Source organism: Amblyomma maculatum, unplaced genomic scaffold (genome assembly GCF_055883805.1).
Source record: "Amblyomma maculatum isolate TAMU_Amacu unplaced genomic scaffold, ASM5588380v1 scaffold_19, whole genome shotgun sequence".
In the NCBI taxonomy this organism is placed as follows: domain Eukaryota; kingdom Metazoa; phylum Arthropoda; class Arachnida; order Ixodida; family Ixodidae; genus Amblyomma; species Amblyomma maculatum.
Genome location: NW_028146744.1, coordinates 4456918 through 4600468, shown reverse-complemented (window position 1 = coordinate 4600468; position 143551 = coordinate 4456918). Strand labels below are relative to the sequence as shown.

General features: G+C 46.6%; 5 protein-coding genes, 1 long non-coding RNA gene and 2 pseudogenes across 7 annotated transcripts; 3 read left to right on the top strand and 5 right to left on the bottom strand.

The window, feature by feature from the left end:
• Positions 1-70286: 70286 nt before the first annotated feature.
• On the bottom strand, positions 70287-84771 carry LOC146171598 (uncharacterized). Its single transcript, XM_084586457.1, has 5 exons — positions 84755-84771; positions 82399-82658; positions 78871-79161; positions 71818-72141; positions 70287-70330 (listed from the first exon to the last, which is right to left on the bottom strand). Exons 1-5 carry the CDS (start codon positions 84769-84771, stop codon positions 70287-70289), a joined length of 936 nt encoding a protein of 311 aa, XP_084442583.1.
• A 251-nt stretch (positions 84772-85022) lies between these two features.
• LOC146171597 (uncharacterized) lies at positions 85023-94899 on the bottom strand. Its single transcript, XM_084586456.1, has 4 exons — positions 94888-94899; positions 90098-90277; positions 87728-87957; positions 85023-85277 (listed from the first exon to the last, which is right to left on the bottom strand). Exons 1-4 carry the CDS (start codon positions 94897-94899, stop codon positions 85079-85081), a joined length of 621 nt encoding a protein of 206 aa, XP_084442582.1. The 3' UTR covers positions 85023-85078.
• Positions 94900-95482: 583 nt separating this feature from the next.
• LOC146171596 (uncharacterized) lies at positions 95483-96935 on the top strand. The gene is made up of 2 exons (XM_084586455.1): positions 95483-95799; positions 96575-96935. The coding sequence occupies exons 1-2, from the start codon at positions 95483-95485 to the stop codon at positions 96933-96935; spliced, it is 678 nt and encodes a 225-aa protein (XP_084442581.1).
• Positions 96936-97463: 528 nt separating this feature from the next.
• On the top strand, positions 97464-99078 carry LOC146171595 (uncharacterized; annotated as a pseudogene).
• A 2675-nt stretch (positions 99079-101753) lies between these two features.
• Positions 101754-110385, bottom strand: LOC146171594 (uncharacterized). 2 transcript variants are annotated; one of them, XM_084586470.1, is made up of 5 exons: positions 109017-110385; positions 107255-107397; positions 105553-105641; positions 102465-102684; positions 101754-102214 (listed from the first exon to the last, which is right to left on the bottom strand). In XM_084586470.1, exons 2-5 carry the CDS (start codon positions 107358-107360, stop codon positions 102132-102134), a joined length of 498 nt encoding a protein of 165 aa, XP_084442596.1. In that variant the 5' UTR covers positions 107361-107397; positions 109017-110385; the 3' UTR covers positions 101754-102131. The 2 variants fall into 2 exon arrangements, with proteins under 2 accessions (XP_084442596.1, XP_084442598.1); XM_084586472.1 differs by having other exon boundaries at positions 102499-102684; positions 109017-110382.
• A 1290-nt stretch (positions 110386-111675) lies between these two features.
• On the bottom strand, positions 111676-113565 carry LOC146171593 (uncharacterized). The gene is made up of 3 exons (XR_014702803.1): positions 113091-113565; positions 112864-113003; positions 111676-112035 (listed from the first exon to the last, which is right to left on the bottom strand). It is a non-coding gene; the product is annotated as an uncharacterized LOC146171593 (long non-coding RNA).
• Positions 113566-134086: 20521 nt separating this feature from the next.
• On the bottom strand, positions 134087-137263 carry LOC146171592 (uncharacterized; annotated as a pseudogene).
• Positions 137264-137690: 427 nt separating this feature from the next.
• On the top strand, positions 137691-141932 carry LOC146171591 (uncharacterized). Its single transcript, XM_084586393.1, has 5 exons — positions 137691-137974; positions 138080-138211; positions 139169-139303; positions 139515-139642; positions 141781-141932. Exons 1-4 carry the CDS (start codon positions 137797-137799, stop codon positions 139619-139621), a joined length of 552 nt encoding a protein of 183 aa, XP_084442519.1. The 5' UTR covers positions 137691-137796; the 3' UTR covers positions 139622-139642; positions 141781-141932.
• The last annotated feature ends 1619 nt before the right edge of the window (positions 141933-143551 follow it).

The following is a 143551-nucleotide window of genomic DNA, read 5'->3' as shown; positions in this document are numbered from 1 at the left end:
AAGCAGGCATGTGTGGAAACGTTAGTAACCTAGAAACAAAAATTAATTAATGGAATGATGGTATAGTTAACTGATCTAAAACAATAATTAAGATATAGGCAAAAAACGAGCATGAGAGCAACTGCTACCACACTGTTTCAAGGGGGACGCTCCTATATACTATACATCCATCCATCGATTCTATAGCCTCCAGCGCGCGCGTTGGCAGCACATGGCAATGCGGTATGTGATTTCGCTCGCTTTTCTCGTGCGCTGTCACGCAGTCAATTTCGCTTTAGCATTCGTATCTTGTTATTAAGAAGTGACAGCAGTGAGCATGAATTATGTAGCACCAGCTACAAGGAATTTAACGAAGCTGTGGCGAAACGAAGAACTGATTACCACTGTTTTGCTCCAGGCTGCAGCAGTGGCTATCACGTGTGGCCAAACCATATCCCGTAGAAGCACTCGAGCAGACGACGCTCTGGCGCGTGGTTGGATGGATGGAATATAGGAGCGTCCCCTTTGAAACGGGGTGGTAGCAATAGCTATCATGCTCATTTTCTTCCTATATCTTAATTATTGTTTTATATTGGTTAATTATACCATCGTTCTCTTTATTAAATTTTTGTTTCTACATTACGAACATTATGTCACTTTTCTGCTTTTAAGCCACCAATCTTGCAGTCGTTTTTTGCTAGCTTCAACCGCCGGTTTATTCACCCGGCCACTGTTATCTCTAAACCCCAGAGCTTCAGGAACAGTGATTGCGCCTGCATCAACTTCCGGATGGATACCATTGCATTCGAGTATAATATGGTCAATTGTTTCACTGGAGTTTCCACATACAGCACATGTGTCATCTCCATTGTTAAATTTCTTTTTGTAGCTGCGTGTTCTAAGGCACCCTGATCTAGCTTCGAAAAGTAGGGCACTGCCTTTTGAGTTATCAAAGAAATCTTCCTTCCTGATCTGCATTTTCCACTTTCGGTATAATTCCACACTCTGTTTCTTTTCCATCGAATTTATCCAATTTTTACCTTCTGTGTTTTTCACCTGTTGCTTAATGCTCTTTATTTCTCCATCCTTGTTACTAGCATACTTACTAGTTAGTTTCTTAGTTCTTTTCCTCCATTGTCAGTCAACGCTTTTTAGGTACAGGTATTTAAATACCTTAGCTGCCCATCTGTTACTGTCCAATTTCCTCAGGCGTTCCTCATATAATATTTTACTCTGAGCTTCCCGTACTTCGAAAGATGCCCAGCCCATATCTCCCTGTACCGCCTCATTTGTAGTTTTGCCGTGGGCACCTAGTGCTAATCGTCCAACGGATCTCTGATTTGTTTCTAATGTCGACCGTACCTCTGATTTTAGGCACAAAACCGCATTTCCGAAAGTAAGTCCGGGCACCATAATTCCTTTCCAAGTACCCCTCAATACCTCATACCTATTGTATCCCCACAATGCCTTATGCTTGATTATCCCGGCATTCCTTCGCCCTTTGGCCTTAAGTGATTGCTCATGCTTTCCAATGTATGCCAATCCTTCGTTTACCCATACCCCCAAATATTTATATTCTGCTACTCTAGGTATTTCAAGGCCTTGTATTTTAAGACCCTGATCAGTTGAGCCGTTGAAAATCATCAGACCCGACTTAACTGCGCTGAAACTGAAGCCTAGAGCATCCCCTTCGTCTCCGCAATACTTAACTAGAGTTTGCAATTCTTCCAGACTCTCAGCTAGCAGCACAATATCGTCTGCATACATCAAACCGGGGAGGCGCTTCTCTACCGCCTTCCCACCTAATCTATATGACAGGTTAAAACCTAGGTTAATGTCTTGTATCCTCCGTTCCAGGTTTATCATATTGTCACGTACACGGTGACTAAGGATACCAATGATAGCAGGGGGTAGCCCAGACACAACAACACAGCAGCACAGACGCAAACGTGCAAGTGACACTTTGCCGTCCTCCTCAACTTCGTCCTCCTTTCACACCTCAGTCATGCGCCACCTGACAACGCTAGGTGGCATTACCCCCTCCTTCCGAAAAAAAAATGAGAAGGGCCGGTAAAAATGGTGTGAAAAACAAGAGAGTGGTCACAGCGGGTGGCCATACGCTATCGGTGGTAGTACGGCTTCAGTCGTACAATGTGCACAATGTCCGAGCTGTGCTTTCGACGTTTTGGTTGTGTGGCACCGTCTGGGATAACTTCATAACTGAGGTCACTCACACGGCGCAACACTTTGTACGGCCCGAAGTAGCGGGAAAGGAGTTTCTCTGACAAGCCTGGACGGCGAACTGGTGTCCATACCCAGACTTGGTCTCCAGGCTTGTAGTCAACCTGGCGGTGCCGGAGGTTGTAACGGTGCGCGTCAGTGGTCTGCTGCTGCCCAATGTGCACACGGGCGAGCTGGCGGGCTTCCTCAGCGCGGATGGCATATTGCTGGGCCTCTGAGGATAGCTGGTCATCATCTGGGCACGGAAGTATGGAATCGAGCATGCTCTGAACTTCGCGTCCGTAAACAAGTCGAAATGGTGTGAAGCGCATTGTCTCTGGTAAGGCTGTATTATACGCAAATGTGACGTACGGCAGCACCTCGTCCCAGGTCTTGTGCTGCACATCGACGTACATTGCCAACATGTCCGCAATCGTCTTATTCAATCTTTCTGTAAGGCCATTGCTTTGTGGATGGTACGCTGTGGTCTTGCGATGGGTCGTGCAACTCAGCTCAAATATGCGGTCGATCAGCTGTGAAGTGAAAGCTGTCCCTCTGTCGGTAATGACGTAGGAAGGGGCGCCATGCCGCAAGACTATGTTGTGCATGAAAATCTCTGCTACTTCGGAAGCTGTGGCATGAGGGATTGCCTTTGTCTCAGCGTATCGAGTCAGGTAGTCAGTAGCGACTACTCTCCATTTGTTTCCGGCCTGCGACAAAGGGAAAGGGCCAAGGAGATCCATTCCAATTTGGTCGAACGGAATGCGGGGTACTTTAACGGGCTTGAGAAATCCGGCAGGCTTCTGGGGCGGTGTTTTACGGCGCTGGCATTCGCGACAGCTTCGTACATAACGTTTCACAGCTGCGGAGAGTCCTGGCCAGTAATACATGTTGCGCACTCGAGCAAGAGTCCGTGAGCAACCCAAATGACCAGACGTTGGTTCATCATGGCAAGCAAGGAGAATATCCTCACGGAGCTCGCATGGCACTACCAGAAGGTAAGTTCTGTCTTGGCCCTGGGAGTTTCTTTTATACAAGACGCCTTGCCGTATGCTGAAGGAACCAAGGTGCCGAGATAGGTGTCGAGGCAGGGTCGTATCACGCCCTTCCAGATAATCGATGAGTGGAAGGATGTCTGGATCAGCTCTTTGTCGATCCCCGAGCTCAGATGCGCTGAGGGCTCCTAGAAAACCGCTATCGTCATTGGCTGTAGTATCGCCAGTGTCAACGGGTGCTCGTGACAGCGTGTCGGCGTCTTCGTGTTTGCGGCCGGACTTGTAAACAATGGTTATGTCAAACTCCTGAAGCCGTAAACTCCAGCGTGGAAGTCGTCCAGATGGGTCTCGCAGATTTGCCAGCCAGCACAAACAATGATGGTCGGTGACGACTTTAAATGGCCGGCCGTAAAGATAGGGGCGAAACTTCATAGTAGCCCATACGACCGCCAGGTATTCCTTTTCTGAGGTGGAATAGTTCATTTCGGCACGAGAGAGAGTGCGGCTAGCATAGGCTATTACTCGCTCAAACCCGTCTTGGTGCTGAACAAGGACCGCGCCAAGACCGATACTACTGGCGTCAGTGTGCACCTCAGTGTCAGCCGCGTCATCGAAGTGCGCCAGAACAGGGGATGTTTGAAGGCGCTCACGAAGCAAAGAGAAGGCCATCTGCTGCTCAGAGTTCCACACAAAGGAGGTGTCCTTCCTTGTAAGGCGCGTCAGAGGTTATGCGATCTGAGAAAAGTCCGCAATGAAACGGCGATAATATGCGCACAGGCCGAGGAAGCGCTGAACAGCCTTCTTATTAGCTGGAACGGGAAATCGTGCGACGGCCGCAGTCTTATCGGGATCCGGGCGCACCCCATCAGCGCTTACAACATGGCCAAGGAACTTGAGTTCTGTATACCCGAAGTGGCATTTCTGGGGCTTCAGCGTGAGATCAGCAGAACGGAGGGCTTCCAAGACAGCTCGAAGGCGTTCGAGGTGTTGATCAAATGTTTCGGAAAAAACAACTACGTCGTCCAAGTACACAAGACAGATCTGCCACTTGAGGCCAGTGAGGACGGTGTCCATCATCCTTTGGAATTAGCTGGGGCAGAGCACAATCCAAATGGGAGTACTTTGAATTCATATACGCCATCTGCAGTGACAAATGCGGTTTTTTTTCGGTCTCTTTCGTCTACTTCAATTTGCCAATAGCCGCTTTTTAAATCAATAGATGAAAAATACTTCGCACGTCGAAATTTGTCCAGTGAGTCATCGATGCACGGCAACGGGTATACATCTTTCTTTGTCACATTATTCAATTTCCGATAGTCGACGCAAAATCGAAGAGTGCCGTCTTTCTTTTTGACCAGGACTACTGGTGAAGACCACGGGCTTTGTGAAGGCTGCACAACACCATCATCCAGCATCTCCTGAACCTGCGTCTGGATCACTTCTCGTTCTTTGGCAGACACACGATAAGGCTGCTGTCGTATTGGACGAGCGTAGTCATAAGTAATGACGCGATGTTGTGTGATGGGCGTTTGACGAACCTTCGAGGAAGAAGCAAAGCAGTGCTTGAAGTCTAGCAGCAGTTGCTCTAAGGCCCGCCATTTCTCCTTTGACAAGTGACAGTTAATGTCGATGTTGTCAAGAGATGGCTCGTTAGTTTCTACTGCCGTGGATGCAAAACAGACCGGATCGTGCGCAGCATGGTCAGCAAAAGCGATAGCAGTCCCCGGGAACAAGTGTCGGTGCTCATTAGAAAAATTTGTGACAAGGAGTGCAGCCTGGCCATTGTGAAACGACAATAAACTTCGGGGAGCGCAAATGCCATGAGCAAGCAGGAGTGTATGGTTCGCCTCCGCTACAGCATCACCGGTACGGAAATCGTCACAGGTAACTTCCACAAGAGCACTGCTTCGCGGCGGCAGCGAGACGCTCTCAGCGGAAACACGAAGTGCGGTATTGCAACGACTGCTACTATCTTGTTCGGTAGATTGTCCCATCGAAAACGTGACGAGTCTATTTCGCAGGTCGATAACTGCTCCGTACTCCCGCAGAAAGTCAATGCCGAGGATAAGGTCACGGGAGCAGTCACTTAAAACAACGCAACTAACGACGAACGTACGTCCGTTAATCTGAATGCGAGCCGTGCACATCCCCCTTTGGAGTAACTACATGACCGCCGGCGGTTCGAAGGTACACACCTGGCCAAGCAGTGAGCACCTTCCTCAAAACAGTCGACATGCGACCACTCAAAATTGAATAATCGGCACCGGTGTCCACTAATGCATTGACCGTAGTGCGACCGTCTAAAATAACCGGAATGTCCAGAGAAACGCTTTTTGCTTCCCTAGGTGACGGTACCAGCAGCTCGCGGTCGGATCGAAGCGGCGACGACGGGAGGTCTTCAACGCAGCGACTACCAGCGACCTCGCCCCCGAAGGTCGCTGTTTTCAGTTTTCCCGATGAGGGCTAGACGAGCGGCCTTGGTCCTCTCGCGAGGAACCGTGGGTGAACGAGGAGGAGCGCCTTTGCGAAGGGGAGCGGGGCTGACGCTGCGAATGGGATGAAGAACGCTGCTCCGCCAGGTACTCCTCAATAACTCGGGGTCGTTGACCAAACCGGGGAGGAGGCGAGTCGATGCGGAAGCCGTGGAGACCGAGGCGTCGATACGGACAATCCCGGTAAATCCCGGACAATGTCGGCTTTGCGTCGGGGCAGCGGACGATTGTCGAAGTTCTGCAGTGGCTGCACCGAGGGCAGCGGAGCTGTAGGTGACGCGAGAATGGGTGGTGGTGAAGGGGGAGCCTGACTCTGCAGAACTTCCACATATGTGGGACGATTGTCGGTCCCCGACAGCAACGGCGGGCTCGGAACTACAGGCGAAAGAGGGCTCTTGAGTGCCTGCCGCACCTCCTCCCGCACTATATCAGAAACGGAAGTTTGCGATTGCTGCAGAGGGCTCCAGAACTTCCTTAGTTCTTCGCGCACGACGCTGCGAATCAGTTCGCGTAATGCATCGGGATGCCGCTCTGAAGATGCAAATGATTCCGCGATTGTGCTTGTATGAAAAGGTCGGTCATAAGCCACGGCACGTTGGTGTAGCACCTTTTTCATTGTGGTGGCCTCCGCAAGGAATCCGTTTACAGTCGACGGTGGGTTTCGCACAAGGCCTGCGAACAGCTGCTCTTTCAAACCCTGCATCAGGTGCCTGACCTTTTTGTCCCCGGACATGGAGTGGGCTCGGCTCGCCTGAAGAGGCGCGTCATGTCCTCGACGTACGCTTGGACACTCTCATTCGGTCTTTGGATGCGAGAGTGAGTGGCACGTTCTGCCTGCTCGCGACGATCTGCGCTAGTATAAGCCTCGAGCAGTTGACGGAATTCCCGCCACGAAGTTAATACTTGCTCTCGGTACTCGAACCAGATGCGGGCGCCGTCCTCAAGGCTGAAGTAGACGTTCCTTAGTTTGGCAGCATCGTCCCACTGGTTGAAAGCAGCGACACGTTCAAAAATAAGGAACCAGTCCTCCACATCCTCAAAGCGGTCCCCATGGAATGACTTCGGTACCCGAGGGGCCTGCAAGGTGTAGATGCTGAGCAGGAGCACTAGATGTCAAGGCGGCGGGTGATGGCTGAAACTCTGGAGACAGTCCCTGGAGCCGTCGACTGGAGCGATGCACGGGGGTGTCCAATGGTACAGGGCTGGCGCGACGTCTTGTAGATGGAGATTCTTGCATAGGCGATCGTTTTTCCCAGCAGCTCCACCAGAATGTCACGTACACGGTGACTAAGGATACCAATGATAGCAGGGCGTAGCCCAGACACAACAACACAGCAGCACAGACGCAAACGTGCAAGCGACACTTTGCCGTCCTCCTCAACTTCGTCCTCCTTTCACACCTCAGTCATGCGCTACCTGACAGCGCTAAGTGGCAATATAAAGCATGAACAGCACCGGTGATAGAGGACAGCCTTTTCTTAATCCTTTGCATACTTTGACATCCTCCGTACTTCTTATCCCTTCCCACGTAATTTCTACTTTGTTATCCCGGTATATTACCTGTAGGAACTCTATTATCTCATAACCTATACCTTCTTCTTTTAATATGTTACACAGGAGTTAGCTGCTTACGTTGTCGTACGCCCCGTTTATGTCCAGGAAGGCCAAATACAAAGGTCTATTTTCCACTCTAGATATTTCGATGCATTGGGTAAGCACGAACAGGCTATCATCTAAGCGCCTACCATTTCTAAAGCCGTTCTGAAGTTCTCCGAGTATCTTGTTACTTTCAACCCATGCTTGCACCTTTAATTTCACCGCCTGCATGGCTAACCTGTACATTACAGATGTTATGGTATTCGGCCTGTAGGATTTTATGTGCATCCTGTCTCCTTTCCCTTTATAAATCAAATTCATTTTACTCTGCCGCCAGCTGTCCGGAAATAGCTTATTCGTTATGACTGTTTCCAAAGCTTTTAACAACGTTGCCTTACTTTTTGGACCGAGTTCATTAATCAGTTTGATCGGAATTCCATCTATTCCTGTATATCTGTTTTTACGAATATTTTTTTCTCCCTTTTTCTAGTTTAGATTTGTCAGTTCTAAGCTGCTTTGTATTCAGCTACCTTGTGTTGCTTCCTGATTTGCGAAGATTGCCCTATCGTCGCTCTTAAATGACTCGGCTATAACTGATGTAATATAGTTCACTGCGTTCTCTCCCTTTAAGCAATTTCCCTCGTTATCTTGAATCCGATCCTGCTTTCTTTGATTCTTCTTCCCTAGCCAGCTTATATGGTTCCAGAATTTTCTTGCTCCGCCTCTAGAGGCATCGTGTATGTCAGCCATCCAGCGATCGGTGGACTGCTTTATTTTACTTTGGACGAGCGCCTGTACCTCATATTTCTTTTGTCGATATGATTGCCATTTTTGGTCGATTTCCTCCTGAGATACCTGCGCTTTCTTTGCCACTCGGTGTTCCCTTGAAGCAGCCCGTCGTTTTTCAACAGCTTCCCCGATTTCCTTATTCCGCCAGCTCCGTGGCTTCCTCTTTCCATTCCAGCGGTTTGCTACTTTAACCTCCTACATTTTCCTCCTTATGAGTAGTTCTACCTGTTCATAATCCCAGTCTTCCATGGGGCTTTTCTCTATTGCTACCTCTATGTCTGCCGCTACCTGCGCTATTTCATCATCATCATCATCATCATCAGCCTGATGATGATGAGGCCTTCGCCCACTGCAGGGCGAAGGCCTCTCCCATATTTCTCCACTTAACCCGGTTCTGTGCTAGCTGCATGCACTTGACCCCTGCGAACTTCTTAATCTCATCCGCCCACCTAACTTTCTGCCGCCCCCTGCTACGCTTTCCTTCCCTTGGAATCCAGTTTGTTACCCTCAGCGACCATCGGTTATCCTCTCTTCGCACTACATGTCCTGCCCATGTCCATTTCTTCTTCTTAATTTCTACTAGAATGTCGGTAACTTGAGTTATTTCTCTGACCCACTCTGCACGCTTTCTATCTCTTAATGTTACCCCTACCATTTTTCGTTCCACAGCCCTCTGGGTTGTCCTCAACTTAAGTAGGACTCTCTTGGTTAGCCTCCACGTTTCAGCCCCATAGGTGAGTACAGGCAAGATGCAACTGTTGTATACTTTCCTCTTGAGCGATACCGGTAAGCTGCTAGTCATAATCTGCGAGTGCTTGCCAAATGCGCTCCATCCCAATCTTATTCTTCTTGTTATTTCCTTTTCGTGGTCCGGCTCTGCGGTTACTACCTGTCCTAAGTAGACATATTCGCCTACTACTTCCAGTATTTCGCTACCTAATGTAAACTGCTGTTCCTTCCCGAGGCTGTTGAACATTACCTTAGTCTTCTGCATATTGATTTCCAAGCCTACCTTTCTACTTTTCCTGTCTAGGTCATCAATCATTATTTGCAGTTCATCCCCCGAGTTGCTTAGCAAGGCAATGTCATCAGCAAATCGCAGATTACTGATGTATTCTCCATCTACCCTTATCCCTAACTGCTCCCATTCCAAGTCTATTTGATCGTCGTTTAATTTTGCGTTTACGTTTTGTCTAAGTTCCATTTCTCTTTTCATCAAGGGCCCCATCTGCAGACTAATACGTTTATGATCACTTCCCAGACTACACTCCCCTTCTTCGTCTATTTCCATTTTTGTGACCTTGCTATAAATTTCCTGCGACATTAGACAATAGTCAATGGTCGTCTGCCTGTTGCGGAATTCCCACGTGATTTGGCCTTCAAATTTACTTTCTCTATTTACTATACCTAGATCGTGTCGCGCACAGAAATCTAGCATTAGCTTCCCGTTACAATCCGTGTATCCATCTAGATCGTCGATGTGGCCGTTCGTGTCCCCCAGCAGAATAATATTGGCCCCGTTTCCAAACTGGCTTATATCGTCACTGATACATTCAACAAGATCCCTGTTTTCTTGCCTGCATTGATGTCCTGTTCCTAAATAAACTACCCCTAGCCATGTCCTTATGCCGGCAATGGTTCCTGAAACCCAGATGTGTTCTTTACAAGATGATTTAATTATTTGCCAATTTGTTCCCTGGTGTATCAACATACCTACCCCTCCACTCTTTCTTTCCGTTCTCGTTCTTTTGCACCCTTCCCAGACGTAGCCTTCTATAAACGGCGGATCTTCTAGATCCCTGAGATGAGTCTCGCAAAGAGCGTACACACCTATTTTGTCATTCTTCAACTGCTGTTCTATCTCTAGCCATTTCGTTCTTTTTCTACCTCCTTGCATGTTTATGTAGCTGATCCTAGTGTTAAATTTCTTTTTTGTACTTTTCTTTCTCGACCTACTCTTTGCCATTCCTATGTGGATGGATGGATGGATGGAATATAGGAGCGTCCCCTTTGAAACGGGGTGGTAGCAGTAGCTATCATGCTCATTTTTCTCCATATATCTTAATTATTGATTTATAATGGGTAACTAAACCATCATTATATTTATTAAATTTTGCTCCTACATTACTAACATTATGTCACTTCTCTGCTTTTAAGCCACCAATCTTCCAGCCGTTTTTTGCTAGTTTCCACCGCCGGTTTATTCACCCGGCCACTGTTATCTCTAAACCCCAGAGCTTCAGGAACTGTGATTGCGCCTGCATCAACTTCCGGATGGATACCATTGCATTCGAGTATAATATTGCCGCATAGAAGACGACGCAAAAGATGACGACTATGGCAACACAAGCGCGAGCTGAAAGAAGAAGGAGGAAGCTTGATCGCAAGACTCGTTCTAGGCCAATAATCAAACCGTCTTATATTTCGACCCTCCTTGGCGTTCTGTCGAGACGTGACACTGGTGGAGGTGCAGGGTATGCATAAGACTCCTTCCGGCAGTCCACAGCGGATCCCAGACATCGACACTCCTGTCCATCGCACTAGCCGCCGCCTTCTAGGCCTAGCCCCGGAGTACAGCCATCTGCCGAACGACTCTTCTTCAAACGCCCAAGTTCGTCAGGTCCCCCAAGCCATGGCACATACCAACCTTACGCCGGTGACTCTTCAGAACACCAAGGTACCAGAGTGCTTTCGCGGGGACGCGTTCGAAGATGTCGAGGACTGGCTTGACCAGTTTGAGCGAGTGGCCAAAATCAATCAATGGAGCGCAGACCAGAAGCTGTCCAATGTTTATTTTGCCCTTCAGGATAATGGTAGAACTTGGTTTGAAAACTACGAGACCAGCTTATCCACATGGAATGACTTCCGCCGCCAGCTGGTAGATACTTTTGCGAGAACGGATCGACGAGACAATGCGCTGCGCCTGCTTGAAGTGCGCATCCAGAAGCCGAATGAGAGCGTGGCTATGTTTGCGGAAGACATGGCTCGCCTTTTTCGCCGTGCCGACCCTGATATGAGTGAACCAAAGAAGCTACGGCATCTCATGCATGGCGTCAAAGAACAGGTGTCTGCCGGCTTGGTCCGCAACCCCCCTAAAACCGTGAGTGAGTTCGTCAAGGACGCTACGGCTATCGAACGAGCCCTCCAAGACCGGTGCCGCCAGTACAACCGACCGGTCAACTGTGCCCCGACGACTGCGGCGGCGCTGACTGCAACAGATTGGACCACTCTTCGAGACATCATTAGAGGCATTGTCCTTGAGGAGCTACAGCGAATTACGACTACGAAGGCTCAGTCGTCAGAGGCCCTCATGGAAACAGTGAGGAATGAAATTCGATACGCCCTATCACCGTCTACACCATGCAACGAGTCTCATCCAGTCGACAACGCGGCACCCCTTTCCGAACCATACCACGCTCCAAAACCGATCAGCTGCACGGCCAACATTCCTGCAGCTTACCTCGAGCCGCAGCCCGAGAGCCATGCTGCGGTCCTTCGTCGCCCACCTCCAGACCACGCCCCACCGAGCTCACCGAACCGTCAGGAGATTCGGTTCCTCCAGGGGCCTCAGTGGGCGCCTCCCAGGCGCTCTCAACTGCGCCGAACTGACAGGTGGCGCAGTTATGACAGCCGACCACTTTGTTTCTACTGCGGAAAACCTGGCTATGTGTATCGGTACTGCAGCCACCGCGAAGAGGGGCAGTCCTTTCCGCTTGCTTCTGCTCGCCGCCGCTTCGACACTGATTCTGCCCAAATCGACGGCGACCCTCCGGTCAGCAGGGAAACCGAATCCCCGGGCTTCCGCCGCCGCTCCTCCCCATCGCCACAGCGTTATTCGCCGACGCGTCGCAACACTACTGACGTTAGCGGACGGCGGTCTCCTAGCCCTCACCGGGGAAACTAAGAGCTGCAACCTCGCGAGGGGAGGTTGCAACCAGTCTAAAAGTGTAGAAACCCTCACCACCGCCGCAATTGCCGACAACCCGGGCTTCTGACGCCGCCGCTAACATTGACATTTCCGCACTACCGCCGAAAATGCCGTACCAGATGATCACCCATGACGACGAAGCTGACAGCGCCGACCTCGCCGCGCTTCCGCCGCAAATGCCGAAAGGGACGATCAACCCAGATAATTTTGTTAGCGCTGACCTCGCCGTTTCCATTGATGGGCTGGCGGTACATGCTCTGGTGGATACCGGGGCAGATTTTTCAATTATTAGCCAGAAACTGGCCGACACCCTGCGCAAAGTAAAAACTGAATGGACTGGGCCAGTAATAAGAAGTGCTGGGGGTCAGCTACTGGCACCGACAGGGAAATGCACTGCCCGGATAGGAATAGGAAACGCGGTGTTTGTTGGCAGCTTCGTTATTCTCCCTGACTGCTGCAAAGACCTCATCTTGGGCATGGACTTTCTGCGTCTTCATGGGGCTGTAATCAGCATCCGTGACAGCATCGTTGCCTTCACCAATAACCATGAAGACCTTGGTGATGCGCAAGTACCACTATTGCCCTTACGCGTCGCCAATGAGACGGTGACATTACCTCCGAGATCATGTTCTCTTGTTGAAGTGAAATGCGACGTGGTGCATACAGGCGATGGCGTCGCCGAACGGGAAGTTACCCTGGTACTCAGCCGAGGTGTTTCTATAACTCGAGGGCTGGTCAACTTGACCAATGGGCATACCGAACTGCTGCTGACAAACTTCAGCGACGAGCGTCCGCAAATTCCGAAAGGCACAACTGTGGCCTTTTTCGACAGCCTCCCAAATGCGCAGCACTGCTGCTTACTGCAACAGAGAGGATCAGTGTGCAAGACACCCGTAACCATCGTTGATGTGAGCCCAAATCTGTATTCTTCAGAGCGGGACCGCCTTTTGGATCTCATAGATCAATTTCGAGACTGTTTTGCTTCAGAATCGCGGATCAGCCAAACGCCTTTGACAAAAATTTGAATTATCACGGATGACTCGATTCGCCCGATTCGACAAAATCCTTATCGTGTGGCTCCGAAAGAACGTGAAGCCATTCAGCGCCAGGTGGCCGAAATGCTTAGAGACGACGTTATCCAGCCGTCACAGAGTCCCTGGGCTTCCCCCGTGGTACTTGTTAAAAAGAAAGACGGCAGCTTACGATTTTGCATAGACTATCGCAAGCTCAACCAAGCGACCAAAAAAGACGTGTACCCTCTCCCTCGCATCGACGACTGCTTGGATCGCCTACGAAATGCACGTTACTTCTCGTCGATGGACTTGAAAAGTGGATATTGGCAAATCGAAGTGGATGAGAGGGATCGGGAGAAGACAGCATTCATCACTCCCGACGGATTGTATGAGTTTAAAGTCCTTCCGTTCGGTTTATGCTCGGCGCCAGCAACATTTCAGAGACTGATGGACACTGTGCTTTCGGGACTTAAGTCGCAAACATGCTTGGTGTATCTTGACGACGTGATAGTGTTTTCGGCTACATTTGAAGGGCATCTACTCCGTTTGCTAGCTGTGTTTCAGGCCATACGATCTGCGGGCCTCACATTAAAACCCGAGAAGTGCCACTTCGGTTACGAGGAGCTGCAGTTCTTAGGCCACGTCGTCAGCCAAGAAGGTGTTCGGCCGGATCCTGAAAAGCTCTCCGCAGTCGCCAAGTTCCCAACACCTACGGACAAAAAGACATTGCGGCGCTTCTTGGGTCTTTGCGCCTATTACCGTCGGTTTATTGCTAGCTTCTCACGAATAGCCTGGCCATTAACTTCACTGACTCGTGACAACGCTGTCTTTCGCTGGGGTGAAGAACAGCAACAAGCTTTCAATGAGCTGAGGAGGCGTCTACAGACACCACCTGTCCTGGCGCACTTTGATGACGACGCCCCTACACTGCTTCATACGGACGCCAGCAACGGGGGCTTAGGTGCTGTGTTGGTGCAGCGCCAGGATGGTGCGGAAAAGGTAATTGCTTACGCCAGCAGGACCCTATCTAAAGCAGAAGCGAACTACTCGGCAACCGAAAAAGAATGCCTTGCAGTGGTATGGGCGGTTATGAAATTCCGCCCTTATTTGTACGCTCGCCCCTTTCAAGTCGTCAGCGATCATCACTCTCTCTGTTGGCTGGCGAACTTAAAGGACCCTTCAGGCAGACTCGCGCGTTGGAGCCTTCGATTACAAGAATTTGACATGGCAGTTATTTACAAATCTGGAAAGAACCACACAGATGCAGATTGCCTTTCGCGAGCGCCGGTCGAACCTTCCACTATGACCGATGAATACACTGCGTTTTTAGGTGTCATAGATGACGCAACGCTTTCCCAACAGCAGCGAGAGGATCAGGAATTGCTCCCTGTTATTGATTTCTTGGAGAAGCGAACTACGGTTGTTCCGAAGATTTTCGCCCGAGTAATCTCTTCATTCTTTATTTGCAACAACGTCCTTTACAAGAAGAACTTCCGTCCTGGGGGAAACAGTCTTCTGCTCGTCGTCCTATCGGTTCTCCGCACTGAAGTTTTGCAAGCGTGCCACGACGAGCCAACCGCCGGTCACCTAGGCTACACCCGCAGGTTGGCTAGAGTACAGCACGGATACTACTGGCCAAAACTGCCTGCGACAGTGAAACACTATGTACGTACGTGCATAGACTGCCAGCGCCGTAAGTCACCCCCTGTAAAACCAGCTGGACTACTCCACCCTCTTCAAGTGCCAGCGACACCTTTTAAGCAAATTGGCATGGACCTCCTGGGACCATTTCCGACGTCTACAGCCGGGAATAAATGGATAATTGTCGCCACTGATTATCTGACCCGCTACGCGGAGACCAAGGCTCTGCCAAGGGGTACCGCCGCCGAAGCAGCTAGGTTCTTCGTTGAGAACATTGTCCTGAGGCATGGCGCTCCGGCACTTATTACAACTGACCGAGGAACTACATTTACGGCCGAACGTTTGGAAATCGTTCTCCGCCTCAGTGGTACCAGTCACCGTAAAACTACTGCCTATCACCCTCAAACCAATGGGTTGACGGAACGCCTCAATAAGACCCTCGCAGACATGCTTTGCATGTACGTCGACGTAAACCACAAGAATTGGGACGAAATACTTCCCTACGTCACGTTCGCCTACAATACGGCCCGCCAAGACACCACTCGCATGACACCATTCAGCCTCCTTCACGGGCGACCAGTAACAACCATGCTGGATGCAATGTGGCTCCCGAATGCCGACACCGGTGATCTCGATCAGGACGCCGAGGAATTCGCTCAGCGTGCAGAGGAAGCTCGCCAACTAGCTCGTGTGCGGATCAAAAATCAGCAGGAGCATGATGCACAACGCTACAATCAGAGACACCGGCATGTAATGTACGAACCTGGCGACAAAGTGTAGGTCTGGACACCTATTCGCCGCCGTGGACTCTCCGAAAAACTATTGCGACGATACTTTGGACCCTATGTTGTTCAGCGACGTTTAACCGACGTCACTTAGGAGGTGATGCCAGACGGGGTGTCGACATCAAAGCGACGCCAGCACTAAGCTGACGTCGTCCACGTCGTGCGTATCAAGCCATACCACTCAGTCTGACCCTAACCTCCTACTTCCTTTTGTTCTCATCGGGACGATGCTTCCTAAGGAGGGGGGCAAATGCCGCATAGAAGACGACGCAAAAGATGACTATGGCAACACAAGCGCGAGCTGAAAGAAGAAGGAGGAAGCTTGATCGCAAGACTCGTTCTAGGCCAATAATCAAACCGTCTTATATTTCGACCCTCCTTGGCGTTCTGTCGAGACGTGACAATATGGTCAATTGTTTCACTGGAGTTTCCACATACAGCACATGCGTCATCTCCATTGTTAAACTTCTTTTTGTAGCTGCGTGTTCTAAGGCACCCTGATCTAGCTTCAAAAAGTAGGGCACTGCCTCTTGAGTTATCAAAGAAATCTTCCTTCCTGATCTGCATTTTCCACTTTCGGTATAATTCCACACTCTGTTTTTTTTCCATCGAATTTATCCAATTTTTACCTTCTGCGTTTTTCACCTGTTGCTTAATGCTCTTTATTTCTCCATCCTTGTTACTAGCATACTTACTAAAAAGTTTCCTAGTTCTTTTCCTCCATTGTGAGTCAACGCTTTTAGGTACAGGTATTTAAATACCTTAGCTGCCCATCTGTTACTGTCCAATTTCCTCAGGCGTTCCTCATATAATATTTTACTCTGAGCTTCTCGTACTTCGAAAGATGCCCAGCCCATATCTCCCTGTACCGCCTCATTTGTAGTTTTGCCGTGGGCACCTAGTGCTAATGGTCCAACGGATCTCTGATTTGTTTCTAATGTCGACTGTACCTCTGATTTTCGGCACAAAACCGCATTTCCGAAAGTAAGTCCGGGCACCATAATTCCTTTCCAAATACCCCTCAATACCTCATACCTATTGTATCCCCACAATGCCTTATGCTTCATTATCCCGGCATTCCTTCGCCCTTTGGCCTTAAGTGATTGCTCATGCTGTCCAATGTATGCCAATCCTTCGTTTACCCATACCCCCAAATATTTATATTCTGCTACTCTAGGTATTTCAAGGCCTTGAATTTTAAGACCCTGATCAGTTGAGCCATTGAAAATCATCAGAACCGACTTAACTGCGCTGAAACTGAAGCCTGGAGCGTCCCCTTCGTCTCCGCAATACTTAACTAGAGTTTGCAATTCTTCCAGACTCTCAGCTAGCAGCACAATATCGTCTGCATACATCAAACCGGGGAGGCGCTTCTCTACCGCCTTTCCATCTAATCTGTATGACAGGTTAAAACCTAGGTTACTGTCTTGTATCCTGCGTTCCAGGTTTATCATATAAAGCATGAACAGCACCGGTGATAGAGGACAGCCTTGTCTTAATCCTTTGCATACTTTACATCCTCCGTACTTCTTATCCCTTCCCACGTAATTTCTACTTTGTTATCCCGGTATATTTCCTGTAGGAACTCTATTATCTCATAAGCGATGCCTTCTTCTTTTAATATGTTCCACAGGAGTTCCCTCCTTACGTTGTCGTACGCCCGGTTTATGTCCAGGATGGCCAAATACAAAGGTCTATTTTCCACTCTAGAGATTTCGATGCATTGGGTAAGCACGAACAGGCAATCATCTAAGCGCCTACCGTTTCTAAAGCCGTTCTGAAGTTCTCCGAGTATCTTGTTACTTTCAACCCATGCTTGCACCTTTAATTTCACCGCCTGCATGGCCAACCTCTACATAACAGATGTTATGGTAATCGGCCTGTAGGATTTTATGTGCATCCTTTCTCCTTTCCCTTTATAAATCAAATTCCTCTGAGCAGCGTTACCTGGCGGGAAATAGTGCATATATGTGTTAACGAGTAAGAACGCATTTAAAGGCCACTGTTGCTGTCGTTTTTGTGGCTCAATGAATTAACACCACCTATCTCTGCACTGATGACCCTCAAGCATCTGTTCGACTCCTGTATTGTAATATTTTGTCTGAATATTTTTTTACAATTGGTTTCACCGTATTATTTCCTGCCTTCAGTGAGTGTATGTTACATTCAGGTTGCGTTCACAGACACCTTTCAGTAACAATCGGTATGACAATGGTTACACTAAGCAATTACCTTCTCAGTTATCATTTCCTGCCTTCAGTGAGCGTATGTTACCTTTAGGTTGCATTCAGAAAGGCCTTTCAGCGAAAATCGCCGTTTAACGCGCTGAAAACCTCGTGTGCTCCAGTGCGCCTACGGGATATGATTTGACAATACGCTGCCGGGTGCGCCAAAAGCATTGCTGTTCGTTGCACCATGAGATAACGAATTGCGAACGAGTGGGAGCGGAACATTCGAAGGGACGACAAGAACCTTAAGGAATTAGCAGCAGTGTGTGAGCACCATTTTTAAGCCCACCTCATATTGCGCGACTACGTTCATGTAATCGACGGCGTTGAAGTGCGTACACCCACAGGCAAGCCATCATTAGCTCCCGGTGCCGTACCGACACTGCTTTCGGGGTGCCCAGCCTACCTCTGTTAAAATCCTTAAACGGACGACCAAACATTCGAGGACACTGGCGACTAAAGTGATGAAAGGCGACAGCCTGAGTGCTGCATTCTGCTACGCGACTGTCGCGCATGTAGCGATGAATGCTGCTACGAGTAAAGCAAGCTATTACACTTTGACGTTCTGCGAGTGCATTTATTGAGTGAACTCTGCTTGGCAGCGGTGAGATCACGCTCCTTGTATCTTCGCAGTATTTCTACGTTTACTGTTGTGTGGTTGATTTTACCGGGTGCGAGGCATTAGTCATTAATTAACTAAGTACACATCTGTAACGAATTGGTATAAAATAATTAGTCAGTAATTTGTAGCTGGTAATTAGTAGCTAATAAAATAATTATTCAGTGATTAGTAATGAGTAATTAACAAGAAGTAAGTTGTTCGCAATAAGTGCTTAGTAATTATTGTTTGATGAGTCATTAATTTCTGATCGATCAATGATTGGCATATGGCCATATAAGGCACGCATTCACGCATACTGTGGTGGTGCTCTGTGATTGCTCGAGACCTCCATGACGTCATCCCGTCTCGACCAATCAGAGCCGCCGCAAACGCATGACACTTTTGCTGACAACAATGATGAGCCAATAATGGCTTTCACCTTAAAAAGATCTGCTTGTGAAGCAATTCCACTACTAAGCAAGTAGCCATGTCAGACGTGAACAGCGCTGAAGACGAACATCAAGCACCGGGAGAGGAGGAGCACAAAACATTTTTTAGACGCAAGGGTATTCGGGCCCCTGGCCCCCTGGGTAGGCGCACGGCTCTCCCGCAATCCAACATTCATGTGCAATGTGTCCATGACGTCGCCAGCCCGGCGAACTGTGATCTTTTGCTTCGCCGGGTCCTTAGAGCGTAGTGTGGTCTCCCAGTCTTCGCAAGTCTGGAGTGGCACAGATCCGCCGGGGATAGGAGACGCCAGGCAGGTTAGTACGCTATGTGTCAGTGTCGCTTTAGGGGCTTGCAGAGGGGGCAGGTTGGCGGGATTGATTTCTAGTGAGATAATAGGGAGGGAATGGGGAGGGTCCTCGTTTGTAATCGTCACCAGAGATGCTGTTCCCTGGTGGTAAGTGAGGAGTGTGGTGGTGGGTATTGTTGCCTTTTGGTGCGGAAGTGTGTTGTGAGCTAAGCGGAGGCATGCATGCGCTCCTTCGAGAAATCCCCTCAGAGTTCCGCCTGCGCCCGGTTTTCCGACCTCAGGCTAAGGAGTCGGCGGCTTCTTTTCCGGGATTTCCCGTGTGCGCAGGTACCCATATGAGCTCAGCGTGTCGAGGGAGGTAGGAGTTGATGTGACTAGCTAACACTTGGCAGAGAGGTGTACCCTGCCTCTAGCGTAAGTTACAATAACGGTTTTGGAGTCGCTGATGATGTAGTTGGAACTGGTGTCTGTCAGAGCCATGGCGATGGTGGTCTCTTCATCCTCTTCTGCTGTGGTGTCTGGTGGCCGTTCGAAACTGACGGGGTCGGTATTTGGTTGGTATACTACGGCCGTAGCTCCCCGGTCGTCTACAGCTGCATATACCAAGACCGCATCCGGAGCGTCCCCGTACCAATTTGTAGCGATATCGCCTCTGCAGTCCTGCGGCCTTGATCCCGCAAAGGGTGCATGTTTCGAGGTAGCGGTTTGACAGAGAGATTCCCTGATGTGGGATGGAAGCTTGCTTAGTTTTGGGTCGTCGGCAGGGATCCGGATGTTACGTTAATGCAATATTTGTCTACCTGTGGGTAGGCCGCAAGGCATATGTGTTGGGCTAAGGTGTGCTTCACTTAATTCGTGTATTGTATTGTGCAGCCCCAGGGCAAGCCGTTTCTCGTTTCTCGTGTTCCCTGGTAGAATCAGAGCCGGTCTGGTCGCCTGCGTCTAGCTGAGTTTCGCCTGCGGAAAGCCTAAGATAAGGGGTCGCGTAGAGATACGACTAACTGTGTAGGCGTGGATTATGCGGAGAGTATCAGCTTTTCGGAGTTCGTGACTCGTCTTGTTAGTTGCGCGGCTGCGGCGAGGGTTTGTTTCAGCCTTTTAGTGTCTATTTGTTGTTCCCGCCGTTCTGCAGACACAGACCAAGTATACGTAACGTGTACACAAGGTACGCGTCAACCCTGAACGTGTATCTCAATGTTCGTGTGGTAGATCCCACATTTCGGCAGCAGGATTAGGAGCTCCGATTTGTCTGGAGAACATTCGAAGCCGATGGAAGTTGTGATAGCAGCTATGGTGTCAGCTACGATATGTAGGGCATTTTCGATTCGTCCGTCGGACCCATGTGTTGTCCAGAGAGTAATGTCGTCAGCATAGAGTGTGTGCTGAAGATGGGGGATAGCTTCTAATCTATGGGGAAGGGAAATAGGAAATAAAATAGGAAGGCAGATAGGACTAAGCCTTGTGGCGTTCCTTGCTGGCCAGAGTGTAGGGCTGTGTGTGGATGTGGTCGATGTGCAGCGTTGCTGTTCGGGTTTTTAAGAAGGCCTTTGCCTACCCGTGTACCTTGGTACCAACACTGAGGTCCGTCAATGCTTGTAGAATGGCGGTGTGTTTGACGTTATCGAAAGCTTTTTTGAGGTCAGTGGCTAGAATTGCCTTCGTATGGGCTGGCATGCTCGGGTTGAGTATGTCAGTAGTTATCTGTAGTAAAGCATCCTGGAAGTGGAGAGCCGATGTCGAAAGCCTAGAATAGTATGTGGGTACTCTCAGGTTTCTTCTGTGTATGCGCTTATACGATATCGGACGCATGTTCGTAGGGGTGATTTGCTTGTTCGATTTTTATGTAAGGATTATCTTCCTAGGCGTCCATACATTTGCGACTGTACCGGCTTCCCTGTGATGGTTGAATAGGTCTTTGATTGTATGAAGGGATCTGTCGCCGAGATTGCGGAGTATGGCGTTGGTGACTCGGCCTTCGCCTGGTGTGGCGTTTCGAAGTTTCTGGAGAGCTGTTTATACTTCGGCGAATGTGATCTTCGCGTCTAGCTGAGTATTAGTGTGCCCGCATAGGGGGGTAGCCACAGATGCGGCTCTTTCAGAATGGTGTATATATGTTTTAGTTGCGCCAATAGTGACTGCGTGTCATCTTTCTGCTGGTGAGTTAGGCGTGCGATAGTGTTACGTTTGAATATGTTGCTTTGGGTGGAATATAGAAGGTATTTAAGTCGTTGTCATGCGCGGGCGGTAGTAAGATTTTCTCGCAACCCTTCGCATATTTGCGTCCAGTTTTAGTCGGCATAGCTGGTTGCCACGTTTCTCAATCTGTGCAGTAAGATCTCGTAATTTCACCTGAAGTTTCTTATTGTACGTCTGACTGATGAGAATTTTGTTTTAGCTGGCGTGGGTTTCTATTAAATGAGACATCTTCGTGCCGAGCGTGAGGACGTCTTGCTGTGTTGTGTAATGTTTGTGGGAGTACTCATCGTGAAGGAGGCGTTGGTACCAGTCCTCTAGTATTTCCCCTGGCTCTGCGAATGATGCTGATGGTACTCTCTAAATTTCTCCCAATTTGTAATGCCATATTTATATGTAGGCTTTTACCCTTTGGGCCCTGTGACGTTGAACGCTATGATGTAGTGATCACTACCTAGGGTGTTTGGTGTTCGTTCCCATTTCAGGTACCCGATATGCTTCCCTAGCGTTAGGTCTGGACTGTTGTCCGTTTTGCTGACCTCGCCCGGTCGTGTGGGCAAGTCGAAATCATGGAACGTAGTCAGCTGTGACTACTATATCTGGTTGCAGAGAGCTTGTGCTCTATCATTGGTGCGCTTGTAGCCACAGTCTCTGTGGGCGCATCTGCTCCGATCAATAAGGGTGTATTTTTTGCGTTTTGCGTGATGATTTGTAGAAGGTTAGCGCAGATCGTCGCGGGGCTGCTGGAGGAATTATATATGTTGGTTACTTTGAGAGAGTCTTTAGTTGTATCCTCGGGGAAGACTTCGATGGTGACATGTGCCAAGCTTTGTGTGTAGTCTCACATAGAATGCCGCAGTGCGCGTTTAATATAGGTGGTGATGGCTGGTTTTAGCCTATTTGAGGCATGATATGCGATATAGTCAGGTATATTTAGAGCGATTTGTGTGTCTTGTAGGAGTATCACGTCTGGGGCGTATGGGTGTGTGGTTAACAGCTGTGTGAAGGGGTCACGCTTTCGCCGTAGGCTGCGACAGTTCCAGTGCGAAATGCATACCGACTTTTCGACTGGCACTGGATGGTGTGAATTAGCTGTCATGCTGCTGCTCATCCACGCTACTGGGTGCAGTCGGTGGGAGCATGGTTGCGGGATAGTGTGGATAGATCACGTGGGGGTAGAGGTGGGAAGTGGGAGTGCAGCCAGTCTGGCATCGACTGTTTTCATGATGCGCACGATTGCAGTCTCGATCATGTTTTCAACCTTTGGAGTCTGTTGTTCGCAGACGGAGTTGAATTTCGCTTCTAATTGTTCAGCTAATGAATGGAAGCGCTCTTCCAGTTGCTGTTCCTATTGGTCTAGTTTTGCCCGCAGTTTTGCTTCGAGTCGGGTTTTCAGTGCTTCGAGTGTGGTTTGAGGTGGCTCCTGTTCTATGCGCTTCTTTTTTGGTGGGGGAAGATTCTGGTTCTGCAGAGTGGTTATGAGAGTGGTTCTGGTTCTTACTGGGCTGTCGAGGTGGAAGCCGAGTGGAGGGATGTGATGGGCGGGGGCGGGGGTTGGTTGTGGAGCTGGTGTTGAAGGCGTCTCACCTCCTGCCGTAGGCGAGCCAGCTCCTGTACGTGAGTTTCTCTGTGCGGGCAACATTGTCTGCCCATGTGAGGTCTGTTCATAGTCCGTCTGGTTTGCGCCGGCGCGTGGCTGCTCGGCTGTGTCAAGAGCTTCTCCTTCTTGTGCTGCTTTCTCTGCGCGATCTCTCGGTTGGCGGGTCCTTGGCTTTGGTCCTGCTTGGACGCAGCTTTGTCCGGCATCTCCCTGTCCCGGTGAGGTGCGCTCCTCCACACAGGATCTCCTTCTCCGGATGGTCGTCGCTGCAACTTAGACGTCGGGTTTTTTGTGTTGGCTTCGGGCACACGTGGTATCGGTGTCCAAGGGGTCGACAGTTGGTGCATCCTTCTGGTCTGGGCTGATATGGGTGCACAGGCGTACTCCTCCAAAGTATACAATCTTCCTGGGAACTGGTCCCCGGGCGAAAGTGATCATTATGAATTTGGAGCGCCCCATGCGTCTGGCTGCGACAATCTTTTCGAAGGGGTTTCGGCTTTGTAGGTCGTCAATACTTTCTGCTTCTGTTTCGTCCCAGTACGCATTGGTGATGACCCCTCGTGTTGGTTCGGTGCATCAGGTGAGATGATTTGCCGTTGCGTATTCTTTTCCTGAGTGGCTGATCGCCTTAAATTGCACAAGCTTAACTCATTGTGAGTTCAGAGTCTTCCGTGGCCATCGGGCAGGTGCTGTTGTTGGGATGGATGCGGTAGGATATCGGCTGCGGCGCACACACTGTGAATGGCCTGCGGCTGCAGATCTGACAGGTAGAGTCCACCTTGTGACCTGAACACAACTTTACACGCCTGCCGCGGAAGCTGTGCCATCCGCCAGTTGCGAGCTGCGCTCTGTTAGGCTGTTATGCGGGGTGCGACGTGTGGTTCCCCTGGATTGGTGAGCCATTGGTCGTCTCATTGGCGGAATCACGATCTCGCAGGTGAGCTCTGTTCGATGGACGATAGGTACTCATTATGTTCGTTCATTCATTCGGGTTAAAATCTCCTCTATCGAGAGTCTCGCCCTCGACTTCTACGTGCATCTTCACGGGAGCTCGCTGGAGGAGGGGGGCGTCGCAGCCGGGCAAGCAGGGCCAGGTACGTAACGTCAGTCTCCCGGGGGAATCGTCTTCAGAGCCGCTGCCGCACAATCTGGGCCAGACGCAGACAGTTTTCCGCGCACTGGGACCCCACTTAGGGCATAGGGTCGAGGTTTGCGGGGAGGCACCGTAGCTTTATAAAAGGCGCCTGCTCTCCTTGGGTGCTCGGAGGGAACTCCACCGGGAGAGTTGGCTGCTACAGAATCATCGCCTTTATCGTTTCAAGCACTCCGTGCGCTCACGCTTTTGCTGAGCTGTTACCAGTTTGAGTTCAAAAGTTAGGGCTTAGTTTTTTCAACACCTTCTTTAAAATGCAAGTAAGGCTTGTGATTGCGCATGAACCAGCCGCGGTTTTGAAGCCTGTCGGAGGAAAAGTTTGTGCTGACATTTATTACCAAGGGGTGCTGTGCACAGAAAAAACAGTTGTCTTTGTTGGCGACGCTGCAGTTGTATACTAGGATGCCGAAGCAGCTTGTATTTCCAAGGGGGGTGTTGGTGAAAACGTTCATTAAAAAGAGAGTTACACGGAGGTTGCTCTATGGTCAAGCTTAGTGCCCTTCCCCTCACAAACACTAGGTGGATTGAACAATGACGAGTGATGATATAGGCAAATGTTACCACCGCACTAGCCTGATTGTAGGCAATAAAAATTAGGATAAATTACATACCTGTGAAATAAAATTGAACTTGCTAAAGCATCGTCATATAGTGTTTAATAGCTCTTGTCAAGTATAATTGCACCGGACAGATTGTAGGTTTCAATTAGTGTTAACTAGTAATTGTACATAAAACTGAACTTTCAACTATACAAATTGCTCATATCCAACAGGATAGCTAAGCGGTCGAGTTGGTGATACATTTTACAAAAACATAGAGCGAACAAACGGGGACGAAAGGAAGAAAACACAGGAACAAACGCTGACTCTCTCTAAAGTTTAATCACAGGAAACACGCCTATATAAGCAAACAGATGACAAATAACAATAAAACACCAAAACCCAAAGGCACGTGCTACTATGTGATATCCAGATATGCAACCTCACAGTCACGGAGGAGCAGGGATGGTTTGCTGACACACAATCTTGAATTCTTTGCCATATTACACGCCGCGATGATTTCCCTGGTCAACTGTTCGGGGTGTTTGTACAAAATGTCAGTAAAATGCAACGACGGAAAACAGGATTGACACTCTTGGCAATGATTAACTAGATTAGTGGAGCGATTAGATTCTAATGAGTTGAGTTGCTCTCTGAGTCGTGAGTTAATACATAGTCCCGTTTGCCCAATGTATATCTGATTATAGGACAGGAGGATTTTATATAAGAGATTTGTGCCGCGCTCCAAAGGGGTAGTTTATTAAATCCCCCTGTCCTGTGGTCAGAACAGCGCATGTGAGAAGAGTCAGCACAGTGGGTGGGAAACAGGCGGAGGAAAAGGGTTGATCCAACATGCGCTGTTGGCTTGCGCACGCTCTGCGCAGACGACCTGTGAACGGCAGGGAGGCGAGAGAGGGTGATAGAGGCGAGAACCTCCTTCGGTTTCACGTTCCAGCTTTAGTACACAGCTGGAGAGACCACGCTAACCGCTACAATTGCTTTTTTTTTCTATACAAAACGATGCGTCAAGCAAAATCGTTTGGGCTAGATGACAAGTACATTTAGGAGAGTGCCTTAATAACTGCTTCACCGGCAGAAAAAGCAGTCGTGCAGATTTGATAAGGCGCGTGGTCTCTCCACTTTGTCTCGCAGGTGTGCATACCTCGCTAACACACGTCTCAAAAGGAAGGTCGTTGTCGTCGGCCTTTGACCAGAAAAGTCTCGTAAATTGCCCAACTTTTTTTTAATGCCTATGCTCAGTTGACAATGGTCTAGGTCCCTCGCTTCCAGAGTGAGGCCTATTAAGCTTCAGGAAGAACGGCCAGAAATTCCGCCTATGTATGGGTGCTATCGCTTTCGGGACCCATCCTAAGTAAAACATTTACACAGCGAAATGCCCGCAAAATTGATATCCGAATCTGAAGCGTAGAAGGCATGATGGCTCAGTGGTTACGCTCGAGTTCTAAATACAAGTACAAGGGTACTTGTAATCAGCTAAGGAGCCAAGGAGACAGCCAAGGAGCCAGGCAATGAGTTCGACGCAGTTTTTTTCCTAATCTTCCACAAACGAGAGCGCCAATTCGTCCTCATCATCCTCCATCATTTTTTGTCTCTACGTTGCAAACTAGCTGTGACAGACACAGCAATGAATGATTCGGAGTCAGTTTTGTATGAATAGAGTTCCTGATGCGCTGTGGCATAGGGCAGCCCACAGACGTTTTTCGCAATCACCTTCACAATAAGAATGAAAATTTCTGAGGACAATAAAAAAACACCGTTTTGGTGTCTTTTTAAACTTGTCTACGTATTTTTCTCTACATCAACGTTCAATATAAATAAAAATATATTGCACAATATTGATGCACAAGTCGTTACGACCAGTCCAATAAGACCCTTAAACAGGAATTTGCAATCGCTGTAGGTCTGACTTCTTGGTCACTAAGCGAAGAAAATGCTAGCAGAATTGCATTCTAGGTTTTAAAAATATGTCCAACAGTAGGGAAAAGATGTCGACGGAAATGAGGACGGTAATGTTGAGATGACCGGAGCGGCCATGAGTGCGGGGTTGGGCTCACCCCAGACGTTCGTTTGAAGAGGCGGAGCAGTGAGAGCTCGTTTTTGCGTCTTCAGACCGACAGACTTTGATACATATATTATGGCGAGGCTACCCAAACCAAATAGAAAATAATATTCCTCTGCCCGTGCCACTAGGTATAAAGGGCTTATAGTTCTTCTCTTATAGCGGTTCAACGCATCTGCACTGGAGATTCACTATTCTATCCGCCTGTTTCACACCGCAACCAGACGCCAATCACACGGGGTGAAGTAAATGAGATGCGACCGCTGTCGGGGACCCCGCTTCACCAGCGCGGCCGACAGCCTCTGCCGCATGAGAAACTGCTGCGCCAGATGCGATCGGTTTAAAGCATGAATGTGGTGCTGCACTGGCAAATCAAGGTATCGAATGCTAAAAAAAAAAGAAACAAAAACAATTGGTAACCGGATGCTCGTGCCTCTCTCAGATAACGGCATCCAGACGGCCTGAAGAGGGCCTTTTGCCGCGCGTTCGATCTGCTCTTCACACTTCAGGCAAGCACGCTAGTCGGGACTGCATTAAAGAAACTGTACAGGAATGAAAATTATGTGCGCTGCCGTGTCAATCGAAAAACGCAATCCGCGTTAAGGGGAAGGTGATTGCGAAAAACGTCTGTGTGTTGCCTGATGCCACAGCGCATTAGGAACTTGATTCTGCTGCTTCCAACTTCCAACTTTTAATGCGAACGAATTGCGTGAACATGTTACAATCTGAAACGTCTGGCGTCATCGTCAATGCATACGCAAAAAGTCAGTTCATGCGCAAATAAATCCGGTCTTTTTCAGAGAGCGTGATAAAAGCGGAACACGTGCTTCTCCTCGTTAGCATATCAGCTCCACGATTTCTCGCGTTACACGCTGTTTCGTTGTTCCGATAACAGTGCTAGCAAGATCCTGAAAAAGTCCTCACAAGTAAGGCAGTAGATGGCTAGGAAACCTTCAAATTCTTTTCCGTCACTGGCATTTTTTACGTTATTAGCATGTTCTCTCAACCTGTCGATCAAATTGGTAGATGTCTTGATTCTACCAATTTGATCATTGGAATAATATGGAATAGGGGTTTTATGTAGTCATTCGCATTTAGGGTGAACACGCGAAGGGGTGGTTGCTCTCATCAAAGCGCCGCTGCGTTCTATACAGCCGCATATCGAAACAAATTTGAGTCGAAATTGAGAGACCTGGCGGTAATGGTTCGCATGGCCTGCCAATTATCTGCATTGGGTGGCCGGGTTGGATGCTAAGGTGCTTTGACAAGAAAGTCCACGTGCTTGTGTTTTCCCTTTAACAGCGAAGGACCCCGCACAGCAGGCCCTCCAGAGCATGGTCCTCCGTCATGGCCGAACTACCGGCTGATACTCCCTGTGCGTATATCTTGTAAATAAAAGAGAGCCAAGAGTTCTCTCTCTGCTCGCTCGCCTTCAGGCCATGATACACCGACACAACGACCTATTGTGCGAGCCCGAGACGCCTCCGAGCCATCCAAATCTGCAAAACTCCGCAGCATAAAGCGCAAACGACAACCACCGCAAAGATATGCGACGCCGTAGCTTTAAAGGCTACCATGTTTGGACTGAAACCAAAAAACGCGAGATGTCCCGTACTGCGCAGTAATGCAAACACGCTTAGTCGGCGAGGAGACACTCTCTTCGTATTATCTGACCGCTCGCAGCTGTAACCACTCTTCTGGAACATACAGTTATTCACGCGTAATGCATCCTTGCGTATATATTTTCCTCACCAACTTTACGTATGATTAAAAATAATATCTGATAGCGTGTCAACTATATAAAAGGACAATGAATATAGCTACGTAAATCGGGGGGGGGGGGGGTTACATTGGTGGAAACAACGTAGCCAGCTTTATTTTCGAGGCAAATTGCAGCTTTAACATTAACACTTTTTGCTCGAGCGTAGATTTAAAAAAAAAAAACAAGCTGATTATATTACTATTAAAGGACAATGGGTGTAGTAATTATGAACCTTTTTTGAATCAACAAATTTTGGAAATTAGAATAGGCGTTTTTTAACAGCACTTATTTGAACACCCACTATATAGAGAGATTTCAGAGAGAGAGATTTATTTCGAAGGAGTAATAGGCATCGTGCCGAATTCGCAGTAATGCTCGCACCATTGTGGATTACATTAAATCGCTGATTTTCTCTAAAATCGTCTCCATGCCATTCTTCAGGCGCAGCCTGAGTTAAGGAAGAGGAGACAGAAGAGTGTAAGCAGCTGCTATAGCAGAGAAACAGTCGCCAAAGGCACAACAGCAAGGTGGAAGAGAGCAGCTCTGAAGATAGTCCCGCCGCCCGCCATCCCTCTGTGTCCCGTAAGTCTCGCTCTCTGCAGGGCTTGCCAAGGAGAAGACCGTCGCTGAGGCGCTCCTCTTCGGCTGCCGATCGGAGGCGCTCGCTCGCAAGCCTGGGCGTTCGCTGGAAGGACCACGAACCGGCGTCTTGTGTGGAACAAGTGGTGAGTGGCATGTATTTTTATTCGCATGCAAGTGCCAGCAGCAGCCGCCTCAGTGGTCAGGCCAGACGTTCGAGTAGACAGGATAACTATAGCGCCTGTCAATCTTGAACAGAACCTACTTTGCTGATATGAATTTTAATACTGGAGCTTCTGCCTGTTTTGTTTCCCTCCGGACAGCGCGACGAATATATGCCCACGTTGATAGCTATAAAGCTCTATCTGCTCAGCACTACATTGGCTAGCGCTTTCGATCAATAACCTCTATGTTGCGCTGCTAAAACAAGCAAAGCTGACCAACTCTTCGCTGAAGATTGACGGCATCATCCCGAAAATGTGCACCAAGCTGTAAATTTGGTTTTTCAATCTACGAATAAATGGAAATTACAGGGCACCGAATCTGCACTTTATGTGTGTTGCGGAAGCACACTCACAAAGGGCGGTGTGCTGCATACCACCTTATCTCGCACCGCGTTGCGAGTGAAGTGCACTTTTTATATTGACACTGGCTACAGTGCTTCCACATACGTACCACGAAACTCTCGTCTGCAACGTTATACTGTTTCCGTGAATAATGAGAAAATAATGCACTATGCTGTTTTCATTCTTCTGTGAGCATTGTTTTCAACTCCTTTTTGACTATTTTTTTTAACGAGGGTCGTGTCTCATAATGAGCTCATTGAACTCGGCTATGGAAGCTTGTCTAAGCACACCTTCTACTTCGTCACTCGCAATTTAACAATTCGTAATCGATCCGCCTGCCGGGCCGTAGCCGCTCCTCAAGTTGTCATATTTTCATAAAGTGTTCGATAGGAATAATCATAGAAGGTTGCGGCCAATTACTGTACCAGGGTGGCCAACTCCTGTTCTGGTAAGAGAGTGCGTTGCCGGAGGTGTTCACCGGCATCAGGTCGCACCCCAAACCTATTTATGCAATTCCATCGACGCGCGGTTTTTGTTATTTTCTTCTTTATCCCTTGGGTAATGCGTGGCACCGGGATTCGAGCCCCGGTCCTCTTGCACGCTAGGCGGATGCTCTACCGCTACGCCACCGTAGCACCTTAAAAGCACGAAGTGTTTCTATATTAATACAAACTAAGTTCAGTGTTTTCTTAAAACAGAATAACCGAAAGCCTCTCAGGAGCCATCGCAAAATGTGTACTTTGCAAATTTCACCTTGCTTGAATGCAGGACGAGAAATCGCCGGAGGAGGCATTTGAGCCTCGGGACATCGAGACGGGTTCCGCTCTGAATCCACAGAACCCAAAGCACGCGCCCGCCAAAACCTCATTGGTTGCCGCCGTACTCTTGGCCATGATTTTTTTCGCATCTATTCTATTTAACGGAAGTAGCCAGCACCACTCATACAGAGTGATGAGGCACCAGTGGCGAATACCGGCTGCCAGAGCCTGCGGCAGCGAGTCCTGCAGCAATTGGCCGCACTGCTCGCCAGCGCTGTGAATCAAAGTGCTCGACCATGCAACGATTTCCACGACTACGTCTGCGGAGGCTGGCTGCAGAGCCGTTCGGTGAGCGTCACGCAAGCTTCGCGGGACGCACAAGATAAGCTATCGAGCGAGGAGCATGCAGGTGCCGGAACTTCACCAGACGCCATCGGGGAAGGCAGCCCGGTACTTTACCGCCTGCGACGACGTAGTGTCCGCCTCAGACGATCACTTGGGCGAGGTCAAGGAACTATTGCGCAATGGCGGCATTACGTGGCCCAAAGTCGATACGAAGAACGATCTCTTTGACGCGGTATTTTACATGTGTGGCGTTGTAATGGTGCCACTTATATTCGACCTGTCTTTCATTCAAGGCAGGTCAGAGAAGATTCGTATTTCTAATATCATGGGCATGTTGAACGTCATGACTAAACATAGGAAAAAAACGAAAACGTCAAATGAGAAGAACTTTTCCGCACACTTCACGAATCCTTTTCGCTCGAACAAACTCCTCTCCTCGACTTGGACAGACGTTACAGAGCCCTAATATACCAGCAGAAGGAGCTGTTTGATTTGCTGAATGGTGCCCTCATTAACGCGACGCGGAAAGAGACCACCACAACAGAAGTTCATCAATGGACCAAACTGTGTCCAAGAAGCGTTGCCAGGCAGCGTTTCTCAAGTACTTCAAGATATTTAAGAACGACTCGGTGCTAGTTGTAGTTGACAGCAAAGAGTACTTTTCGGCTGTATTTGCGCACTACAAAACATTCGGACAACAAAAAACCATGTATCTGTACGGTTACCTCTGCGCTCCGGCTCTGTTCTCTTTTACGAACGACAAAATTATTGCAAGCTACTACTCTTCGCAGCGCGTTGCGAGCCAACATCGAGCGCACTGTTTTCGCCAGACAGACTTCTTCATGCACTACGCGTTTCAGTACAGTCTTTTCAACGACATCAACACTGAGTCATTTAGAGATGACGTGACAGACCTTGTCAAGCATCTCTTTCGTGCCGTCGGTGATTTTCTGACACGCCACTGGTACTTCTCTGGGGACTGTCCTTCATACATTACCCAGGACACACTGCTTGATATATTTCGGAGGTATGAGACACACTACGTCAAAGAGGTCTATTTTTCACTTCCAGACATGACCAGTGACCCACTCGCGAACTGGATGGCAGCTGCTGAAGCTGCGTCTTCCACCTTGGGCGGAAACGTTCCAGTTGCAGAGCTAATGTTTGGCAGAGAATTGCGAACCGGTGACTCACCCATCGATGTCGCTGACCTGGACGCCTTTTGGTACACGCTCGGAGCCCCCAACGCTGTCAAGTTGGCCGGCCTTGCATCGCGTGTAACAAAGATTGTCTTGCACAGCATTTTCACGACGCAAAACCCGTGCAAGACCCTTGACAACAGTGCAAAAAAACTATGGAACTGCTTAACAGCTATGGAGCCAGACGGAGAACACATGCGAGCCGAGAAACGGGACGTCGTGATCACTCTTTTGTCGCATGGGATTCTGTGGGCAGTTCTCAAAGACTCAATCACGGGACGTGGATCCCAGCCGCTGGCAGACTTTCCCGCTCTGTCTGAAACAGAGCTGTTTTTTCTGTTGACCTGCCTGCCACTTTGTGGAGATGTGGACGCCGCTGCTGAGTGCAACCTGCCCCTAAAGCACAGCTCCCAATTCTCTCGCGTCTTTTCGTGCAGACGCGGCGCTCCTATGCGGCCAAAGTTTTAGTGCAGTTTGGAAGCGACGATCAATGAATGTTGTCAGCACTAATAAACTTAGTATGCCTAATCGTGCTTCTGCATGCCTGCTTTTCATCGCTGAAGCTACGGTTAAGCTCGCCAGAGTCAAAAGTTTTCCTATACTGCATATATCCTCCGGTCCTATAGCTAATTGTTGTGTCACGCAGAGAAGGCCGCTTTGACCTTTTGGTGAGAAAAGCGTTCTACAAGTCTTAGAGTGGGTTTTAGGGCGTAATGACTCGGTGCGTTTTCAGCCTCTTTTATGCATGCATTTCACGACCACGTGATAGTTCATGCACGTTGACCTGCCTATAAGTATCCAGTTCGTAAACTTCCTGTTGGCGTATTTTTTTCACATCCCTCTTTCTTTTCAAATCACAATATTTTATTTTGGGCTCTTAACTCCTTTTCATTTATCATCAATTGGTTTAAGCCCGGCAAAGTTTCGTTGGTCGAAACTCCCTCTCTCTTTCATTTACGTTTTTTTTTTTTATTCTTGTTTGAAAGGACTAATAAAAGAGGCTCGTAACCAAACCGCCTGGGGCCGTGCTATTGTGAAATACTTACTCGCGCCTAAGGTTAGTATAAGACCTCACTAGTGAGAGTGCCCATGAAGAATGCATGTGGCCTTTCAAAATTTATAGCTTGCGCTAATTTGCATGAATGCCACTTGTTTTACGACACTGTCCTCTTTATTATAACAGGGAGGAAATGTCGTCGACGATATTTAAACAATTTGTTTACAAGCTATCGGTATGTATTGAGGAAAATCGTAAGTAACCATCTCGCGTTTTCTTCCGTTCGCAACATTTCCTTTCCTTTTCTTTAATAATTTTCGCGGCATAAATTTAATTCATAGAGATTATTTGTTTTATATTTTACACTTTCTGAAAGTACTGCGTGTGTGTTCAGCCTGTATGCAAAAATCGCGCCAATATTTCTCGTAAGATGTTGCCATGAGTGGTGGCCGTCTATTTTGACGGCACTACCATTCATCATTAAGCCCTTGTTAGGCATTTTCGGCGCGTATACGAATGTATTTGTGCACGAACATCTAAACGCGCCGTGATTCATGTCGTTATATATTTTTCCGACTGTGTTCCGGGCAACCAGGACGAAATGGGACCACTTATTGTACGTGGGCATGTATGGGCCACGGATGCAGCTAAAAACCGCGGTCGCATTCTCTTCCACCAAGTTTATAAATTATCTTTCACGCGTACCATGGCGTTTAGACGGAATAGTACATAGCAAGCGGCAGGATGCAAAAGATCGGATAACATGCATGCAAAGAGCAGCGTGCCCAGAACTGGCCGGAATTTCCATTCTCAGCACTTTGGCTCAGTAGCCGAATGCGATAACCCTTGCGCAGCATGGTGTTTTCGCTATTCAAAGGTCGCACGTAACACATTACTGACGGCGATGCATGACGTGCAAACATTGTCAACGTCGCAATGAAGAGAGTAGCCCACTTCGTTGTATCCCAGCGCGTCAGTGTCGCCATAAACCTATGTTAAAGGCAGAAGGAAGAAGTTGTACTAATCACACTAATGTGGTGTGCTAAAATTATTAGGATTCAAGAACATTAGCTCTTACTACTTTCTATTTCAAAGGTTGTGGACGTCTGCTATGAAGGACAAAGGCGAAAAGGCAATAAAATATATATTAGGCGCATAGCAACAATGAGCCCACAGCGCTTCGACATTAAACCTTGTCTTCCTTATATATGTGCCTTTTTATAGGCCATCGAATTGAGACTACGCCCCGGACCACCATTTAGATAACATTTGGGGGTCATGTCTTTGAGGCAGGATATCCACGTTTGTGTCAAATATTAAATCTGCTAATTTAAATGAGGTCTAAAATATATGTACTAGAGACCCACCGATGAGCTTTTTACCTGGAAACCATGAATATGGCGGAACTCTGGGTGGCCATTACAACCAAACTGTTTGTCACGTAGGCTTGCAGATGGTGTCCAACGATTTGTATCATTGGGTTGCACAGAAGCAGAGTTTTCAATCTGCCAGATCTTCTTCATTGGCCCTCCCATGTCTCCTCCGAGCATGCTCCTTGGCAAGGGATATTTATTTATTTATTTATTTCATTCTCAGGATACAAAGTACAATACAAAAGGGAAAGGCAATTCACAGCAATACAGAATATAAAAAGGCTAAGAGCCAAGTACTAATCTTTGAAGATTCCAAGAACCGTGTGGTAGAGTATGGGGATTGCGGTAATTAATGCTCACAAATTTAACAGACGAAGGAAGTCCACAGATTCAGTTATGAGCTGCAGTCTCAATTTTCAACACACTTGTCCTATGTAATAGCAGCAAGTTAATAACTTTGTCGAATGCTTTAGCAAAATTAGGAAATATGCAGTCAGATGATGATGCAGTCTCCAAAGAGAATTGCACATCGTAGGTGAAGTAAAGTAGTTCAATATCACGAGAGAAAAACTTTCGAAAGCTATGCCCTGTGCGAGCGATATGGGTAATAAAAATTTCTTATCATACCCAAGCGCTGAAGATAACAATAACACATTTGGCATGTAGACTTAAAAAAATGGGAGGGAATGAAAACTTGGTTTATGCGGAGCTTCTGACCGACAACAGAAATTGTAGTTTTTGAAATCATTCGGCCGCTCATGGGCGTAAATGAGGCGATGCAGACGGCCGCTGTGAAATGAGCGCAAAAACGTTTAGTAGTACTTAAACAAAGAACAGTAATTGTGCAGGTGGGAGCTAAATAAAAACTGCAAACATCTCCAAGCTACTTCTGCCAAGCTTCACGATAGGTGCCTTGTAAAGGGAAGATGTCATGCTTTTTGTGCTAATAATAGTATAAGTAAAGGATGGGGTGTAATTCTCAGACTTAAGGGGAAGTCTTGCTCTCAACAAAGGCAGCAGCGTCCCCCTCTCTCGCCTGACACGTCTTCCAAAGAGGCTGGAATTTATATTTACTATATTTACGGGCCCCTATTAAAGGGAAAACTGAAGTGGGCTTGCATCGATAGAATGCGTATTCCTGATTACAAAAAATCCACTCTTACTGAAAACAGAGCTGTTATAATGTAGAAGAACAAAAATACAGGTATCGCCGCCATAGCCGAAACGCGCAACTACAAATCACGTGACGCGCTAGGGATCACGGAGGCTGACAAATGGAATTACGTTGCCCGTTTGAATGCGGTCGTGGGTTTTGTCTAGAATATAATAACACGCTTTTATCATACGTAAACGACGGCGAAAAGACAACGTAAATGTTGCACGGCAAATACAAAAATATACTTGGAGGCGCCACAGGCGCCCACTTCACTTTTGGTTATGTTTCGGCTCAGGCATTTCGTGCGCACTCGGATAGTTTGTTTGGACCTGCAGCGCCTTAATTACGAGATTGGAGCAGCAGATGCGCCTTGCTGGTTCCCATTTGAGCATTCGGAGGATGAGCGAGCGAAATCCGCTGCCGCCGACACGCTCCTTCGTTCACACTTCCGCGCCAACATATCGCCGCTTCGACTGCGACCTGACCGCTCGACTGCAGCTACGTACGCCACAAAAAGCATACCTATGCTATGTACCAAAGGAAAAACGCATTATAATTCAATTGTTCACTAAATCATGGCACATCTGACCAACATAATGTGTCAACAAGACCTTCAACGTGCTACTTGCAGGCATCGTAAACAAAGGGGGCATACTAGCTGCTCATACCAAGGAGAGCGTCGATATATTGTGCTCGTGGCCCGGCGAAAAAAAGGGCCTCGGGTAAAAAGTAAAAACTAAAAATAACGAAGCACCAGAAATACATTACAAATAGTAAAAACAAATCGATTTGAAGAAAAAAAATCCAGTAGCGGTGAGATTCGAACTCGCCAGTGCTTTATCCGTAACGTTAGACGCTAACCGCTCGACTACGCGGCTTTTTTTTTTCCTTTATTGCTGACTTTGACATTTGAAAGTGAAATCAGAAATACAGTGCATAAAACGCGTAGGCCAGGCTTCGGCAAACACGGATTAAAATTCTCTCAGCAACACCAAAACATCAAGCCAGAATGGATTACCTCGCTCGACTACGCCGCGCAACAAGATCGTTGGAAATATTTCCGGTCTTAACGTCATGGCCCCATTTACAATAAAATGTTTCTGCTGCCGGTCTGAAAATTACAACTTCTTCACCATCGGCGTATGCTGCCTGCTCTCACGACTTGCAGCTAATGTTCTGGATGCCTATACGCACTATATTGTGCACTGGATCCATTTTAACATGTGGAATTTCACAGCGCTGGCAAATTTAGTGGCGCCGGCACTTCGGTCATGTTCTGCTACCGTGGACGCAATTTTCGCTGAACACGGAGCTGTAGCATAAACCTTGAAGGAAAAAAGTGCGACGAAGCTTCAAAACTGACAAGCGCAGCAGCGAGGACACTATTTTGCTGGTAACTAAATCTTATTTGTATGTAAACATGTAGGGAAGCGTTGCGATTACCGAGGGCTCGGTTTGTTTATATACACAGTGCAAGAAGGAGCGCAAAAGCTTGACAAAACATGTAAAGTACTGTGCATTACAAGCGTTGTATGTTTTTTTTTCTTCCTTTATGGGCCCATCGCTCGGTAAATTACTCTCTTCATCGTTTTATTTATTTCGGCTGTGGCCGTCATTGCGAGTACGCAGTTGCTATGTTGGCACTTGAGGGATGCGACGCCGCGTTCGCGCCGGCTCGCTAGCTATCACGGAGTCTCCGCTTACGTCATAGTGTGCGTCACTCAACTCCAACTACGTAATCGGAGGGCACAGTTTGAATTCGACTGGCGGGAACAAGAAAAAAACCTCAACTTCTTATCGCAATATCTCAGCAATTATTCGATTTTTTGCTGCCGGATATGCGGCGACAGTGTCACCAAATGTAGTTTATTCGATTTTCATAGCATCTTTGGATGTCTTTAGTGTCCCTTTAAGGAGAAGGAATTGTAGGGACGTTTTCCATGGCAGAAAGATAAGATGCCAGGCATCTACTGCGGCAGCCAGCCGGCAGGAAAGAGAGACTAGGCTTTACAATAAATACTCCCGTGCTTGTCAAGAATGCAACTATAAAGACAAACAATTACGCGTCAGTAAAGCTATTTTTGACGGCAGTTGCCGCAATTTTGCCGCATGCGTGTTTACGTATGCAACCATGTACTGCGTGTCGAATGGACGCAGCTGTGAGTTTCCAGTCGTGTCGCTCCTCTTATTCCTTAGCACCTCCAGCACCCCCATCCTTCACGTTTCTCTTGAGGCTAAATGTACTCTCATCTTCGCTTTATAGCCCCTCCATGAGCTTAAAGTAGCACCATCTCGCTTCCCCTATGCAACCGCTGCTGTTGTTTTTCGCCTGGGGCTCCCAGTATGCGAGGCGGAGCTACAGGACGCTCTCCAAATTAAGTATCGGCGCTTAGTATTGCCCGAGTTTTACAGTGCATATATTTTTTCAAAATGTGCCAAAATAAGAAATGGCTGCCGGACGAAACACTAAGAATGAACGTCGACAAGGTATTAAACTTGAACGCTTTCATTTCTAGCATACTAGCAGTATATAGGACACTGTGCTTCGGCGCACGTACGCAACCTCGATTTTGTTTCATGCATCTATAACGGGACGTTATAGATGCATGAAACAAAATCGAGGTCGCGTGCATCAGACGCTCGTCGGCTGTCGACTAAGATGCTTTCTTCTAACTAGGCCGCGAAGTGGAATCATCTACCAGCACTCTCCACGTAGTTACCTCACTGGTGTAAACACAGCTGGTTATAATGCAGCGGAAGTGCAACCTTGACTCCTCTTTTATTCACGATCCACGACATTGCATACTGCATGTGAAAACAAATTATGCAATCCTATCGAAAAACAAGTGTGAAAAATTATTGATAATTTAATTGATAACTGTGTTATATTGTCACGTACAAGGTGATTGAGGATATCAAGAATATCAAGAATAGCTCCGATACAACAGCGGTGAGCAGCACAGACGCAAAACCCACAAGCGACACTTCGTCGTCCTTCGCTCAGTCATGCGCCACCTGGCAACGCTAGGTGGCATTACTCCCCCTTCCGAAAAAAAATGAAAAAAAAAAAAGTGAAGACGGGCGGTGAGAAAGGTGTGAAAGTAAGAGAGTCGTCACAGGAGGTGGCCGTGCGTTATCGTTGGTAGTACGGCTTCAGCCGCACAATGTGCACAATGTCCGAGCTGGGCTTTCGGCGTTTTGAAAGTGCGGCGCCGTCTGGAATAACTTCATAACTGAGATCACTCACACGACGCAACACTTTGTACGGCCCGAAGTAGCGGGAAAGGAGTTTCTCTGACAAGCCTGGACGGCGAACTGGTGTCCACACCCAGACTTGGTCCCCAGGTTTGTAGTGAACCTGGCGGTGCCGGAGGTTGTAGCGGTGCGCGTCAGAGGTCTGCCGCCGCCCGATGTGCACACGGGCAAGCTGGCGGGCTTCCTCAGCGCGGATGGCATACTGCTGGGCACCTGGCGGAAGCTGGTCATCATCTGGGCACGGAAGCATGGAATCGAGCATGCTCTGAACTTCACGCCCGTACACAAGTCGAAATGGTGTGAAGCGCGTTGTTTCCTGTTGGGCTGTATTATACGCAAATGTGACGTACGGCAGCACCTCGTCCCAGGTCTTGTGCTGCACATCGACGTACATTGACAACATGTCCGCAATCGTCTTATTTAACCTTTCGGTGAGACCATTGCTCTGCGGATGGTACGCTGTGGTCTTGCGATGCGTCGTGTAACTCAACTCAAATATGTGGTCGATGAGCTGCGAAGTGAAAGCTGTGCCTCTGTCGGTAATGACATACGAAGGGGCGCCATGCCGCAAGACTATGTTATGCATGAAAAACTCGGCTACTTCAGAAGCTGTGGCATGAGGGATTGCCTTTGTCTCAGCGTATCGGGTCAGGTAGTCAGTAGCGACTACTATCCATTTGTTTCCCGCCTGCGACAAAGGGAAAGGGCCAAGGAGGTCCATGCCGATTTGGTCGAACGGAATACGTGGTGCTCTAACGGGCTTGAGAAATCCGGCAGGCTTCAGAGGCGGTGTTTTACGGCGCTGGCATTCGCGACAGCTTCTTACATAGCGTTTCACAGTTGCGGAGAGTCCTGGCCAGTAATACATGTTGCGGACGCGAGCAAGCGTCCGTGAGTAACCCAAATGACCAGACGTCGGTTCGTCGTGACAAGCAAGTAGAATATCCGCACGGAGCTCGCATGGTACTACCAGAAGGTAAGCTCTTTCTTGGCCTTGGGAGTTTCTTTTATACAAGACGCCTTGCTGCATACAGAATGAACCAATGTGCCGAGATAGGCGTCGAGGGAGCGGCGTATCACGCCCTTCCAGATAATCGATGAATGGAAGGATGTCTGGATCAGCTCTTTGTCGATCCCTGAGCTCAGATGCGCTGAGAGCTCCTAGAAAGCCGCTGTCGCCATCGGCTGCAGCATCGTCAGTGTCAACGGGGGCTCGTGACAGCGCGTCAGCGTCTTCGTGTTTGCGGCCTGACTTATAAACAATAGTTATGTCAAATTCCTGGAGTCGTAAATTCCAGCGTGCAAGTCGTCCCGATGGGTCTCGCAGATTTGCCAGCCAGCACAAACAATGATGGTCAGTGACGACTTTAAATGGTCGGCCGTAAAGATAGGGGCGAAACTTCATAGTGGCCCACACGACCGCCAGGCATTCCTTTTCCGAGGTAGAGTAGTTCGTTTCGGCGCGAGAGAGTGTGCGGCTAGCATAGGGTATTACTCGCTCAATCCCGTCTTGATGCTGAACAAGGACTGCACCAAGACCGATACTACTGGCGTCAGTGTGCACCTCTGTGTCAGCCGCTTCATCGAAGTGCGCCAGAACAGGGGATGTTTGAAGGCGCTCGCGAAGCAAAGAGAAGGCCGTCTGCTGCTCAGAGTTCCACACAAAGGCGGTGTCCTTCCTTGTGAGGCGCGTTAGAGGTTCCGCAATTTGAGAGAAGTCCGCAATGAACCGCCGATAATATGCGCACAGGCCGAGAAAGCGCTGAACAGCCCTCTTGTTAGCTGGAACGGGAAACCGTGCGACGGCAGCAGTCTTTTCGGGATCCGGGCGCACCCCATCGGCGCTCACAACATGCCCAAGGAACTTGAGTTCTGTATACCGAAGTGGCATTTCTCGGGCTTCAGCGTGAGATCAGCAGAACGGAGCGCTTCCAGTACAGCTCGAAGGCGTTCGAGGTGTTGGTCAAATGTTTCGGAAAAAACAACTACGTCGTCCAAGTACACAAGACAGATCTGCCACTTGAGTCCAGTGAGGACGGTGTCCATCATCCTTTGGAATGTAGCTGGGGCAGAGCACAATCCAAATGGGAGTACTTTGAATTCAGATAGGCCATCTGGAGTGACAAATGCGGTTTTTTCTCGGTCTCTTTCGTCTACTTCGATTTGCCAATAGCCGCTTTTCACATCAATAGATGAAAAATACTTCGCACGTCGCAATCTGTCCAGTGAGTCATCGATGCGCGGCAACGGGTATACATCTTTCTTTGTCACATTATTCAATTTCCGATAGTCGACGCAAAATCGAAGAGTGCCGTCTTTCTTCTTGACCAGGACTACTGGTGAAGACCACGGACTTTGTGAAGGCTGTACAACACCATCATCCAGCATCTCCTGAACCTGCGTCTGGATCACTTCTCGTTCTTTGGCAGACACACGATAAGGCTGCTGTCGTATAGGGCGAGCGTCTTCATAAGTAATGATGCGATGTTGTGTGATGGGCGTTTGACGAACCTTCGAGGAAGAAGCAAAACAGTGCTTGAAGTCCAGCAACAGTAGCTCTAAGGCCCGCCGTTTCTCCTTCGACAAGTGGCAGTTAATTTCGATGTTGTCAAAAGATGGCTCATTAGTTTCGACTGCCGTGGATGTAAAACAGACCGGATCGTGCGTAACAGGGTCAGCGAAAGCGATAGCAGTTCCCGGAAACAAGTGCCGGTGCTCATTAGAAAAATTTGTGACAAGGAGTGCAGCCCGGCCATTGTGAAGCGACAATAAACTTCGAGCAGCGCAGATGCCTTGAGCAAGCAGGAGTGAATGGTTCGCATCCGCTACAGCATCGCCGGCACGGAAATCGTCACAGGTAACTTCCACAAGAACACTGCTTCGCGGCGGCAGCGAGACGCTCTCGGCGGAAACGCGAAGTGCGGCATTGCAAGGACTGCTACTATCTCGTTCGGCAGATTGTCCCATCGAAAATGTGACGCGTCTATTTCGCAGGTCGATAACTGCTCCGTATTCTCGCAGAAAGTCAATGCCGAGGATAAGGTCACGGGAACAGTCACTCAAAACGACGCAACTAACGACGAACGTATATCTGTCAATCTGAATACGAGCCGTGCACATTCCCTTTGGGGTAACTATATGACCGCCGGCGGTTCGAAGGTACACACCTGGCCAAGCAGTGAGCACCTTCCTCAAAACAGTCGCCATGCGACCACTCAAAATCGAATAATCCGCACCGGTGTCCACTAATGCATTCACTGGAGTACGACCGTCTAAAATAACAGGAATGTCCAGAGAAACGCTTTTGGCTTCCCTAGGGGACGGTACCAGCAGCTCGCGGTCGGATCGAAGCGGCGACGACGGGAGGTCTTCAACGCAGCGACTACCAGCGGCCTCGCCCCCGAAGGTCGCTGTTTTCTGTTTTCCCGACCAGGGCTAGACGAGCGGCCTTGTCCCTCTCGCGAGGAACCTTGGGTGGACGTCAATGAGCGCCTTGGTGAAGGGGAGCGGGACTGACGCTGCGAACGAGATGAACGCTGTTCCGCCAGATACTCTTCAATAACTCGGGGTCGTTGACCAAACCGGGGAGGAGGCGCGTCGATGCGGAAGCCGTGAAGACCGAGGCGTCGATAAGGACAATCCCGGTAAAGATGGCCTGGTTCACCGCAGTGGAAGCAGAGTGGACGGCGGTCAGGCGTGCGCCAAATGTCGGCTTTGCGTCGGGGCAGGGGACGTTCGTCGAAGTACTGCACTGGTTGCACTGAGGGCAGCGAAACTGTAGGCGGCGCGGGAATGAGTGGTGGTGAAGGGGAAGCCTGACTCTGCAGAACTTCAGCATATGTGGGACGGTTTTCGGTCCCCGACAGCAATGGTGGGCTCGTAACTATAGGCGAAAGAGGGCTCTTGAGCGCCTGTCGTACCTCCTCTTGCACTATAGCAGAAATGGAAGCTGGCGATTGCTGCATGGGGTTCCAGAACTTTCTCAGTTCTTCGCGCACGACACTGCGAATCAGTTCACGCAAAGCATCAGGATGCCGCTCGGAAGATGCAAATGACTCCGCAGTTGTGCCAGTATGGAGGGGTCGGTTATAAGCCGCGGCACGTTGTTGGAGCACCCTTTCCATTGTGGTGGCCTCCGCAAGGAATCCATTTACAGTCGACGGTGGGTTGCGCACAAGGTCTGCGAACAGTTGCTCTTTCAAACCCTGCATCAAGTGCCTGACCTTTTTGTCCTCGGACATGGCGGGATCCGCTCGCCTGAAAAGGCGCATCATGTCCTCGACGTACGCTTGGACACTCTCATTGGGCATCTGGATGCGGGAGTGAATGGCACGTTCTGCATGCTCGCGACGATCCGCGCTAGTGTAGGCCTCGAGCAGTTGACGACGGAATTCCCGCCACGACGTTAACATTTGCTCTCGGTTCTCGAACCAGATCCGGGCGCCATCCTCAAGGCTGAAGTAGACGTTCCTTAGTTTGGCAGCATCGTCCCACTGGTTGAATGCAGCGACACGCTCAAACTGAAGGAACCAGTCCTCCACATCCTCAAAGAGGTCACCGTGAAAAGACTTCGGTACCCGAGGGGCCTGCAAGGTGTAGTTACAGGCCGGTGCGACGCCCGTTACCTGCTGAGCAGGAGCACTAGATGTCATGGCGGCGGGTGATGGCTGAAACTCCGGAGGCAGTCCCTGGATCCGTCGACTGCAGCGATGCACGGGGGTGTCCAATGGCACAGGGCTGGCGCGACGTCTTTCAGATGGAGACTCTTGCATAGGTGATCTTGCCCAGCAGCTCCACCAGAATGTCACGTACTAGGTGATTGAGAATATCAAGAATATCAAGAATAGCTCCGATACAACAGCGGTGAGCAGCACAGACGCAAAACCCACAAGCGACACTTCGTCGTCCTTCGCTCAGTCATGCGCCACCTGGCAACGCTAGGTGGCAATATGTAGGACCTGAACGATATCTGTGCAATACATCAGAAATCAGTGTCTCATGTAGAAAGGTAATAAATTTCTCTTAACATCATGTAAATCGTATGATATCGCAAATCATAGACAGTCGCGTGTCGCACATCTCATTCAGCTCTCACGCAACTGGCGTTTGATATCAAACAGGCTGTAATACTGATCGTACACGTCCTTCGGGATCATTGAGATGGCGTATGAGAGCGCAAGAATTCCTTGGCATTCCATCATTCAGAATTATTCGTCGTACATTTCATGACAAATTAAGTATTTACTTTAGTGACCTTTTTGAACATGTATGTGGCTTTCTCTATGGCAAAACTTGGAATGAAAGTAATGTTTTCCAGCCTGTTTCGTGACAAAAAAAAAATACAAATTTAATACTTGTTTCCAGCACTGTATAGTGCCATGTACAATCATGTACAGTCAGGGTTTACTGAAATGTGTACAGAGCGACTGTGTAAGCTTGTGTGAATAGTCATTTTTCTTGTTTGAAGTGAACGCCAATTTTATTCTGATAATTTTGAATAGTTCCGACATGCAGAAAGGGTTGAACAGCATAACACGCATTTTCAAAATCGTTCTTTTCCAACGCACACCACCATTACACGGGGGGGGGGGGGGGGGAAGTGCACTGTCATGCTCATTGAAGCTATGTAGACCTTTCACAAAACTGGCCATCCAAAAACTGGGGGAGCCAGCCTATGTGTAGAGAACACCTGTTGTGGGCCTGGTCAGATCTCTAACTGCTAGTCTTAACTGCGCCTGCACCATCATGCAACTGCCGATTATAAGCGGCAACTTCACAAACTTCACCTGCACGGCCCATGTGTGTCTAGCGTCACCCTGCATCAGGCATTTGAAAGAAGCACCCATTGTTTTGGCTTGTCGTTTTGCTCACACCATCAAGCTTGATTAGTGAATTTCATGTGAAGCTCAGGTTGGTCCCACGGATGTCATGGAAGCCATACATCCTCCAATAGGTATATGTATGTTACAGGGGTGTAAGTGAAGCTCCATTCTGCTTTCCATGCAGCCCCGACGTTTTACTATCAAATTTAGGCGAACACAGGAACGATGGCAGCACACCAGTGGCAGAGGGTACGATGCATCTTGCACTGGGCTTAATGTAAACAAATGTTTTCAAAGCTAGGAAAGTGTGGAGCATAATAAATATTTTTTTGCTAATATAAATTTATTATGGCCCACAGGCAATTGGAGGCTATTATATGTGAAAAAAAAATGCACTGTGCATGTGAAATAGCACATCCTCCCAGGATTTTGAATCACCTGTGGAGAAAAAAGCGAGAGCAGCAAGCGAAGCAGATAGTGCGAACTACCGCAAACAGTTAGAAAACTTGTCCGCCTGAAAAAAACTACACAAGTTGCTTTAATGCTTTTGCTGTGAAAATAAGCAGGTACGTCACCATTGAATCCCTTTGTCCGTGACATACGTCAGGCAAAAGCATACTTGAAGCATTATAGGGTGGTGCGCCAAAGGTTCCAATCACTAGGAACCTTCTCAATGGTATCGGAAAGCCATACAGGGCCTGTAGCCAAGATGTTAAAACTGAAACTCCAGCATTGCTCAAGCAAAAAAATAATCAAGGCAATGAAGTAAAGAAGCTGAAGGATGAAAGGCTAATCTTAAGTGCTGTCTATCCCCTCGAAGAAACTACAGACTAGTGCAGGAACTTATCAGCATGATGTAATATCAAAAAAATTAGAAGGGTTCAACGCTGCTGAACCGAATATGTAGCGAAAGCATTAGCTGTGGGTGACCGAGCGTTCTTCTTCTTCGCAATTAGACGCGGCTCTCGCGCATGCGCATAATGGGCGGGGCACACTCACGCGAAACTCTGCTTTGACCCGCGTAGCGTAGCTTTACGCTACAAAAGGATATGCACAAGATAGCAGAAATGTCGTGCCCATTGCTAGTGGCACTGCCCGAGTGCTTTGAAGTGGTAGACACTACATTTCAATCTATCAAGTAAAAATAGGCGAAAGCTTCAGCTCAAACTTTGTTTTTTCAGTTAATAAGCGCTCCGTCAGCTGCAACTTCATTCCTAATTGTTGCTTAGGTCAGCCTGTGTTGTTTTAAGCACCTTGAAGTTTTAGCTGTTGTCTTGTCAGAGGTGCGTGCGTAGCTGGAAAAATATTAAATGTTGCATAAAAAAGAATCAGACTGGGAAGTTGTTGGTCGGGAATAGAAAATGGCAATTATCAAAGGCCTTTGAACCTAGAGATGTGTCCCAAACCATGCTCAGAATGCTCCAAAACTTTCCCACGCAAATTTCTTGCCAGAAGTATGCATAAACTAGTGTACCACGATACTGCACGAGGTATGTTAACGAAGTGACTACTTCAATATTTTGAGTACCAAACATTCGGTTTATATAGAGCCTTTTATATAGAGTATTTAAATATTTCACCAAATAAAAGAAATGATTGTATATTTGCACAAGCTTAGAAGTTTGGCTTCGGTGCATTCTACACACGTTTGCCATGGATAGAAACAGATTATGGGGAACTTCAGTCAGCCCATGTGAGAACTGAATGTTGACTCTTCGCAATTAGTTGCCAAGCTCTGCCAACCTGCATGCGACGCCATTCAGGGGCTTGTGACAAGGTGCATCTCATACAGCCGGCTGCTCTACCACTTGGAAAACACGGGTTATCACATTATTTTGCACACAAAACTGATCTCATGATGTTGATATTACCATGTCTAGCAGGCTGAGCTGTCTTGCACATACTCAAACTGCTTGCAACAGTACTTCTAAATATATAAAACTTAGCTTTTGCACTTCTTAACTTTTAAAGCAAGATTGGAATCGGTACTTCCCCAGCTCATTTGAAGTTAAAAACAGGTCAAAAACATAGGTACCAAACCCAACCTTGGAAAGGTTAGCCTGACCAATTAGTGACACAGGCTGCATGATGCTAGTCCAATCGACGCCTGTGAGTCATAGCAGGCATTCACAATCCTCCCGAGCTGTCTCAGTCTCGTAGGCAACGTGATGCATATGTAGGCGCAAAATCAGAATAGGGGAGATTCAGTCATAGCTCAAACTTTCCAACGCCAAAAGTCTCGGCATGCTTACGATTTCCCCATCGCTGAAACATGCACACACGCCATATCGCTCACTTTTCATGTTAGTTTTTGAGTTCTCTATCACCATTTTTGTTATTACTTAATTCCACTATGTCATTTGTAAACTGTTTGTCCAAGCATACTAAATAACTTTTACAGGCACCAGGAAATTTTTGATTACTTCACAAAACTTCATTTTCAGCACCATTTCATTCAGCCACTGTTCTTCAGAATACAAGCTAGTGCGATGCTCTGCAAAACTTTGGGCAATTTTCCACAAAAATGTCAAGTGAATTTGTTTGCCAATCTTGAATATGTAAAATTAACTTCAGACCATATTGCACTGCACCATAAATAAAACTTTGTTCAACACTTACATGATTCACTTGGTGACAGATATATTTATTGAATGTGTAGTGTCACAAAGGCGGTTTTTGGGCGATCGTCAGCTGCCATGGGTACCTGCCAGTAGCCCGAGCGAAGATCCAGAGATGAAAAGAATTCGGCACCTTGAAGGCAATCGAGAGCGTCATCAATACGTGGCAGGGGGTATACGTCTTTTCGCGTTATCTTGTTCAAACGCCTGTAATCAACACAGAACCGTATAGAGCCATCCTTTTTCCTCACGAGAACAACTGGAGAAGCCCAAGGGCTGTGCGAAGGCTGGATGACGCCACGGTGCAGCATGTCACTAACTTGCTCGGTGATAACTTTACGCTCAGCAGCCGATACCCGATAAGGGCGCTGGCGTACCGGGGCGTGCGTACCGGTGTCGATGCAGTGAGTGACTACGGATGTGCGCCCCAATGATGTCCGAGGAAGGTCGAATGAGGAACGGAAGCGCTGCAGCAAGCTGACCAGCTGGTCGCGTTGATCTGCTGAAAGGCTGGCATCCAGACAGCCAGAAAAAGCTGCAGTGGAGTCGTCGTTCTGTACAGAAGCGGGCAAGTCAATAGTATCGAGTTGCAGTGGGGTTGGGTCTTCTGAGACGGCAGATGTCGCAGCGTCATCAAAGGACTCGACATGACCAAGACGTTCTCCACGAAGAAGCGTTGACGGACAAGGCGACGGGTTAGAGACGTATATGGCGCTGTAGCCACCACAAAAAAAAAGGGCGAAAGGCAGGACTAAGCAATGGCGACGATTAGCGGCGTGCGTCGGAGTGAACAGAACTGTCGAATCAGAAAAGCCGGCGCAGGAAACGGGCACGAGGACGGTAGAGCAGGCGGGGATGTCAGTATCTTCTGCCACAGTTATCTTATCGACGTGGAGCGGTGTGTCAGATGAGACGGCCGGCGAAAGCGGAGACAATTCGATGCTGGCTCAGGCACAATCAATAATTGCATGATGACTGGTGAGAAAGTCGCAACCCAGAATCAGTTCGTGAGAGCAGTGAGGCAGCACAAGAAATTCGGCGACGTACAAAACACCCTGAATGACAATTCGAGCTGTGCACGCCGCAAGCGGTTGAATGCGATGTGAGCTGGCAGTTCGGAGAAAAAAATTCGAAACAGGCGTCGTAACTTTACGAAGTCGGCGGCAAAGGTTGGCACTTATAACAGACACAGCGGCGCCAGTGTCCACAAGAGCGAGAACTGCGACGCCATCAACAAACACTTCGAGAACGTTGGTAGGAGAAGACGGAGGACTTGCACAAGTAGAAGAAAACGCAGTTCTTGCCTCCGGAACTGCGGCTGTTAGTTTTCCTCCGGGCCAGCAGGAGAGCGACGGCGCAGCGGCGAAAGGGAACGACGGCGGGGAGACGGCGATCGACGGGAGGAGTGGGAGGAGCGGTCAGGATAATTTGAGTCCGTAGAAGTGCCAGCAGGGACAGGGGGAGGGGAAGGTTCAAAGTTTGAACTGTAGTTATAACTGTACAGGCGGGGGCCATTGCGGTATGACCGCTTCGTGCGTCATTACGTTCGCGCATGCCAGGAATGCCAACGCCGCAAAAACCCTCCACACCACTCCACCGTTCCGATGCAGCCCTTGCCTTGCCCCAGCCGATCATTCGATCGTGTTGGTATTGATCTTTATGGGCAACTACCTGTCACTCCTCACTCAACTACCATCAACGAATTAGCGGTGAGGGGGAGGGCAGAAGAGTTCAGAATCTCGCTACAGAATAGGTTTTCAGCTCTAACTGAGGATGGCGACATTACCCTAGAGGCAATGAACAATAATTTCAGAGATATCATTACTGAGTGCGCAGTAGAAGTAGGCGGTAGGATAGTTAAAGAGGATACCGGTAAGCTGTCTAAGGAGACGAAAGATTTGATTAAGAAACGGCAGAGTATGAAAGCTTCCAATCCAACAGACCAGATCGAATTGGCCGAGATATCAAAGCTAATCAATACGCGCAAGGTGGCCGATATAAGGAAGTATAATATGGAGAAAATTGAGCATGCTGTAAAGAACGGGGGAAGCCTTAAAGCGGTAAAAAAGAAATTGGGCATAGGCAAAAACCAGATGTATGCGATAAGGGACAAGGCGGGCAACGTCATCACTAATATGGACAAGATAGTCAAAGTAGCCGAGGAGTTCTATACAGATCTCTACAGTAGCCAAAGTAGTCAGGACCGTAGTGAGATTGGCGGTAGGGAAAAACAGTCAGACGTTCCACCAGTGACGAAGGACGAGGTCAAGAAAGCACTAGAAACTATGAAAAGGGGGAAATCAGCTGGAGAGGATCAGATAACTACAGATTTGCTGAAGGACGGGGGGGATATCGTGCTAGAAAAACTGGCCACCCTGTATACGCAGTGCCTGGTGTCATCGACGGTACCGGAAGCATGGAAGAATGCAAACATTATCCTCATTCACAAGAAAGGGGACTCTAAGGACCTTAAAAATTACAGACCAATCAGTTTACTGTCTGTTACGTATAAGGTATTTACTAAGGTAATGGCCAATAGAATCAGGACAACCTTAGACTGCAATCAAGCAAAGGATCAAGCAGGGTTTCGGAAACGGTACTCTACTATCGATCATATCCATACCATCAATCAGGTGATAGAAAAATGCTCGGAATATAACCAGCCCTTATACATAGCATTCATTGATTACGAAAAAGCATTTGACTCAGTTGAAACCTCGGCGGTGATGCAGGCATTGCGAAATCAGGGGGTAGACGAGCCGTACGTGAAAGTGCTGGAAGATATATATAGTGGCTGCACAGCAACCATAGTTCTACATAAAGAAAGCAATAAAATTCCCATAAAGAAAGGTGTTAGGCAAGGAGACACAATCTCCCCAGTACTATTCACAGCTTGTTTAGAGGAAGTATTTAGAGACTTGGAATGGGAGCAGTTAGGGATAAGGGTAGATGGAGAATACCTCAGTAATCTGCGATTTGCTGATGACATTGCCTTGCTAAGCAACTCGGGGGATGAACTGCAAATAATGATTGATGACCTAGACAGAAAAAGTAGAATGGTAGGCTTGAAAATCAATATGCAGAAGACTAAGGTAATGTTCAACAGCCTCGGGAAGGAACAGCAGTTTACATTAGGTAGCGAAATACTGGAAATAGTAGGCGAATATGTCTACTTAGGACAGGTAGTAACCGCAGATCCAGACCATGAAAAGGAAATATCAAGAAGAATAAGATTGGGATGGAGCGCATTTGGCAAGCACTCGCAGATTATGACTAGCAGCTTACCGGTATCGCTCAAGAGGAAAGTGTACAACAGTTGCATCTTGCCTGTACTCACCTATGGGGCTGAAACGTGGAGGCTAACCAAGAGAGTTCTACTTAAGTTGAGGACAACCCAGAGGGCTATGGAACGAAAAATGGTAGGGGTAACATTAAGAGATAGAAAGCGTGCAGAGTGGGTCAGAGAAATAACTCAAGTTAATGACATTCTAGTGGAAATTAAGAAGAAGAAATGGACATGGGCAGGACATGTTGTGCGAAGAGAGGATAACAGATGGTCGCTGAGGGTAACAAACTGGATTCCAAGGGAAGGAAAGCGTAGCAGGGGGAGGCAGAAAGTTAGGTGGGCGGATGAGATTAAGAAGTTCGCAGGGGTCAAGTGGATGCAGCTAGCACAGAACCGGGTTAAGTGGAGAAATATGGGAGAGGCCTTCGCCCTGCAGTGGGTATAATCAGGCTGATGATGATGATGACCTGTCACTCCAGCTGGTAACCGTTGGGTCATCGTGGCTGTTGACCACCTTACCCGCTACGCAGAAACATCTTCCTTACCTTCTGCGTCGGCGCCAGACGTTGCGTCTTTCGTCCTGCACCATCTCGTTCTGCGCCACGGTTAACCTAAAGAATTGCTCAGAGACCATGGCCGTGTTTTTCTTTCCGAGACCATTGAAGCCCTTTTTCAGCAGTGCCGCATCGTCCACCGTTCTACCTCGGCCTACCATCCGCAGACAAATGGCATGACGGAACGTTTTAACCGCACCTTAAGTGACATGCTGGCCATGTATGTCGCGTCCGACCACTCAAACTGGGACTGGCTTCTCCCATTTGTCACGTACGCTTATAATACTGCCATACAAAGCACGACCGGCTTCTCCCCCTTTTTCCTTCTATACAGCCGTGAACCCACCTCAACTATGGACACGATACTTCCTTATCGCCCTGACACCTCCGAAGCGACCACCGTCTCTCAAGCAGCAGCATATGCAGAAGAATGTCGCCAGTTGGCCCGCTCATTTACAACCCAGAACCAAGGTCACCAGCAGTTCCTTCGTGCACCGTCTTGTCCAGCTCCTTCATACAGCACAGACTCCCTCGTGTGGCTTTGGGTTCCTGCCATCCCTTCCGGCCTCTCTACCAAACTTGCGTCCAAATACCATGGCCCATATCGGGTTATTTGCCAGACCTCTCCGGAGAACTACGTTATAGAACCGCTTGTATACCGACACCGGATATGCGTCGCCGCGGGCGTGAAACAGTGCACGTTGACCGCCTCAAGCCCTGTTACGACCCGCCTGTTGTGTCCACACCATGAGTCGGCAGGATGCCTCTTTTTTTCTCCCGGGGATAATTGTAGTGTCACAGCAACGCTCGGTGATTGTCGACGATGACAAAGATGACGAGCGTATGTCGGAGGGCGCGTGCTAAAAAAAGAAGACGGCAGACAAAAGACGAAGACGCAAGAGACTGACGCGCTAGTTAAACAGTCGACCCGAACACCGACCTGAGCTTCAACGCACCCTTACAAAGGCAATAAAAAAATTATTTTGATATTTATGCTCAATTTTGTGAACGTTTCTGGACTGCAGTGCTGATCCTCACTCCTGCAGAGCAACAGTTTGCTGGCAGCGAGGGAAGGAGGAGGGGGATGATGTACAGGGTCATCCACTTCTAGCTATAACACGGTCACTGCTTTCAAAGCAACATTGCGCCCGACGCAGGCGCATATCGGACGAAGGCACAGAAGGACCCGGGCGTGTTGCTTCACATGGCCTGCCACTAAGCTCTATTGCATGACCGGGTCGGACGCAATGACGCTTCGAAAGCAGTGACCGTGTTATAGCTAGAAGTGGACGAGGCTGTACAGCTGTCACAAGCTTCTGAACGCGATATGAAACCGAAAACATTTCTTGCCTCATGAGTTGCTTCTATACAAGTTGTCACTGTGGCATGTCCTAACGAGAATTGAAAGTGAGAAAAATAAGTGAACCATGTCTACACCGGGACTCAAACCATCATCCTTCCATGCCCTAGCTGACTCTATGCTGACATACCGAGAACCAGAACAGTCCCTATTCCTCCATGTTTGGTATAAGGACACCGGAGGGCACTGAGGAAAAGGGCAATGGTGACAATAACTAAAACAATGAAAAGCAAAAAGGAAAACTAAGAATAAAAGTAAATAGTAAAGACAAATAAAGATAACATTAGAAAGAAAGTAGCAGCTTAAAAGCGAGGAAATTTGTACACATCTGAGAAAAACAATGAAACACGGAATGAGCTCATAGCGAAACTAAACATGGAACTCGTGCTTTCGCACTTCCGCACATAAGCAGACTTAAATGCATCTCCAATTTTTTTTGTTTTCAAACTGAACATATAAACTGATACATCATTACTTATCGTTGCACCCAAAAACTAAGCTGTGAGCATGATCTGTAATTTAGTTCAAAAGCAATTAATGCAGAAACACGAAAAAGAAAGGTAGTTGATTACAGTTAAAATTTTAATATTTTTACATACAGTGTCAAGCTCAACTTAAAATTCTAAACCGTTTCATTTTTTCAAAAAGAGAAATTCAAGAAGCATTTGGCGTTGCCCATACTTCTTCAATTGATACCACAACGACGACGAAGCCGATGTGAGCGGACGCGCTTCGCTTCGGCTCCAACTTAGATAATCTTCTGACCGGATACCATTGCCCCATTCCGCATATGTTGGTGCATTCTGCAAGATCTCCCTGAGCAGGATCTGTGGAAGCAAGTCTGTTGTCCGTGAGTGCTTTCCTTGGCCGCCCGTGGATTGTGAACTGCCAAGTGGACATCGCGGAGCTAACCCTAGCTCCGGGTTATGAGCCTCACGGCGCTTAGTCATGACCACGATGACCAAGAGTGTGATGAAGGGGAGCCCGGAGGTCGGCGCCAGCCATGCTGTCGCGTCCGGCGTCATGCCATGCTTCTTCGCAAGCAGCTATCGGAAGGCACTGACGAGGAAGGGCAGTCCACGCAGATGAATAAGGGCCCATCCAGTCACGGTCGCGGCGGTAGTGACGAGGCGGAAGGTGGCCGTGGCCAGACATCGTCCACCGTCGCCAGCGGAAGGCCGTCGGACAATTATGCGGAACACCTGGAAATAAAACTCGACGTAGGCGGAGAACAACATCAAATCAAGAAGGCTTCGGGCGTCGATGATTTTTTGATTCCTGACGGGGGGTTCTTCACCGACGCCGAAGAGGCAAATACCAACCAGACAGAGGACTTAGACGACTGTCCATCGACGTCCTCGGACTCCGAAGGATCGGTTAGACCCAGGAGTGGACCTAATCAGACATCGGCTCAAGGTCTGGCGAATATTCAAGAGACGAACGAATTTCCTGCCGCGTCGCCGGTCAATATGAGCCCCGGACTAGGGGAGGCAGTGAACGAAGCCATGGAGACCTCACCACCGCAGCGGGACTGCGAGGCCGATATCTAAACACTGCAAGACGAAAATGCGGAGCGTTGGACGCTTGTTTCTTCCAAACGGCGCCCAAAAAAGAAAGGCTCGAAGTTCGCTGTGCCGCATAGCGACGTCATTTTGCAGCCAGGTGAGCCCTGGAAAGAAACAAGAAAGAAGATAGCGCCGAAAGCCGCAGCTGGCAGAGCAGTGGCGCACGCGAATGGTGTGACGCGCTCTATATCAAAACATCTGGCGGGAGCGCAGCGGCAAATAAGGCCACGTCCGCCGCCGCTGCCGAAGGATGATATCAAGATCATCTACCATCCCAAGGGAGGTATAAAAATCAGCGAAATCCGTGTCGACCAGGCAACGCAAGCCCTCTTCGCGGCCAGCGGAGGAAAGATCAAGGAACAAGACTTCATCAAGAGACTCAGGCCCGGTTCGAACATCATGATTGCGAGCACGCCCGACCTGGACATCGCCGACGTGCTCAGGAAGATCGAAAAGCTCACTATAAATGACCAAATCTATGAAACCAACACCTATCCAGCCCTACCGGATGACCTCAAGCGTGCCGTCATCCACGGTGTTATGCCGAGGCAATCACCGGCCCTACTGAAATCTAGGCTCCGGCTTCGATGCCAAGGAGTGGAGATTCGCGAAGCGAGAATGCTGGGCAGGTCGGAAACGGCGCTCATCACTTTCGACGGCCCGTATATCCCGCAGTGGGTCATTTACCGTTCTGGAGAATTCAAGACCTACCCATATCGTCCTACGAGGCAGATCTGCTACGTATGCGGAAAGCAAGGCCACCGTTCGGACGTCTGTCCAACGCCGAACACCAAGCTCTGTAGGACGTGCGGCACACACGACCCACCAGAAGGGCACCAGTGCAAGGCGAAATGCATGGTGTGCCAAGGCGACCACGTCACCAGAGAGTGCCGTCGACGCCTCAAAACTACTGACGAGCTCCGGGGCAGCACGAGCGGCGTCCGGCAGTCCAGGCAACAACACTGGCAGCGGCAGCAGCAGCAGCAACAACTGCAGCAGCTGCAGTGGGAGCCCCAGCAGCAATTGCAACAATTGCAGCAGCAGCAGCAGCAGCAGCAGCAGCAGCAGCAGCAGCAGCAGCAGCAGCAGCAGCAGCAGCAGCGGAACCGGAACCTGAGTCAAGAGCGCCGAACCAGGTGGCTGAGCTCGGAGCGGGACCATGGCCGCTCCTCGAGCCAAGGCCGTAGCATAGTGCAAGATCGCAGCCAGAGCCGATCCAGGGAGGACTCTTTCCCGCCGCTAAACCGGTCAACGGCCAAGCTGGAGCAGCGACAGCAGCAGTCGCAGAAGCAAAAACAGAAGAAGGGCGGCGTTAAGGTGAGCTGGGGAGCGGGCCCTCCAAACTCACTGTTTACGCACTCGGATCAAAAGAATATTACGCGTAACTCGGAAGAGGTTAAAGCTCTAAGAGAGGAGAATGCATATCTCCGTAAAAAAGTCAATGACCTCATTAAAGAGATGCAGGCTCAAAGAACAGGGCAGGTACCGTGGCCCCCGATCCCGCCGGCAGAAGTGCAACGACCCCCGTCCGCCTTAGACGTGAGCCCCGAGGAATTAAGAGCTTTCATGCAGCACGTGGAGAATTTCACGGTTCGCATCAAAGAAGAGTTTCGCCAAACTCATGCAAGATTAGATGCTATGTATGTCAAAACCAACCTATTAGAACAGAAAGTCACGTTAATAGAGCAAAACGTTGCGTGGCAGGACCACGTCAAAAGCCAAAATACGCGACGAATAACAAACGAGGCCCGGGACAGGCTCATACAAGAGCACCGTTTCGTCACTGAAGGCTCCGATCCGAACAACGCCCAAAGCCATGGCTAAACAAACACCACTAGAAATCTGGCAATGGAACTGCAGGGGGTACCGCCAAAAACAGGGACTCCTAATGCAGTTTCTACTCACGCAAGACTCCACACCCGATATAATAGCTTTACAGGAAACTAACGCGACACCGACACTCAGGGGATATACGTGCTACGATACCGGACGCACGGCAACCCTGGTGAGCAAAAAGTTGGTAACCATAGCCCATGACCCGATTCCCAACACGAAAATTGAGCACTTAGTGACGGAAATTATTCCCAAAAAGAAGCACAAAGAAAAGAGTGTCTTTCTCGTAAACCTCTATAGCCCGCCTCGCCAGCGGGACGCGAATTTTCATAAACTCTTTCTAGGGGACAGCAAACTTGCTAAAAGCAACACGCTGCTAATTGTAGGTGACTTTAACGTTCGCGGACAGCAGTGGGGATACCCCACAAATAATCAGAAAGGTATAGAGGTCGAGGATGCGGCGGAAGCGATCCAATGTACCCTCTTAACGGACGAAACTCAACCCACGCGCCTTGGCAATTCTGTCTGCCAGGATACGTGTCCGGACTTAACTTTTGCCAGGGGGGCGAAACATGCAACGTGGGAGAATCTGCTGGAGAATCTAGGCAGTGACCATTATATATTGAAGATCACAATAACAGCCACCAACATCAAGCGCAAGCTCGGCACGGCCAAGATCACCAACTGGCAGGCCTTCCGCAAGGCATGCGCGGACCTGGAAGGGAGGATTACTTCCATAGATGATTGGTGTCAACAACTCAAAGACATCCAGAAGCAGTACACTCAGGAAGTGGATCGCACCGAGCAAACACCAGAGGTGGACCCTCGGCTCCTCAGGCTATGGGAGGCACGCCGAGGGCTCACCAAGCGCTGGAAGAAGCAGCGCTTTAACAGGAAACTCAAGCTGAAGATTGCAGAAGTCACCAAGATAGCGGAGGAGTACGCAGCCCAACTGGCCAGGCAGAGCTGGCAGCAGTTCAGTAGCTCGCTGGACGGCACCCTCAGCACGGCCAAAACATGGCGTATACTCAAGACCCTTCTCGACCCTATCGAAACCAGGGCCCAAAGCGGGAAAGCTATCCGCAGACTCATCCACACCTTCGAGGGTACGGAGAAGGAACTGTTAGATAAAGTAAAAGAGAAATGCTACGGCACGACCTTGCCTGCAGCATACCCGAAACCATACTTGGGAAGACCGAACACCCACCTGGACAGACCGATCACCAGGGAAGAAGTGTTCGCTGCCATAAAGGTATGCACGCGCAACACGGCGGCGGGTGCAGACAAGATCCATAATGCACTCATACGCAACCTCAGCGACGGGGCAGTCGACCAATTGACAACCTTCCTCAACGGGCAGTGGGCCGCAGGAACGGTTCTTGAAGAGTGGAAGCATGCAGAGGTCGTAATGATCCCAAAACCGGGTAAGAAACTCCAGATCGAAAACCTCCAACCTATCTCACTCACCTCCTGCCTAGGCAAGCTCTACGAGCGTGTCGTTACTCGGAGGCTCCAAAATTACATGGAGGATGAAGACCTGTACCCCCACAGCATGTTCGGCTTCCGAGCTCACCTCTCCACGCAGGACGTCTTCATACAACTCAAAGAGGAAGTCCTCACCAATGTCCCGAGCGCTGGCGAGAACGCGGTCATGGCCCTTGATATTAAAGGGGCCTTTGACAACGTTAGCCATGCGGCTGTAATGGAAGGACTCGACAACCTCCACTGTGGCGAGAAGATTCACAGCTACGTGAAGGCCTTTCTTTCCAACCGAACTGCAACGGTTGGGCTCGGAGACCTTCGCAGCGATAAATTTTCGACCCCCAACAAAGGCACACCTCAAGGGTCCGTCATCTCGCCACTACTTTTTAATGTGGCTATGATCGGACTCGCTAGACAACTTGAGAAGATCGAAGGCATACAGCACGCCATGTACGCTGACGACTTCACGGTTTGGATTACCTCCGGATCGCTCGGCCAGAAAGAAGAACGGCTGCAAGCAGCGGCTACCTGCGTAGAAGAATATGTCCATGCACGAGGTCTCGCCTGCTCCACAGAAAAATCCGAACTCTTGCGAGTTCACAAAGGGAAACACAAAGAAGGGACCCTCAATGTCTCCCTCGAAGGAAAGCTACTTCCCGAACGAGACAAGATACGAGTCTTAGGAATGTGGCTTCAGAACAATCAGCGATGCAGCCATACGCTCGGCCTTCTCAAGCAATCGACCACTCAGGTCGCCAGGATGATCACGCGTGTGTCGCAGAAGCGGAGCGGTATGCGAGAGGGGGATACCCTGCGCCTGGTTCAGAGCCTGGTACTCAGTCGCGTAGGCTACGCCCTCCCGTATTTCAACCTCAACAAAGGAGAAGTGGAAAGTGCAGATATCATCATCCGCAAAGCTTACAAGACAGCCCTGCACCTGCCAATGAACACCTCTAACGCAAAACTGCTAGCTCTTGGCGTTCACAACACCTTCGAAGAGATCAAAGAAGCCCAACTGGTCACGCAGATAGCCAGGCTCCAGCAGACTCCTACGGGGCGCTCGCTTCTTAGGCGACTGGGGCTAGGTGCAACTGCGGAAATCGAGAACCGTACTGCGAGCATACCGGACGCAATTCGCCAGACGCTAAAGGTTAGCTCCCTTCCCCGGAACATGGACCCCAACTTGCATGTGGCCCGTAGAGCAGCCCGGGCGAAGTATGTACAACTAAATTTAGCTACAAGATCCACCACGGTATACACGGACGCGGCTTCGTATACAGGAAGCTCACATAATAGCGCCGTGGCGGTAGCTATTGATTCCAACCTAAAGGAACTAGCTAGCGCCTCAGTCAGGGAATGCACGGTAACCGAAGGGGAGGAGCTGGCCGTTGCTCTTGCGGTGGTAGCCGGGTATCGATGCAACACGTCCCTTACCATTCTTACAGATTCTAGAGAAGCGTGCCGTAACTACATGAACGGCCGCATAGGTCGCGCCGCCCTCAGGCTCCTCCATAGCACGACCCCATCAAAAGTCAAACACAACATCTACTGGGTGCCAGGACACACCGGCATAGCGGGGAACGAACGCGCCGATCAGGTAGCTCGAGGGTACACGAGCCGAGCTTCCTCCCAATCGGACGATCTACCCGAGCGAGTCGGCCCTACGTACTCCGACATTCTTAACTACTATAAGGGGGTACGGATCCGCTATCCGCCGCCTCATCGGGATCTAAAACAACAAGAGGCCTTGTACTGGCGAAGACTGCAGACAGGAACATTCCCTAACCTGCATACCCTGAGCAAAATTTACCCGTCACAATATCGAGACACCTGCCCATGGTGTGGTAGCAAACCTGCGCTATACCACATCACGTGGCAATCTAAAAATAACGACAGCTTTCGTAAAGACCCGAGTGCGGAACAGTGGGAGAGCCGGCTCTCCAGCGGCGATTTGGATTGCCAACTAGGTTTAATCCAGCACGCCCAGCGAGCAGCGAAGCTCAGCGGAGCCCTGGAATAGGGGCACCGACCCTGTGAGCAGACGGAAGATGGAACTCTTCCGCTACTAGCACAAGACCCTCGTAGAGAAACTAACGTATTTCCTATCCTATCCTATCCTGGGCTGGAAGAGCTGCTCCATTCTGCTCCAAACTAGCTGCCTCAATGCTGTCATCAAATTCAGCAGAGCAAGAGTTTTTGCTGTACAGCGTGCCATTAATGACAGTGCTTAAAGAAATGTGATCTGATGCAACTCAAGTGACTGTTCGAAGCACAGCAGGGTGATGGTGCCCGCATGCACCTTCATTATCATCAGCCTGACTATACCTACTGCAGGGCGAAGGCCTCTCCCATATTTCTCCAATTAACCCGGTTCTGTGCTAGCTGCATCCACTCGACCCCTGCGAACTTCTTAACCTCATCCGCCCACCTAACTTTCCGCCGCCCCTTGATATGCTTTCCTTCCCTTGAAATCCATTTTGTTACCCTAAGCGACCATCGGTTATCCTCTCTTCGCACTATATGTCCTGCCATGCCCATTTCTTCTTCTTGATTTCCACTAGAATGTCAATAGCTTGAGTTATTTCTCTGATCCACTACGCACGCTTCCTATCTCTTAATGTTACCCCTACTATTTTTCGTTCCATAGCCCTCTGCGTTGTCCTCAACTCTTAAGTGGAAACCTCTTGGCTGGCTTCCACGTTTCATGCATGCACCTTGCTACGGGCCTAATACATATATAACTTTCATACACTAGAAAAGCACAGAGCATAGCAAATATTTGTTCACAATTAAAACAAGCCAAAGGCAATTGGAGGAAATTGTGAAAAAAAAATGTTTTGTGCACTTGACATAGCACCTTCTACCAACCTCTTGAATCGTTCGTGGTGAAAGAAGCAAGCGGCAAGCAGCATCTTGAGCCGTTAAGCTTGTCCAGCAACAAGAACTGCACTAATTGTTCTTATGGTTCTGCTGTGAAACCAAGCAGGTACTTAACCAGCAGGCCTTTTTGTTAATAGCGAGCTTTAGAATTAAGACACCCTATCGGTTAGCAAGATAAGGCAATAGCAAGAGTGCACATATGCAGAATACTGTGCTGGAAGGGCAAAGGGTGCGGCTTTCACTGTGGGCACTTCCGCTGGCGCCCTGTTTGCCTAAATAATAGGGTCATCCTATTTCAAAACTTGCTAGTAGCAAGCATGTCAAGCCTGCGTCACACAAAAGCATACATGAAACATTATGGAGAAGATGCCAGTCATTAGAAGTGTTCTCAAGAGTGTTGAAAAGCCATAGTGGGTGGAGTGCCAAAGTGTTGAAAGTAAGGTAGCCCCAGCGTCACTCAAATGAAAACATGAAGCCACTGGCAGAAGGCAGTGACGTAAAATCTGGAAGGGGAAAAGGCTACTCTTCAGTACCATCTATCCTCCTTGAACGCACTACTGACCAGTGCTCAGGAATTTATCAGCACAAGCATAGGATCTAAAAGGATATGCACAAGATATAGAGCGAACATGTGCTGCTCGCTGATGTGAACTCCAAACTAGTGATGGAACTAGAGTGCATCAAAGTGGTATACTCCACATTTGAATCTATCAAGTAAGGATAGGCAAAAGCTTTCAGTCAAACCTAATGTTCAGCTATTACATGCAGCAGCAAAAATTCTGTTCGCTGCTGGTATGTTTCAAATTGTTGCTTAGGTCATTTGCTGTTTCAAGCATCTGTGCATATTTTAGTCGTTTGTCTTGTCAGAAATGTGTATTCGGCAAAGCGTTGAACACTGAGCAAAAAGGAATCGAACTGGATATTTTCTATATCGGAAATAGAAAATTTAAATGATCAAAGTCTCTTCAAACTTAGAAGCATGTTCCAGAACATAACAGGAATGCTCCGAAGCTAGTTTTATTGCTCCGAAACTGCTCCAAAATGGATTTATTACTGCTCTCTGAGCTGCTCAAGCCTGCTTCCGCCACTGCACCATGAATCGAATAATATCACGTGGAACTTAAAAGAAAAGGCAGGGAAGCAATGAGTACAAGTGATTGATGTTATGAGACACATGCATGCGAGATGGCAAAAAAAAAAGACACATTCACTCCGAACAGTTGAGATACCTTGGATGGATTAAGCGTTAATAAATTTTAAAGCAAAAGCTTTACTGGCCTAGCAGAACTCAAGATCATCGGCGGGCCAGATCTGACCTTCAAACAGAGGTGCGGTGGGCATTGCTGTGCAGCTCAGGTTTCCATGGAGAAAATGTGACAGACACTGTGTCTTTCCTTTCCTCTAAACCAAAATACAATGTTAGCGTAGACTAGCAATGAACCTCCACCTGACCTCCAAAAAGGTGGTGCAACCTTGATATGATTATGGCGAATTCGAGTGGGAGAGCAGGTGCACTCGAGAGCACTTCGAAATCGCTCTCAGACAAGCGGGCGCCCTCCAGTGGGAGAGCAGGAGTAGGATCACTGGCTTCCAATGGTAGAGGAGGAGGGCTTTTCCTCTGCCGAGAGCAGCCGTGTGCATTCTCGGCTGCTCTCTCATCTAAAGCGAGTGTAGAGGAAGTCACATGGCATAAAACGTCGTATCCGTGCCATCTTTTTTTTCCCCCGAGTCAGCGACGCTCAAAATGGCGGCTGCAAAGCGTCGGCACTCGGCGAACTCTTTGGAATCAAGCGAATTTTCGTAAGGAGTAGAAAGCATTGCTCAGGTGCTGTATGCATGTTTTAGAGTTGCTGCTGACGTCAAAAGGGCCAAAGGAGGCAAATCGCCGCGCTGTGAGAACAAAAGTATAGAAAACAAGTGGTTCTTCGCGGAGCGTTGGCCTCTCTTCGGGTTGCAACTGCCGCCGCTGCGGGCAGGCAGAGAATGCTGGGGAGAGAAGTGCGGTCTGCTTTTGACACGCAGAGAGCGTTCCCAAGGGAGGACAGTTACACCCTCGCTCGGCGTACTCCTGTACTGCTTTGCAATGCTCGGCGCCTCTGCTCTCATCCCCTCAACCGAATGCGCCATAACCGTAGGTGTCCACCATTCTGCAGTGTCCATCCAAAAAATCGCTACTCTCACAGCTTTCACTCAGATCACTAGCTTTAAGGAATGCTTAAACTCCCAAATTTTTCGCCAGTGTCTGCGATGGATGTTACACTATGCACTACACTGCATGAGACTAAGAGCATGCGCAGCGTGGACACTGACATATCTAAAATACAATTTTTTTTAACAATATTTATTGCCTCATGGCATCAATGAGGTACGTGATGAAGGATGGAGTAATGATTAAAAGAATGGAAAAAGGTTGGCTGATATTATGAAGTCCAGGAGTGAGCGATAATGTGGCCCCTGCATCCAGGCACTATATGAAACAGGATTGCTGGTGAAAGACCCGCTGCCGTCTAGTGCCAGATTCTTGTAGGCTTTAGCGTTCGACACTCCCACAGCAAGTAGTGAGTGTCGGCTGCAATATTTCCGCATATACATGTTGGGCATCTAGGTCATGGAAAGAGACCTCGTTACTGAGGTAACTTCCGAGTTACCACATACGGAGGAATGATAGCATGCAGTGCCAGAGGTGTTCCTTTCTTGATAAACGAAGGATAGTAATGTCCAGATCAAGGAGTCGAATAAGCCTGGGGTCCCAAGACTGATTGTCGCATAATCCGCATGGCTTTATTTGACTGCGAGATGCATGCTGCGAGTCGGTGGATGTCTTGACGTATTACCCAGCAGCAACTGACATATCAGACATATTACCGCCACCGTATTGCTTGGGGTGTCAGTGTGGGCCGCAGGGTACATAGTTGTGGTGGCCACTGTGCAGAGTGCCTTTATATTCAAACTGCAACGAGCACAGCACAAAAAGATGTAGGAGGTTCCGTATGTTGAAACGAATCAATTACTCTAGACTGCTAAAGGTGAGCTGAGTGCATTTTACTGCCAGCAAATGTTAGAGCAGACAGTGGTCACATTGCCTGACACCAGCCATGCCAGCCTAACTGGCTGAGGCATACCCATAGTCAGGGAGCCTACCACTGTTTTTGCAAGGAAAAAGTCAAGGAAGAGATCATTCTTTGAGTTTCCAGGAAAACATACCTCAGCTCACTGTCGTCTGCTGCCGTTTCAGAAAAGCTTTTAACATCCTGTGCTAATGATGTGAAATGAAAAGGAAGAACGCCCTTGGGCTCTTTGTTGTACCATAGTTACACTGTTTCTGGACACCCCACCCCTCTGCTCCTCCTTAACAATCTGTGAACTGTGGGGTAATAATCAGGTGTAGTGCTAACATCTTCAGAGCTATTTGCGATTCCTCAAGTGAAAAGACGTGGCCAAGTTAACCATTGTGTTTTCCTTTACTCACAAATTAAACAGATAAGTTGTACAGCACGGGCGGTGTGGCCACAAATGATTTTATGCCCACTTATTATGGCCAGGTAAAACCAGCACTAATAGCAAAGTGAGTCCATCCTGCTACTGTAAAAGAATGTTCGCAGAAAAGATGCGAGAGTTTAGCAGACTTGACTAAACCTTTATGGGGTCATCGCCCGACCAGGTCCAACACGTCAAATATGGCTTGGTAGCCGCTAGCAGTGTGGGCAACTGGAAGGTTCATTTGACATTTCTTTTCAACTTCCTTTCTTGCTGTAGCACGTACATCAATAAGCTGCAGCCACCAATAGGCTCCACATTATTCATCTTCATTTTGGACGGTCTGAAGTTCCATGAACAACCCTCCCCACCCCACATTCCTTGCTATGCCCTTGTTGTAGAGGTCAGGACTTTCATGGATGTTAAAAGGCCATATCACAAGCCTTAGAAGCAAACTTCTACCTTGGCTTCGAACAAAGACTGTTCTTTTCATTTCATTGAAAATGGGCAAGTTACATCACTTCATAAAGAAAATGTGATCTGCTCAAACGCGCAGACAAAAAATCAAGTTCATAAGGTTATAAATACAGTACAACAAAGAAGACCATTTCTGCCATCAAACCTGCTGTAGGCTGGTACAACGCTACAACACAAAACCACACACAGTACTGATAAATAGATTTAGAAAATGTACACTCGTTGCACAACACGCCAACCTACAGCCACAATTACATTGGGTAAAACTTTACATAAAATCCACATATTTTCGCACAGGGGTACCCCAACCTTCGCAAGAGCTTTGGCACACTGCTTACCCTTTTTCCACATTATATAGACTTGCTTGCCTCAGAAAACAGACATGAAGCCTTTCAGGACAATGCCTTACAGGCGTACAAAGCGGGCTAGCTTAAATGTGAAGCAAAAATCAAGAATTGGCTCTAGGCCCATTTGTGGCTCAAAGTCACCAAAGATGTAATCTGGTTTGTGCTGACACGGCAGTACAATGTAATATTTTAGGCTGGAATTGTGCTTAAAAATGTCACGTTCTGACTTGTACATATACATAACCATTTTGTTTTGAAGTATACACATAAGTAGAAAAATAAAGAGAAAAGGAATTACGATGCTTTGGCAGTCTTTTGTTTAGAAGTATAAATATGGTAGAAAAATATAAAAGCTAAAAAAAAGGCATTGAAAAAAAAAAAACTTGTTTGAGACTAAATATGATTGCAAACAGAGCTAGACAACCAATCTGAGCTTGAATTAGCTTCCATTTGTATGCGGTATTTTTCTTGGTTATACTAGTAAGGATAATAAATATTGACACCATTGTAGCAAACAGCTGAGCTACAACACACATGCAGTAACAGCCAGTAGCTGCTGCAATGTATGTACACAACTTCTGGCCGTTCATGAGATGTAAACTGCTCCATTTCCTGTGCATTACTTGTCGCAGTTAACAAGTTAGGAGACGACTGCACCCAAGGTCAGTCAAAAGGGCAGTGAAGTCAATTCTATATGAATTCCATGCCATGCACACTCAGGTCTGATGCGTCAGCCTCACAGTTTTCTTTCATAACAAAAAGCAGGCCACTGTTAAAGCATTTCTTGCCGCCTAAACAGAGCTGACCACCCAAATTATAAAGTCAAGTATCCTGGTGCCTCTGGCTCATTTCCTCTAGATAAACATTAAAAACCTAATTTTACTTACTGTAACAAGTGGGCAGAGTAATATTAGTAGACGCCACAAATCATGGCCTGTTGTTACCAACTGCCGTTTCATAAGCGGTACCCTACTATAGATGAATGACTGAACAAAGTTCACCCATTTCATTTCTTTCACTCCAGATGCAAAGGCATCAACGGCAGTGCAGAAATCATAAAGGCAATAGCATCACTCCAAACATGTTCAGCAACACCACCATCTAGCAACGCCAATTGTACAAAACAACATGACCACTGACCAGTCAACAGACTAAATAGTAGTTATGCTAGCCTTGAGACAAACTGTACAATGATACTGTATCCAAAAGGTGTAACGGTAATAATAATATTAATAATATTAATAATAGTAATAATAATAATAATAATATGAATAAAAAAGGCCAATTTCAATATGCGTAAATGTTCTAGTTAGTACATTGCACAGCTGACATTTCCCAACAGCGTTTTGGATGCATCATTATAGCAAAAAGAAAAGAAAAAATACGCACACGAACAAATTGCACTATCATAAAATTCCACCTTCTCGGCACTGCTATAACTCAGTGGAATCCTGACCCTTGCACGGGCACTGGTGCACAAACCTTAGGGTACATATAGGTTGCCAAGTGTGCTGTGAAGTCCTTGCCATTGCCAGGCAAGGTGGAGAGAGAAACACACACACACACACACACACACACACACACCTGAAGTTGACATTACGCACATCGAAAACGTTCAAAACAGGAGCAGAAAAGCATTGCCGCACATGACATGCGACAATCGTGATATCGTGGTTGGAGAAGCAATTAAGGCACAGCACCTAATTATCGCTAGCTCTCCCCACTATTAGTTTAAACAACGCGAACACGAAGACAAAGGACAAAATAAAAGAAAGCCACAGTACAAGCGCTGACTCACAACTATGCCTAAGCCCTTTACTCCAAGGCCCAGAAAAACAAACATGACGAAAATGAAACAATCACGTGAAACAACCCCTGGAATTGCCTGCTGCACAAAAAGTCACTCAAAAAAGACACCTCTTTGCCTGAAAGAGCAAGAAAAGTCTTGCTGACACACTTATTGTCCGTTGAAGTAAAATATGATTCCAGTATCTCTCTCGTCATCTTTTCTTTGTGGCGGTACAGAATCCTAACCTAGTCAAACTTAGGAGTGCACTTCTTCTTTATTGTTTCACATAAATGGCAATGTGATACCAAAAACGTTTTGTCTTTGCCACTTTTCAAGTTGTTCCGGTGTTCCTGTAGTCTCTCGTTAATATATCGTCCTGTTTGTCCTATGTAACAGGCTCCACAAGAGAGTGGAAGCCTGTACACAACACCTGTCTTGCATCCAACAAATGGGTTTGTATGTTTCACCCCGCATTCTTGCTTCTACGATTCTCTTTCCTTTTGAATAGCCGGGTAGCCGGGCAAATCCTCTTCATCTTGAGCGGGGCGGTCAATGCGACGTCAACACCATACCTCTTGCCTACATTTTTGAGGTCATGTGTAATTCTGTGCACATACGGTACCACTGCACCCTTCCTCTTCTTCTCACCCATGCTGGGCAGGGATTTCAGTCTGTGCATTCTTTTAAGGCTCTTCAGTACCCGGTAACTGGCCTCATTAATAACCAACTCCTGATAACCGGCCTTTGCAATTCTTGTCACTTGTCTTTCAAAACTCTTGCCCATGCCGTGGTAGCAAGATTTCTTCAACGCATTCAATAAGCATGTATTGATCATCCTATTCTTCACTAACTTGGAATGCCCCGAATTGGAGCTTAGCAAGGGCTTCACCGACCTCGGGTTGTATTTCCAACAAACATGATCCTCATCGAATTGAATCAATAAATCTAAATACTGTAACCTATCGTCAACTGGTTCTTCAACAGTAAATTCCATCCCGGATCCACACTCAGTAAAAACATAAATAATGTCCCTCATTCGTTGATTGAATCCTTCACGGTATGTGAATACTAAAAAGTCATCCACATACCTGAAGGTGGAATGATGTAGGCCCTCCAAGTTATCCTTCAGGTGTCTGTCCACGTACATTAAGAAGATGTCACTCAAGACCGGTGCGACACTCGACCCAATGCATACTCCAGCCTTCTGCGTATAAAGCTTGTCCTTCCAGCCTATGAAGGTGGACTACAGGTAGAACCTCAAAAATTCAACGAAATTTCCAAAACTTACACCTGAGGCATCAATGAAGTCACATTCGTTATTGTCTTCAGTAATGCACATTTGAACACGCTTAAGGAGGCATTCATGGGGGAGGCTATAATACAAATCCTTGACATCCATGCTGAAGCCAGCACATTTTCTTGGGTTGTGTTCTTTGAGGAATTCAACAAGGGCTTCAGAGTTAGGTAGCCTTAGGGGATCTGATAAAGTCAACGAGGAAAGGTGTTTCTGCAAATATTTGGAGACCAGGTGCTGCCACGTGCTCTTCTCAAATTCGATGGCTCTGAACGGACTATCTCGCTTATGGGTTTTTGCCGAGAAGAATATCTCCAAATGTAATTGCTTGCATTTTTCACCTGTTCACGTATCCGTTCAAGCCCAAGATCACCTAGTAGAGCCATAGCCCTCTCTTTTACCATGGTCGCTTTCATAGGAAACCTTTCGAAATTCTTCTTAACAACAGCCTCCGCTTTTTCTTGAAACTGATTCTCAGAAAAAATAGTAAAATACCCTTCTTTATCTGATAGTATAACTCTGAGGTCTCTCAAGGCCATCCATTTGGCAATAAAGTTAATAAGGCACTGTTTCCCCTTTAATACTTCTTTTGTGGGCTCTAACACTTCCAAGCACTCATGGATGCACCGCGACCTATCAGAATCTTGAACTCTATTTGCAATACAGCGCGACGTTCACTACAGAGTACAGCGTGATGTTTATTGCCAAATGGATGGCCTCGAGAGACCTCAGAGTTATACTATCAGATAAAGAAGGGTATTTTACTATTTTTTCTGAGAATCAGTTTCAAGAAAAAGAGGAGGCTGTTGTTGAGAAGAATTTCGAAAGGTTTCCTATAAAAGCGACCATGGTAAAAGAGAGGGCTATGGCTCTACTAGGTGATCTTGGGCTTGAACGGATACGTGAACAGGTGAAAAATGCAAGCAATTACATTTGGAGATATTCTTCTCGGCAAAAACCCATAAACGAGATGGTCCGTTCAGAGCCATCGAATTTGAGAAGAGCACGTGGCAGCACCTGGTCTCCAAATATTTGCAGAAACACCTTTCCTCGTTGACTTTATCAGATCCCCTAAGGCTACCTAACTCTGAAGCCCTTGTTGAATTCCTCAAAGAACACAACCCAAGAAAATGTGCTGGCTTCAGCATGGATGTCAAGGATTTGTATTATAGCCTCCCCCATGAATGCCTCCTTAAGCGTGTTCAAATGTGCATTACTGAAGACAATAACGAATGTGACTTCATTGATGCCTCAGGTGTAAGTTTTGGAAATTTCGTTGAATTTTTGAGGTTCTACCTGTAGTCCACCTTCATAGGCTGGAAGGACAAGCTTTATACGCAGAAGGCTGGAGTATGCATTGGGTCGAGTGCCGCACCGGTCTTGAGTGACATCTTCTTAATGTACGTGGACAGACACCTGAAGGATAACTTGGAGGGCCTACATCATTCCACCTTCAGGTATGTGGACGGCTTTTTAGTATTCGCATACCGTGAAGGATTCAATCAACGAATGAGGGACATTATGGATGTTTTTACTCAGTGTGGATCCGGGCTGGAATTTACTGTTGAAGAACCAGTTGACGATCGGTTACAGTATTTAGATTTATTGATTCAATTCGGTGAGGATCATGTTTGTTGGAAATACAGCCCGAGATCGGTGAAGCCCTTGCTAAGCTCCAATTCGGGGCATTCCAAGTTAGTGAAGAATGGGATGATCAATACATGCTTATTGAATGCGTTGAAGAAATCTTGCTACCACGGCATGGGCAAGAGTTTTGAAAGACAAGTGACAAGAATTGCAAAGGCCGGTTTTCAGGAGTTGGTTATTAATGAGGCCAGTTACCGGGTACTGAAGAGCCTTAAAAGAACGCACAGACTGAAATCTCTGCCCAGCATGGGTGAGAAGAAGAGGAAGGTTGTAGTGGTACCGTATGTGCACAGAATTACACATGACCTCAAAAATGTAGGCAAGAGGTATGGTGTTGACGTCGCATTGACCGCCCCGCTCAAGATGAAGAGGATTTGCCCAGCTACCTGGCTATTCAAAAGGAAAGAGAATCGAAGAAGCAAGAATGTGGGGTGAAACATAGAAACCCATTTGTTGGATGCAAGACAGGTGTTATGTACAGGCTTCCACTCTCTTGTGGAGCCTGTTATATAGGGCAAACAGGACGATATATTAACAAGAGACTACAGGAACACCGGAACAACTTGGAAAGTGGCAAGGACAAAACGTTTTTGGTATCACATTGCCATTCATGTGAAACAATGAAGAAGGAGAAGAAGTGCAGTCCTAAGTTTGACCAGGTTAGGACTTTGTATCGCCATAAAGAAAAGGTGACGAGAGAGATAGTGGAATCATATTTTATTTCAACGAATAATAAGTGTGTCAGCAAGACTTCTCTTGCTCTTTCAGGCAAAGAGGTGTCCTTTTTGAGTGACTTTTTGTGCAGCAGGTGAACCCAGGGGTTGTTTCATTTTCGTCATGTTTGTTTTTATCTGGGCCTTGGAGTAAAGGGCTTAGGCATAGTTGTGAGTCAGCGCTTGTACTGTGGCTTTCTTTTATTTTGTCCTTTGTCTTCGCGTTCGTGCTGTTTAAATTAATATTGAATATGTACTAACTCGCCCAACAAAGTATCTTGGTAAGCTCTCCCCACACCTTTGTTTCACACAATGATGGCACTGTGCACATCAGCCAGAACTATTTCAAAAACTATTTCAAGCTTAAAAAAACGCATGCACCTTCAAAGGCGACAGCACTTTACAGTCTATGGCCTGAGTGTCAACACGTGGGACACTGCAGTACAGTATATAGCGTGTCTTTTTTTTAGAAATCAGGTCGGAAATATTTGAGAGAGAGGAAGGAAAATAAAAAAAATGAGAAGACAGTGACTCATTTCCGCAAGAAAGAAAAAAGGCACCTCTCACACCAGTTTCCAAGTCCATGCTTCCTCTATAAACCCAGCATCTGTGAAAGCAATGTTCATGGCTTTCATCAAGAAGGGCCCACCGACATGACACTGTTCATAAGATGGCATATCCTTAACGTGGTGGCAGAGATAATGCAGGCCCATAAAAGCACGTTGAAAAGAACACACATAGTGGGGCTCCTCACTGTCTCACAACAGTCATTTGCGATGAGACAAAGTAGTAGGCAAATAGAGAGATGTTCAGTGCCACGCTTAGTCCCAGCAGTAGCCAGCTGCATTCAAAGTTTTACTCACTGTGCCACTTTTGTTTTCCAATCACATGGAAAGATTTAATGCTTTAGCATGCAGCCCAGTTATTGGTGAACAAAATGACACCAAATTTACATAAATCTGTTCATGTAATGGCTGTGAAAATCTATGTATGGCATTGGCACTTGACAAAAAAAAGATGCTCAGAAAGTCACTTGCTACAGTCTCTGAATCTTCTGAATCTGATGCAGTGTGCAACCAGCACTACTACCTAATAAATGTGTCTGCTTTCTCTGATGCAACCAATAGTAGTGGCAACTGTTCCATTAGTTAAATCTGCCTTATTTGTTGTCCACAAGGGACGCTGACATCACCTGACGGCCGCTTTCAGCGCAGTTTGAAAAATTGGGTTGCACCGGCACTTTGCAGTACATGCGCCCTGCAATTTAAGCATTTCTTGATTTCGGGTCATCGCTGCTGGAACTACATTAGCTAAAACTTGACCTTTCGCTCTCCAAAATTGTCAAAATCGCACTTATAAGTCCTGCAAATTCGCTAGGTCTATTTTTGACGGAAGGAGGCCTACGCCGACCATAAGTGCGAGAATAGGAACTGCTTTCACAAACATGCTTTTCGAAGCAAACGTGAAATTGTCAGTGTTAGGCTACTGTCCACTTCACTCAGCAGCTCTGTGCCACAGCGCCAGAAAAACGGGACCTGCTCAGTCATGCCTCTCTAGGTGTAATTTCATGCCAATATAGTTTCAAAGTGTTCGACATGATCCGACGTATACGAATTACCATACACTGCAAATTGTCGCCCTTTCTTCAAAAAATGAATTTCCGAAATTTGAGGGTTGACTTATAATGGGAGCTGACCAATGTGCAAATTCGTAATTGACCTATATGCATGGCTACGTGCGTATCGTGCGCATTGAGCTAAAATGTCAAGAATTGGGTAACAAATTTTATGAGGCATAAAGGCCGGAGCCTAAGGCAACACACAACTAATGACTCGTGGGCAAAACAGTCCTTTCTGCTTGGTCAAACTGGCACTGCCAACCAGACCCCTGTCTGGTTTGACACGGCTAGTTTTTGACTCTAAAGCATTGAAGGACTCCGATGCCTTGCTCCTTCCGTTCGGAATTTCACAGTGATGACATAAGACGATGACAATGCTAACACCCTCCCCCCCCCACATGCATCTCACTCACTGTAAAACAGTTTGGATGAAGAAGGAAGAAATCCAAGCAAGATGCTTCCTTGGGACCACCTACCTGCTCCTGGCCTGGTGTCTACAGGCTTCCTCGTTGCCAGCGATGTTTGGCTGACAGAAGACCTTGCGTAGCCACCATTTTGAACGTTGCGATCAGGACTAGACATGGCTCCTCTGCTGGTGCGCTGCCTAAGTGTTGACGTACCATTCATCCTGGGTGCACTCGCTGTGGACTGTTGGCCATTAAATGGCCTGTTGTAGTCACTCGATGGACTAGCTACAGAAGCTGGCATCCGCATGTAGGAAATGAAGCGGCCATCAGGTGAGGAGGAGAAGGCATCCCTCTGCTTGAAGAACACCCAGTCTGTTTGTCGCTTCTGGCCAGCTGTGTTCAAGTAAACAGAATAAAGAAAATGGCAATGAGGATTTTAAGGGATGCAAGTTTGCAGAAAACATTTTACACTAAGACCCCTCATTTCCATATTTCACCAATGTTTACCAATGTTGGTCATACGGCATGTCTCTGGCAGGTGGTAGCTGGCAGGTGATATGGCCAGGTAGTGATTGGTTGGTGCCTTGTGTTATGCCATGAGATCACGTAATGTAGGCCAAACTGGCAGAAGCTACCAACTTGGGCAGCAGTTTTGAGATGAGGGGCCAGACATGCTACTCCAAGGCCATGCAGGCATGTTCATACAGCTTGGTTAAAGCAGGGCTTCAAATCTATTTCAGTGGCCTTTCACATAAATGTGGCACATTACAGCTGCATGCTAATGAGCATATGCGAACAGAAACTGAAGTGAAAACAGAAGTGGTAGTGCACCAAAGCATCTGGTTTAACCACACTGAATTGGCTATATATTTTGTGTGTAAGTAGTAGTTCCAACCACTTAACTGAAAAACCTAGAAGCATGAACGGAGCTATATGTGCTGGAATGAACACCACAAGACTGGGGAGAAGGAAATGCAAAAATAAGCGCTTGCTTTTTAGCAAACCCACACTTCATAAACTTTTGCCCAGGATGGTACAGAAACCTCAGAAGGAAAACTGAGCACACAAACGGACATTTTTTCTCCCCCTGCCGTGCTTTAGCATCATATTGTTACTGGGATATCCTTAATGTAACTGGCGCTGCAATGGGCTGAACTCGACGCCAAGACTTCAGTAGCCATGCAGCATCCACTCTGTCAGCGTCGTCTTCTTTCTCAACGCTTTGTTGTGCCCGCGTTCCTCGGTCGTCATCTTTGTCTGTGAGCACATATCGGTGGTGGTTGCGGGTTCGACACAATCTGACGCTGGATCTCCGCAGTGGCCGTCACCTCGAAACCGTCACGGTGACAACCGACGTGGCTCCATCTACCTCCGCAACTCCAACCATTGTCGTAGCCCACCCCCGTGACCCTGGCTCATTCTGCGGTACAGATGAGGTTGATGTCGAGCACTGGCTTTCGCTTTATGAGCGTGTTAGCCAGCACAACAGGTGGGACGCCACGTCGATGCTGGCCAATGTCGTCTTCTATCTCACTGGCACAGCACACGTGGGGTTCGAAATGCACCAAGCAGATATTCCCTCCTGGGATGTTTGCAAACAAAAACTCCATGACCTGTCCGGAAAACCGGTTGGCCGTCAACTTGCCGCCAAGAGGGACCTTGCCACACGGGCCCAGACATCTATCGAGCCTTATATCACCTATATACAAGACATTCTGGCTCTCTGTCGAAAAGTTGATAAAGACATGACAGAACCTGATAAGGTGGGGCACATCCTCAAAGGCATAGCCGATGAAGCCTTCAATCTTCTAATCTGTCGGGACTGTTCTACGGTTGACTCCATTCTGCAAGTTTGTTGACGTTTCGAGCAGGCCAAACAAAGACGCATTGCACATTGCTTCGACCGGCTCCCCAACACCGCCCCTAGCTCCATGTGCAAGGATCTGCCAACCCTAAGGCAGCCTTCCAACACTGAAAACGTGACCCGCATCGTACGTCGCGAACTGGAAGTGCTCGCTCCTGCTGCATCCAACCCGCCCTCCTCAGACAGCAACCTAGCGACGATATCCGTTATTCAACGGTCATCTGTCAGGAGGTTGCCAACATGGGTGTCCCCTGTAGCCGCACCGTGGAACACCAGAGTTCGAGTCCCGTTTCTCCCATGGTCGCCACCGCTACGCCTCGCAACACCTACACGGCACTCTACCGATACCGCAATCCTGATGAGTGGCGCACCCCTAACGATAGGCCGATCTGTTTCACGTGCTCGCGTATTGGCCACATCTCTCGCCGAATTTCAAAATAGTGTATATTTCAGAATAACGAAAGTATTTTATTTCTTCTTCTATAATTTTGGAACATCAGTATTACGAATTCGGCTGAAATTAACAGCGCCGCAGCTTGCAACCCTTGCGTGAAACGAAACAGAAACCGCCGTTTCAGTGTGTATGGTCCGTGGGCTGTAGCTATCATCATCAGGACATCTAGGACCAGCTTCTAGCGCCACCATGAAGCTATGGTTATGGTGGCTAGAAGGGAGAGGTGGCGCGACCGCGCATTCCGCCGCTTGGAGAAAACGCGCCTTCGGTTCATGCCGCCGCCACTGGTCGCCGCTGTGGCGCTGCTGTCAGCTCTTCGATGCATTCTCTCCGGCGCACGCCGGTTCGTTCGTTCTTGTTTGCCTGTAGATGCTGCTTGAGCTGTGGTGCTATTTTTCAATCGGCTTTGCCCTAGCTCAGGTTATCCTGTTTTGTTTGGTGCCTATGTAGTTTTTCTTGCCGAGGTGCTAGTGGGAGTATGTAGTACATGTGCATACTTTTCTGTTTCTCTTGCGTTTGAAACCCCCCGCTAAAAAAAATGAAAGAATCGTTGTCAGGCAAAATTACCTTCAATTGCTAAACAAAAAAATTAATGAAAGCATCGTTGTCAGGCTAAAGGCCAGTCAATTGCTAAAAAAAATAGTGAGAGCATCGTTGTCAGGCAAACGGCCAGTCAATTGCCAAAAAAAAATTAATGAAAGCATCGTTTTCAGGCAAAGGCCAGTCAATTGCTAAAAAAAAATTAGTGAGAGCATCGTTGTCAGGCAAACGGCCAGTCAATTGCTAAAAAAAATTAATGAGAGCATCGTTGTCAGGCAAAAGGCCAGTGAATTGCTAAAAAAATAATGAAAACATTGTTGTCAGGCAAAAGGCCAGTCAATTGTTAAGAAAAATTAATGAGAGCATCGTTGTCAGGCAAAAGGCCAGTGAATTGCTAAAAAAAATTTAATGAAAGCATTGTTGTCAGGCAAAAGGCCAGTCAATTGTTAAAAAAAATAATGAGAGCATCGTTGTCAGGCAAAAGGCCAGTGAATTGCTAAAAAAAATTAATGAAAGCATTGTTGTCAGGCAAAAGGCCAGTCAATTGTTAAAAAAAAATTAATGAAAGCATCGTTGTCAGGCAAAGGCCAGTCAATTGCTAAAAAAATTAATGAAAGCATTGTTGTCAGGCAAAAGGCCAGTCAATTGCTAAAACATAATAATGAAAGCACGGTTGTCACGCAAAATACCAATCAATAACTAAAAAAAATAATGAAGCATTAATGTCAGGCAAAAGGCCAGTCAATTGCTAAAAAAAAAGATTAGTGACAGCATCATCCATGACCAGCTTCTTATGTGCGAGACCTGAGTGAGGCAAATGAAGTTCTCAAAGACTGTGGCATCGAACACACATCTGTCATCACTCAGGCCAGTTATTCAAGGCTGATATTTTATATCGCTGGATATGTGGCGCAGAAATGCATCGCTGGCACCAAATGTGAAGACTGATGAAGACAACTCCTCAGTCTCAAGAACGGAACTGAGCGTGTCTTAATTACCAGTTGAAAGTCAGCGCTCGTTGTGTCGTCTTCTAATCTTGTGCTCCCGTCCACGTTCCGCGCTGTTACCTCAAGATGCATAACCAACATATGCCCAAGCTGCTATTCTAGTTAATTACCAGTGCAGTTGACATAGGCGGTCTTATGTTTCCATCAACCAATCTAAACGCCCCTGTGACACCCCATGAAAACACCTTTACTCGCTGTTTTAGTGCGCGTGAAATCCGAAGAGACAGCCTTATTGACTTGGTATCCATTCTCCAAATGACCAAACTGCAGCTGGTTGGTTGTCACGGACATATTAAATTTGTGACAAAGTGATCAAGTTCTATGTTCTTAGCAGACTACACCTGAAGACGCAGAATTCATTTTCAAAAGAAAGGCAAGGGAGAATGAAACTTGAAACTGAGGTGGGTTGTTTAATTTGCTATTTGGTTGTGAGCAGTTGTGTCTGTAAATTGTGTTTATTCTACCTGTATTACATGTATATTTGAGGCCATCAACAGCAACCTCAACATTGTGATATTTCACTTTTCTTTCCAGCATTCTTGCCCTTAAGTGCAATAAACAAAACTTTGCTTATCCATGAGAGGTTTTTGTGAATAAAACTGCAATTTGTTCCTTCTGTACTTATAATACCGTTTCACATCGCATGTTGCACGTTCTGGCTATCATCTGGCTAAAAATTGCACTTTCCCACTTTAGACGCACCGGAAATTCGCAGACAACAAAGAATAGAAATTAGCCTGATGCCTGCGTACTGTGCGACGTAACCGCACGTTAAATAATCGCTTGTCATCTGCATTCTCTGTAATCTTCGACTGCAACGCCCCTCAGCCCGAGTCGCTTTGGCTTTTTTAAAACTCACGACTCCAAACCAAAATATTTAGCTTTATAACTTCGACCACTGTGCCCATCGGAAAATGATGTACTGCATCTTCAGACCAAAACTTCGTCATTTATGCAGCATTTAGTAGCGCGACAAGCAAAACAACCGGCACATCCGCATCGTCCGCTTTCACGGTGCCAAAGAGCATATTAGCAGTCGACGTCACTCCTGACTTGCCTATTTTGCTTACCTGGTTAAAATATTTCAAGTGGTAACAATAATTTTATCATTTTGTTGATATGACTGCTCTGCAATCGCACCAAAGTTTACCCCAGCCACGGCCCGTCTCGAGGGGGGAGCGCGCGCTCTCCCTCGAGACCGGCCGTGCCCCAGCGCGAGCCGAGCACGCATCGAAGTGCTGAGAGCAGCGCCACCTACGAGAGGCATGAAATGTAGGAGCGGCGCTCGCGGCCCGCTCGCGTCACCTAACCTTTCTAGCCACCATAGCTATGGTTTATTACGCAGAACCCAGCAGGCATAGCTGCCTGCGTTTTTTTCTTCCTGTGTTGTGTGCCATACGCGGCTCGGGTCGTTCACGCGTGCAGGGCGGTATTTTAGTTGGTTTTTTTTTTGCCGCAGATTATCTTATTGCAAAGTTTGTGCGAGATTGGCGACATTAGCCAGCGAAGTGCCAAGAAGATATGAACGCAGCGGCTTTCACTGCAAGAAATCGACGCAGGGAAAAAGTGATTCGGCCTCTACAGACAGCGAGCATTGCCCCATCGACTGCCGCGATCATTATGAAAGACCGAGACAAGATTTTCAAAGTTCAGGGAGCATTGAAGATGGGGTCATAGAGACCTTTGATGTTTTTTTTTGTTTTTGTTTTTTTTTGCACATGGACAAAGTCTGTACTTTCATCGCTCGATGCAATCACGCATGAAATGAGGTGTTCCGGAAAGTGGAAGGTGTATGTGCTGTAGTGGTGTAATGTAGTGCGCAGTCGTGTTTGCTGCACGCGGCAGAAGAAAATAATTGATTTCTTCAAATAAATCAGCTCTGAGTTAGTGCAACATTTTCACTTGAGGTTGTCTACACATGTGCCTACTGCCAAGGTATGTCATTTTCATACTTAGTTATGACCACTCGCTTATAATCGCAAATTTTTCATTACAACGATATTTCAAAATAACGAATAATTTTTTGCGCTCCTGCGGGATTCATTATATCGGGATTTGACTGAAGCTCCAAAACATCCGTGCACAACAGAAAAACAGACACCTTTGTGCCATTTCTCTGCCAAAAATCCACTGATTTAAGTACTGCCCCCATGCTTAGCGAGATATCTTTCTGCCCAGATGTGTCACTGAAGTGTTTTAAGGTGAAAGCCTTTAACAGCTCAAGAGTGGCATCGGCAGAAAGTGTGCGCCGATGATAAAGTCGGTGATGTGTAAGAGTGAGAAAGCTCCTCCCCTCTTTCCCCTTCGTCTCTTTTCCTCCCTCTATCAGGAGACCAAAGAGAGAGAGTGCCCTTCTCCCTCTATAGACAGAGTCTCTGTCGAGGAATCAGGAGCGTTCAAAGTATCGTAGCAGCGCGACCAAAAGGCTTCCGCTTTGCTGCATGTAAGGTGACCTGACCTAAGTGTTCCCCTGAAATTTTTCTGTTAAGAACAAGCAATCTCATAAAATGTTTTCTCGTATCTTAGAAACGAGAGTATTAGTGCAGCTGACACCTCACAACCAGCAGCAAAGCAAAGCTCTGCCATGAGCAGTGCAGAAGCGAATGTGGCGGCACTTTATTGAGTGGCAGAGAAGAGCACTGTAATCACAGCACATTCAGATGCACAAAGCAAGCTGTCATGTCGTATTTTTTAAACTTCTCAGGCTTTCATTTTTGTCCGGTAAAAAGTGCTACGCGAAGGCTACCTCGTTAGCATTTCGGTCAGGCCATTCTCGCGATGCTTGAAAACTTCCCCGCTGGCACCTCAGAGTTTAAGCAATATTTAAATGTTAGTTTATGTTGACTACTTTCGAAGTAGGCAGAAAAAAAAACAGCACTAGGTGGTATTTTAAATACAGAAATGTTGTGGGGATTCCCAATCCCCTGCCCCCTTTATAACGCAGAGCGTAATTATAACGCGAGTTACGCGCGCTGTTAAGGAGGTTAGTGGAAGAGAGGGCACACTGGACAGGCCACCCCCCCACCGCCTCCCAGTCTCCCGCAGTGACGCTGCCCAGTCTCCCGCTCTTTCCTCCCAGCGTTATTACGCGCTGGCGTTAAAATGGGGGCAGGAGATTGTGAATCCCCACAATGCTCACTTGAATAAAAAGACAAAATGACAACTAGGTATTTATAAAATATTGACCCACCTTAGCTGGGACAACTGCATAAACTTTACAGTCACTAGCCTCCTGCAGTGCTCAACACAGAACTCACCATTGGAGCTGCTGGAGCTGTGCTTGGCTGAGCCAGCTACTGAAGGCGTTGGGGTAAGCAGACCAAACCTCTGCCTGACTCCCCAAAGGACCTGTGTGTCCGATGGAGTGCGTGTGCCACCCAGGGCCCACATGCTGCCTGCCATCCACGATGAGCCCTGATGCAGGCGCAGCTTGGGAGGCCATAGCAATGACGACGTCGAGCCATCAGGCATGCCACATTCACTCGTGCCACCTACTTGCCCAGCTCCTTCAGATGCTGCCTGCAGGCTTGTTGGCTTCGACCACGTGCCTGTACAAGCAACAAACAAGAAGAAAAACAGATAGATGTACTTTTCTTTTTCCCGAGTTGGCAGCACCTGCCGATCGAGGCTTCAGACACACCTGTTTTTCTGTCTTACCCCACTTACCCCTTCGCACTAAAATAGTCTTTTGAAACTTGCATTAGGCAATTTTCAAGCAGCAGAACTGAGGTGAACTAAGCATCATTGTCTCAAGCCGTTTTTGTGCGGTTATTTACATGCTGCTAAATTTAAATATAAAAGGTGCTACATGTTTTTCGGACATAGCTTACAACCTAAACTTGCACGACGCTGAGTCATCCATTCCTTAGGGTTCAGTGTAGGAGCATGAATTAAATTTCGGATGCATCGCACCTAATGCCACAGTTCTACCTCTGACATTATTTGCGTTGCACATTTAAAGGGGTTCAAGGCCTTTGAATTTTTTTTGTTTTTTGAAAATCAAGGATTTAAAGGGTTTGTGCAAATCCTGCAGTAAAAGGACTGTGGCACGGCGCCAAACACCAATCAGACGTAGGGGTTTTGACGATTTCTGACTGCAGTCTTCGCATATACTAATCTCGCAACGAAGCGCTGCTCTGGATAGAGACGTGTTGTCTGTATAGGCTAGCACAAGGCATGATGTGCACCTATCCTTAGAGAGCAGGCTAACATGGTATTCTTCGAAGGTAAGTACTTGTATTTAAACACGTGAAAAGACAGCAAAGAAGAGCAGGGGAGCACAGGGGGCAAAAAAATTCATGAGCGCAATAAAATGGTGGCCTTGTTCAGAATGAACGCTGCAAAGCCAAAGCAGCCACAGCTGGTCAGGCTCTGGTCAGCTGCTGAACCTATGATGCTGATGGTGCTAGCGTGGCCGTTAATAGTGATGCTGACTATTAGGATACAGTTGCAGATTCCGCCATGCCAGCTGAAACCGTGCCAGTTCCACAAAAGCTATTCTTGCATTGGCAGAGGCAACTTTTGGAAGATACAGGGCGATGGTAGTACAAATGGGAAGTCCAGAGAGAGAGAAAAAAAAATTGGAAGCCTCATGGGCAAATTGGGAGGGTTGGCAGGTGCAATATACTGTGCGATATTAGTGTACATCGAAGAATATCAAGTGATCGAAATTTCCAGAGCCCTCCACTAAAGCGTACATTGTAGCCTAAGTCGCTTTGGGATGTTAAATCCTCTAAAACCTAAAACAATCATTTATACACGCAAATAAAGATTTTTTATTATTTTGCAAAAATATTTGCTGTCACCTATAAAGGGTTAATTGGAAAGAAACATGCAGACCAAACCAACTAAATAAAGTATTACAGATTGGCTATTGCTTATTCTACTCTTTTTGTCTTCGAGGACAGCTAGATCAATGCCAGTTTCCCTTTTCATTTTTGATGGCATGATCATCATATTTACATCTTTGTTGTTAATCAGCATGGAGACCAATTAACTGGTGGTGTATTGCACAAGAATGGCTACATAGGAAAAATGCTGATGGTTCATCATGAATAAAATGGACAGAAACAAAGAACCAAATGCAGTGCCGACATTTCAGCGAAGTCCCTGCTTTGTTCCACTTTTACAGCCATCTTTCTATTATTAATATACGGGTAGAATTCCTTAATTCGAGGCATTACAAGTGTGCTGTCATAAGATATACTACTTTGAACACCTTTATTTAATACTGATCTGCAGCTGTTAAGCATGCACTATGATTTCAGTGCATCTAATTAGAAATAGTAATCACACTCGCAGAAAGCAAGTTTAAGAGGACTAGCAACTGAGTGAAACGTGACACAAGATCATGATGCAAACGAGAAGATGAAAGGCAACAATTCCTTTGCATTGCCAGTGAAGTGTTTTGAGCTTGTGTCAGTAGATGGCACTACAGTGTTTTGCATTTATTGTTGTGAAGCAGTAACCACCGTTCACTAAACCCGTTGCCGGCAAAGTGTGCACTGCAATGCTGCAATGTTTTTGGCTGTTCGAAGTGCAACAAACACTGTGCTAAAGAAAAACTGTACTAATTACTGTCTGGCAGCCACTTCTACCAACGTGCAATGTTATTCCAGCCACAACACTGCGAATGCCCTTTGTAAAAACAGCAGCAGCAGCAGCAGCAGCAGCAGCAGCAGCAGCAGCAGCAGCAGCAGCAGCAGCAGCAGCAGCAGCAGCAGCAGCAGCAGCAGCAGCAGCAGCAGCAGCAGCAGCAGCAGCAGCAGCAGCAGCAGCAGCAGCAGCAGCAGCAGCAGCAGCAGCAGCAGCAGCAGCAGCAGCAGCAGCAGCAGCAGCAGCAGCAGCAGCAGCAGCAGCAGCAGCAGCAGCAGCAGCAGCAGCAGCAGCAGCAGCAGCAGCAGCAGCAGCAGCAGCAGCAGCAGCAGCAGCAGCAGCAGCAGCAGCAGCAGCAGCAGCAGCAGCAGCAGCAGCAGCAGCAGCAGCAGCAGCAGCAGCAGCAGCAGCAGCAGCAGCAGCAGCAGCAGCAGCAGCAGCAGCAGCAGCAGCAGCAGCAGCAGCAGCAGCAGCAGCAGCAGCAGCAGCAGCAGCAGCAGCAGCAGCAGCAGCAGCAGCAGCAGCAGCAGCAGCAGCAGCAGCAGCAGCAGCAGCAGCAGCAGCAGCAGCAGCAGCAGCAGCAGCAGCAGCAGCAGCAGCAGCAGCAGCAGCAGCAGCAGCAGCAGCAGCAGCAGCAGCAGCAGCAGCAGCAGCAGCAGCAGCAGCAGCAGCAGCAGCAGCAGCAGCAGCAGCAGCAGCAGCAGCAGCAGCAGCAGCAGCAGCAGCAGCAGCAGCAGCAGCAGCAGCAGCAGCAGCAGCAGCAGCAGCAGCAGCAGCAGCAGCAGCAGCAGCAGCAGCAGCAGCAGCAGCAGCAGCAGCAGCAGCAGCAGCAGCAGCAGCAGCAGCAGCAGCAGCAGCAGCAGCAGCAGCAGCAGCAGCAGCAGCAGCAGCAGCAGCAGCAGCAGCAGCAGCAGCAGCAGCAGCAGCAGCAGCAGCAGCAGCAGCAGCAGCAGCAGCAGCAGCAGCAGCAGCAGCAGCAGCAGCAGCAGCAGCAGCAGCAGCAGCAGCAGCAGCAGCAGCAGCAGCAGCAGCAGCAGCAGCAGCAGCAGCAGCAGCAGCAGCAGCAGCAGCAGCAGCAGCAGCAGCAGCAGCAGCAGCAGCAGCAGCAGCAGCAGCAGCAGCAGCAGCAGCAGCAGCAGCAGCAGCAGCAGCAGCAGCAGCAGCAGCAGCAGCAGCAGCAGCCAACTCACTAGTGGTCCACGACCGTTCACTCTCGGGGGATATGTGCATGTCGCTCATCCTGTCGGAAAGGTCTGTCAGACGTGCTGAGCGACGAGAGGACTTCGTCTGCCAGCTGTATGTGCTCCGCCTGTCTCCGAAGTCACTCTGGCCAATGTGCTGAGAACCCTCGTCCCAGCTGGGCAGGTATTCTGCTGAACTCAGGCTCACACCACTAGAGGCACAGGGGCTCGAAGATGACAGGCTGCTTGCACCCGAGCCAACCAGCTTCCTGGGGAAATCCAACACAAGTGCCGCCCAGGGGGAAATGTGTATGCGTGTCACAATGACTGCTTCTGCAAGGCTTAGTACTGCGAGACACTTAAAAGAAAGTAGGAAGAGTGAATCCTGCTGGAAGCTAGGAGATCATAATCAAGAGCAAAAGTGACTTCCTGTTCCTGAATTCGTGATGGAAACTGAAAAAGGCAATGCACTCAAACCTCACTGCAATTAAATTTAATTTAAAGAAATCCTGAATGTAATGAATTATTTCAGTCTTCGCAACCTCATACTCACTGAACACCGTATAGTACTTTTAGCATCAAAGCGCAATGAAATTTCACTGCTGAAATGAATTGAACCTGAGCCTAAATTGTAATACAAGTTCAAATGATTGAGCTGAGTGCATATATTTAAAGACGCATTGGAACGGGAAATGTGATGATAAAGATCCTAGTGGCCAGCGCGCAGCCTGCTTCCGCCATCTGGGATAATACAGGCAAGGCCGGAGAACGTGACTTCGAGTGAAACCACTACAAAGCTCTAGTGTTGGGGCAACCAGTCACCCACACCAGCCCGCACAGCTGATGTGGCCGTGTTGCTAGCAATCTGCATCGATGGATGTATGTCGAACTCCCTGTGCTCAAAGCTAGTGTGCTATGTTTACCCAAAACCCCGTAAGAGGACAAGGTGTCAGTTGCCTTCGCCACACCCATGACCTTAGAGCTCACTATTGTGTCCTCAAAGCAAATAGCCTTGCCTCTCTACAATGAGCACAAGGAAACCAAAATGCACATTCTTGCACTTATGATAGAAAAGCGGCGAAGTGCACAGTAGGCTTGATTTTATTTTACTGCGTGCCAACTAAAAGACCCCTTCTCTCTCTCGCTAATATGAAAAAAGGGGCGGGGAAAAATATGTGCCCACAATGGGGCTGCGACAGCGGTGGACACGCCATCATATTAACAATATGCTTGGAGACCCACAGTTAATAGGGCAACAGTGAAGCAAAACCTAAATTCTGCAGGTGCATCATCATTACCTTAGAACAGAGGTGTTCAATGCAGTAGTGATGCTGATCCGGTTGATGAACTTACAGTGTGATCTCTATGAGTATGAGCAACACAGAATGCCATTGTCGATGGCAAAGAAATTGCAGAATAGCAGACCACTTTCACTATGCTTATAACCTCTTTAATTGCTATTGATCTGACCCGTCCTGTCTTAAATGTCCCACTACCTATGCAAATCTATCCCATTGCCTCTGCTACTGCCCAACTGCCTGGCTAGACTTGCTTGGTGCAGAAGAAAAACAGCATCGACTGGTCGCCCAAATTGTCAACGTGTTCAACCTGTAATTTTTGGCTGAATGAAAGTCTCATTTTAGTACTACTATAGCCGCGCCACAGAAAAATTCTAAACTCTGGAAGTAGAACAATGCCGAGAGCTAACAAAAGTTTTGCAGACGCTTGCGGCATCCGCGATTGGCAATGACCACTTCGTGTGCACCGATCCTGGATGCCAAGTTGATACAGTGTGTCGGAAGATGGTGCCAGATGCTGAAGCGAAAGAGAGAGAGAGAGAGAGAAGAAAAGAAACTGGCAACAATGCTGGCAGCGGCCGACCGTGCGATAAGGCATAAGTGCATTTATGGAGCATTCTTAAGCTGAGTGGATTGTCACAATACCGGCAAATCGCAAAGCCCAAGTCTTGTGACGAAGCAGCAGATCTGAGACAAGTATTCGAAGTGGGTGCTCTCGTGAACAAGTAAAAATTAGCGCAGTTAACAATCTTGACAATTCTTTGAAAAGCGGGAGCACCACTGTCTGGATAGGGGATCTAACCCAATGTATGCGTAGCAGTTTGATTCATGCACTGCGCGATCATGAAGTCACAGCTGCTATTGGATTTCATTACCATACCTAACGCACGATGCACCAATTTAGCAGCTGAATAGGGAGTCAAATGTCAATTTTTTGGTACCAGTACCTGCATTCTACAACAACTACTGTTTGCATCCAAAGCAAATATGAATGTGTGCGGGTGATTTCTGATCATAAGTGGTTATAACGGTCAATTTTTTCAGTTTTCTCATTATCATGAGCTCACTGTAGCTCAGACAACATGACAGGCTACTGGCATATGCAGCAGCCCTTTTGTAGCAATAACTAATTTCTCTGAAACTCTCCACATAAAATGGGTATGCATGAGAAGTAAAAAAAGGATGTCACATTACATGAAAAAAAATTCTTTCAACACATACAAACAATCACACGTGAGAAATAAAATGTGAGCAAAATGTTGGTACATTGATTCACGGTGCTTTGCTATGCTAATGCAACAGCATTCTCTATGGCTTAGAGAAAGTAACGTGATAGATGGAACAAAGCCTTCTCTATTCCCAGCAAAAAAATAAGCAACAGAGCGCTCTGCTTACCTGAACGCACCGCCACTCAGCTGGATCTTGATGAGGAACAAAGTGTGAGCAACAGCTAAGACGAATGTGGCGCAAGCAAGGGCAAGCTGCGACCATGCCATGTAGAATGTGTTCAACCACCTTCCCTCTTCAAAATGGTGGGACGCCACAAACTGCAGCCAAAGGAAGCACAGAACAAAAGCTGTAAGCCGAATCCTGCAAAGGAAAAAAAAAGAGGAAAATAAGTGATGGCTACCAGTGAAGAGAGCAAATGTGGCTTGCTGTTGCTACATGCAAGTTTCTTCAACCAAAATAGGCAGAACACATTTTTAAAGAACATTTAAAAATACCACCATGTCTTGCAAAAACATTTACAGGTAAGCATATTAAAATATCAGATAGTTCAGAGAAAGCTGTCGTTAACTAGCAGATTGCCATTAGTGGTTGAGAGGTATGGAGCACAAGTCTTGTTTCAGCATTTTACTGGCGACTGCTCAGTGGTGCATACAGAGCCTTAATTTGCAGTCACCGGTTTCCTCACGTGTTATAGTACTGAGCTCGGAAAACATGCCAAATCTTCGAGCATAATATGTTACCCTCTCCTCTTTGCAGTGGCATCTGTACTCCCTGGCACCTGGCTTGGCAAGCCACATATCCTCCGCACTTTGTGGCCTAGTCCAAAATAACAACCTCTCTTTGTGACAGCGCTATACTCCTGAACACGTTGGCGTCCACTCATTGGTTGCCAACTTGCGATTGTACTGACGCTCCAAGGCAATGACACCCACGACGTCAGTTTCAGCTTAGTCGTTCAGTCGTGTCCGACTCTTCGTGACCCTATGGACCATGTCACGCCACGCTTTCCGGTCTCTCACTATCTTCCTAACATCACATAACTTCACACAAGAACACAGCCGCAAAGTATGCTCCATCCCAACACAGGCTACTAACTACTACTACTACTACTACTACTACTACTACTACTACTACTATTCATAACAACCATGAGTGACTGCTCCTTTATCGCCACCGCAATTGATGACGTATACTTCATGCTACAGCATGTGTCACGTAATAATCTTTGGGCATCATACGGACACTACCTAGCACTTGTGAGCAACTGGCTTCCATTGGTGCTGCCTCTATAGTGTACTCTGCCATCGCAGCTGATGCACTGATACATGAGGCATTCTGTGATAGCCTCCTCTACTGCCATAGCAATTGGCATGAGCTCTATTCTCTCAATGAGCATATGCATTCTGCCAGGCTTTCTCTCTCTCTCTCAACTCGTTTTTCTCTTTTCCACATGTGATGCTACATGCTGTGACACCGATCATGTCATTGTAATTTCTATATATTTGACTCTTTAAATAAGCTATTAAAGCTTTCGCAATAAAACAAACGACAGGAGCGCTAACACTACAGATTGTTTTTTTGTCTGAATCATACATAAGCAGCATCCATATACTACACAGTTTGTACCAAGGTCATAGTGGCTGCTACGTTCACGGCCAGAAGGGTGGTGAAAACATGAGCATCTTTCTGACCTGCTCATTGCCATCTGCTCCGACATACAGTGAAGAATCTAGGCCCTGGACTTAGATAAGGTGCCCTAATGTTTCATGCAAATCATCTAAATATGAGGCACAGTAAAATCGCCATAAATCGAAAATCCAAACCATTCGAACTGTCAGCGCAACCTTGCACAATGCACGACACAAGTCTATGGTATCAGCAGCACACTAATTTGAACGCTACGGGTCTCGCACAGGTTATTCAAACGACTTCTCAGAAGGAGGCCAGGTCTGGGTATGACCAATTAGGAGAGACTGGAAATACAGTCAAACCTGGATATATTGAGCACGAAAAGGATCATGAAATAGTCAGATATGTCCATGATTAGAAAGACAAAACATTAAAGTGGGTAAGCTTATTATTCATAACCTAGAAGCAGGAATACACAGCTTTAAGGCCAGCGATGCATCTCTTGTAGCACCACCTACCAGCATGCAAGCAGTGCCCCGCTCGCCAAACACTGCGACCACGCCCCCCCACTTTTTCTCACAGTTTCTAACCCTTTGTAGGTCCGGTTCTGTGCTTCTAGTATACTGAAACTACACTCCTCAAATTTTGCAGGGTTGTTCTGTATGCCTGTAGAATGTATGCTTCATCAATAAAGTTTTAACGACTGTGGTTACCGCTTCAGTCAAGGAATTCACAGCCCTGTGGCACCATGAGTGAGAGGCGCTAGAGACACATCATAGGCAATGTGAAAGGAGGAATGATTTATATTAAAGGACACTCGAGAGAGCACAAATACAGAACAAGAACCCCTGAAAAAAAGAAAAGAAAAAAAGAACACCATCAACTTAAAAATGTTAGTGATAATTTTCCTGAGATGTGGTCACGTGGGGTACTACGCTGATAATTACACCGTTTCCCCGCAAGAAGTCACTTCAGCTGGTTTTATGCAATTTTTAGTGCCACACTAAAATTATAAATCTTCATTTTTGGATACTGTAGTGCTCGATCTGTACAGTACTAAATGAGGCAAGATCTTTTTATTTCCACCACAATTTCATGAAACATTTTGCTCAGTGCTATGTCCCATTAAAGTGAAAAAAAAAAGAAAAGCCCGGAACAAAGTTAAAAGTGCTGAAGATTACCGTCGACGTCCTGCAAGCAGCACAGAGCTGGCAGATAACACCAAGCCGGCTGGCCGCAGGAGATGCGTGGGTGGCATGCTCACTACCACGTTGGCTAAGCCCAACTTTGTGCCGTAATGGGCAAGCACGAAGTCATTCTTCAAAAAGGCCATGATCAACATCACCGAGGTACAAAGGCTCAACACTGATGCCGTCGTTGACAGTAAGAGCCGCAGGCGTTGCTTCCAAGGCTGCGACAAAAAAGACGCAGGTTAGCCTATCGAGTGTGCTGCACAGTTAACAAGGCATCAAAACTGGATGCAAAGACGAACAAGACTGGAGTAATGAGACGAGTCAGCAGTGCTGTAGTGATAGGTGATCTAGAAAATTAGAAGAGGCTTAACCTGGTTACGCCAGTGGCAGTGTTCTGGGAAGTACCGGTTTGGATCATGGCTAATTAAGGTAAAGGTAAAGGTCAAGTCAAGGTTAAAGTTTGATAGGTGATCTAGAAAATTAGAAGAGGCTTAAACTGGTTACGCCAGTAGCAGTGTTCTGAGAAGTACTGGTTTGGATCATGGCTAATTAAGGTAAAGATTAAATTAAAGGTCAAGTCAAGGTCAAAGCTCGGGTCATAGTAAGCCATTGGCTGAGCATATACCAGACTTTAATTACTTGCTCGAGACCACATAGTTGTGACGTCACAAAACAGTTCAGCCAATCAGGTGGATGGCACACAATATCCGATGGCATTCAATTCTAATTTTGCGGTTCCGTATGAAAGGAGCTGCCTGAGGTGGCAGCCCATTCCAACTCGATCATGTCATCTGGTCTCGTGACATCGCACAACCCGCTGACTAACCTGCGCCCCACTTTCTCACCTGCCAGATGCATGCCTGCGATATATTGACGGTGTGAGCTTCAGACGGGGAATGCTAGGATCCCAGTGGTGGACGTCATGAAACAGCTTAGCTAATGAGAGTGACGGCACGCAAAATTCCAGTGCTCGGCTTGGGTGATCCCATGAGCGTACTTCTCAGCACACTAACTGTGAAAATTTGCTCACTTATTATATTTAAGTAGACAAAATTGCACCGTGAAGACAGGCTGAATCTGGCTAGATGACAGCTTACCATGTGTTGAATACAAAGAGACCATTGCCAATGAAAACAGCATCCTTTAAGTTTACGGGGAAAACAAAATACAAGTACTATCGCCATTCCCGGTAATTTTTCACAAGCAAACTGTAAGAATGACAATAAATTTTTTGCAGTTGCCGACAAGCTGAACCCCATCGCCATTCAACAATGATCACTCGAGTGGCATAAATCTAATTTCCTTGAAATTCAATTACCTCAGTGTTACAAATGCATTTTTTTTTGCTGCCAAACATAAAAAGATCCAAGCAATCAACTTTTGCCGACCAAGAACAAGCTGTTATCAACACCTTTGATACAGACCACTAACATAGGTGCTGAAATGTATTCGAGCAGTGTTTGTGGCAAGGTTAGCAATTTTATAAACAAGTCTCCTTTGTCAACATCTCCCGTTTTGTAGCGAAGTCGTATCAATACCAAATGCGTAAGTGGTCCCCTCCCCCAATGTAGAAACCCAATCTGCGCAGCATAATCACACACAAACAAGTACTGAAAAGCGCAGGCCCACTTTACATAAATACTCTACTGCATCCAACGTCTTAAAAAAAAAGACCAGGTTTCATCATGCGAGCAAGTAGTAGCTTCTAGTAAAAATAAACAAAAAATAAAACGTTTTGAGAGTCCATTCCTGACATAATCGCTTCTATTACGAATTCCATGTTTCATTTTTAGTACTCCCTCTTGATGTCCTACTAAAAAAACACTCCCTCCACAGAACAAAAAATTTCTGTTGCGGTTAAGTCTTCTCATTGCTTGAAGAGTCAAGATAGCTGGTATAGTGCATTTGTCAATGAAAACTGATTGGCATTGGCTGATGGGGCCCTCCACCTTCCTCGGTAACCACCCATGAGTTGCTGCATGGCAATCACCCTCAGGGTGACATCCCTCCACCCATGTCAGGACCTCCTCTGTCCACAACAGCCACTGCATCGGTTCTTTCCGTGGCCACCAACTTCTGGTTTCACCTCCTCTCCCCTAGAAGCGGAGAGGAAGATTTTTCTCTCTCCACTGTGCAACCTGCCAACAGCGGTACATGGTTTACACATACTCAACGTACACATTGTTCTCTGCCGTACAAGTGGAGAGCAGGATATCCCCTCTCCAATTTGCCACCAGCTAACCATTGAAAGTAATGTCACAGCTTGACATATATTGAAACCAGCACCATCTCCTGAGCGGGCAACAAGTTCAAACGCATTCATTACTAACACTGTAGCAATTAATCAGATCAACTTACAAGGGAGTAGTGTGCCAGCACTCTCCAACGGGTTGGCAGTGTGTGGCCCATCAGCTGTGGCCGCAGCAGAGAGTCTTGCAGGTTCAGTGTTCGCTTCACCTGAGTCTCGCATGCCAGGGACCGCGCATACACCTCTTCCAGATGCGCCCGATACTGCTCCACCTCAGTCTCGAATTGGCTCTGCACAACACAGCAAGCAAGTAGCATGCAATCTGAATTCCTTCTCCTGCTAAGCCGTAGCCCAGCAACATCAAAAGCTTGTATACTAACTACCATACTTGTAGAGGCGATAGCACACCTTGCAAAGGTGTCAATGTTTAAATAAACTGTCATGTGAATTTTGTTAGTCATGTATTTTCTTTGCGACAATCAAAAGCTCCTTGTCGAACTAAAGCTGGGCTGATAAACGCAGAACACTGAAAGAGACATGAGAATGACCGCCTGCTGCCGGGGCAATAATCAGCGTGGTATTGAGACATGCAGGTTTGCTTGAAAGTGTGTGGAAGAGGAAGAGGGAAGGGTGTTTCAAATGGCTGCCCTGTACCAGGGGAATGGGATCTTGGGATGTAAAAGGAAATCACAGAAGAGGTCAGGAGCACGATAACTTCTGACACACAAGCATGAGGCCCTCGAATAATGAAACTAGTGCTTTGTAGGCCTTAAGGGTCAACAATGGCTTTGGCCACAATTCCATGATCTCAACATCCATCAGATGGTGAGAACAAAGGTTTAAAGAACTAATACAGTTTCTGAAAACGTTAGTTATGGTTTAGCTCTGGTAAACCCTAGTTGAATTGCAAGCGCAACGACGGAAGCTTCTTTTGCTTGCTAAGTTATTCCCCTATCATGCCCCATCAGTGTAAGGTGCTAGATTATTGGGGGGCACTTAATCCCTGGTATGACGCGAGAACGTAAGCTACCAGCTCACATATAAAGTCACGCTTCAACCAAGCCGTACAGAAATGCCTGCGTATCATAGGGGTAACGAGAATGCAAACTGTTCTTGCAGGCTGATTCTGATATCACCCTCTCATATGAAAAGAGTGACCCGAGTTGGCAGCTCCTGCCCATAGCATAGGGGTAACATGAATTGAAATGTCATGGCAGGCTGATTTTTTATGAGGAGACCGTAGCTACGCCTCTTCACGGCGTAGCTGCGGCCACCCAAGGTCTCGCTTTGGCTTTTGTAGTAGTATTGCTTTCGCAATTAATTGCCAAACATAAGGCTGGTGACACCTACCACACATAAATGCAAAGATAGTTTGCCATTAGCAGCACTGTCAAAGGCAGCGCCACTGTCAGCATACTAGAACGCTGCCCATGCAAACCATTTTAAAAGATGGTGAGAACGCAGAATTACACCACGCAAAATGCAATGAAGAGAGAAAAAAAAAGATATAGGTGCCTGAAGGTTCTTTGAATGAAAAAAACCCTTTGCATTGCGGTTGTTCTTAAAGATGTAGTGCATGTGTCAACCCCAGGCAGTGTAGCCAGTCTACTAGTAGAGTTACAAAATTTGAACATAATACGGCATCACTACTGGTTCTGGCCAATCACATAAGAGGAGGATGAGAATATACAACGAAGTGGTGCGCCGTGTGTCCTCATCCTCCTCGTGTTTTCAACCAGTGGCAAGTAATAAGTGCCAATGACAATGCCCGATGCCGGAACAAGGGCCCAATCTTCAAAGTGTAGTTGGCAACGAAGTTCGAATTGCACGTTGTTTGCTTGGCTTCTATACGCTGGTGGTCGCTGCCTCAGAAGTGATTGGCAGCGCAAGAGCAACTTTCAATAATAATCTCGGGGCATGTGTGTGCTGTGAAATCAAAAACTGCACGACCGTGCAAATTTGCAGCAAGCCGCTCAGATCACGCTCAAGTGTGGAAGGCAGGAAGGAGTGGCATTTCTCTTTTCAACTCGGCTAACATCGTAACATATTCACATTTTTGTTTTTTGAAGTTGCAAGCGCGCCACAATGCCACCCCTCGAGAAATTATAAACAAAGTGCAGAGGCGGGATGAAGTGCAGGGTACGTGCAGATGCGCAGCGCATTCTAGTGATGAACTTTTTTGCCTCGCCCTTTTGTTTTTCACGGTGTTCGACCTGAAATTTTGCGCAGTCCCAATGAGTTCGAAACAATGAGGTTTTACTGTATGTGTTTACTTGTCTCAGACAGCTGACTGTACCTTTAACGTCATTATAGCCAAAATTCATATTCTACACCAAGTTCACTCATCTGCGCTTGAATTATGGTCTAGCTTGTGCAGTTTCAAGCAATATCAGATGCCATGAAGTAAAGTGCTGTGGGTGTGCATATGCCAAACAAAATTGTAGGCCACAGGACAAAATACCAGAGCTATAGGTCAATTTCAACCAAGTGGCATTTTCTGCATTGTTTTAATCAAGACAGATGTCGCATTAAAGACTGGGCTGGACGACTTGAGCTAACAACGAAATATTGTGATGTTATCATAAGGTACAGTAAACTAAAATTATTTGACCCCCATTAATTCAAAATTTCAAAATAGGAGTGCAGTCCCAGCTGACGTCCGTGTATATCTATGGTGTCAGACGCTCGTCAATTCGGACATGGAAGGCCTTGTGCCTGTTAATTCAGATGAGGAGTCGCATCCAGGTATGACCTGCGAAGCTAGTGGTTAGCCAAACTGATGTTCTCTGACATGAATTGCATAAAACAGTGGTACCTACACACCTCAGACGTGCACGCTACGGCAGGAATGATGATGATCAGAAGTATTTCACTGCCGAAATACAGCATAGCCACATAAATAGTTTTGATTAAATTCACGCCATCCCACCACTGACATTGGGCCTGTGCATAGGTCAGCCGTGTCGTTTCGGACGCTGCTTAGCACGTCACACGCTGTTCTAACGACCACGCATATTTCTCTCTCTTGAATCCATATGCTTCCTCCACTCTTCAAGTACACTGAACCGTCGCATTCTGAGGATGATCGTCCATGCGTTGAAGCTTCCTCAAAATGAAATGGGGTTGTTCGTGAAGAGGTACCATTGCTACTGAGCTGCACTACGAAAATGTTTGTGAAGGCTGAGCCGAGCCAGCAAGCAAGCAAGCAAATAAAGAAGGAATCTAGCAGAACAGATGGTTTTTGGAAAAGTCAAAGTGTCAAATGAACTCGTACAGTTTCTACTGAGATATGTCAATGTATGTGCCAACTCTGTGGTGAAAATATATACAGCTTGAGAAAAACATGCAAACACCACAGTGAATGAACAACTTATGTTTCATGTCAAAATAGAAATACAATGATATACATAAAGCATCTGCACCAAACTCAAGGACAGCATAATGCATACAGCAGCAGTATTTCAGCTTACATGGTAAGTTATGGAAGCTGAATTTTAAGCATGGCAGCATGCTTTTGCCGCATATATAATTTATATTGATTGGTTCAAATGAGCAATATCAAAGGGCAGGATTTTTCAGTTTTTGTTTGGAAAATTTGGCTCCATCTTTAAGTGTTCTTTTTCAGAACATGTTTAGTCTTTCTTTCTTCTTTTTGCAAATATTATTTTCAACGAGTCAATTACTTTTCTCATTATCTATATGTCAATCTGTGTGGTCAACGGTTGCTTATAGTGCGTCTCAACATTTTTGTCAGCGCGAACAATTTATTTACTTCTCATTATAATGTCCAAATGAGAGCATTTTGAACTGTGCCTGTGAAAGAAATTAATCATTGAGAAAAATGCAACACAATAAATAAGAAAGTAGGCAGAATAAAAATGCAAGTAGAAGTTTACTTCAATGAACTATAGTAGTTTAAAATATTAGTGTTGGTTTCTTGAGTTCCTGCGCTGCATCAAATGAAAGCATGGGGCACTGTTATGCTCCCTCCTCATCACTGTCTCTATGTGTGCCCTAACCTTTTATTTATCATGGCTGACCGACTTGCCGAACAATGCACCCTCTTAAATTCCATAGCCTTAGTGTTGACCGAAGTGATGGTTTGGCTTGGTTTGTAGGGTTTAACATCCTGAAGCAACTATTTAGACAACGCGAGGCACCAAAACGAAGGACGCCAGAAATTTCGACCACATGGGGTTCTTTAACATGCACTGACAATGCACAGTAAGCGGGCACCTTGGTTTTTTAATCCTGCATCCTTGAGTTCATTAGGCGAGCGCTCTAACCACTGAGCCACAGTGATAGGTGTGACAGGGTGTGACACAAGTGATGGAACTGCCACTCATTCACTGTGGTAATTAGAACAGAAGTTTTCATGATGCCCATGCATGGTTCCATGTCAGCGCTCTAAAATCAGCTGATACTAAACATCCTTAACCGAGTAGTTGCTCTAATCGGGTGGTGATAGGAAATAAAAAGTGCTCAGATAGCAGGCCGCTGGGAGGTGGTGCTTCCCGGTCTACCGAGGTAACGAAGCAATATCTCAAATTGCACAACTGGTTGCTTATCTAATAATACACAGTGGCATCATGTCCCTGACTTCTCTATTAAACTAGTCAATTTTCAAGCTTGACCCAGTGCAATTTGTGCTCAACAGCCAGCCAACTATGCCTTACATGTCAAGAATAATGGCTTCTTTCGGTTAAGCTAAAATTTAAAGAAACTGAAACCGACATACTTTTATGGGTGTTTTTGCTTAAACCAAGAAGTCCAGTCTCTAGTTATATATTCAACAAAAAAATAGTGCTAAATGACCTCGAAGAAAGGCAACTATGCACCTGAAGAGCCCTGGGTCAAGGTGCTACTTATACTCTATCTCAGTAGTTCCTTGCGCCAGTACCAAAGCTACCATGATTGCAGACGCAACGGTTTGAGGCTGTGGAATGTAGCGCCAGTATAAAGTGCCCGTAAAGCATATGGGATGACATGTTTTAAAGTGCACATTTGCAAAATGCTATTTCAAATCGAACCTGAACGTACGCTCGACTTATATACATTGTTTCCAGAGTTTAGCGTTCACGACCACTGCATATGCTGACATCATGTTTTCAACATGTCCAAGTGCTTCGAAGAGGCCGTCTCACTCACAGTCAACTCGTCGTTGTTACTGGGTTTTTTGGCATGTTCATTGGTCATAAACAGCACATCAGGCACTCATTTGGCTTCATCTCACCTACAGCAACATCCACGAGCATTGAATTACCTTTATTTTTAGGACTGGCTATATTGCCGGCAGCCGGCAAAACAGCTCGGGAAATAAGACTGCCGGCAGTGTCGTTTCATTGGCAGGCTACAGTCACGTGATGCCGACCATTCCGTGAACACGGTCAGTTGGTCAGTCCTCGCGGGTGGCAGTGTTCATCCGTAACGTGCTTATTTTGGACTTTACTGCCGCGTTGACCATTCTTTTCCAGTGGCCAGCTGGCCATCTAACTATGGCGGCTGATGATAACGAGTCTCTGTCAATGGCTGCGCTGGACAGCATCGCCGATGCGGGAGACAACCACGTCAGTTTCAACGTTGGCGACACGTTTGCAAGCTTTTCGGAGCTTGAGGAGAAGATTTCACGGTACAGCAGCCAAAATTACATCCAGCTGTGGAAAAGGGATGCACGCACTACCGAGGCGGCCAAAAAGCGAGTCGGCAAGATTGCGGGAAGCATGCCCGACGCGCTCAAATACCAGTCGGTGAAGTTTTGTTGCATCCACGGTGGAAAGAAGTTTGCAACCAAGGCGTCAGAACGAAGCTCCTCGTAAGTGAATGATTATGCTGTGCAGATGTTTTACAATGTTGAAATAAGATGCGTGCGCTTCCTTCAATTCTTCCTTAGGCACATATTTCATAGCAGTGTGCTCCTTAGAGTGGTTGCAGTTCACTGTATTTAATTGACGCAGGTCGACAGCTTTAATACATGTGCTTTTATGTATTATAATATCTCGACCCTGTAACATTTGGTACAAGAATTGAACTAAATCCGTTTTCTGTCGCATAATCCGTAACCGGTAATGTTGCCGAGTTTTCTAGTTGAAATGGCAGCGGGGCGTACCCACGTTAATGTGCTCCCACGTGGTCTTTTGATATGGCTTCTTTAGCTTGGAACACACCCCTTGTAGGAGGTAACACCGACTGCCAAGCTCTGGGGGGGTGGTGTGGTTGGTGCTTTCGACTCGAATGCGACTATCCGCCCGCCGTGGATGCCGGCAGCGCATGGCACTCGGTCTGCTTGGTGTTGCATAATACGTTATATGAGTACGCTTGAAATACACTCTTTGAGCCTATTATGCTTGCTATCGAATCATGGCGCGTATTCGTGTAGCTTATTATGAAACTTCCATCACAAAGAGGTGCGCACTAACGGAATCCGCGACAGACGTCAGTCGCGTTGCAATCGAAAGCTTGCCTGCTATAATAGGACTAATTACAGAATTGTGACACTTGTGTAGCTTTCTACGGATAGTATTTTAACACGGGGCAACCTCTTGCATGTTATTTTGCAGCGTTTTGGTGAAAAAAAATGTTTTGTGCAGGACTTTCAAGAAAGACTGCCCATTCCACATCTACTTGGTTGCGAGCAAGGATGGTGCGCACTTAGAGATCAGGAGCCTCGTCCTGGCGCACAACCATGCCTTGTCAGAGGCACTCTTTAGACATTTGCCCCAACAGCGAAAGTTAGCATCTGAGCTTGAAGAAAAGGCAAAGGAAATGCTCCAACTCAAAGCGAACAAGAAGCTTTTGAGAGAGCGTCTTGAAGAAGAGAGCAACAAGGTGGTGACACTAAAGGACCTTTCAAACCTAGCTGCAAAATGCAACAGCCAAGCTCCCGAAACAACCTCCAAGCCACAGCCACAATGTTGCAAAATGAATACCATGCCTCTGTCCGTCTCCTGACTGATGAGAGAGATGAACTGAGGGCAATTTATTTTCAGGATGAAGGCATGAAGAAGTCTTTTGAAACCTACCCTGAGATCATATTCATTGATGCCACATACAAATTACTGGAGACCAGGATGGCCTGCTTTCTAGTGATTATTGAAGATGGGAATGGTCAAAGTGAGGTTGTGGCTGTTGGCCTTTTTGCCACAGAAGATGGTGACACACTTGAATGGTTTTTCAAGGCATTCAAAGAGCTCAACAAGAACTGGGAAAATATCAGGGTAACTATGTCAGATGAGGACCTTAAAGAGCGGCAGGTTGTTACGAAAGTATTTCCTCAATCTTTACTGCACATATGTGCCTTCCATACTCTTCAGACCTTTAGAAGGGAGGTAAGCACACAAAAACTTAAAATTTCAAGGCCGGTTCAGGAGACAGCCCTCGATCTACTTCAGCGCATGGTCTACGCTGAGAGTGAGGAGGAATATGCCCGCTTGTATCACACACTTATATTGTCTTCGTCCCCACCTGTAACTGACTACTTCAACTCAAATTGGCATCCCATTCATGAGGAATGGATCATGGGCATCAAGTGGTCATGCGGAAATTTTATGAACGCAACAAACAATCGTGCAGAGACGATTAATGCAAAGATTAAGAGCACTGTTGACCGGTATAGCTCGCTTGCAAATTTTGTGCGCAGATTTTTCACATTTGTGCACATAACACGAAAAGAGGTGATGCACAAAGCAGCCACGATGCTCCAAAAAAGGCATGTGACTTCAAGTACCAATGAAGCTCACATGTTTTACTGTGAGCTTCTGACCCCATATGCATTCAGGCATGTGGAGCGGCAACTGCACCTCTCATCTAGAGTGTGTGTGAATTCAAATGATGGGGAGATGGCAGAGGTGGTCATCAATGGTGTGGCAAACTCTGCTTCTGCAAATGACTGCTCCTGTGGGTTCAGAAATGCAATGTTGTTTCCATGCTGCCACATTCTTGCAGTAAGGCATCACTTTGGACTGAATAAGTTTGATGGAAGCCTTTGCAGTGATAGGTGGTCGGCAAAACTGTATGCGCAAACTGTAACAGTGCTGTTGGACTGTGAGCAGAATGAAACAGCACCATTGCGTGTTGAAAAACAGAAAGATGCACGAGTTCTTTCAAGTCACCAAAAATTTAGAAAAGCAGCTGTGATAACAGGAAAGCTTGCGAGCATTGTAACTGAAGGTTCGATGCCAAAATTTGCAGAGCGAATGGAACTGCTGCAAGATCTGCTTTGCCATTGGATGAATGACCAGGAGGTGCACTTGCAAAGAAAAGGCAAGTGTTCAGAAGCAGCAGGCAGAAAGAACACAAGAAGTGCCTTTGAAGACATCTGTGCAGATAATGATAGTTCTGCAGAGAATGTTCAACCTTCCCTGAAAAGGACAACTGATCAAAAAATGCCCTCTGATGACCTGCTAGTCTCTGATGCAAGCACCTCTGACACTGTACCAGTGGGAAATCAGGTGATTTCCACAACTGCCGAAAATTCTACTGCACATGACCTTAATCACAATGACAATCTGGAACACGAAGCTGATTTCAACATGAGAAATGAAAACCTTCCAACAACAAACGAGGCTACTGATGTATCAAGTGGTGCGCTAAGTCAAATCAAAGTTGCGCCAGCAATGCGGAAGTGTGGGCGGCCAAAGAGACAAACACTGACCGTAGTTGGGCTGATTAAGAAACGGAAACATGTTGCTGGTGAACGCATGCCCTTTAAGCTCTTGTCAGCAAGATAAAAAAGAAAAATAATTCTGACATGGTTAGTTGACGAATGTGCCGCAAAAGCTGCAATGCAAGGCAAGGAACTGGGAGAAGCGACGTTGAGCAACGGCCAGAGTTAGTGCACTGTGGTGTTTTAGACGAAAATGTAGACATAAATGCTGTTAGAGCTCATTTTTCAGATGATGCCTGGCTAGCCGTGACTGATATGTTACAATGTAAACAAAGGCTGCAGCAATGGGAATGTGAAGCATGCAAGACCAATCTTGATACTCACGACTCCATCATGTGTGACTGGTGCTTGTCATGGTACCATTTGCCTTGCGTGCGCCTTAAGAGGCAGCCAAAAGCAAAGGTCTGACAATGCTCCAGTTGCGAATAGCGCTATTTTCGTTTTTTTTTCGTGCAAAATAAAGAGTAAAAAAATGTATTTGTGCCTTGTCTCTGCAGTAAAAATGAAGGATGTCGCACTTCCTCACACTAGGAAGCCTTTTTTTTTCCCCTCACAGCCTTCTGGACACATTTAAAGCTATTTCATTTCTGCAAACATATGCAGACACAACAAAGCTACAAGATTGTGGTTTATAGGGTTTAACCTCACGGTTTTTAAGAGCTCGGTTATAGGGCATCAGCTGAACCTCTGCGGCAGAGAAAACCAACAATTGTACATGATGGCCTCAAAACACTGTGCGCTTCCAAAATGCGAGGAATTTTATTTGGCAACCAATGGGGGCTAACTGCCGTAAGAAACTTTTCTTCCACCATGGCTTGTCCCGACTGGTAAGCCTAGCAGTGGATGCCCAGCGAACCTGCCGGCATACTTTCCCGATAGCAATTCTGCCGGCTGCCGGCATTTTCAAGGCGTTCAGTGCGATACCGGCTGCCGGCATCTTTACCTCATAATCAGTACTGCCGGCTGCCGGCAAAATACGTCCCAAAAGAATATGCCGGCACTATAGTCACGTGGTCATAGCCAACCAATGGGGGCTAACTGGCGGCAATTTTTCGGGCGGGCTATTCTGCCGGCTGCCGGCATAATAGGGGCTTCCTTTATTTTTTATTTCGGGCAATAATTTTGGCTTTCCCAAGCCTAAAAACAAAAGTTGGTTCTTTATAACAAAAATTTTCAGTTTTGAAAACCAGATGGCACCAGTAGGCTGAAGTACGACAACTTTGTTTGCATACAATTAACTAAAAGTGCGGACGTGACAAACTGTGTATTGTTACTCAAAACGCCTTTCTAAAGCTTCCGAAAGTTTTTTTTGAAGAGTTGGGACGAAGACTGCATCTATTTATACTCTACAAAGTATAAAAAAAGGCTTGCCTCATTCAAATGCAACCAAACTCAACGTAATAAAATAATAAAGAACGCTGAACATTCCCAGCACCACATACCTCTTCTGTAGGAGTAAAGTTTGCCAGAATCCGGACCTTGATGAGTTGGTGATAGTTGCAGACTGAACACAGGCGGCTGTCAAACTTGGGCTTAAGAGCTATAGGCGATGAGTCTGGCTCACAGCATGTCGTCGTCGTGAAGTTGAGAGCCTCATCAAACTGTGCAGGAATCGGCTTGTTGTAGTCGCCGTCCTGAAGAAAGAAGCAAAAGTCAAAACTAGACCAGCAGAATGCAGTCAACTGGAGACGTACAAATTAGAAGGAGCAACAACTACATGCATGTACGCAAAGGGTACATCCTCGCGCAAAAGGCGGATTTCGTTCTCAAGTTGTAGAGCATGACGTCAAATTGACGCGGCTTTCATGTGACCTTAAGACGTCAATCGTGACGGATTACGGAATCGACCAATTGCCAGCGACTCGTAGCATGACTCAGCCCCTGAGGTCCCCTTTCCGCGGTCGCGCCTACTGCTACACATTTGTCGCAACGCTAGCCGAGGCCGACGAGGGACCGTCTCCTAAGTTTTTATAAAACGGCGCAGTTAATACGCAGTAAATAAAATTATTAAATATTTATTCTGCTGAGGAACTGTATTTACAACTAACTAACATGAAGCATAAGGAGATACGTTTTAGGCTTAGCAATTAAATTTGCTCTTCAGTAACTTCTTGTCTCCGCGAGGGCACGCTGAAGGTGTCAAAGAGTGCACATGGCGGCTTGCCAGAAAACAGCTGATTCCTCGGCTAGTTTCTATTTTCCGTGCGTCGCCTGAAATCGAGGTCCTGTGCGGATGTCGTGAGCAGCTGGAAAAATCCGATTGAAAACAATGAAGGCTACGAACCTGCAGTGATCAGCGTGGTGAAAGCGTTGGGCATGAAAATCGACTAAGTCATCAGCTTACTGAAGAGTGTCAGCGTTGTCAAAGAGTGCTTACTATTGATGGCAAGAGCGACGAGTGGGAGGTATGTGGTCTGCTGTTCTGTTTGTTTAAAAGAAAATACAAGAAGATCATGAAGGCTACATTACTGTGTTTGCCGACAGAGAAACGTTTGCACTTGCAGTAAGGCAGGTGGCAGCTACTATGCAAGAGTTAGCAATTGCAGTGCGGGAAACGAGATCCGACACACGACCCTCCACCACGGACTCCTCATGCAAGCCACGGTGACAGTCACTCCTGTGCTTCGCAGCCAGTTGACTTCGGCCACATCGGGCTCCGTTCCCGATATTCCGTTGATGTTTTGATGTTGATTGTTTAGTCTCTATAAGGTACACAAACTGTGATGTTAATGCTTCCTTTGGTGTGTTCAGAGAAAGGAAATACTTTATTCAGAAATTTGATATAGTGACCGAGGAGAGGACGAGCTTGTTAAGCCAGGTCTGGACAGGGATGTGCAGTATGTTGTATTTCGCGCAGCAGGCTGTGTTTGTTAGTGGCACATTGTTGAAATGTTGTCAGTGTCTGTTCATGTTGAACGGTATCCCCCCATCCCCCCCCCCTTTTCGACGGGAAAGGCAAACACATCACGCAAGCTTGGTGCGCGATGCCGGAGGCGAGCTGGTGAATCTGCTTAATTTCCCTAGTCTTATAAACAAGGGGCCCACCAGTAAGGTGTGCAGATTACCTCGAAGGCGAAGAATGTGTCCCTTATAAAAATGGGAACATCCTTTGAGTTCAATGTGAACTCAAAAAAGTCAGAAGGAAGCAACTTCCTCTGAACTGAGAATTGGCTACTGATTTTGAATTCACAGTGAATTAACTTTCTCTGACCATCCTGTGAATTTCCTGTGAATTTCCTTTGAGCTCCCAGGGAACAGACCGTTGTCAGTTTGAGTTGAGTTCACAGGCAGTGGCCAATTATTGGTTCAAAGGAAGTTCGAAGGAATGATGACTACGGGATATTTGGTGGATGTTCGAAGGAAGTAGGTTCAGACTGAAACATTTGTTTGTATGAGCTTATATTTATTTGAATAGATGTACTTCCTCTGTTTAGGCCTTGCAATTAGGCCTGCTTTCGAAGACCCTGCGACAAAAAATTGGATCACTGTCCACTATCCCAGTGCAAACTTGCGCAACTGCCGGTGACCACCTTGGCTAGTACTCCATTGAGCAAGCAGGTGTAGGCTGCAAAAAGAAAAAAAAAAAAACATTAGAAGCATGACTGCAATGAACAAGCCAGAGTCCATCCAGCCTTCCTTAGCTTTTGTAAATTAAATATACAGAGCACGGACAGTGTGAGCGCCATGCAGGCACCACAGCATTATGCATTAAGGCAAGCATTATGGCCCTGACCATCACTGAAAAGTCAGCTGTTCGGACAATATTTCAGAATGCTCTTGCATCACATGCACAGGCTATGAGCTCGAGGACTTACAGATAACAGCATCCAATTTTGGGCAGCCCAGTACCTTTTTTGGAGCTTGTTCCTTGCGGGCATTGCAGACACGGCGATAGAGTGAGCTTTCTTCCAGTTCTTCGGGTGAGAACACAACCCGCACCAAGTTACACGCAAACTTTGTTGCTTGATTGCCCGCACCGAGTTTCATGCGGTCAATCAACTGCTGATTTACCATAATATTGCTGCCAATGTGCACCTGCAAGAACAAAAAGCAAATATTAGTACTATGAGCAGTATTGTAACATACAACAATATTCCTTGATATGCAATAAGAAAATGAAGGGGCTTTACAAACAACAAAAAACTTAGACCAGCTTAAGAACATTCAAAGAAACCCCAAAATGCATAATTAAGGTCATTTGTTTGCAAGTAAAAATACACATTCAAGAAGCCGTACTTTAACATGTACAACAATGAAGGCATACGAAAACTATTGGATGTTTTTTACACCTTCCCGAGCGGTGTTTTGATCTAATTTTGAATCAGGCCAAACATCTTTTAACATTTTTATTAGTGTAACCTGACAATTGTGTAATATGTATTTAAAGTAACTAGCCAAAAAGAGGGCACATAATGCCCCGCAAAGGATTGAGCGCTAATAGTGCATTGCTATAGCAGAAGAAAAAACAAGAAATAAGAGATTTTTTAACGACCTAATTTATGCTTGCATTTCAACAATAAAAAAAAACAGATTTTAAGTCAGAAAATAAACGGATTTACTCATCATTAACATTGCAAAGGCCATTAAAAGCCAGTTTAGACAGAGCACAGTGCCCACATTGTCACCTCCTGTTTAAAAATACTAACATCCTTTTCGTACATCAGAAGCTCAACCAATTAAAAAAACTGCCAATGAAGGTTTAGCAAAAGCATGCACTCCCTGCTCTGTATGTGCTACTTTGAGGCAACATTTAGTTTCCAGCTTGCACAGGTAGCTTTCATAATTTAACCCCTCAAGCGCTTTGGACAAGCAGCTCGTCCTTGCAAAGATGCCCTCAAGCCATTTTGGACGAGTGCTTGTCCTTGCAGGATAGATCGTCACCCTGAGAGTTTTAGGTGAGTACAGTGCTCCTCTGTGGCTTAGGTCATGCGCCATTTGACAGATGGCACCACTGACCCGTTAACTGCTTTTTGTTCTACCGCTTGAAAGCCTTTTAAGCAGCCTTAATGAGAAAAATGGTGCCTGGTAGAGGCAATGCATGCACTGTTGGCCCGTCATCGCGGGAAAGAAGCTTTTCTTCGTTGCCATCCTCGCCATCCGAAGATGGCTCAGACACCAATTTTTGCATTGTTATGGGAAGTGAAGACGACAGTGATGACATGAGTAGTTCTTCCGACGAAGATGATGACAGCTCAGACGATACTATTGCGAGTTCTGTGTCAGTGGATGAAAACTGACAACATTCTGATGAAACCCCCTGGGCTTCCATTCTTGGTCGTCCCTTGTAAAACATTTCCAGTTACCTCGCTATATGTTACTCGACTAGATTGCTGCTTATTGGCGGGCAGTTGATTTTTCACGTAATGAGCAATAAACTTCACTGCGCTCATTTGACTAAGTTTCTGGTTCAAATATTTTTGTCGCGGATGCCTCCTTTTTTATTACACTACCAATAGAAACCAGCAGTAAAAATAAAAACTAAAGGGACACTTAAGCTCCGCCTTTAAGGGTATAATGCGACCAGTGTAGGCTACCACCCAACATATAAAGCCCTGCTTTAACCAAGCTGTATCAACATGTCTGCGTAGCCTAGGTGTAGCAAGCCTGACTCAGCATTGAAGAGCACTGGAATGTTGATTCGTATTTCACCTTCCCACCTCAAATGAACGACTGGAGTTAGCAGCTCCTCCTAACTTTTGGATATCATGTGGTCTCGTTAAGCCACACAAATCATCGAAGAATGTGTGTTCGGCCATGCCACTTGCCAGCGCCATGCTCTTGATGTTTCACTCACAACACAGACAACAAATTTTCATGTAATGGGGCCTTTAACGATATCGTAATTTTAAGCAATTTTAGCTAGAAATCTCGAAATAATAGTGCTCAAGGGGTTAAAGTGAAATTGAACTATTGTTGGATCAGCTTAAGAAGCCACAACTCCTTCTCAAAGGAGACCCTCCTGGTGGTTAATTGCCTTTGACTTGCCAGAGTGACATTGCAGGTGGCTGTCAGGTGCAAGTGGATTATATGCACATTAGCTTGAATACCATGATGACTGGCCCAAGTCGCTAAAATGACTGATTAGAGGAGCACCAGCTGCGTCATTCGAGTTGTAGTGCAAAAAGATGGCCTTCCGAGATCGATAACCTAAGAAATTGCTGAATAATAAACAAGCTAATGGAAATCTCTTTTCTGATGAAAAGGGCTTTGCTATAGCCCAAGCCAAGTATGCTCAACAGGAAGCGTAAACAAAAGTAACCTTGCACTTCCGATCACTACAGCTTTCACAAAAACTCTTCCAAATCAATATACACACGAATGAAGTAACAGTCACTAAAATGAAAGGAAGCAGTTGGAATTTTTTTTCATGGTTGTTTTGACGAATTTAAGAAAATAGCACTGTCTGTCTTTTGTCGTTTCTATCAAATTGACATTCATTTAAAAATATCATTATGCTACTAATTATGCAGTCTGTGAGCCCAGCCTCATAATCAGCATCCCAGCTAGGGCAGCCGCTTTTCAGTGGAGCCGAAACGCAAGGTGCCCGTGTGCTCTGTGTTGTCGATGCACGTTAAAGCACCCCAGGTGGTCGAAATTTCCAGAGCCTTGCACTACAGTATCTCTCATAGCCTGAGTCGCTTTGGACATTAAACCCTAAGAGCCAACCAATCATAAAGAGCATTGCTTCTTGCCTATCTCTGAATTCAGTGACTGCTGACTTCATTCACATGGATAATGAGCTCCTCGTTTCCCTATCCCTGCACACTTCTCAATCGAAGTGCATGACTTGTGGCAGTGCTATCATAAAGCTAGAACCAAGTTCTTGTGTGACCCTTAAAAAAGTTTCATCGAGAAAGGCAGTAATGAGCATAACCATGCAGACACTAGACTAAAGCAACTAACCTGAGCCTCGGTTGGCAGCACAACTGCTTGTGTTGTACACGCAGCATTATTAACGGATTCCGTCAGCTGATTGACCAGCTCAGCAACATCTGAAAAAAACAAAAAAGGAAAGCTGGAACAAAACATACTATTTCATCACTAGCAGCAGCAGCCCATGTAACATTCACCACAGGAGAAAAGCCTTTTCTTTGCCCTTGACTGCATGACCAACCCTTTTCTGTCACCAAATGCGCCATTCAAAATTTAGCTGCTAGACACTGGCATCACTCACGCACTCAAGGCGCCCTATCAGCGGTACATAATCTAGGGGATGCTGATAGCAATTGATGAAGCCAATGCTGACATCCCACTTCTGATCTCTTTGTTCGCTGTGGAAATGCCTGGATTAAATTAAATGCGGAGGACGTTGTAACTACAGTGCAACTGACGGGTGCTGCTATTGCTTAGAATGAATTCATGGGTGCGAATGATGATGCCGAGATAGCTGTGAGCGCTTTAACAGAAGTTAGTCAGATCACATCCCTGAAACAGTTTGTCGGTAGCAAGGGCCTTGAAGAGGTCAGCATGCAATATACATGTATGGCGGCAGCAATACGCCATACATTTGGACAAAGGCTGACACTCGAGTGTGTAGCTGATACTCGATAGCCCATGCTTCACCTATCTCGTGTCTGTCTTTCGTGTCGACATTTGCTAACATGGTGTAGTGACCGAGTTAAGTTAGGCAGATTTCTGAGCCAGGTGCCGAGCTTGGACAAGCATAAATTTCCTGTTGTGAAAAAAAAAAAACACCACCTAAGTGACCAAAATGGTACAGGAAAATGAAGCGCATGCCATAAGGATTCCAAGGTCCAACACAGGACAAGGCCACATATGATAATTTCATACAAACTTAGATTTTTTGCTGTCCCTCCTGCGCTCATTCTAGATGCACCTCATCATTTGCAGGAGACTCTGAGGTTAAAATCTGAGGGAATCAAGGGTTCCATTCAGATACGCCATCCACAGTAATGCAAGAGCACCACAGACCTGCCGCAGCCATCTGGCTACAACTTATACCCCGTGAATGTGTTTGAACCTAATGCAGCTCTCCGGGTTCACTGGAGCGTTGTTGTCACCGACCACTCCAGAACAGAAAGGAACCCAAACCCGCGCCCGTTTTTCGGCCTCGGCTTGAGCAGCACAAATCAGCACAGGTGCTCACCTTGAGTGGCATTTGTTTACCATGCATTTTCATGCAGCTATCACATACGACAACAGGCTCAATCTCAGATGCATGCCGATCCCAAGCAATGACATGTGACACGCAAGTCACTGTAACACAAACAAAGCATGCTTGCAGAGCAGGAGTGGCAGCAGTTCATCTGCTACGTGCACTGCAAGCATGGTGGTTGGTGGCGTCATGCAGCAGCGCCACGGTGTAGCCGAGCACTACTGTACACCACCTATAATGTGTCGCAAAGACAACTACAGGAGGAACACCAATCCTAATCCTCAGTGCAGGGGGAACCTTATTGCAGCAACATAATCTTACTGGTGCTTTTACTAGGACGTGCTACAGACCAAGAGGTCTTATTCATTTAAGAGTTAGCACTTGAATTTGTTATGCTTTACGTAGCATCTGGTGACACAGCAAATAATTTCAGTCTCATGGCAATGGAGATCAGCATTCCAATGGCTTCAGAAAAAAGCGATCACATACCAAGCATCTGACGTGCTTCATCTCTTGCGGCCTTATATTTCTTCATTCTTTTTTTTTTTTGCAGACCCCACTTCATCCTCAAGCTCCAGGACACTCTTTTTTGCATCTGCTGGCTTAGACATTTTGTCACAGCTGCAGCTTTCCTGCAAAACGACATGTGGCAAGGTCTATTCACTAAATTGTATTTGCACTCAAATGCATCATACAAAAATGATTCAGTATAACGCATCGTGCAGATATCTGGTTCCACACATGAGATTAGCAAAATAGTGACCAAATGAAGACCACTGACAAGAGAAACGTAGCATGGACACTGTTTAGGGTTCAAAGCAACACTTCTTAAGGAGGAACATTAGCCCTTGAGCAAACCTTGGCACATAAAAGGACATGGTAATGTTTAACTGCGAGCTGACACCATCCAGCATCACTACTGCTCAAGTGGGCAGGATGCCCACTTGAGCAGTAGTGGACAAAACAAAGGATGCATTTCCAGAAAAACAGTTTGAGCTCCCACGCATACGGTAAAACATAGCCACTCTGCTTTATGGTAGGTTCATGGTGTTTTATGTCCCAAAGCGACTTAAGCTATAGCGATGAGGGATGCCGTAGTGGTGGGCTCACCTGGGGTTTTTTAATGTGCAAATGACATCATACAGTACACAGTCAACTTGCATTTCACCTCCACTGAAATGCGGCCATGAATGCTGGGATTGTACCCATGTACAGTCGTGAGCTTTATGAAAGGGAGCATGCGATCCCGTGGCAGAAAGCCTCATCCAGAAGTAGTGACAAAGTGCAACGGCAGCATTGAAAATGAAGTGGAGAGAGCGGTGCCCTTCCACCTGTTGGCCGTACCCCATGCACTGGGAGCAACTTTTACATCGGCAGCTAAAAATCATTGCAGCATTATGCTGTTGGTAACTGATATCACTGCTTACTTTGCTATGCTCTGACCTAGCAACCCAGCGTAGGCTGGTAACTCAGGCAAAAGCGGCAGCCCAGGCCACTGGAGTCTTAGAATGGAGACTCCACACACTGCCTCCCCACCACACACACTTTTTTTTCCCCTTTTTTTAATAAAGTTTTTTCTCTCTGCGCGAAATCTGAGGAATGGCTGGTAGCGAAGAAAGGAAGCATGTTTGACGCTTCAATAAAAAGAAACAAACAAATGAATATGAAAGTAAATGAATGCGACAACACGTTAGGCGCTTTTATCTGCTTAAACTTCAGTCGCCTGCAGCTGTGAAAGCGTCCGTTTCGCTGCTACACTACCAATTGTCTCGGAACGAGCACCCTGGGCATCTTTAAAACTTGTTCTAAATCAGCTTCAATAATCAAGGAGGTGCCATTCTCCATGCCGCACCGTTCCGAGACGACGATGCGGGCAGGGTGCTTTTTTATAGAGCCCAAATTGGGAAGCCTACTCCTGCTATCACGAAACACCGAGAATTGCCATTTGCTGTGTAAACAGGGAGAATCAGGTCCACGTAACGACAGCAGCCGCGTTTATTCTACTTCTTATTTCCGCAAATTCAGTTCATTATGCATTTGTTTTAATTTCACGCAATTCCCGGAATCAACTGTCTACCTCTTTCACCATGTGCACTACCGTCACCTGCCGGTTAACACAATGCGGTCGTAATGCGGGCATGTAAACGACTTCGCGACACGACTCACCGCGAGTAGCAAAGGAAGGTGTTTCACGGGTAAACATTATTAAGACACGAATACGAAAAGAGACAAGAGACGTTTGACTACTTACCCACTCCGAGAATGAACGTAGGAGAGTACGACCCCTCCTTCCACTGGGCATGTAGTACTCCTTGGTTTGGAATAATCTTCCAGTATTTTGGATTATCCATCAGTTTCGCCTGCAGTTCTTTTGATTGTAGGTTTCTTACAGGGTGTACGTCCCACTTCTGAGCGGTCACCCATTTAACCAAGACATGATCGGCCATTTGCACTACTCACGCTAAGAAAACACGACGAACACAACGAACGCGAACAATCAACTTCCTACGGTCATGAAACACATAGTGAAGCATGCCGCCGGCTGTTTTCACGAAAACGATAGCGCTAGAGTCTCAAGCGCCATTGCAAACTTTTAAATGCATTTTTGCAAACTTCACAAACTTTCAAAATAAAACTTATAATTTATAAACAACCTTAAACGTTTGTTTTTTTAGTAGTAATATGTGATGCGTAACAAAACACAAAATAATTTAAGCAAATTATTGCCACAAGCAGCTGCAGCGCCCTTTTTTTTTGCTGCGGAATTCTTGTGGTGCATGTCAATCTTCATTGGTTTTACTCGCCGTGAGAACGTTGGTTTTACTGGCAGTATTCGTAACCTCGGCTGCGGGGGCTTCTGTGCGTGGTGGTACCGACGTACCGACGTCGCTGACGTATTAATTGCTGGTCTTTAAACTGTGATAGGAGGTAAACGAGCTAGACTTTCGTGAACAATGTGACATCCGGTACTAGGCACATCGTGAAGTGCATTTAACTGCAGGCTTTTGAAGCCGTTATCGATGGTGCTGCGGTAACCGCCTACCCGTCGAACGCACTGGAAATGCCACCACGGTAAAAGCGTACTTGCGCGACGTCAACGTCGCGCCGTACCGAAGTGCACTAAATCACGACGGAAGCAGGCCGCGCTTGCTAACAGCGTCGCCCTTGGCGTCGCTGCGAGCCAAGAGTTGCCAGGCTGCAATGCCGACGCAAATACTGACGAACCCTGCCAGCCCTGCGCCGAGCTTTGTTGCGTACCGTGTCAGAGTGCTGAAGCAGCGGTCACGGATGTATGTACATGCCGTCTCGCGCATGCATCGCCATCGAACCAGCGGGCTGCGAAAGCGATGAATTAGAACCACCTGGCATTCTTTAACATGTATGAAAATTCTTGAATGTATTATATTTTATCTTAAAAAATTCAGAGGGGCAAGAAATAGACCAAGTAATGCCACACACACAAAAATAAGCACAAGAAATGAATGAAAAGAAAGTTATCTTTACACTTAAGGACAAAGGAAGGAAGGTGGTGAATATTATTGGTCCTTGTGTGGTGACTAAGAAGAAACTTGCGCTAAAAATAAGATCTAGCGCGTGAAAAAAAAAAAAAATGCATGGATTTAATATAAAATGAAAAAAAAAATATAAAATGATGTTTACTTGCACAACAAAGAAACGAATGCGATTTTGTATATTTTGATAAATGTATAATTGGTTTATTCAAAAAAGTTCAGAAGTTAAAATAGTGCAAGGGATACTAATGAAAGAAAAAAAATGAGAAGTATAGCTGAAAATAAAAATGAGCTTCGTATGTTTTCGCTTAAGAACAAAAAAAAGAAGGTATGATGAATAAAGAGTAAAGAGAACTTTCTCTTTACTTGAGGAAAAACAAAGGAAGGTCATTATTGATATTGCCAAAGAGAGCCAGTTTAAAAATGAGCTTCCTTCTGTCAAAAGAAAGGAAAGTCTCAACAAGGTGAGCTCAAAGGAAATTTCCTTTAGTCAAAAGAAAGGAAAAGTCTATAGGAAGGCTGTTCAGGAAGCAAAAAGGAAAAACAAAGGAAGTAAAAAGGAAAATTCGATTTTCATAAGGGGTGCTAGTTTTGAAGTGTCATCATGGAGTCTGTGCAGTGTTTCAAAAAGATGTTCATTTTACACACATTCCTCATTCTATTACCTTTCCATGTTGTGTGCATTATGTACAAACCATTTCAATTGAAAAGCCAGTTTGCACAAAAGATGCTTTTCTGATTATTTGGTGAAAATAACTTGGAAAATAAATTCCAAGGTCAAAAGTAGGTGACAATTATGTAAAGAGGTGCTTATCACATGTTTATGGTGTATGAAAGAGCGCTTAACAAGGATTGAGGGGAGCCTCAGTTTGCAAGCCGAGCCCACATTTCGATTTTGGCTAGCAAACCAAGGTTCCTCCTCAACCCTTGTTTAGTGCTGTTTTATATTGAGCAGCCATCTTATTTCCCTCGTTCTACCATGTTTATGGTGTAAAATAATTTTGAACGCTCATGTTTTGGCTGCCTCTACTGCCTTAAAGCTGCTCAGCAGTCCCCTTGCAGTTTTACACATTTTATTAGTGTAGATAACATCTGCTCACACATTGCCTTAACAATGTATGTGTGATGCTTATTTTATTTTCACTAGAATTTTGTAATCATTCAGCAATCATTGTGGGCACTGCAGCCTAGTATTTGTACACCATTCTCCTAACAGCTGTTACAGCAATTAGCACTGCGAGCAAGATCTCTAGTAGTATACCATCCAGCTGGCATTTTTACCTCTGATATGTAAGCGTTTTACACACTGCACCATGCATACAGTACCTATTTGTATAGGTAGCTTCAATATGTTGAAAGGGAGCGGCTTCTTTGAGCCCAATAATTATTCTGCAATATACTTGCCAATGTTGTATGGTCATTGTACATCAAGGTAAGTGTGCTGGTATGTATGAAGTCTCTTTCTCAATAAAAACACTCGAGTGAAATACAGCGGCCAAGAAATAAGTGCTTCTACTGAGTATATGTGGCAGTAAAAAATCTTTGGTGCCATTTTCTGACTCCAATAAGCATCATGGATATTTATTACCTTGCTGTAACGCTACGCTTTTCGGTTTAAGCATGTTTACCACACAGCTAGTGACCACAGCCAACTGTGCCAGGCTGCAAGGTGATAGCAGAGAAGGGACAGCAAGTTGGGTCTGGGATGACTTGGCATTGATGTAAGCAGCCATGACTCCAGTGGGTAGTCACTGTCTCCTGCATAACCAAACAATGACATCCACTTAAGACCGCCTTTTGCATGTTCTAGTATACAATCAAAGATCCATACCAACTAGCCCACAGTGAGGTGGTAAACATTCACAGGAATGTTGGCAACGTGTCACAGGGCTGTCCAAGCAAGCATCATTGTAAAGATAGCCTTGTAGCTTCACAGTGATATAAACAAAAATGTGTTAAGATTGCCTGCACAACACAATTAAGCGCTACGGTTTCTTAGGCAGTAAAGAGATTTCAAACACTGAATATTTGGTTCCTGGTGCCATAACACTAAATTTGTACATTAACAAGCATTCATATGCATAACTAGTCCGTCTTATGCATGCAGCTTCAGCGAATTCAGACAATCGATCACTCGCCGAAATACAAGTCAGCTTCTCTGTGAGGCTCGTAATCCAACCAAAAGGTCTCGTTATCACGCAACACTCTTCTAATTCTTGCTGAAACGAAAAGAAGCAGGCGCTTTTTGCAGCGTACTCACACTTTCGAGTAGCGAACGTGTCGTAGGGAGGGAGCGTAACGAATGGGGGCAAGGCACTACAATCCCTAGTCCGTTCGTCCTGTATTTTGAGGTATATACAGGTATTGAACTTTCGTCAGGTGTCGCTGGGTAATCTCGAAGACAACAGCTGGAAAGAAAAGAGATCTTTCCTCTGTTCGTTTTTTAACATTGCGAGGGGGAACGAGTCCTTTTGGTTAGAAAACAAGACTTGCAGAGAAGTCAACTTACAGCAAGTGCTCGATTGCACATATTAATGCATATAATCAATATCGTTCGATAACCGACGCGGGTTTTTTACAGCTTACCCAAGAAAAAGTCGCAGGCGTTTAGCAGGCCTTCGTTCACCTTTCGGCGTGCAGGAGTACCGCTAGACGAACGTGTTGTTTGGAGTCCTTGGTCCCACGGGGCGACGAGGGTCAAAAGTGCGTACGTTAGCGTCGCAGATCTGTAATAAAATAGGCACAATACAAGTTTACAATGACGTTTCGAAGTCATAGCGAAACACACACAGTCAAAACCAACATTTACTCACTACTGTGACGTTCACAACGCAGAACCCCTTGCCTAGCGACTTCTTTCCATATCGCAGCGCGGCGCCTCGACGACAATCAGCGTTCCGCCCGATGGCTTCCGCTATCAGCGCACGCACCTGATGATAGATGCCTATGCGATGCAAACGATGTTACTTTCCCGACGCAAGCTGGTAGCCCGCGATAGCAAAAAAACGCGGTGCGCATGCAGCCGCAGTGGCTGCGCACTCGTCCGTGAGCTGCGTGAGCCCCCGTTCATCGATGTTCGTCGGCAATCGCCGCACAGTCACTCCACTTTCTGCTGGTTTCCGAGTTGAACACAGTCGGAACAACTAGACCGGTACGTCAAACGCGTCTTCGTCCTCCCTTCTACGCCGTGGATCGCACCGACACAACTGTCACACAGCCAGCGCAACGCTATGGCAACGCAAGGAACACAGCCGCCATTTTCGCTCTACTCAGTTGACTGGTTTTGGGGTTACCTCCTTTCGCTCAGAATTTCAGTAAATATTCAGCTCATGGGCAACGTCACCACTTTAGTCTCGTTGATGATGTAAGCGCAGTCACCGGTGAGATCAGTGATGACGCAAAATTTCAATATGGCCGCCGACCAATAGGAGCAGGGCAAGTTGAGCGGTTTGAGACTGGGGGGGAATTCTGTAACGCTCTCAATACAAAACCAGTCTCAAAAGAAGCGTTTAGGGGTAGCTCGGCTGGAAACGCTGATTGGTGGACACGCCGCGGCCTGGCGTGACGTTTTTTGCGTCGGGCTTGATGCTTAACGGGACGTGACGTATCAAAAATTGGGTTTGCTTGTTTTTTTTTCGTCCCTAGACGCCCTAGGGAATCGCTAGGTGCCCCCCGCTCTGGCAACGCGCGCGATTCCGGCATTCGGTTCGTGGATCTCGCTGCTGCATGGCACCGGCGCGTTCGGTCACCGAGGTGCTCGACGATGGCGGGCCTGGGCGTTTACGTGAATGCGCTTTCAGCACGCCGATCCGTGCTGTACGTTCGGCGGAATGACGTTGATAATGGCGACGACCAGCGGGAGATCGCAAGCACCGTCAAGGTAAGTATAAATTGCGCAAAATTGTCTCGCATTTTGCTTATTTATAAGTGCTGTGTCGCTTGTCTCTCCCCACGTGCTTGCAGGACCGTGTGCAGCAGCAGCTCGTGGCATGGACGCTCCTCGAGTTCAAAAAAAAAAAAAAAAAATCGGCCACGGCTATGGAGACCTCCACGAAAACATCCGCCGTCGGCAACTAACCGCTGCCTGACTGCTATGTTGAGGCGCACGTCTGCCGTGCGCATTCTCAACCCTGATTGAGGTACAAGAACGCAGATTTCTTTGTCGAAGGTTTTGTAATATGTTGCGCATTCATCAAATCACTATGTTCATAATGCAACTTTTTTCTACTCCTTTACAGCACCGTTTCCTGTATGCTGCGAAGAGGCCGAGGATTTTCTTCGTACGCAGCAGCCCATGTCAGGGATCGCGGCATCGATCAGCTCTCCAAGATCATCGCCGCAACCTTCGTAAATGTCTACAGTAGAAGCATCGCTACAGCATCCAGGGCAGCATATAACTAGGCACTGCGTACGACGTAGTGCACCACTGTTGACGGTGCACGGCAAAGGGCCGACGAGTGCAGGGCGTTGTGTTCGCCACGCCGTCACGTCGCTGCGCATCCAAACTGCCCTTTTCAGGGCCGCCCCAATGTTTCCTGGCAGACCGCAGACCTGCACCTCCCGTACTCCTCTTCCCTCTCTACGTTGCACGTGGCTTCGTATCAATCGCCGCGGCCACCAAAATAACTTGCGCGCTAGGCCTCTTTACCAGACTATACGTACATACAGGCATGCATAATCGTGTCAAATTTGATTTAATAAAGTGCTACAGTGCTTATTACCTGCTTCCCTCACGCATTCTTCCGAGTCTTCGTGCAGCAGCTGCAGAACACGTGGCAAGCGTCACTCTGCTGCCGCGACGAACGCTAACTAAGCCCATACAACAGGCTTAACAGCTAGAGTATTCTGCGGCTTTGTTCAGCGATGTTAATGGAAGTATCGACATTTTATATAACAACTGCATAATCGTCTTGAATATTGCTTCATAAAGTACTGTACTGCTTAATTCTCATTTACCTCGTGCATTCCACAGCTGCTGCAGCTAGCACGTGGCCAGCGTCGTTCTTTCCAGTGCTGCAGTGACGACAAACTATAGGCCTCGCGATAGGCTACAATATACACCGCGGCTTTGTGCCGCTGTGTATTTTTTTTTATAAATGCATCGCATTTCGAAGGTTATAGTCGCCATCCAAGGATCACTTAACTCGAGAGCACGGGAAAAGGCAGAAGTGTACGCACCTGGATTCGATGCCATGTACGTCTTTTTTTTTTTTTTTTTTTTTTTTACGGATGCATCCTACGCGCTAGTCGTCTTAGACAAGGTTCAAGTGCAGTGTGCCTTTGTATAGTAACCATGTATGGGGTGAGCGGTTGTCATGTTTTCAGTTCACTTTTGTTGGCTGTTTCTTTAAAAAAAATTGTCATTGGTCTCTGTGTCTGTCACTGTATCTAAAGAGCTGCTCTAGCCGAACCACGTACGTAGCGATGGATTGCACCGCGGCAGTATGGCTTTGTTCCAAGTTTAACAAAACAGTTGAGGCCAAATCAAAATCGGAAATGACCATTTCCAACTTGGATATTGGCCCCCAGTCAACAATTTGGAGTCCAATTCAATGGCAACACTTCAGCTCTGTGCCAACATTTCGTACAATTAAGGGAGTCGAAATTATGGAAATGGCATGCATTTGTGAACATCAAACATGCTTCACATCCAATTAACATGTCATGCAATGCTAATATAAAAGCTCAATATTCTATCGGGGAACTCTATGAAATCTGCTAGAGCATGGAGCACACGTTCGTAGAGATATTTTTTTTAATTACCAGCACACGCAAAGGTATTGGAAATAATTGAATCAAGTCCCATTCAAGGAATCAGATGAACCGTAACAAAAACAAATCATCCTTTATATGTTTTGTTTAGTACCTCAATGAAGATTATTAGGCGCACTTTTGCTGAATTTGTACATAAATGACATAATTTATATTGACAACAGTGTTCAGCTCATCATGTATGCTGATAATAGTGTGTTTATTACTGGCTTTGATCTCAATGAGACTGTTTTACCTTGAAATTATTTACTTGAAAAATCGTTTGCCTGGTCCAATTTCATGAAGAAATAAACACAGAAAAACTATTTTATTGTGAGTCTGAAATAAGAAAATGATGTAAGAGATGGCTACCGATCTATAATAAAAATATTGACCTTGTAGAAACTCGCATAAGTCTTAGTGTGAATTTTTTTCATTTGAGATAGGAAATTCATATAAACAACACTGCAAATAAAAAAAAGGTTTCTTCAATGAGTGAGCTTTACCTTGATGTGGTACTGTCCCTGCCTTTAATTATGCAAGTCCCCACAGATACGGTATTGCAGTTTTATGTGGGCTAGCACCACAAGAGCAAATATCAATAAAATGATAATTCTCAGTAAATTAAATGTGTGTTTCTTACATAACCGATATTGACTGCCGCTTTACGACATGACACCTCCGTGAAGAATACAGTATATTTATCTTTAACTATGAATGCCACTTGTTGCATGTTTCCTATTTTTCTTGGCAGGACAATAAAAGCTTTCTTTGCTCGATGGCACTGCTGCAATTTAGAGCCACTCCATTTTTAACTAAAAACTCCAACCTCTGGTTTCTCCCGCACTTTCACACTTGGTGCAACCTGCAATCAATAAAACACAGTCTAATGGTCTCACTGAATGAACTTAAACAGGCATTCCTGAAATTGTGAAAACAGCTATGAATACACTTTTTAGGGTTCTAAAATCAGAAATGTTGCAAAGTTAAAGAGCACTGCAGAGTCTGCATTGGAGCAATGCAAAAGAACGGATGCTGCTGCAACATTACATCACCCTCCATCGATTGACAACACTCATTAACCTCCACCACTTCTCAATTACTCACAACTGCTACGAACATGATTTTGCAGACACGTTCTGCGGATGCGGTGTGCGGACGGGGTCTGCGGACAGAAATCTGTGCATTTGCCAGCGCTGTGTTAATGTATTTTATGTTATCACATATACTACTTGAGAATTCATTTAGTGTCCTATCATGGTGTTGTGTTACCTTGCTAACAAGTTTCCTTATATCTTCTTTGAATGTGTTATTGTATGTAGTTGTATCCCCCTTACTATAATGCCTCATGGGCACTGTAGGTACTTACAATAAATAAATAAACATAGCGAAGTAATACTTTCGCATTAATAGATCTTCTAGACATAGGGTCTCTAATTCTTGCACTTTTTTTTAAATAATGTGTAAATATTTTTATCCTACTCTGCAGCTAACGTCTGCTGCTCCTTTGTAAATGGGTCCAGGACCTAAGTGCATGAGTTGCTCTCTGAAACATTTAATTTAGCTCTCGAGACTATCTAATATGCTTGAATTGAAATCATTGACTCCAGATTGGACTTTGAAATTAGTTGCAAAATTTTTAACTACAAAGCGTATTGAAATCTAATATGTTTGGGTGTATTTTTAATAGGGAGCGAAATGCACCAGCTTCCTTTAACATCTTAGCCAGTGCACACACAATGCATCATTGAAATGTAGTTTGAATTCCAGTTTCACCATGCATAACAATTGTCCATTCAGTTTGGATGTTCATTAGGAATATCAATTCTAATCCGTAAGATGACCATAACTTAGCAGCCCCTAATAAAAATAAATTGCTTCTTCACAGAGAGTTAAAACTATGCAGTTGGGACTAAGTACTTATTCCAGCTGGGAGGTCATCTGGAAACTGGAAGACATTTGATTATGGAAATTCAATTAGGACTGAAAATTCTGATTGGAAAGAATGAAAAGATGCCTAAATGGAATGAGGGCTTCTAGAGAAAGTGAAAATTCTGGAAACTCAATTGGATAATACAAGACTCTTTAGCAGGATCTAGAACAGATCTTTTACAAATGAACACTTGAAACTTAGAGCACTGGCTGATGCTCACCGCCGCAGCTCTCAGAATAACTGACAGCATGGTCAAAACTACAGTAGGTGTTAGTGCAGTATACACCAGTGTTGTCACTGCGAAGTGAAGAGCCACAAAGCAGAAGACTGCTATCCTTACTACTGCCAATATAAAAGTCCTTCTCAGAGCCACCCCATTGTTTCCTGGCAGATCATGGGCCTTCAACTTCATCGTCATGTTTTCTCATTTTTAGTCTTTTGTAGGATGTATTGGGGCTTCGGTGGTCTGTCATGCAACACTGCATGACTAATCCACTGAGTGCAAAGCCGTTAACCAACAGAGATATCTTTTCACTTCATGTGCGGCACACAAACATCATGCATAAAAGAGGCCACATATGTCACTATTCCATCTTTCTTTACACTTTCTTTCCTTAGCACACTCTAAAACCATTCCTGTAAAAAGCTAGAGCTTGTTTTACGCAAAGTGACATGACATGAACAAATCAGTTGATATTGTCGACCATAAACCCTGACTGCTCATTGGAGGGTCAAATTCTAAAGTTAAAGCTCAGCTACTTTGGTCATCTGATGAGAAGAGAGGAGTCGCTGGAGAAAGATTTGATGTTGGGAAAGGTGTAGGGTCGCCGGAGAAGGGGTAGGCAGCGAACGCGATGGTTAGATGGCATCCTCGAGGCACTGCAGATGAAGTTATGTGATGTTAGGAAGATAGTGAGAGACCGGAAAACGTGGCGTGACATGGTCCATAGGGTCACAAAGAGTCGGACACGACTGAACTGAACTGACTGACATGGCAATTATTGTAGCTTGAAACATTTTCAAAATGAAAAAATAAATGCATGAGGCGGCTCACAACCTTTGTTTTTTTTGTAAAATTGTGTTGCTTCATAGGCAGTAACTTGAACAACACTGACAACATTTCTACATTACTTTGAAACCACCCAGGCAAAAATCCTAACTGATGTAAATAGTTTAAGGAACAAACTTCCAGTTCATACCAGTTCGATAACAACGGATCTCCAACTGGAATTCAACTGGGATCAACGTTCTTGCGTATAAGGTACCCGTTTCATGCGAGCCTTGCTGCCTGTTGATGGTTTACAACTCAGAAAGAACACAAAAACGAGGAGACAAGTGCAGATAAGGCGCATGTTTGCAGTCTCCATGAACGGTTGTATTCGTTCCTCTCTATCCCATGAGAGCACTTCATTTCTAACCCCCAATGCGTATGTCTGCGACATCCGGTGCAATAATGTGGGGTAACCCCCCCCCCCCCCTTCTTTATGAACACACTTGAGCGCAATACCATCAACTACTTTGTCGTCAAGGCTTTCTTCGATTGGGGAAGTTCGTTTTTCGTATCGCACAACATGGTGCAAGCCGAGGCATTTTTTTTTTCATTCATTTCTTAACGTAACAAGCATACCCCACGACTGATAATAAGCTATATTACGAGGGGCATATGTCATATTTTTTTCTTTTCTTAAGAAAGGTGCATTTGTGAAGAACTAAGTAGAGGTTTTTGACAGATGAATTTCTAGATTGGGACCACTCAAATAAAAGGGCACATAAAAACCACAAGAATTGCAAACTTTGAGCATGTAGAAATACTTGGTAACAAGCACAGTAACTAAAAAGTGGCAAACTGGCAGATATGCGACCAGGATTATAACACGGTGCCATTGTGAACAATTTTGTTTACATCAGGCATAGTGCAGTGCCAGCAAAAGCCTTGAGAACTGGCCAATGTGCTGTATTGTAGTTCATATTTTTTATGCTTCCACAAACTCTTCATAAGGACTGTTGAAAGCTTTGAACATGCACAAGACAACTGCAATTACATCGGACACAGTGACAAAGAATAAAGTAAATACGAACCAGCTAGAATGTTAGACTGAGCGTTCACATGCAAATATGGGCGTAGAAATGCCATTTGAGAAGTAAGCATTCTAATAGTCAAAGGACAACTCGAACACACAGAAGAGAACTGAAGTTACAAAAACAAACAAGCAGTCATAATTGAGGCCTTCAACAACTACGCTGTAAAAGACAAATTTTGCAGAGGAACAGTTCAGTTCAGTCGTGTCCGACTCTTCGTGACCCTATGGACCATGTCACGCCACGCTTTCCGGTCTCTCACTATCTTCCTAACATCACATAACTTCATCTGCAGTGCCTCGAGGATACTATCTAACCATCGCGTTCACTGCCTACCCCTTCTCCGGCGACCCTCAACCTTTCCCAACATCAAATCTTTCTCCAGCGACTCCTCTCTTCTCATCAGATGACCAAAGTAGATGAGCTTTAACTTTAGCTTCATGGATCACTGCCTTGTCGTGGGGGAGGGGCTTGCGAAACTCGATGAAGTCGTGAGCTCTGCTGTGTAGGGCCACCCAAGATAGACAGGTCACGGCAGAGAGTTCTGACAAAATGTGATTCACTGGAGAAGGTAATGGCAACCCACTCCAGTATTTCCTGCCAAGAAAACCCCATGGCAGAGGGACAAGTGCATAATTAATCCTGCCGCACAAATTAAATAAGCATACCCCTCGATTAATTATAGAAATCGCTTGTGTACAAAAAGTGGGAAACACTGAAGTCATCTTGCTTTGAGCAACTAATTTCAGATATTATAAATCTTGTTTTGAAAGCTGGTATTGATCTAAAGAGCATAAAGCAAAAAAAAAAAAGACCTGACATGCCAACATTTTCATTTTCCGATCTTTAAGGCTTCAAAGCTGCTACTCGGTTAGTAAAAATCAATGTTTTTTTACCAGCTCACCTACGAGAGATGATAATGCAAGATCTGAAAGCGTGCACTGACCCATCATAGGTCCTCTTCCTCACAGGACACAACCTCCTCCTCTCACAGGATACAATAGACACTCATATATTAGGAATAGTTGCAGGCTGGGAAGAGGCTCTAGAAAATCTCAATCTGGGGAACTCCAATGCTGCCCAACTGTTGGCCTCTTCGAGTCCAATTCTTGCCACTTTAATTTGAGGTGTCTCCTCAGCCAAGGCATTTCGATGAAATGTGTTCTATCAGACAGCTTGTCGTAGAAGGATGTAAGCTTCGGAATACATACTTTAAGGCTTGAGAGGTCCCTCAGTAGAATAAAGAAATCTCTTCACTTCAAGAGGACCAGATATGTCCTGCGGCTTCTAAAATCGCTTTTGATTTAATGCAGAGCTCGGCATAAAATCTACCAGTGCACTCAAGCATCGCCCCTTTTATTTTCTTCCTGCAATGAAAACCCTGAACCTCAGACACATTCCCCTACCATACTCTTTTTGAACTTCTGGCGCCTGTCTACTGATATTCTGAGCTCAGTTGATTTTATGAATTTCTGCTCAATAGCCTTGCACACTGCGGCCACACATCATCTTTGAGAAAGAGCTTTAAATCATCCATCTTTGCCACTACTTTGTCAAGGTATAGGTGCTTTGTCTGCAAATGAAATTGTGCAGCATTTACTACTTCAGGTACTGCATGCTATAGGTGCAAGCAACATAGAAAAGCAATAGCACAGACTACTGTAGCCTCCTTGCAAATAAAAAAGGTACCAATGAGCAGTGATGCCTTGCTAACAGAATACATTTAGTCTCAAAGTGGTCTTCGGCAGCGGAGTGATAGTGGGGGTAGTCAGGTTCGATTTCATGATGGACTGACTTGTATCTCTCATTTTAACAATAACCTTCTCTTACAGCAACAAAAGAGAAAAAGCATTCTCTTGAGGAAAGGAACTTAAGGCCCACAGTATTGCAGCATGTGAATTGCCTTGCATATATTTCTCTAACTGCACTCTTTGCATTACCACCCTCTCTCTCCCCCCCCCCCATTCCCAGCCACACTTTCCTGAGCATTGCACCCAGTGCAGTCCTAACACCCCTATGGATACAGCAAGGTTTCTAACCCCTCCTTTATGCTAGAAAAATGCCTTTTTATATTCTGAAAAGCAATCCCACAATGTCTGGACAGCCCGAAATTCAGCAAATACTCGTTTTACTCATCTTTACACCTTAGTAATGTATAAGAAAGGGTTTTTTTTTTCTTGCTGTTGACATATTAGTTGCATAAAAGGTGGCATATGCCCAGAACATTTTGTTAAAAATTGGCTATAGTGCATGCTACCTTTCTCTTTCATAAGTGTTTTGCAAACTGATGATGATGATGATGAACTGATTTTTTCTGGCGCAAGGGCATCTATGGCCAAAGAGCGCCAAACACAAGGTGAAATGCCATCTCCGGTTGATGCGATAGTTTTGGCGATTATGATGATGATGTGCTAAAAGCTATGGTGTATAGTGCCTAAAAGTTCGTTTGCAGTGTATGATCTATAAAAACAGTGGTGTATAGAGCCTAAAACGTTCCGAGATGTATAGTGGTCTGAGTGAAATATTAAAAGAAAAAATGTAAATGTTAAAACGCTAGTTATCTAAGTAAGAGGGACGGGTGGGCGTTGTTAAAAAATATGACATAAAAACCCTACCTTTGAAAATTATTTAAGAACTCTTTCGGGTGAGAACATTGGGTCATCGCCAAGAAATATGCACAGATGTTTCGGTATATGTTTTTTGTGTATTTCGGGAAAATGATTTCGCCTTTGTTTTTCAAGTGTTGGACATTCAATTAAAATATGTATTACTGTAAGATGACCACCACATCTCGAGCAGCGTGGTGCAGGAGAGTTCGTTAAAAGGTATGAGTGTGTAGTATGTGTGTGGCCTATTCTCAGCCTGCACAAGGCTACTTCTTTGAATCTGTCTCTTTTGTCTGTAGTGTATCTGCCTATGATAGGTTTTATAGTGTGTAGTTTATTTTCAGTCGCTGTGTCCCATTCCTCTTGCCACTGTTGTCGAATTTTGTTTTTAATGTGTGGCTTGAGGTCCTGGTATATTATTTTGTCGATGTCTGTAGTATTTCGACAGGCAGCTGACACAGCAAGCCTATCAGCCGCCTCGTTACCTGGTATGCTACAGTGGCCTGGCACCCAGCAAAGTGTAATTTTAAGTTGTAATTTATGGGCAGTGATAAGGTTGTTAAATAGAGTATTCAGGACTGGGTTCTTATTGTGCCATTTCCAAGAAGTTGGGGAGGTTAAAACACTAAGGGAGTCTGTGTAGATGACCAATGACTGTATTTTGTTTTCTATAATGTGTCTCATGGCTAACGATACCATGGGATTCTTCAGTAAATATACTTGTATGTCTGTTCAGTGTTTTTGTTAGTGAAAATTGTGGTCCATGTGCGGCACATGAGACTTGAGCCGACTTTGAGGCATCAGTGTAATACTCATTACAAATGTATTTTGCCTGCAGAGACATGAAGTGCTGTTGTATGGCTATAGGAAGGGCATGTTTCCCGACTTGAAGGAATGTTAGGTCGCAATTAACAGCGTGCATTTCGCACGGAGCGATGAAGTCTTTTATGGAAGTTGTATGGAGGCTGCCAACCGGGATATCCAGATATTCAATATGAGTGCCTAGTCTTATTGGGTATGGTGGTATTAGTGACGGTTTTCTTGTGAAAAGTTCTGTGTTAGCTGTGTCAAGCAGGAGCCGGCGACAAGGATGCTTCAGTTGAGACAATATTTTGGTAGCATATCTTACAGCAGTAAATTGTCTTCTTCGCTGTAATGACCATCGGTTAGCCTCAACATAGAGGCTAGCAATTGGGCTAGTTCGAAAAGCACCCGTGGCAAGGCGACGGCCAAGGTGGTGCACTGGATCGAGCATTTTTAGGGCAGAAGGTGATGCTGACCCGTAAACCATTGAGCCATAGTCAATACGAGACAAAACTACGCTATTCAGAAGGCTCAAGAGGCAGTCACGATCTGTGCCCCAGGACTGGTGGGACAGAATTTTTAGCAGGTTCATTGCCTTCAGACATTTTAATCTCAGCTGTTTTATGTGTGATATGAAGGAAAGCTTTTCATCAAAAACTACACCAAGAAATTTATGTTCTTTTTGAACTGCAAGGCTCTGACCACTCAGTGTAATGTTGGGCTCAGGTCTAATGCCACGCTGCTTAGTGAAAAGCACGCAGACGGTCTTTGCAGAGTTAAACCCATTGTCGTCAGCCCACCTAGACAGTTTGTTGACGCCTAGTTGAATCTGGCGTTCACAGATGGCCAGGTTGCAAGATTTGAAACTTATCTGGACGTCATCGACATATAAAGAATAAGAGATGGTTCTTGGCAGCACGCCCTTTAGCGAGTTCATTTTGACAATAAAAAGCGTGCAGCTGAGGACACCACCTTGAGGGACACCATTTTCCTGTATAAACAGCTTCGAGTATGTATTGCCAACACGAACTTTGAAGGTTCGTTCAGACAAGTGGCTTTTTAACGTGTTCAACATGTTCCCTGTGATACCGAGAGAGAAGAGGTCACGGATAATACCATAGCGTCATGTGGTATCATATGCTTTTTCAAGATCGAAAAAGACAGATAGTGTTGTTTCTGTACAAAAGCATCCCTTGCATAGGACTCAAATGCAATGAGCTGATCGTCTGTTGATCGCCCAGCCCTAAAACCAGCTTGGTTTGTGTCAAGAAGGCCATTGTATTCTAGGAAGTGAACAAGACGACGGTTTACCATTTTTTCGAAAAGCTTGCATAAGCAACTGGTTAGGGCGATGGGCCGATAGCTCGCTGCAAGTGTGGGTTCTTTGAAAGATTTTAATATCGGGACAATGATTGCTTCCTTCCATGCTTGAGGAAAGCGTCCTGTGGCCCATATTTTATTATACAGGCAGAGTAGGGTTTCGAGGGTGTCCACATGGAGGTGCCGGAGCATTGCATATGTGATCCTGTCAGCACCAGCTGCTGTGTTCTTGAATGTGTCTAGTGCACTCTTCAGCTCCTGTAGTGTGAACGGGCTATTGTACCCTCCTGTGCATGGTCTCTTATCATGTATAGGTTTACTCTCTTCGGTCACCTTGTGCCGCAGAAAGGAATCTGTATAGTGTGCCGAGCTAAATATGTATTCAAAGTGTTTCCCTAGTGTGTCTGCTTGATGTTCTAGTGTGTCGCCACCAGTGCTGACAAGAGGTGTGAGAGTGTTATATCCTTTGAGTGCTCTTATTCTGTTGCAGACTTTGTGTGCGTCAGTATAAGAGTTCACAGACGAAAGGAACGAGGCCCAGCTTTCTCGCTTGGAGATGCGTCGAACACGCCTGCCATTTGCCTTTGCTCGCTTAAAGGCTATTAGGTTTTCGGCAGTGGGGTGTCGTCGCAAGTTCGACCATGCCTTGTTCTGAGCCTCACGAGCAGTCTTACATTCTGCATTCCACCAGGGTCTTCGTTTGTTTCGTGGCTTACTTGACGTTTGTGGGATGCATTTTTCTGCAGCTTCTATAACGTGCAGTGTAATCAAGCGCTGAGTTTCATCTACATCTAGACCACTAATGGAAGAACAAGGCAGTGATGAGTGTTCCCTGAACATCTTCCAGTTGGCTGCATTTTCTTTGAATTTTCTGAGATTCGACACATTTTCATTTCCGTTCCCAGTATATCTTATTAAGATCGGAAAATGGTCACTTCTGTATAGGTTGTTAATGACAGTCCACTCTGTAGCTGCCAGGAACATCGAGGAGCCAATGGCTAGATCTATGGATGTGTAAGAGTTATGTGCTATATTGTAGTAAGTTGGCTGTTTCGTGTTTAGTAAGCATGATCCCGAGGACAATAAGAATTTTTCGATTAGAACACCTCGGGAGTCCGTTCTTTTACATCCCCATAATGGGTGGTGAGCATTAAAGTCTCCGACCAGCAACCAAGGTTCCGGAAGTTGATCAATCAATTTTTCAAAACTTTCGCTACTTAGCTTATAAGTTGGAGCAATATACAGGGAACATACCGTTGTTATTTTACCATAAACTAAGCTTCTGATTGCCACTGCCTCTAAGTCTGTGTTGAGTGAGATGTTTCGAGAGGGGATTGATTTGTGTTACAATGGCAACGCCACCAGAGGAGTGAGAGCTGCCTTGCCTGTCGTTCCTGAATATAATATATTGCTTAAGGAAATTTGAGTCTGCTGGTTTTAAATGGGTTTCTTGCAGACAAAGTATGTTTGGTTGGTAGTCCGCAAGAATTTCATATATATCATCTAAATTTTTAAAGAGTACTCGGCAGTTCCAATAAATGAGGAGTGCCATAATTAAAAGTTATTTAGGGGACAAGTTTAAACTTAGGTTTGTAGGTCCTTGGGACCTGTTATCGGGATTTTTCCCTTTTTTTTCGCTCCAGTGAGCTTTGCCGCCTAGGCAGCTGGGGTGAAGAAGTTGTGTCCATCGCATCTTCAGATGCGGTGGACGACTGTGCAGAAAGCACAGGATTGTCAGTTTTAGGCCTCGACTCATGGGTCGAGGCCTTTGGGCCGGCTGACCTGGGGGTCCGCGCAGCCAGCTTTGCGGGTGGTGGTGGAGTAGCGCTAGCTGACTCCACCGAGGGCGCAGGTGGCGCTGCCCTGGAAGAACTGTGTGCTTCCTGGGCAGGTGCCGACGACCGCTGTGATGCCGCGCCCTGCTGCGTCACAACGGAGTAGTGTGGCTTTTGAGGAAGAGAAAGCCGCTTTCGTGCCTCTCCGTAAGATATGTTTTCGGTGACTTTCAGTGTAATTATTTCTTTTTCTTTTTTCCAGTACAGGCATGAGCGTGAATAAGCTGGGTGGTTACCTTCACAGTTTGAGCAGAGAAGCGGCTGTTCTTCGCAGTTGTCTGTAGGATGTTCGTGCGAGGCACACTTTGCACATGTGAGCCGGCCACGGCAACTCTGAGAGCCATGGCCACATTTCTGACATTTGAAGCAACGGCGTGGGTTAGGGATGTAGGGCCTCAGTTTTATCTTTGTGTAGCCTACTTCGACAGATTCTGGGAGAGTGCTTGCAGCAAAGGTGAGTACAATGTGCTTTGTTTCTATCTCTTTGTTATCTCGTCTGATTTTTATCCGGTAAACATCTGTTACATTTTGTTCCTTCAGGGCTTCAAGAAGTTCTTGTTCACTCACGTACCTAAGGTCATCATCAGAGATGACTCCTCGGGCAGTGTTTAGTGATCGGTGCGGGCTAATCTGTACCGGTATTTCTCCAAATGATTCGACTGCACTTAGCTTCTGATACTGATGGTTGTATATTATTTCTAGTAGCAGGTCACCGTTTCCAAGTTTCTTTATCTTATAGCCCTGGCCAATGGCCTCAGTCAACGTTCGAGAAACAACAAATGGGGACACAAGTCGTGCAGTGATTTCCTCGTGGTCACTGTGGACCACGTGGAAACGAGGAAAGTTGTTTATGTTCTTTGAGAAGAACATGGTGGTCTCGGTGCGCCCCCTTTTAGAAGGAGGACGATCGGGGTTAAGGAGTTTAGATGCCATAAAAAAGTGTATTGTTCGGCTGCAGTGCCAGCCACCCACCATGGAGCCCAACGAGGGGACGGGACAGAAATTGCCAATTCCTGCCCACGCCAGCTGTACACCGTAACTATAACCCAATATGGCGTAACTCAGGGTAGCTAGCCACACAAGGTTAACCCTCGCCGCCTGGAAGTAGGAAGAAATGAAGAAGGCAAGAGAGGACAGGACAGTTCTAAGAAAGAAAATAGGAAAGTGAAAGATGGAGGGGAGAACAGGAAAAGGCGACTGCCGATTTCCCCCGGGTGGGTCAGCCCGGAGGTGCCGTCTATGGGAAGCGTGGGCCAAAGTGGTGTGTCGAGGGGCCTTAAAGGTCCAGACACTCGGCATCGGCTCAACCACCAGGATCCCCTTTTCCCCAGACACGACGATGCCACGCACGGCTAAGCGTGGGTGCTCGGGGTCCGTGCTGTCGCACAAAACACACAAACACCTGCTTTAACAGGTGCCCCCTGCGGGGATTTTGCAAACTGAAATGGTGGACCACATTAGCTTATTCTTCATTGCATTATGCCATCATTGTGCAATTAAAAAAGTGTCCACTTAGATATATTCACAAGTGCCGTTTGATAAATAATTGTCTTTAAACTCTGAGGTTGTGTGAGAGAGATACTAAATGGAAGGAGAAATATTGTAGCACATATATAACTTTATATGTGTTTGTAAGTGTAAGGTATAGCCAAATAAGAATGTAAAGAATTTCTGGACTGCAAGCAATCAATGTAACAAATGACAAACATTTACTCAAGGCAATGAAAGTTATTAAAGCATTTCAATGTTTTTATGAACAAAAATAAATGTAGTGTTTGAATATAGAACAAACAAATTTGTGATGGCAGTCAGCTAGCAGTCTGTTTCAGGCTACAGGTACACTAAAAAATCACAACTGACACATATGACGGATGCAAAACTTGTTGCCGTGAAAGAAATGCAGAAGACGTAAAACGCTGTTTATTACATATTAGACATGCGAAGGCATGACAAGCTGAAATGGTCCATGCATTGCATTAGAACAAGCACTAAGTCATTAAAAGATGCATGCATCACATGGATCTCAATTTGACAGCAAACATATGCTGACACTTACAAAACATACAATGCCATTACTCTTCATGTGATATACGCTGCAATATTTTCATGTTTTCTAAAGGCTACGCACAGTTCTGTACTACTTAAAAAGTGCACATCTTATAATGCTCCTATAGTTACCCATATATAACATGACCTCCTTAGTAACAATGTACAACATTTCTTCTTGTTAGCCTGAAATCCTGAGGCTGAATGTTCTGAAATCCGGTTGTATTAATTGCGACTTTATGATATGCTCCATCAGCTTTATTTGAAGTATGAAGGCATTATGCTCCAAGTGCAAGATGGGGATTTGCTTTATTAAACTTAATCTAAAACAAGCCCTGATCAATGTGAAATGACTTACATAGTTTTATAATAATCATAGCCCAAATGAGAATAGGATATTCATTAGGCACCTAATTGTTTTTAATAACAGGGTAACCAAAACAGTGAGAGGTCATCCTTTAATACTATAGTTTATTTATTTTTTGTTTTTTTTCTAATCAACATATCACTCCCAGCATCACAATTCTGACCTAAAAAAATTGTAGAGTCGAATGACCTAGTACGCATCTCTATTCCCTTTGTCCTCAAAGCTTTTTTTTTTTTGCCCCCTACAGTCATCGACTAGCTAGCTATTGCAGCTAGGATGTGCTTATAATAGCGCCGGCGCCGCGGTGTTGCCGGCCTGCATCATATGCATTGGCCGGCGCATTAGTTTGGAGTGAGGAAATTAGGCCCTTTTTAGCCAATAAGAGCGGTCACCGAGCGCATTTCTGGTTAAAACAATTCATAATGAACTATTTCGCTTAGAAAAAGACCGAATTATATCGGGACGCGTGGCAACGGGACGGACGACCGTTGCCGACAGCCTGCGCGCCTGAAAGACGTCGCACCGAGAAAGCTATTTTGCAAGGAAACGTTTTGCAAATATACGAAATGTGCAGAAGAGCGGAATCACCGCAAACATGGTGTGCAGTTGTCAATGGAAAATTCGCCCGGCCGGCCTACGAACAGATCGCACTGCGTTGGCGAACCTCGATTGTTTTTGTAGCCGAAAGGTCTCACACAGATCTAGATATAGGAAAAGCAATTAAACTGTGATTTCCCCGGCAATTCGTGTGGTGTGACAAGCTGGTTCGGAAACCTCTTCACGGCTCGAAGCGTGCCGTCGCTGCCGTTTCCACGGTGTCCGCACCGCATGCAAGCTAGGCCTCGTGCCTCTCCGCCGACGGCCATCGGCTGGGCAGCTGCCGTTTGCTTGCGGCGCGCCGCCGACACCACCGCGCCATGCTGCCGGGTTATGATAGCCGGGTCGCGCCCGGGCGCTCTGAAAAGCACGGGGAATCCAGGGACAGTCTAGGGAAAACACGTGCGCCCTACATCCGGAAATGACATCATAAAATATCACGTGACCCATGACGTTAATTATGACGTCATATATGACGTTACAAATTTTGGGCCAATCAGCGTTTCCAGCCGAGCTACCCCTAAACGCTTGTGTCTCAAACCGCTCATCTTGCCCTGCTCCTATTGGTCGGCGGCCATATTGAAATTTTGCGTCATCACTGATCTCACCGGTGACTGCGGTTACGTCATCAACAAGACTAAAGTGGTGACGTTGCCCATGCGCTGAATAATGACCGAAATTGTGAGCGAAACGAGGTAACCCCAAAGCCAGTCAACTGAGTAGAGCGAAAATGGCGGCTGTGTTCCTTGCGTTGCTATAGCGTTGCGCTGGCTGTGTGACAGTTGTGTCGGTGCGATCCACGGCGCAGGAGGGAGGACGAAGACGCCTTTGACGTACCGGACTACTTGTTCCGACTCTGTTCAACTCGGAAACCAGCAGAAAGTGGAGTGACTGTGCGGCGACTGCCGACGAACATCGATGAACGGGGGCTCACGCAGCACACGGACGAGTGCGCAGCCACTGCGGCGTTCGTCTAGCGGTACTCCTGCGCGCCGAAAGGTGAACGAAGGCCTGCTAAACGCCTGCGACTTTTTCTTGGGTAAGCTGTAAAAAACCCGCGTCGGTTATCGAACGATATTTATTATATGCATTAATATGTGCAATCGACCACTTGCTGCAAGCTGGCTTCTCTGCAACTCTTGTTTTCTAACCAAAAGGACTCGTTCCCCCTCGCAATGTTAAGAAACGAACAGAGGAAATCTCTTTTCTTTCCAGCTGTTGTCTTCGAGATTACCCAGCGACACCTGAAGAAAGTTCAATACCTGTATATACCTCAAAATACAGGACGAACGGACTAGGGATTGTAGTGCCTTGCCCCCATTCGTTACGCTCCCTCCATACGACACGTTCGCTACTCGAAAGTGTGAGTACGCTGCAAAAAGCGCCTGCTTCTTTTCGTTTCAGCAAGAATTAGAAGAGTGTTGCGTGATAACGAGACCTTTTGGTTGGATTACGAGCCTCACAGAGAAGCTGACGTGTATTTCGGCGAGTGATCGATTGTCTGAATTCGCTGAAGCTGCATGCATAAGACGGACTAGTTGTGCATATGAATGCTTGTTAAAGTACAAATTTAGTGTTATGGCAGCAGCAACCAAATATTCAATGTTGAAATCTCATTACTGCCTAGGAAACCGTAGCGCTTGTGTTGTGCAGGTAATCGTCACATTTTTGTTTATATCACTGTGAAGCTACAAAGCTATCCTTACAATGATGCTTGCTTGGACAGCCCTGTGACACGTTGCCAACATTCCTGTGAATGATTACCACCTCACTGTAGGCTAGTTGGTATGGATCTTTGATTGTATACTAGAACATGCAAAAGGCGGACTTAAGTGGATGTCATTGTTTGGTTATGCAGGAGACAGTGACTACCCACTGGAGTCATGGCTGCTTACGCCAATGCCAAGTCATCCCAGACCCAACTTGCTGTCCCTTCTCTGCTATCACCTTGCAGCCTGGCACAGTTGGCTGTGGTCACTAGCTGTGTGGTAAACATGCTTAAACCGAAAAGCGTAGCGTTACAGCAAGGTAATAAATATCCATGACTCCTATTGGAATCAGAAAATGGCACCAAAGATTTTTTACTGCCACATATACTCAGTAGAAGCACTTATTTCTTGGCCGCTGTATTTCACTCGAGTGTTTTTATTGAGAAAGAGACATCATACATACCAGCACACTTAGCTTGATTTACAATGACCATACAACATTGGCATGTATATCGCAGAATATTTATTGGGCTCAAAGAAGCCGCTGCCTTTCAACATATTGAAGCTACCTATACAAATAGGTACTGTATGCATGGTGCAGTGTGCAAAACGCTTACATATCAGAGGTAAAAATGCCAGCTGGATGGTATACTACTAGAGATCTTGCTCGCAGTGCTAAATGCTGTAACAGCTGTTAGGAGAATGGTGTACAAATACTAGGCTGCAGTGCCCACAATGATTGCTGAATGATTACAAAATTCTAGTGAAAATAAAATAAGCATCACACATACATTGTTAAGGCAATGTGTGAGCAGATGTTATGTACACTATTAATAAACGTGTAAAACTGCAAGGGGACTGCTGAGCAGCTTGAAGACAGTAGAGGTAGCTAAAACACGAGCATTCAAAAATATTTTACACCATAAACATGGTAGAATGAGAGAAATAAGATGGCTACTCAGTACAAAACAGCACTAAACAAAGGTTGAGGAGGAACCTTGGTTTGCTAGCCAAAATCGAAATGTGGGCTCGGCTTACAAACTGAGGCTCCCATCAACCCTTGTTCAGCGCTCTTTCATACACCATAAACATGTGATAAGCACCCCTTTACATAATTGTCACCTACTTTTGACCTTGGAATTTATTTTCCAAGTCGTTTTCAACAAATAATCAGAAAAGGCATCTTTTGTGCAAACTGGCCTTTCAATTGAAATGGTTTGTACATAATGCACACAACATGGAAAGGTAATAGAATGAGGAATGTGTGTAAAATGAACATCTTTTTGAAACATTACACAGACTCCATGATGGCACTTCAAAAGTAGCATAATTCTTCGCCTTCAAGGTAATCTGCACACCTCACTGGTGGGCCCCTTGTTTATAATAAGACTAGGGAAATTAAGCAGATTCACCAGCTCGCCTCCGGCATCGCGCACCAAGCTTTCGTCATGATTTAAACTGATTTATTTATAGGAAGGGAAAGGCGCGGTAACTGTCTCACTTGTTTTCTGTGGACACCGCAACCGCGCCGTAAGGGAAGGGAGGAAGGTGGGAGCCAAAGTGGAAAGAGAGAAAGAGGAGCCGTAGTGGAGGGCTACGGAGTAATTTCGACCACCTGGGGATCTTTAATGTGCGCTGACATCGCACAGCACACGGACGCCTCCTCGTTTCGCCTCCATCGAAACGCAGCCGCCGAGGTCGGGTTCGAACCCGGGTACTCCGGCACAGTAGTTGGGCGTCTTACCACTGCACCACCCCGGTGGGGCAAGCTTTCGTCATGTGTTTGGCTTTCCCGTGAAAAGTGGGGGGGGGGGCATACCGTTCGACATGAACAGACACTGACAACGTTCCAACAATGTGCCACTAACAAACACAGCATGCTTCATGAAATACAACACACTACACATCCCTGTCCAGACCTGGCTGAACAAGCTCGTCCTCTCCTCGGTCACTATATCAAATTTCTGAATAAAGTATTTTCTTTCTCTGAACACACCAAAGGAAGCATTAACATCACAGTTTGTGTACCTTATAGAGACTAAACAATCAACATCAAAACATTAACGGAATATCGGGAACGGAGCCCGATGTGGCCGAAGTCAAGTGGCTGCGAAGCACAGGAGTGACTGTCACCGTGGCTTGCATGAGGAGTCCGTGGTGGAGGGTCATGTATCGGATCTCGTTTCCCGCACTGCAATTGCTAACTCTTGCATAGTAGCTGCCACCTGCCTTACTGCAAGTGCAAACGTTTCTCTGTCGGCAAACACAGTAATGTAGCCTTCATGATCTTCTTGTATTTTCTTTTAAACAAACAGAACAGCAGACCACATACCTCCCACTCGTCGCTCTTGCCATCGATAGTAAGCACTCTTTGACAACGCTGACACTCTTCAGTAAGCTGATGACTTAGTCGATTTTCATGCCCAACGCTTTCACCACGCTGATCACTGCAGGTTCGTAGCCTTCATTGTTTTCAATCAGATTTTTCCAGCTGCTCACGACATCCGCACAGGACCTCGATTTCAGGCGACGCACGGAAAATAGCAACTAGCCGAGGAATCAGCTGTTTTGGCAAGCCGCCATGTGCACTGGATGGATGGATGGATGGATGGATGGATGGATGGATGGATGGATGGATGTTGTGGCCTTCCCCTTTGTAACGGGTAGATATTATATTATAACAATATCCTGGCCTGGATCACTTTCACCTACTGCACACTAACACTTACAGGTACATAGATACAGATTAACATTTTCATCTACTATTTTGGTCGCACTATCTTCCACCACTCTCTCAAGCGGCACTTGGTCTTGGCCACCTCTTTGAATTGTCTTGCGCAAACAGAAGCGTCACGTATACTGAAGCCAAGTGCCTGTGGGAGTGTAGTGCCCTCTGTCGGCGCTGGTGTGAAGCCCGCACAGTCGAGAACCAAGTGGTCGATAGTTTCCTCACTCACTGCGCACACTCTGCACACCGTACTTCGCACACCAGCATCGTAGCGCTGGCGATAGATCTGAGTTCGGAGGGCTCCGGCTCGTGCCTCGAAGAGGAGGCTGCTAGAGATGTCGTTGTCATAGAGGGGTTCCGCACAAATCTCTTGTTTGTGTTCTCTGTAGAGCTTAAGTGTGAACTTTCCCTCCATGGCCTTCCTCCAGCGCTCAGTTTCCACCTTTCGCACCTGAGTCTCAACAGCTCTTGCCCACTTTCGCTCCGTCTCCTCTTCTACGGGCTGAGAATAGAAACCGTACTTCCTATGGAGTTGCTGCAGTCGCTTCGTCCATCTGGTGCGGATCCCATTACGGTGGACGTAATCAAACACTTGTCGCGCTAATCGGTGTGGATGCATAAGTCTCAGCCTGCCGTCATACGACGCCTTGCTTCGCGCTTCTCGCGCCTCAAAACTAGACCAACCAAGGTCGCCTTGAATTGCCTCATTTGTAACGTTCCCATGGCAGCCCGGAGCCAGCCTTCCAACAGTGCGTTGACTGCGTTCCAGCCATTCGCGGGTAGGTGCTGTAGAGCATACCACCGCATTGGCAAAGGTCAGGGCAGGGACGTGAACCGCCTTCCACAGATCCCGCACCATAAGAAAACGGTTAAAGCCCCACAAGCATCTCCTGCGAAGGATGTTGCCAGCCCGCTGGGATGATCTTCTTAAATGTAACTCATGCCCAGCAGTATAGTCAGATTCAATCCCGAATGTCACTCCGAGGTAGCGGTACTCTGTAGCTTGAGGAAGCGGCACACCTTTTGGCAACATCAGGGGACAGGAGGGCTCCGGCCCAGAAAAAGCAAGTACGTCCGATTTTTTTGGCATTGAACTGCAACCCAAGAGGTGCCAGTGCTTCAGCACAATCGGTGATGAGGGCTTGCAGGTCTTCCGCGTCCCCTGCCAGCAGCACAATGTCGTCAGCAAACACCAACGCTGGCAACACTTGTCGTTCATCCGCTCCACTATGAAGCCAACACCCGACGCCAGTAGTCGCCGCTCAACACTCGCCGTATATAGCATATATAACAAGGGTGACAGTGGGCAGCCCCGTTTCAGACCCCTACCCACTACCACCTCGCCCGACCAGATGCCATTGAGGGTGGCTTTCACCGTGTTTTTGGCATAGAGACGTTGGAGCATCTCTGTCCAGGGTCTGGGCATTCCACTTGTATCCAGATGTTGCAGCAGTTGTTCCTGGGGGACGCTGTCATAAGCCTTCGCTACGTCCAGGAAACAGCTCACCAGCCCTCTTGCCTCTTTACGCGCGATCTCTACGCATTGGCTTAAGACATACAGATTGTCTTCTAGGCGGCGGCCACGTCAGAACCCATTCTGCAACTCGGTTAAGTGGTTGCCCTCTTCCGCCCACCCGGTCATCCAAGCCTTCAGGACCTGCGCGAAGACCCTGTACAGCACGCTGGTAATAGTGAGAGGCCGATAGTCGCGCAAGAGACCGGCATCACCGCCCTTTTTTGGCAGCAGGATCACTCTGCCACGGCGCCAGTCTTCTGGAATAGGGCTGCCTGCCAGTATATCTGTGAAGATACCGGCAAGCTGTGCCCGCGCCTCATTGCCCAGGCTTTTCACGAGCCCCGTAGGGGTGCCATCTAGCCCTTGAGTTGTGCGCGCGCTAATCCGGGGGATTGCTCTATCGATGGCTCCCAACGACACTGACCAGGTTTCTTCTTCCCTATTAGCCCTCCCTGGCTGCTCACAAGTTGGGGAACTCATGCAAGGCTCCTCAAGTGCTGGTGGTGCCGCGTATAACTTGCGTATATGCTCGGTCAATGCATGATGAAGATCAGCCGTCTTTGCCCCACTTGACTCGTCTCGGATTTCTGCCTGTGCCGGCCTGCCATCCTGTCGTGCCACATACATCCAGAATTTGGACGCTGCTCCCTTCCCAGCGCTCTTGATGTCCTGGAGCGTCTTATGGTTGGCTTCGGCTATTTTCCGCTGCGTAATGGCCTGCATTTCCCGCTTTCGAAACAAATATTCTTGCCAACTTCCCTGAACATCTTCGCTGTCAGGATTCCTAACCGCCCGACGGTATTGTCGGTTGGCAAGACGACGGGCACACAGCGCTGCTCTAACCTCCCCATCCCACCAGTTTTTTCTACAGACCCCTCGACGCGCATTGGTTATCTTCACATGCTTCTGCATAACGCGGCGAAGTTCACTGATGTACTCTTCATACGAGGCTGCCTCTTCTCGGTGGGGGCTAAGCTCAAATTCGTGGGCCACTTGTTCATAGGCTGTAGCAGGGAGAAACTGTTTTGGGCCTTCACGTCGTTTAGGTTGTCGGTGCCATAGGGACGCTTTGAACCGCAGCATGAGATGATTGTGATGGCTCCCCAAGATGTGTTGGCCTTCTTCGTCGATGTGAATGCTCTGGAGTGCACCGCAGAATTTCCGCGACACGAGCCCATAGTCAATGGATGAACTCTGGCCTCGGGCACACCACGTAACTGTTCCCTCACAGTCGGCTCGTAGGTTTACTATTTCGAGCGATAACTCCTGGGCCAGTTCAAGCAGGAGAGTTCCGTTATGGTCGGAGTAGCCATCGAGTTCTTCAATGTGGCCAATAAAGTCACCCAATATCAGAACTTCCCGATTTGTACCCCAGCGTTCGATGTCATGCCTTATGCAGCGCAGGATGTTGGAGTTTTCATCACGTTGATTAGGGGAGACGCCTAGGTACGTCAAGCATGCCATTACTGGCACTGCATGAATATAGCCTGACACCCAAACGTGTTCCTCGCAGTCATCCGATAACGGTGTCCAGGAGCCTCCCTCCCGCCACAAAAACCCAACACCTCCTCCTTTTCGGGCCGAGCTTTCTCTGTTGCAGCCCGTCCAATTCCAAAGTGAGTTGACCGGGGGTCTCTCCATGTCCCTTAGGTTTGTTTCAGCCACTCCAAACAGTGTTATCTCTTCCTGCTCCATTGACACCGTCAGCGTGCCCTCGCGGAGACAAAAAGTTACTCAAGAGCAAATTTAATTGCGAAGCCTAAAACGTATCTCCTTATGCTTCATGTTAGTTAGTTGTAAATACAGTTCCTCAGCCGAATAAATATTTATTAATTTTATTTACTGCGTATTAACTGCGCCGTTTCATAAAAACTTAGGAGACGGTCCCTCGTCGGCCTCGGCTAGCGTTGCGACAAATGTGTAGCAGTAGGCGCGACCGCGGAACGGGGACCTCAGGGGCGGAGTCATGCTACGAGTCGCTGGCAATTGGTCGATTCCGTAATCCGTCACGATTGACGTCTTAAGGTCACGTGAAAGCCGCGTCAATTTGACGTCACGCTCTACAACTTGAGAGCGAAATAGACCTCTCCCGGCCTACGTCACCGATTTCGTATTCGGAGCACGTGCTTTCAGCCTGGTGGGCAAAACATTCGCCTGCGTGCGGCCGCGTCGCTACGTTGGGAGTATGTTAACAAAGGAATAGCGGCAGATTTCGCTTGTTTTTCGCCATGCCGCTGAGTTGCTGCGCGGTCGGATGCGCTAATCGCGTGAAGAAGGGCAATGGCATAGGTTTTTTCCGATTTCCGAAGGATGAAAAGCGGTGCAAACAGTGGGTACAAGCCATGCGGAGAGCGAATTGGGCGCCCGGAAAGGATGACCGGATCTGTGGCGCGCACTTCATTGCTGGTAAGCACAGCGCGTATGCGCATATACAAGCATTGACACGCATGTTTGATGAGTGAACACGAAGCACGGGCGGTCAATCATGTGTTTGCTTTGTCCCGAACGCAGGTTCACCATCGTTGCACCCGGACCATCCGGACTGGGTGCCGAGCCGCTTTGTTTTCACGAAGCCTAATCCAGACGGCGACAAAAAAAAGTGTGATCGTTTCGAGCGAAGTTTGAAGCGGAAACGAAGCCCAGGTACGCCTCGGTTTAATCTATAATGTCGCTGTTCTGTACGCAAGGACGTTCACGCGGTTTTTATTACGTTTCCTGGCAGCTGTAGTCGCAGACAGGTTTCCATGACTGTGCAGTGGCATGCAGTGGACGTGACGCGCCGCCTGCTTAAGCCTGGTTCACATGCAAGCGGAAACGATAGCGATTTCTGCCGCGGCGGCGCAAAAACCTGTTCTGAGCTGTCGCTATCTGTCGTGGTGGCATGAACGGCAAGAGCGGCGTAGTTTCAACTCGTTGGAAATTTTTCGCACTTGTCGCATGCACATCGCCGCTCAGTTCGCTCAATCGCTTGCACGTAAACCAGCCTTTACATGCCTGTATCTCGCTCGCGAACGTATGCAAACAGCATGCTGGTGAAAGCTGGCGCCCTCAGCTTCCTTCCACTGTATGGCCACAGCTGCCCGCGATTAGTCGCTTGCGTGCGCCTATGTTAGGCCATTGCAGTGACAGTGTCCGGTTGCAAGTTTGACACCCATGATATTGGAGATTGGCATGCGTTTTAGTATTTGCGAAGCTAAACATGCAATGCATCTTGCTGTGTACGTATGCACGCGCCAGAGATTTTAGTTTGTTTATCCTAAATTTTAATCCATTTATATCCTTTCCATTACATTCTTAAAATATGCACCCGCCTGAGCAATGTGCATCTTGTACCTCTTTAAAAATGTGCATTTCACAGAAAGAATTGCAGAATTGCACTCTTCCATTTTTTGCCCCACTTAGTCGACTTCTCTCACTTGCTGCGACTCCTGCTCAATAAGAATGTGGGAAACAACTTCAATTTCAAGAAACTGCACCAGTTTTGTTGTCGGCAGATAGCAGTTCTCGCAACTGTTTAATGCCATCTGCTCACTACTGGCAAGATCAGATTGAACGTGGCACTTCTGATCAGCCTAGATAATCAGATGTCTATCCTTGCAGCGTACACTGATCCGGCTAGTGATGGGCAGCAGCCCATTGCACTCGCTCACAGTGGAGGTGAAGAAGATCAGTCGGAAACAGCAGATGCTGTCGAGGCGCTCCTGGAGCTCAGCCGAACACGTGAAGCCCCAACTGGTATGGCGTGCAAATGTTCTTTACTGTACTCCATTACAGAGTGGACAACAGTTGCAGTCTTTGCGCCAGTACTACACTTCATGCTGCATGCCTTGTTCCTTTTGGTGTGTTAATTCTTTGTGGCTTACTTTTTGTGCTGGTCATCATACTCCACTTGTTTCTCTCTTTTTTTCTACTTCCCTTCCCTGTTTTTTTTTTCTGGACCTTTTAGGCAATGTGCCTCTTTGGATGGCAGTGGCCAGCTTTGGATGGCAGTGGCCAGCCTGCTGCTTCTTCCGTTTCCTGTCTGTTTCACTATTATACACCGTGACTGCATGAAGTGCAGAATGGAGGAAGCTGGTGAGAAGCCTGAAAACTGTCATATTATATAAGCATAAATGCATGTGCACACCGTTGACAACTGGGAATTTTGAGTGTCTATTAGTCTTTATTTTTGGTTCTGTCTTTTGGCTTTCTGGCATACTGTACTCATCAAAAAATTTTGAACTTCTCGAAATTAAGTTCAGTTGGAGCAAGCACTTACCTAGCCTCTTTCCTTTTTCAGTGCTTGTCTACTGTGCTGTTTCTTGCCATGTACGTGTAACCACTTGCCCAGCTTTTTCTCCTAATCAACTTAGCAACACAGACCGGTTGCTTGAGCTATAAATTCTGATGTATCTCATTCCATTTTTAGGTGCATGTTGATAGTCCCAGGGGTTTTGAGTCTCCTGATAGCCCCATTTTTGTGTTTCTGAAAGACTCATTGGAAATGCCAGTATTTGTCCACAGAAACCTTCAGGTGGTGTTCTGAAAAGACGATAAAGTGGCTGTCATCCCATACACTGCCGCCCGCAAAGTTAACGTGAATCCTTGAATCCGTGGCTTGGCATTACTTTAGCTCTGCTGAGCACTGGCTGCTGGTCCTGAGACCATGATACTGCTCAAGCATTTGTGCCATGTTTGCTGGCAGCAGTATGCAAGATATTTAATGGCGTGAAAGAGTATGAACAAGATATGAAGCAGAAGGAATGATTTGGCTCCTGTGAAGTTTGTAGCCATGTTCTACTGTGCAAAAAGGGGGCAAACAATAAGCTAACAGGTTGTGGTAATGACAGCACCATTAAGCATAACTGCAAATTTATTTGCTGCTTTGTGTTGACTCAACACAGAGCATTTATACTTTTTTTTTCTATTTTTTCTTTATTTGTTCTAAGAAATGTACACGAACAGTTGGTTGGACCCATAGCTTTTACGGCTAGTGATGGGTCCAAATACAAAACAAGTGCAATGTTACTGCAGACCTTGTAAAGGAAAACTTCAAAATTAACACAAACAATCTAATAGACCTCTCCCTGTTTGCAAACTATGTGACATCAGGGAGGCACGTGACGATGGGGGCGCGCCGGGCTTGGTGGACAAAAGTGCTCCTTTCAGCCGGTTCTCCCTGCTGCAAGGAGCGGCGGGAAGCTGCCCGCTGTTATACAATGCAAGAGTTATGCAAGAGCTCTGTTCAATGGCACTTTTAAGGATGTCTAAAAAGTTCTTACAGTATTAGAGCTTACAATATTATGACAATATTAGAGCGCCGCCCATGAAAACATTCTGTTAGGATCATTTCAAACTTCTCAAGGAACTGCGTTATTGATGTGTTTGGTGGCCGATACCCCACACCAACTATCAAACCATCCTGAAGTTTTATGAATAGGGTTTCAATGCATTCAAAACTAATAGACGCCACTCACATTACCTGGTAGGAGACACTATCCTTGACAAACATCCCTACCCCACCTCCCCTTGCCCATGTATTCCGTGGCTGGGATAAAAATTTATAACCCGGGAAAGAGACTGCTTCACCACGCTTGAGCCAAGTTTCACTCACGGCTATGACATCAAAACCAGATTACAATCAAGTTATTTAGGTTGCTTCGCATGTTACAATGGAAAATTGAAAACCTTTATTACGCATCAAATCGTCAACTTGTTGAAACGTAAAAGCCATGTCAAAAGAAACAGAAAAAATGTCATGCTAAGAACGACAGAAAAAAAAAGAACAGTCACACGACGTTGGCCAAGTCATCTTCACTTGTGATGTGCAGAAAAGTGGAGTTGTCTGCCCTACGCATCAAAATTTTGCCTTGTGACAACCGAACAAACTTCCAGTTGTAGTCTTTAGCTGCTTTCTTTCCTTTAGATAGTAGTACTTTGTTCTCAACGTAAAAGCATTTTAGCTTACAATTCTATAATGATGCTATGATCATATAATAAAGCTATAATGCTATGAGCATGGAATAAAGCATTATATGCTCTGCCTGCATTACTGTATATTTTGTTTCTTGAATGGCATGCATTTATGTGCAGTGTCTGTAGTCCTTGGGTCTACCAGCACGATGTTGTAAATGCATCTGATGCATAAACAGATTTGCTTCAAAACCTCTTGCAGCTCCCCCTTAAAGCATGTGCAGGTTCGCAACTTATGACCTTTTTTGTTTCACTAACAGGAGGGAGACCCACTCACATGAGTGCACCACCACTGCATTCAACGCCAAGCCTGAATGAGCCCGAACAAGAATGGTACCAGCGGTGGCGTCAGCTACCGGAGTGCATGCAAGAAAAATACCTTGCTAAGTGCAAAGATTTCAACGAACTCAAGGAGCATGTTGAAAGTCTCGTAAATGAACTTAAAATTCTGCAGGAAGGAGAAAGGAATGAAGGCCCCTAGAAGGTGGGGATACTTTGCCATCACAGGTGCGACAGGAAAGGTGGCTTATTATACCGGGTTGCCAAATGAACAAGCATTTCTCTGGGTAGTGAGCCTATACAAAAATGCCATCGAAGAGCCCTGGAACGAGGTGCTTGACCCAGAGGACAAGGTGCTACTTGTACTCATGAGGCTGAGACTTGACGTGCACTTATGTTTCCTCGCAGACCTGTTTGGTCTAGGGAAAAACTCGATCTCCAAGCTGTTTGAGGAAACAATCACTGTGTTGGTGGCTGAGCTGAAGGGGCTTGTTGTGTGGCCAGACGATGTGGCCTTCCACACATGCAAACCAAAACTATTTAGAGGGAAATATAGGAATGTAAGGGTCATCATCGACAGCACTGAAGTCCGGCTTGAAAGAGCAAGTGCATCAACAGCACAAAGCACAACATTCTCAAGCTATAAAAATGCGACCAGCCTCAAGTTCTTGGCAGGAATAACCCCGTACGGGTTAGTATCGTATGTGTCGTGCTGGGGAGGAAAAATCAGCGACAAGCAGCTTGTCTTGTTCACGGACTTCGCCGAGAAGCTCGAACACGGAGATGAGGTGATGGCCGACCGAGGGTTCACTGTGGCTGAAGAGCTAGCAACACTAGGTGTAAAGCTGACTGTACCAGCCTTCACCAAGGGAAAAAGACAGTTGCCGCAAAAAGAGGTAAACGAATCCCGAGAGATTTCCCGCCGCCGCATCAGAGTGGAACAAGCCATAGGACGCATGAAGAGGTTCCGCATCCTTCGAAACGTAGTCCCCTATTTTATGAACGATTACCTAGAGTCATAGTGGTGATCACCGTGCCTTCCTCGTCTCTTTTCGCATACATCTGATTTTTGCCTACGCCAAGCTTTCTCTTGGAGAGTTCAGGCTACCTGCATTGCTTAGAGCATGCTCAGTTTGCTTCATGTTATTGTCCCATATGTCAGGTTTAACAGCTCTACCAGTTCTGTTCTTACCTGTATTTTAACACCAAGGCCATCGTCTGCGGTTAAAGTAGAACATCTGCCTTGCGGCAAGATCCCGAATCCCTTTACTGCTAACTTGTTGATAGGGTCATTCCTTACCTTTCTTCCATTTTCTCTTCATATTCTGACTCGCCATCCTGTTTGTCATTATATCTCATCTTGATAAGCACCTCTATATGCTGCATGATGCTCAGATGAGCGCACAATGTAAAGCTTATTTCATTTTTAGTCTCCCTACTGGGGCTCTTCCACACTCATTTCTCCTGTTAACGAAAGAAGGTATTCAAATCCATAACTAATTCTGGTCTGCCAACTCTACTGATAACGCCTCCTTGGGACACATCTCCTGCCAAAAGCTGCTGTGTGAGCTGCAACGAACATTTCATAGAGTGCCTCTTTTGAACGAAAGCGACAGTTTTCACCCTCAGTTGAAGCACAGAAGCCAAAGCAGCACCCATGCTGCACCCCTACGAGAACGCCCATTCCTAGTTTGAAAATGGTGAAGGAACTTTCTCATCTGGCCAATAATGACTCCTTTTTGGTGTGTGTAA

What these genes read in the sequence shown, in the direction of transcription:
- LOC146171598 (XM_084586457.1), bottom strand. An exon ending in TGAACGGTCGTGGACCACTA is followed by an intron (nt 79,162 to 82,398) that starts GTGAGTTGGCTG and finishes TTGCTTGTACAG; the next exon opens with GCACGTGGTCGAAGCCAACA. An exon ending in CAGCTCCAGCAGCTCCAATG is followed by an intron (nt 72,142 to 78,870) that starts GTGAGTTCTGTG and finishes ACTTGAACACAG; the next exon opens with CTGGCCAGAAGCGACAAACA.
- LOC146171597 (XM_084586456.1), bottom strand. An exon ending in TGCTGGCACACTACTCCCTT is followed by an intron (nt 87,958 to 90,097) that starts GTAAGTTGATCT and finishes TTTTTGTCGCAG; the next exon opens with CCTTGGAAGCAACGCCTGCG. An exon ending in CTGCTTGCAGGACGTCGACG is followed by an intron (nt 85,278 to 87,727) that starts GTAATCTTCAGC and finishes TTTCCTTTGCAG; the next exon opens with GATTCGGCTTACAGCTTTTG.
- LOC146171596 (XM_084586455.1), top strand. Translation starts at nt 95,483, where the DNA reads ATGGCGGCTGATGATAACGAGTCTCTGTCAATGGCTGCGCTGGACAGC. An exon ending in GCGTCAGAACGAAGCTCCTC is followed by an intron (nt 95,800 to 96,574) that starts GTAAGTGAATGA and finishes TGTTTTGTGCAG; the next exon opens with GACTTTCAAGAAAGACTGCC.
- LOC146171594 (XM_084586470.1), bottom strand. Translation starts at nt 107,360, where the DNA reads ATGCAAAAAAGAGTGTCCTGGAGCTTGAGGATGAAGTGGGGTCTGCAA. An exon ending in TGAAGCACGTCAGATGCTTG is followed by an intron (nt 105,642 to 107,254) that starts GTATGTGATCGC and finishes TGTTTTTTTCAG; the next exon opens with ATGTTGCTGAGCTGGTCAAT. An exon ending in TGCTGCCAACCGAGGCTCAG is followed by an intron (nt 102,685 to 105,552) that starts GTTAGTTGCTTT and finishes TTGTTCTTGCAG; the next exon opens with GTGCACATTGGCAGCAATAT.
- LOC146171591 (XM_084586393.1), top strand. Translation starts at nt 137,797, where the DNA reads ATGCCGCTGAGTTGCTGCGCGGTCGGATGCGCTAATCGCGTGAAGAAG. An exon ending in GAAGCGGAAACGAAGCCCAG is followed by an intron (nt 138,212 to 139,168) that starts GTACGCCTCGGT and finishes CTATCCTTGCAG; the next exon opens with CGTACACTGATCCGGCTAGT. An exon ending in AACACGTGAAGCCCCAACTG is followed by an intron (nt 139,304 to 139,514) that starts GTATGGCGTGCA and finishes TGGACCTTTTAG; the next exon opens with GCAATGTGCCTCTTTGGATG.